The sequence below is a fragment of the Magallana gigas genome, chromosome 1, assembly GCF_963853765.1.
Source record: "Magallana gigas chromosome 1, xbMagGiga1.1, whole genome shotgun sequence".
Classification (NCBI taxonomy): domain Eukaryota; kingdom Metazoa; phylum Mollusca; class Bivalvia; order Ostreida; family Ostreidae; genus Magallana; species Magallana gigas.
The window spans coordinates 3667069-3788964 of NC_088853.1; the positions used below are offsets into that span (position 1 = coordinate 3667069).

General features: G+C 36.5%; 9 protein-coding genes and 1 pseudogene across 12 annotated transcripts in view; 4 read left to right on the forward strand and 6 right to left on the reverse strand.

Annotated features, from left to right (window-relative positions):
- LOC136274386 (uncharacterized) overlaps positions 1-6003 on the reverse strand; it is an 11228-nt gene extending 5225 nt beyond the window's left edge. The window contains exons 1-4 of one of the 2 annotated variants that reach the window (XM_066081024.1): positions 5906-6003; positions 3142-3200; positions 1369-1427; positions 1-555 (exon numbers count right to left, since the gene is read on the reverse strand). The exon at positions 1-555 is cut by the window's left edge and continues 1162 nt beyond it. In XM_066081024.1, the coding sequence (XP_065937096.1) occupies positions 1-552 (552 nt within the window). In that variant the 5' untranslated portion in view covers positions 553-555; positions 1369-1427; positions 3142-3200; positions 5906-6003. The remainder of the gene's footprint in view (positions 556-1368; positions 1428-3141; positions 3201-5905) is intronic. The other variant, XM_066081028.1, reaches the window with a different exon arrangement.
- Positions 6004-7410: 1407 nt separating this feature from the next.
- Positions 7411-12156, forward strand: LOC105320943 (piggyBac transposable element-derived protein 4). Its single transcript, XM_034443392.2, has 5 exons — positions 7411-8139; positions 9843-10041; positions 10190-10473; positions 10591-10772; positions 11529-12156. The coding sequence occupies exons 1-5, from the start codon at positions 7499-7501 to the stop codon at positions 11870-11872; spliced, it is 1650 nt and encodes a 549-aa protein (XP_034299283.2). The 5' UTR covers positions 7411-7498; the 3' UTR covers positions 11873-12156.
- Positions 12157-29761: 17605 nt separating this feature from the next.
- On the reverse strand, positions 29762-72528 carry LOC117687302 (talin-2-like; annotated as a pseudogene). The gene is made up of 38 exons (XR_010712718.1): positions 72437-72528; positions 72141-72272; positions 71686-71814; positions 71329-71442; positions 70745-70858; positions 70237-70500; positions 69799-69882; positions 69143-69458; positions 68589-68775; positions 68297-68447; positions 67966-68058; positions 64642-64731; positions 61799-61921; positions 61363-61506; positions 60088-60117; positions 57323-57484; positions 57034-57174; positions 56580-56761; positions 56079-56211; positions 55667-55768; positions 55316-55486; positions 54810-54959; positions 54338-54559; positions 53660-53973; positions 53130-53313; positions 52880-53005; positions 50180-50296; positions 49608-49794; positions 49373-49477; positions 48964-49069; positions 48094-48114; positions 47063-47098; positions 44286-44410; positions 42902-43027; positions 39721-39792; positions 37802-37984; positions 35161-35287; positions 29762-32150 (listed from the first exon to the last, which is right to left on the reverse strand). The product of XR_010712718.1 is annotated as a talin-2-like (transcript).
- Positions 72464-82140, reverse strand: LOC136274396 (talin-like). Its single transcript, XM_066081071.1, has 5 exons — positions 81849-82140; positions 76579-76724; positions 76240-76382; positions 72841-73056; positions 72464-72550 (listed from the first exon to the last, which is right to left on the reverse strand). Exons 2-4 carry the CDS (start codon positions 76607-76609, stop codon positions 72871-72873), a joined length of 360 nt encoding a protein of 119 aa, XP_065937143.1. The 5' UTR covers positions 76610-76724; positions 81849-82140; the 3' UTR covers positions 72464-72550; positions 72841-72870.
- LOC136273721 (uncharacterized) lies at positions 77501-81787 on the forward strand. The gene is made up of 2 exons (XM_066078977.1): positions 77501-78491; positions 78587-81787. The coding sequence occupies exons 1-2, from the start codon at positions 77501-77503 to the stop codon at positions 80284-80286; spliced, it is 2691 nt and encodes an 896-aa protein (XP_065935049.1). The 3' UTR covers positions 80287-81787.
- A 2009-nt stretch (positions 82141-84149) lies between the features above and the next one.
- On the reverse strand, positions 84150-104544 carry LOC136274390 (uncharacterized). The gene is made up of 6 exons (XM_066081033.1): positions 104457-104544; positions 95261-95319; positions 92807-92865; positions 88131-89841; positions 87569-87651; positions 84150-85841 (listed from the first exon to the last, which is right to left on the reverse strand). Exons 4-5 carry the CDS (start codon positions 89836-89838, stop codon positions 87593-87595), a joined length of 1767 nt encoding a protein of 588 aa, XP_065937105.1. The 5' UTR covers positions 89839-89841; positions 92807-92865; positions 95261-95319; positions 104457-104544; the 3' UTR covers positions 84150-85841; positions 87569-87592.
- Positions 104545-105981: 1437 nt separating this feature from the next.
- LOC105319607 (putative nuclease HARBI1) lies at positions 105982-109563 on the reverse strand. The gene is made up of 4 exons (XM_066081049.1): positions 109071-109563; positions 108524-108769; positions 107723-107980; positions 105982-106219 (listed from the first exon to the last, which is right to left on the reverse strand). Exons 1-4 carry the CDS (start codon positions 109379-109381, stop codon positions 105997-105999), a joined length of 1038 nt encoding a protein of 345 aa, XP_065937121.1. The 5' UTR covers positions 109382-109563; the 3' UTR covers positions 105982-105996.
- Positions 109564-109860: 297 nt separating this feature from the next.
- On the forward strand, positions 109861-111540 carry LOC105348257 (putative nuclease HARBI1). Its single transcript, XM_066081055.1, has 3 exons — positions 109861-110142; positions 110618-110948; positions 111062-111540. The coding sequence occupies exons 1-3, from the start codon at positions 109933-109935 to the stop codon at positions 111538-111540; spliced, it is 1020 nt and encodes a 339-aa protein (XP_065937127.1). The 5' UTR covers positions 109861-109932.
- Positions 111541-111638: 98 nt separating this feature from the next.
- LOC117681012 (myb/SANT-like DNA-binding domain-containing protein 4) lies at positions 111639-115722 on the reverse strand. 2 transcript variants are annotated; one of them, XM_066081062.1, is made up of 4 exons: positions 115154-115722; positions 112442-112601; positions 112032-112113; positions 111639-111855 (listed from the first exon to the last, which is right to left on the reverse strand). In XM_066081062.1, exons 1-4 carry the CDS (start codon positions 115557-115559, stop codon positions 111643-111645), a joined length of 861 nt encoding a protein of 286 aa, XP_065937134.1. In that variant the 5' UTR covers positions 115560-115722; the 3' UTR covers positions 111639-111642. The 2 variants fall into 2 exon arrangements, with proteins under 2 accessions (XP_065937134.1, XP_065937136.1); XM_066081064.1 differs by having other exon boundaries at positions 111639-111837; positions 115154-115721.
- Positions 115723-118750: 3028 nt separating this feature from the next.
- LOC117691576 (uncharacterized) lies at positions 118751-121027 on the forward strand. Its single transcript, XM_066078983.1, has 5 exons — positions 118751-119522; positions 119887-120065; positions 120193-120330; positions 120558-120915; positions 121021-121027. Exons 1-5 carry the CDS (start codon positions 119221-119223, stop codon positions 121025-121027), a joined length of 984 nt encoding a protein of 327 aa, XP_065935055.1. The 5' UTR covers positions 118751-119220.
- The last annotated feature ends 869 nt before the right edge of the window (positions 121028-121896 follow it).

Here is a 121896-nt window from a genome sequence, read left to right on the forward strand (position 1 = left end):
GTCAATGAGATCCTTCAGGTTCTTGGCCTTTGTTAACATCTCTGATTGAAGGGGGGAGAATTCTGTGTGACAGGTTTTGACATCAGCTTTGATTTCTGTCAGGAGAACAGGTCTGTAAAAGAGAGCCTCACTCCTGATGGTGTGAATGGTTCCTCTGTGTTGTTGTCGCTTTGTTTTATAAGCTTTTTGCAGATCCTGAATTTTGTGGGGGTTTTTTCCAAAGAGAAAACTTCTGACAGGGAGTTTGTGTGATTTATGTCCAAACCAAAAATCACACACAGGAACTTGACAGGGTTCACAGTACTTTGTATAAACATGGTTAGGATGTCTCACACAGATCTCTTGTGTTGGGATGTAGTTGATTTTATCACGGTGTGACACAACATCATGGTCTATTGTTTGGAGATCTTTTACATGGTTCTCTTTACTTTGGGGACACAGATCACATGGACACGATACACAATAGTACTCTGTGTCCCCCGGACACTTAGAACACAGATGTACACGGTATTGGGAGCTTGCTGTGTCCATGATGTGAGGGCTCTGGGTCATAACCTGTTGAATGAAAATAAAAAGTTTAAGAATTATTATTGTTTTAGAGATTCAATGTCAAATTTTAAAAGAAATATATTTTGGTTTTTTAAAGATTAATATATTTTCCCTACTTGGATAATTGACAATAAATCATTCTGGTTCTGATTATAGAGACATTAAACCAGTAGAAAATACAACATAAGATTGCTGATTGAGAAAGAGGTGCTCTCTCTCTCTCTCTCTCTCTCTCTCTCTCTCTCTCTGACTTACTTACTCCGTTAAACATATGTATCTTTTCTTAGACATGTAATCTCTCTCTCTCTCTCTCTCTTTCTCTCTCATTATTACTTTCTTTAATTGCTATCAAAATACAATTCACACCTAGTCCTCAAATTTGTGCAAAATGGGAACCCATCAGTGTATACATGTTAATTACTGGCTTATGTCCCATGCTTTGCTATTCCCAAAACCCTGGTTGATTTTTGACTGCCCTCCCCCCCTAGATAAATGAGCCCTGATATTACCACAAAGGTATGTTTCTCCTCGTCTAACACATCAATAATCAAATGGGAATGTGGGCAATAGTTATATTGTCAGTTCCTGGGTAAGAAGTTGATGTTGACCTCAGCCTATGCTCTCGGGCAACAGTTCTTACCCCAGGACTAACACAATGACTACTGCCCTCATTCCCATTTAAGAGATGTATACTAAAATGTCTATGAATGACACACGACGACAAACGTAAGATAGCAATGGGTCTCCTGAGTGACTCAGGTGACCTAAAAATACAGAGTATAGCTACATGAACATGGTGATATTACATGAATACTATACCACATATATTCTCCCTTTGATCTATCAGTACACAGCACAGTCAGACACAGCCTGGGAACCTGTAAAGAGACCATCAACTGTTACATACTACAGACTGGTATAACCTATCAGTCAACAGTCAGACACAGGGAACCTGTAAAGAGACCATTAACTGTTACATTCTAGTACTTGATGATATTCCTCGCAAGTGCGGGATTTAATATTACATACATTTATATGATACAATGCTTAACAAGATATCTGTGAGCCAATGCTCACTAGTGATACCCCCGCTCTGATGTGAATATTCAAAATAAGCAAAGTCGACATTTAACAGAAAGCTGGCATCCGATTGGTACAGAAATATATCCCACAATATGCCTAAACAAATAGTGTGTTAAAATTTCAAGCATCTGCGATTAATAGCTGCTGAGAATTCTTCGAGGAAAATTTGTTTAAAAATTTTGGCTAAAAATAAACAAAGTCATCATTTTACAGGAAGTTGACGTTCGATTGGTACAAAAATATATCCCACGATATGGCATGCCTTAACAAACACTGTGTAAAAGTTTCAAGCATCTGCGATAAATAGTTGCTGAGAAATCTTTGACGAAAATTGGTTTGAAAATTTTGGTTAAAAAATAAGCAAAGTCATCATTTAACAGGAAGTTGACGTTCGATTGGTACAAAAATATATCCCACGATATGGCATGCCTTAACAAAAACTGTGTGAAAATTTCAAGCATCTGCAATAAATAGTTGCTGAGATAAATCTGACAGAATTTTTTGTTACAGACGGACAGACAGACACACAAGGGTAAAACAGTATACCCCCTCTCCTTTGGAGCGGGGGTATAATTATACGTTGATCCATATTTTTTGGTTTATTTATGTAAACATAGTGTCTGATTTTTTTCTTAATTGCTTTATTTACCTTTTTTCTTAAACTCGTAAAAATCTACATTTACTATATTAATTACTGCTTACTCTCAAACATGTACCTTCAATCTATGTTAATTCTCTCTCTCTCTCTCTCTCTCTCTCTCTCTCTCTCTCTCTCTCTCTCTCTCTCTCTCTCCACACACATCACCATAACTTAGTTATAGAAATGAGGGCTGACACAGGATTTGCATTCTGTCTGATTCTATTGAAACACTGTTTTTCAAATGTGACACATATATTCAGTATGTTCTTATTTACAATTCACCTATGAAATACAGAATGTAACTTTTTATAATGTGGTTATAAAACATGGGTAAAATGCAGTTGTGTCTTTACCCCATGTAAAGAACAGACTATAATTGCTATCAAAATACAATTCACACCTAATCCTCAAATTTGTGCAAAATGGGAACCCACCAATGTATAGTACATTGTAATGTTAATTAATACCGGCTTATGTCCCATGCTTTGCTATTCCCTTAACCCTGGTTGATTTTTGACTGTCCCCCGGCAGATAATTGGGCAATATCCCAGCCCTGACATTACCACAAGGATATGTTTCTCCTCATCTAACACACCAATCATCAAATGGGAATGTGGACAATGGTTGTATTGTCAGTAAGCAAGAAATTGATGTTGACCTCGGCCTATGGTCTCGGGCTACAGTTCTTACCCCAGGACTAACACAATGACTACTGCCCTCATACCCATTTAAAAGATGTATACTAAAATGTCTATGAATGACACACGACGACAAATGTGAGATAGCAATGGGTCTCCTGAGAGACTCAGGTGACCTAAAAATACATAGTATAGCTACATGAGCATGGTGATATTACATTAATACTATACCACATATATTCTCTCTTTGACCTCTCAGTAAACAGCACAGTCAGACACAGCCTGGGAACCTGTAAAGAGACCATCAACTGTTACATACTACAGACTGGTATAACCTATCAGTCAACAGTCGGACACAGAGAACCTGTAAAGAGACCATCAACTGTTACATACTACAGACTGGTATAACCTATCAGTCAACAGTCAGACACAGAGAACCTGTAAAGAGACCATCAACTGTTACATACTACAGACTGGTATAACCTATCAGTCAACAGTCAGACACAGAGAACCTGTAAAGAGACCATCAACTGTTACATACTACAGACTGATATAACCTATCAGTCAACAGTCAGACACAGAGAACCTGTAAAGAGACCATCAACTGTTACATACTACGGACTGTTATAACCTATCAGTCAACAGTCAGACACAGGGAACCTGTAAAGAGACCATCAACTGTTACATACTACAGACTGGTATAACCTATCAGTCAACAGTCAGACACAGAGAACATGTAAAGAGACCATCGACTGTTACATTCTAGTACTTGATGATATCCCGCACAAGTGAGAGATTTAATTATATATACATTAACATGATACAATGCTTATATTTCAAAAATTAATTTTTTGTTCATTTTTGTATATTTTTTGTCTGATCTTTTCTTAATTGTTATCTTAACCTTTTCTTTAAAATTGAAATAAAAAACCAACTGCATGACTGGATTTTTACAGGAGCAGGGATAAAAAATCTAAACTAAAATGGATGATATATACAAATTATATACCTATCAATTTTTCTTCCTTGATGCTGTCAATTTTACAGAGTTTGATCTGAGTTTCCGGATTACCACACTGTGGTTTTCAGATTCCGTATCAATGCTCTCTTAAACTGATAACGCTGTATTTTAGCCCGTTTTTAAAAGAGTTCGTATAAAATACAGTCAAACTTCGTTATCTCGAACTAGATGGGACTGTTTAAAACCTTTGAGATATCAGAGTATTTGAAATATCAAGGTACAATACTTAAAGCGGAAGGAAAGTCAAAAACACATTTGATTTATATTAATAAAGTGTTTTAAATTATCACACGTGGTCATGCTGTTTTGAAAATAAACTACATATTAAATCAAGCTATAATGCACGTTTGAAGTTAGAGAAATTGTATTTACAGGAGGCTGACATGATGTAGAACTCTTTTGTATTGAAAACCAAGAAAATTTATTATTTTGACGTCACACCATCTATTCCGGTTTGGTTTACATACATGCATACAACGTATAAAGTGCTCTGAATAAAACACTGGTTTATGCCTTTCTGTTACTCAAGTAATCGACTGAACCAAAATAACGTTTAGGTTCACATGTCAATCTAAAGAATATTACATTTATGCATAAATATACTATTTTTTATTTAAGCACACAGTAGGCCAATTCATTTCATTTTGTAATCCTACAAATTTTCTCTTATCAAAATAGAATGATGTCAATTATTTGTATCAAGGACCCCGCCCCCTCCTTCTTATTATCATCCACTAATATGAAAAATGTCCAGATTATCTGTTTTGAAACGCCCCCTCTACCGCTTCAGGTTTCAATACACATCCCAAAATTGAAAGTCTACGGAAATTTTGCATTGCATCAGCCATTAGTAAGCCCGGATGATAACATTAAAAAATTGTGCGAGGTAATGTAAACATTTCCCATTATAAATCTCCATAAGAAAATTGTTTTGGTTCCTGTGAAATTTTATGAGTGAAAAGGGATAATTGCTCAATGAAGATATCTTTGATATATTTCCTTTCATCGATTTCAATTGTATTTCTTTCACAGGTATGTGTATTTTTATTAAAAAACATTAAAAAAAATGATGGAAGCAATAACTTGTGACAGACTATAGTATATATTTTGATACAAACTCCCAATGACCTGGATCCGCCAAAGCATGTCCACCACCTTACCCTCGTTTTTGCTTTTTGGGGCCTAATAAAATGTCGAAAATGAAAGTAGGTTTTTAATTAATTAATTTTACAATAATTACTTATCAGGTAAAATTCAATTATAGTTTATAGACATCATATCACACTTGTTAAAATACCAATTTGGCAAAGGTGTAAGCAGTTACTCAGGTGCAGGCATTTTTTAGTTTATTGACAAAATGTAGTATAGATATTCTTACATGTAACAAATGTATAAGTGGCAATAACTTTTTTCTATATTTTTTTCAAATTCTGGTAAGCGATTAAGACATTGATAAATGTATTCTCATAAAATTTTGGTATTTCAACAGAAAAACAAAACTTTACTTATTTTTTTAGACAAATGCCCCCCCCCCCCCCCCCCCCCGAAAAAAAAAGCTATTCTAATATTTAGTTTTTTATGTATTAATCGGTCTACTTAGTTTTCATTATTAATTAATTTCATCTTTATATTACTTATTAAACGTATATTATACTCTAAACAATTTTTTTAAAAGGGGGGGGGGTGTCTGTGTCTAAACAAACGACTTGTCTTGTCACTGGTACATACAGCTGTTGGATTGAAACAACTTACCCCCTCCTCCCTTACCTGAACTAAGTTACAACAGTTTTTTCTTCAACACTTTACATATACATGAAGGACACGATTTTGAAAGTTTGTTTCCGGGTCAGCCATTTTATTTCAATATGTACGTAGTTGATTTTTAAAAATATCGCGTTTTATCTCACCTAAATTGTCACTGGCATGATCTATTGAAGAAGTAGACTACATTGTAGAATATATGATATAACAAACCTTTTGTTTCACGGGGAACAATTACTTAAACGGATAGAAATAAACCTTCCTTTCCTCTTCCCAAATATGCAAATCTGTCTATCGTCTGTTCGACATACGTCACAGCATTGCTTAGACGTTTCGCCACCTAGCAATTTCGGCCCAAAGTAGTTTCGGTCCCAGATAATGAATATACCGGTTTTCAAAAATAGAAAAAAGCAGTTCGAATATTTAGATTTTAATGTACTGATCGGTCAACTTACTTTTCATTACTTTATATTACTTAAAGTATATATACTCGAAGAAAATATTTTTTTTAAACGGGGGGGGGGGGGGGGGGGGTGTAAATGGATTTGAGACCACGGATGACTTCTAAAGTAATCCTGTATTTCTGCATATTTCGCAGAAATGTTTGCCAGAACAACTCAAGTGAATTTATTGGTCAGTTTCACTGTATGTGATTTGTTTTATTAATTCATGTCAAAGAACTATGTGTGGTTTTATGTATTTTTGCCACCCAAATTAAAGTTTTTTAAGAGCTTTAAAAATAAGGTGAAAGATAGTTAGAATCATATAAAAAATAAGGGTGCAAATGATTATCAGAGAGAGAGAGAGAGAGAGAGAGAGAGAGAGAGAGAGAGAGAGAGAGAGAGAGAGAGAAAGGTGTGTGTGGCAGTACTTTTTTTATTTAAGAAAATATTAATTTTGAACTTTATATGGAAAATAAGTAAACAGTATCATTTTATAATCATAGCAAGGCTTCGCAAGAGGCACGTATAACATCTTCTGTGATCCAAAGCAGCTGTTTCCGTTTGCATGGTATAAGGTAAAATATCTAAATATTTCTAGAAAGTTCATGCGGTGGGGTTCCGATGGATGATTGTTTTAACAAGGAGGATTTTCAATGAATTAAATACATTTAGTTTTCCAAGGTGGGGTCCGGTCCCCCATTAGATTCGCACATGGCGCCTCTTTAATTAACTACTTTCAACGCCAAAGCGACAAAAATGTCGTCACTTGTCGTTATGCCAAAGCGACGTAAATGTCGGTTTTTATACTTATCTAGAATTTATCCGAAAAAGTTATAAACGTGTGGAAAAGTTCCAAATAAACATGGTAAATAAAAGGTTTGTGTTATATTTAAGAAATGAACTCAATGTCTACCCAAGTTATACGAGTATAACCTGGGTTGGGGCAATTTACGCTTTTTTTATAATCCGCTTCGCGGATTATAAAGCGTAAATTGCCCCAACCCAGGTTATACGAGTATAACTTGGGTAGACATTGAGTTCATTTCTTAAATAATTTAATTTTCTGTAATTTGCTGTATAAATTGAGTACGTTTACTTTTAAAAATGATATTAATCTGTTCAAAATTCAAACGTAACGTCAAGCGGATTAGTACGTTTTTGACGTTAGTGCATTGTGACGTGTGTTGTGACGTGCAAACCAGGTTATACAAATTTAACTTAATTTTTCTATCCAATCAAATGCCGCGTTACAACCAGAATTAAATTATTATAAATTGTATGTATGATATAGCTAAAATTGACGTCATTTTACCCTAAATTGACGTCAAAATATGACGTCATTTTATTGCGCTAACAATTTTCAATGGCGAACAATTCTGATTCTGGGTCTGACGTTGACGCATCCGACGAAGACGTTTCCGACTTAGAAAGTGAAGAAGAAGCTGCCTTTTTCAGAGGCCCATGGTTTAGTGTAGTTGACCCCCAGACATTCCAGCTGCCGGAGCCAGATTTTACAGAAAATGCTGGGCCCGTCAACTTTGGTCCTGGTATGGCAATTCTGGACTTTTTTGTGAAATTCTTGCATGCCGATGATGATAATGATATAATAGATATTCTACTAAGAGAAACAAATCGTTATGCGGACCAGAAAATCGCCCAAAAAAGCAGACCTCCAAGAATATTGGGGCCACATTCACGATTTCGCAACTGGGTTCCTGTGACATCTGACGAAATGCTTGCATTTATTGGAATAGTGTTGAGCATGGGGATTGTGAAAAAGCCGACATTTGAGTCGTACTGGGAATCGAACCCCCGTGCGTGGTCTTTTGAAACGCCAAACTTTGGGAAAGTTATGTCAAGAAATCGTTTCCAGGCCATCCTGCAGTTTCTGCATTGCAGTGACAATTTAGATGTTCCAGAGCCCGGCGAAGAGGGATATGATCCCCTACACAAGATATCACCTGTCATCAACATACTAAATGAGACATTTGGTAAAAACTACAGGTAAATTGTACACTTATAAATGAAACTCAGATCACACAATCAATAAATTGATAACTTATTATAATATTGAATGTACCGGTAATGCTAAATTCAGCGTAAAGCGATAATATTTATGAAAGTTTTCGGTAAGGGTAATTTTACGCGTATATATTACACGCACTTTTATAGTAAAAATATCAGTTTGTTACTACATGTATCATTTACTTTTATATGTTTATATGTAAATATATTTGCAATTGCACATATCTGTTTATATAAATCACAATAATTGCAGTCAGATATTCTTTATGAATTTCAAAGTAAATTTGAAACAAAGTTCATAGTTATTTTCAAATTCTTGAACAGCTTTTAAAACAAGATTTACCCCCCCCCCCCCCCTGCACTTTATGCGTATTTCAAACCTCCCGAGTAGTTCTTTACGTGTAAAACTGTGTAAGCTTATGAGAAAAGAATCAAGAAACTGTTTATCAAGTTAGCTTAAAATGAATTTGGTTCTTTTTTAAATATATCCCATTGATCTATTTGAATATACCCCATTGAGCTATATAAGTTTATCCTATTGAGCTAAACAAGGTTAAAACAATTATTCATTGTTATAAAAAATTCAATCAATTCGACCAAACCCTGAACAATTTTAGCAAATGCACAAAAGACATTGGAATTACAGAAAAAACTCAAATTTAAACTTATTAGGAAGTCAAAGTTAGAACAAATACAATGCAGCAAGATTGTCACAGGTTTATCTATTTTTGCGTCTAGAGAATCTCTTTATTTCGAAACAGGGTGGGAAACGATAGTAAAAAGAAAATTTCCAGGCTGAAAACCATGTATAAAATTGATAGAAACCTTTTATCCAATTGTGTAATGGACATTGTCCTAAATAAACGTGTTAATGCATCCAATTATACTACAGGAAATTCACAAAACTATAGTATACCAAAATGTCGGTTACAATTATATTAATTCAAAGTGCGAATTTTTTAAAAGAGCGTTGTAACATGGCATTGTTCTTGTCAGATGTAAATTTTTATCGTGCGCTTACAAAAGCAAGTACACGCAGCAAACTGACCAATGAGGATTTCGGCACATATTTTTTAATGCTCTCGCTAATAACTAAATTTTAAAAAAACACCTCATAAGCCGTTAAAAATTGATACATGTATATAAACTATTTAGTTAGATTCATAAAATTCCAATTATCCCCGAGTTTCTCATATGTATTTCGCGTATCATGCAGGCATGGGTTTTGTCAAATACAACACACATACTTTAAACTTCAATAAAGACAAGACCTTTGGAAATTAAAACTATGTGTAAACGAGAAAAAAGTATTCCCATTTCTATTTTATCAAATGCTTAAACCAAGCGATATGTTGTTTATTCCAACTCATTAAAAAACAACCCCCCCACCCCCCCCCCCCCAAGAAAACTCTCAGAGCGCTCGCTTAAAAATACTTCCCCGAGCAAAATGTTGCTGCTTTTATAATTATTTTATCATCATTTAAATTGATGAAAAAACTTCTTGAATACTACACTGCAAACACATGTACTTCGTACACGTGCAATGAATTACAAAATAATAAAAAAAACAATGTCTCATGCTTTGGATAATTGTCAGAAATTAATATGTATAGTTAATACTAGTTAAGCCTTGGTCACTTTTTTGTTAATATTTCCTGATTTAATTATTATGTTCTTTCAAGTCTAAATCAAGATGTCTGTGTAGACGAACGCATGGTTGGCTTTAAAGGCAGGCATCAGTTAAAGCAGTATATTTCCAACAAGAAGGCCCGCCGATGGGATATAAAGCTCTGGGTGTTGTCAGACTTCATCACCGGGTACACGCACCACATCAATGTTTACAAAGGAAGAAGGAATGAACGCCGTAGTCCGAATGGACAAGTATGTTGTCCTTTAATGCGCGCTTTTGTTAAACATTTTGGTTATATCTTAATTATTTCAATATAATGCACAAGTATTTGTAGCTAATTTTAATCCCAGAAATGATATAAAACGCACCCTGCTAATGGTAATAAGGAATTTTCCCTAGGGTTATCAGGCAGTGATGGATCTGATGGAACCTCACTTTTACAAGGATCAGCACGTCACTTATGACAGCTTTTTCACAAGCCCTGCTCTCGTCTACGACCTTCTGGATAAGGGGACTCACAGTACCGGCACGGTCATAAAAACTCGAAAGGGGATGCCTTCCAGTTTCAAAACCACACCAATTCAGAAGGGAGAGATTCGCGTGAAAACACGGGGTGGAGTCATGGCAATTCTTTGGGCAGACAGAAGAGTAGTTTCATTTCTGACTACAACCGGTTCCCCACGGTACGTACATGTTGTATTTAGATTTGATTCACCACGCCGTCGTTTGACGATTAAATACGCCCCCTCCCCTTTCTCTGCAATATCTATAATTCTAATGAAAAATATTATCTGCGACAGATTTGTACAGACAACAAATGACAAAGGACGAGACATCTCTATACCAGCAGTTGTTGAAAAATACAACCACACAATGGGAGGAGTCGATCTGGGGGACCAATTAATTCTACAGTTTGAACCCCAGTTCAAAAGTCTAAAAATGTGGAGAAAGCTCCTCTTTCACAGTCTTGTCACAGCAGCGGGTATTGTGTGATTTCATGTTTTCATTAAAAATTAAACTGTTTTAGTGTTGATGGTACACGAAGAATCGCAAACATATAGGTTAACTTATTTAAGATTCAAAAATGAAGGTAATTGTAAAAAACCCATCATGATTCGAACTCATGACTTCTACAGATTCATAGTTCGAGCTCTTGGGCCCGTTTCACAAAGATTTCCTAAGATTATCGTCAGTGCACTAGCTATAACAATACCCGCTAACCATCTGCGCGTGCGACCAGATAATCTTTAAAAAAATGTTAAAATCAAAAGTATACACAAAAGAAATTAATTGAAGAAATATATGTATATTTTGATAGTTCTAAAGTTTTCAGTTAAGAATTTAAGTGAACAAGTCCTAATAATTCGATTTTTCTTGTATTTTTGTTCAACTTTAATATGCATGTAATTCATTTCATTATATATAAACAGTCGCCATGTTCCTAAGACATCGGTTTACCTGTCTTAAAGTTAAGACATAACTTAGTAATTTCATAAGGTGAGACTGGAATAGTGAAACGGATAAGTAATGAACTTAGGAAAAAGTTCTTTCCTAATATATAACTTAGTCCTACGTATGCTTTGTGAAACGGGCCACTGACCCATTGCGCTACACTGTTAGCTAATGATTGTGAGGCAAAAAATAATTTTACTTGATTTTATTGTTTATTTCGATAGGAAGTATGTCACAATATAGAGGTGTCTCATACAACCATAAACATTTCATAATTGTTTTTCAGTTAACGCATTCATTTGCTACCGCGACACTTTCCTGGTTCAGCAAAAATTGAACCATCTAAAATTCCATCAGCAACTCTGCCAGGAATTGATAGGGGGATACAGGCAGGGTAGTAGAAACAGACAGATGAGATTGGTGCCTGTACAGCACAGAACCTTGGCGAGGCTCACCGAGAGGCATTTCCCGTCCGTCATTCCAGAAGGGAAAAGGAAGAAGTGCGTGGTGTGTGCTGGAAATGACCGTTTCAAGAAAACACGCATCCAGTGGTGGTGTCAAGACTGTGAAGTGGGGCTGTGTGTCGACCGCTGCTTTAGGCTTTACCACACCCGCATTCATTTTAAATAAATGACAAAAATAGCGAAAAAAAAATAAGGGGACTGTGTAAAAGGGGAAAATGAAAAGCAGAGAGAGAGAGAGAGAGAGAGAGAGAGAGAGAGAGAGAGAGAGAGAGAGAGAGAGAGAATTGTTGAAAGCAAGTACCTTTAGCTATTGCTCGCTAAATGTTGTAATAATTTGTAAAATATTGCATCCATAATACGGTTGATTTTTATTGCATTTTGAATACAAAAAAAAATCTGGAAGATTTAAACGAAATACAGACGTTATATACGTTATACTCACATGTCGACTTTAACTTATTTCTCTGCTTACGTTGAAACAATATAAGTTAACTACCGGATAAGATTTTTTAATTATATATGATAGACATAGAAATAGCTATGATGAAATATTGAATTTATTTAAAGAGTAATAAATACAGTATTGGTGTGCATAATATGTTTATGAAATAAGCAGGTGCGACTTTTTACGTTGCAACACGACGTCGCGTTTTACCGCATTACTTAACGTTGACGTCACTGTATGGCAAGATGACGTTACATACGTTACTGACTATCGGCGTTGAAAGGGTTAAAATTATTAAGAGTCCGATGTCTGACAAGAAATAGAAAAGATTGCGTATTTATTTTATTCTTTTTATTACAATGACACCACTTTGTATGCCTTACACACATAAAAACCATCGACTATTTTACAGGTCATCTTAACTTCAATTGTTGATTCAAGAATTTTAATGACTATGGTTACAGTAGAGGTTAAAGATAAATGGTTGGTCATATGTTTCATGTTGCGTCACGTATGACGACATAACACATAGACCATGAAGCACGTGATGGCTATGATGATAATCCCGAACATTCCTCCCATAGCTAACGCCTGTACGGAGCCGGACCTGGCGAGACAAGAACACAAAATAACGGAATGAAACGTTATGGCATTTAATTACATTTATTGAGTTGTATGATGATCGATATTGAACACTTTGGATTCAATATGTTTAAAAGTACATCATGTTCAAAATATATAGTCATCGTTTTAAAAATTTATTATTTTACTGATTTCTGAAGAGACGACCGTTATAATAGTCATCGAAGACTTACGTAATTTGACCTTCTGTGGCAACACTGTCATCCAGTTGATGTAAAGCTGAAAAACAAAAATGCACTGTCATCAAAGTACTGAGAGTACCGGATTCCTGTCAAACATTCCTGTCCGGCCTCAAGTTAGGTTTCTGCAAATTAACATATTTTACCACCGCCTGACTTTTTTATCATTACAATAAAAATACGCATTATAACAACTTTTGATTTTTATTGGTTAGGTTTTGTTTATAAATCAAACAAATACATATGCTCTGATTAAAATTATACATGTATTTCTACATTGTCGTGTTCACGTGTAAATGGAAAATGTTATGGCATTATTCTCCCCTATAATTTTAACATTCAGAAAAAAGATTGTTTGAAGACTTTTAACTGAATATTTTGAACAAAAGAATACCAAAAATTCATCATTTGATATATATAAATCATTATACAAAAGTCTTTAATCTTGAAAAAAACCCACAAAAAAACCAAATATTGTGAAGTTCTGATGAGACAATTGACTAGTATGCATGTATTTATATATTAACGATGTGGTTTTTGTTATTTAATCTACTGGAGAACAGACTAAAATTTTATTCTTTTGAGAATATGAAATATTGATAAGTTTTACAGTACCAACCTATGCAGGAAGACTGCCTTCTGTTAAGACTGTTAATGACGCCAAAGTCTGTAGACGTAATAAACGAATGACGCAACAGTCCGTCCCATTCACTGGTGATATGACACACCCTCTCCAGACATTGAGAAGTCCCCGGATAACAAGTTTAAGTGTCAACATTAACACCACCACACTTGTAGGAATACGATGATTCAAGAAAGGACGGCGGTACATTGTATTGTGATAAATTACAATATGGCTGAAAATTCACTTCAGTGGAGTATCCAACTCTTGCGCAGACAATCAAAAGAAATATCACAAAAACTGGAAGCACTGAATTCTGTTCGCACAGGACACAGTGAATATTATTCATAATCCTGGACTGAAATTTTCTGAATTTTTCACATTTTAAAATCTTCACATCATTTTTCTAAACAGTTAAAATGCCAACAGCAGGGAAAACTCCTTTTTATATTTTAAAATATTTCAGTTTCTTTACCAAACAGAATTACATGAACTACATAATGGAAAATAATTCTTGGATTGATTCTATCGTATAGGTTGTTTGTGTAATTGCATGGCCCTCTTTCAACAGGACAGATTACATGAACTACGGTATGGAAAATAATTCTTGAATTGCTTCTATCGTATAGGTTCTGATTTAGACATGTATCATGGAGTGAAATTTGAGTAACTGTTATTTATTCATAAATATACCTTTCCCTTTGTACAAGACAATAATTCACTTCAGTTATAATTGCTCAATTATTTTATTAACTCTTACACCTCACCTTTGATTTAATTGACTCACTCATATTGAAGTTTTACTCTATGACATATGTCACTCGTGCTTAAGTGCTTATTTCTATTGTTTTCAATTCTTATTTATATTGTGTTAAACACCATTGTCGGGAGAGAGGAATTAGGTTTCGGATTGTTCGGGTGTAGTTTTTGGATTCCCAGAAATCACCCATACCGACCTAAAGTTCAAATTAAGTGCTTTTTACCATCTAAAGCATTTTAGTTTTATTGTCGCCGGATATATAGAAACACCATAATTTCCCCGGTGATAGTTTTGTGGAGATATCATAAGGGTATTTTACCAGGGGCTGCTAAATATACTTTGTAGCAGTTAGATCCTGCGTACCAGCAACCGAGCGAGTTTTCCAAGAGCATCAACACACGTTGATATTGCAACCCAAGAGCAGATTCAACCGCTTGTTACGACCATATACCAACGTCGCTGCTTTTCGAGTTTTGGACATCCCAGGACTTGAACGGACATATTCTACGCCTGGATTCCATCCAGCATGCAACAAGAGCGGGATGATGTCACCCTTCGAACACATGTTCTCGTTCTGTGTGTTTCATGTGTGGATTTCTTTGCCATTATGCTAATATGTTCTTCTAAGCGACCGATCTATTGCATTCGAATCCTAGGAGAATTTTCCTGGTGTGGCGTCCGACGACAAAGGTTCGTTTTAAATATGGTTCAGCCCAGAATGCGGTGTTGCAGTTGTGGACCTCCGCAACGTAGAATACATTTTGCATATTCCGGCCAAGACCTAAGCAAACGACGCTGAGATACAGACCGCACATTCCCTACAAATCATTCCGGTGATCCTCTAGACGAAGACGTCTCATTTTTCGAAGCGCGAGGGAATTATCATGGAGTGAAATTTGAGTAACTGTTATTTATTCATAAATATACCTTTCCCTTTGTACAAGACAATAATTCACTTCAGTTATAATTGCTCAATTTTATTAACTCTTACACCTCACCTTTGATTTAATTGACTCACTCATATTGAAGTTTAACTCTATGACATATGTCACTCGTGCTTAAGTGCTTATTTCTATTGTTTTCAATTCTTATTTATATTGTGTTAAACACCATTGTCGGGAGAGAGGAATTAGGTTTCGGATTGTTCGGGTGTAGTTTTTGGATTCCCAGAAATCACCCATACCGACCTAAAGTTCAAATTAAGTGCTTTTTACCATCTAAAGCATTTTAGTTTTATTGTCGCCGGATATATAGAAACACCATAATTTCCCCGGTGATACATGCAGGCGGTGTATTGTTTGTGTATTTACAGGGCCCTCTTTCAACAAGACAGAGGGATATTGTTTGTGTGTTTTCTTTGTGTTTATGGTATAATTTACTGTTCAATAATTCATCGATACCTTAACCTTGTCTCTGTCTGAATTTATGTTTACACACACGTAAAACACTTCATGCTTTCATTATAATCACTGCCGATCAATGGGTTGTGACACCTGTGTCGTTAAAAGTTCTCAAAGTGAGGGTCTCCTGTAAACAGATAGCCATGCTATGACCTTGAATTGCTAGTATTACATAATGGTCACTGTGATATTTATGTGTACCTAGATGCTGCGCACTGAATGGTGTTAATGATAATTGACAGAATGAACTCTGGACTCTTGTAGCAATGCGTAGTATTCCTAAATGATGTTATGAAACCAGGCGCATAATACGGGCATAATAATATCCAAATTGAGAGTTTAACAACATGTGACATATTTGGCGATTCTGTGTCTGCAACGATAGCTCTAGTACTCTATATTGCGTCATGTATTGTGTATTCGATATATTAACCTTTGTAACCTTTTATGCCGCGTATGAATGAACGTATTGTGAGTAAGTGATGCCTCATACTAGGTGGGGGACTCCGAGACCCAGGACTCGGAGACTCACATCCTGCATCCAGACTCTTTGATTGGCAGTTTTGACGGTTCTGTTACTTTATTTAGGAATAAACTATTAATCTTAATTTTGAACACTAAATGTTCACTCATGATCGTCGTAAATGGGCCGAACTAGTCAGAACTGTCCATCATAAGTAAAATGTTATATATACCCATGTAAAATGACGTTGAAGAGATTAAGAGAGATTGAGATTTAGATAGATTCCGCTTATAGAGATTCTGAGACTCCTGATTTGGGCTGCTATTAGCTGATGTAATTGTAACTATACGATCACGCTTAATAAAACCGCTTGAGAAAGAAATACTGGACTTGTCATCACTAAGTTTGAGCTGACCCTCAATTGGATCCGTAAGGCGGAAGGCTTACATGAACTTTCTTGGTGCCCGTGACCAGGACTAAGCGAAGTCAAACAGAATAAGGTAAGAACCATTTCTATATGTCTCTTATAGCTATCTCGAAGTAAACAACTTTGTCTAAGCAACCAATATGGCAACAGGTGATTGGTTTTATAAAAAAGAACTTAGAAATCAAATGGAGCAATTAGAAAAACAATTCGCGGGGTTGGGTCAGAACAAAGAAAATAAAGGGCAAGAAACAGGTCAAAAGTCCTCAGAAAAAGAACAGATTAAACAAAATACTTTTGAAACATATCATGATGCTAGGCCGTATGAAACTCGTGAACCTCGACACCGAGTCCCAGATCAGGATGATGATAAAGATTTTTTCATTGGTCAAGTTAAAGCTATAACAGCCGCACTCTCAGTGCCCCTATCTTCTGTGATAACTCCTTTTGAGGGAGATGCTCAAAAATTTAAACAGTGGATAAAGGAAGTTGAAAAGTACAGTGTTATGTCTGGGAAACAAAGTCATGAGATCCCCATGCTTGCATACATAACGAGTAAGGGTTCAGTTGGGGATTATATTAAAAGGTATTTAGATGAAACAGATGCGTCTGAAGAAATCCCATCTTGGAACGATCTTAAGGAATCCCTTAAAAATAGATTTGCAGAAATTACAGATCCCCAACACGCGTTAGCAGTAATGCGTAAGACTCGACAAAATTCAAATGAAAGTGTTCAGTTGTTCGCCGAGAGACTATTTGCGGAAGACGCCTACAGTAATGACAGACTAAAAGATCCTTTGATACAACAACAGTTAGTAGATATCTTTTGTGACGGGTTGACATTCGACTATCTCAGAATGAAAATTTTGCGAGAAAACCTTAAAGATTTAGAATCCGCAATTCAAATAGCAATGCGAGAACAAAATCTGAGACAGAGGCTAGCGATAAGAGGGTCAAATATGACAGAAATTGTCCAAAGTAATGACAACAGACGAACTCTTTCAAATTTTGATACTACTCTTCCCTTATTAAAGGATGGAGCAGATAATCTTACCTCAATAGAAACAAGGCATGTAGAACCAATGGAAATTGACCATACGCGAAATAGTAGGTGTTTTAAATGTAAACAGACGGGTCATAGGGCTCGATTTTGTACTCAAAATAAATCCCAAGTCAGGCCCCGTCCTCAATTAGATAAACGACCCAGTCAAAACCAACCCGTCCATAATATAGAGCAGAAACCCCGTTCGCCTGTGGAATGTTGGAATTGTGGTAAAGTAGGTCATGTGCGTGCAGATTGTTGGGGCTTGCATATGTATCAAAGAGCGCAGCAAAATCGGGGCAGACCATCAAATCGTCAAGGCCGAACATATAAATCTAGCGACCAAGTAAATAGGGGATCGTCTCAAAATTTCAAATCGCGCTCTTATTTTGACAAACAAAAACAGGAAAACTAAGACGTTCTTCCTTCGTTGAAGCCCGAAGAAAGAACTTTAAACAAAGACCTACATATGAAATTAATTTTACTAACAACCCCAGTAGCTGTTTATTAAAAGTAGGTAAAAATAAATTTAGAGCTTTGGTAGATACAGGTGCAGCCGTATCTCTAATTAGTAAGAAAATGTATGATTATCTATTTCCCCGCCCCAAGTTGTTTAATAATGACATTCCCTCTTTACAAGCAGCAAATGGCAATTCTTTAATTGCGATAGGGTATGTAAATATTTCCTTTAAGATTTCAGGGTTAACTTTAGACCACAAACTTTATGTGACAAAGGGACTCAACCGAAACATGATTCTCGGTCGTGATTGGCTCAAGAAAAACAATGTTAGTTTATACTTTGATCTTGGACTCATGCGTATTGATGGCAAAGTATACGCGGAACTTAAAGAAGATTTACACATCTCAACTATTGTAAGAACTCCTAAGAAACTTATTATGAGACCAAACACGGTGACTGTATTCTATGGAAAAATAAATAACAATTTTCCTCTGGAAAAAAATGACTTGGTTGAAGTGAACAGCATAGACAATAACTGCATTATGGAAGACCCAGGACTATATTTAAAAGACGCCGTTTGTATAGTTCGGAAAGATAAGAAAGTTCCAATGATCTTCGTTAACCAAACTAACAAAAATTATAAAATTCCAAGAGGCTACATAGTAGGACGAATTACCGGAAATATCAGAAATACAAACTACTCAAGACACAAAAGAAGAAATTGATGTACCTAAGAGATTTGAACACTCAATCAAAAGACTTGTGAGCAAAAACAATGATTTATTTGCAAAGAAAGACAGTGATCTTGGAGTGACTGATACTGTTAAAATGAAGATAGAAACTGGAGATCACCACCCAATAAAGAACAGACCCTACCGTGTACCCTTAAATAAAAGACAGATAATTGACAAGGCCATACTGGAAATGATGGACGCAAAGATTATTGAGAGATCACAATCACCTTGGTCATTTCCCTTAGTAGTGGTGAAGAAAAAGGACGGATCAGACCGGATGTGCGTTGACTTTAGAAGCTTGAATAAGATAGTGAAACCCGTATCATTCCCGCTACCGTTCATTGATGACATCCTATGTTTACTAGGTAAGGCAAAATATTTCACTGCACTAGACTTAAAGAGTGGATATTGGCAAGTGAAATTAGAAGATTCAAGTAAAGAAAAAACGGCTTTTGCATGTCACAAAGGACTATTTCAATTCAACCGGATGCCATTTGGGTTGAGTAATGCACCAGCAGTTTTTCAGGAGCTGATGAACATAGTTCTTCAAGGACAAGAGGAGTTTGCTATCGCATACCTGGATGACATTCTTATATTCTCAGAGACACCGGAAGATCATCTTCGTCATATTCAAGACGTTTTCAACCGCCTAAGGAAGCATGGACTTAAAATGAAGCTAAAGAAATGTAGTTTCTTCAAGGAACAGACTGAATATCTTGGTTTCATCATTGATGAACATGGCGTTACACCTGATCCAAAGAAAGTCGAAGCTATAAGAAAGTTACCAGCGCCCACTACAGTCCGAGAAGTTCGTGGCTTTATAGGTATGTGTAGTTATTACAGGAGATTTATACCGAACTTCTCTAAGATTGCAGAACCATTGATTGACTTAACCAGAAAATATGCAATGTTCAAATGGACACCATGTTGCCAAAAAGCGTTTGACTTTATTAAAGAAAGTTTAACGGTAGTGCCTTTACTAGCATATCCAGATACTAATAAGCCGTACATCCTGTACACCGATGCCAGCGGCAATTGTATTGGAGCGTGCCTTACTCAAAAGACAGATGAGGGAGAAGATAAGCCAATATATTACAGACCCTGAAACGTGCTACTACACCTCTAAAACGAACCGTACCGTTCCGTGCAAGAAACGAACCGTACCGTTCACAAAACGAAACGTACCGTTCACAAAGCGTACCGTACCGTTCACAAAACGAAACGTACCGTTCACAAAACGAACCGTACCGTTCACAAAGCGAACCGTACCGTTCACAAAACGAACCGTACCGTGCAAAAAGCGTGCAAGATAATTTATGCAAGACCCGCCTCCAGACGGACAAAAAAGCGTACCGTACCGTGCAATAAGCGTGCAACTTCCATATACGGCTTATTGACCTGATGTCTTTCGATGAATACGGACGGAGATTATCGCTGACCAGTTAAGTTCAATATTTTGCTAGATTTTTTTTTACTGGATTAGAAAACACATAGTAAGATTTAAAACTGTTATTCTTATTAAAACAGTTACAAAAGATTTTAATTTAATTTCCTTTCTAAGACCGTAATCATTTCAAAACTTGCATCGCCGATTTCTTAAACACTGTAAACTATTAATGTTCACACAATTCGTGGTTATACTATTTTGATTATTTTTATGAAATGTTTGAAACATTGGGTACATACTGGACCTTACATAGCTTTTAGTGATTCTCAGGAGAGAGAAAGATGAATGAGAGAGAGATGAATGAGAGAGAGAGATCTTTAATTGAGACGTTTAAAAAATAGCGTATGTTTAGAAATAAATACATTATGGCTAAACAAGGGTTAAAATATTATAATATATGTCTATAATTTTATATCCTTTTCAAATTAAAAAAAAAAGAATGCCGACTTAAGTTACGCGGACCTTTTGATTTGTTAATTAATCTACAGCTAAACTTTAAAACAATTAAAAATGAGAAAAGAAAACATTTCAGATCATGTTTTTAAATATATGTGGATTTGCTGTAGTAAATGACAACCACATATTACCGGTGACTCGAGTGATTTGTACTTCAACTATTTATGTAGCAATAAATAAACAAAAAAATAGCTGGTAATGGCGACGTGATTTCATATGAACAAAAATCACTCGTGCGATATATGTGTACAGAAGCTGATCAGAAACACAACAGCGTCTTTCATCTTGGGTTCTATACACAACAGGTGCTCTTGTCTTATTTTGTTTTTTGGCAGTTATTGTACTTTCCAACTAACTCTGAATATTGGGACGCTTAAATAGGTGTACACAAGATGCCGGTATTCACACCTTTCCATGGACACCTGTTTGGTAACTCATTACAACCTGTCGTGTGTATAGTCTGAATATATCTTACTTCTACTTTGTTTGTTTCGTGGCTTTTCTTAATCTCTAAAAGAACAAAAGAACTGTCTGTAGATATGTACACAAACAACTACACGTAAGACTATCGGCGCGTGGATCCGTAGAACAATTCAGCGACTCTATACATGCGGGATTTTCACAAATATTAACTTGCAATAAAATATCATTTACCGGGTACATTAATGTACCAAAAAACTGATTAATTACATTGTAAATAATTGAATGGAATTTAACATTTTGCAAGAAGATGTAAGCACAAACACAGCTCTTTTTAAATTTATTTTCAATCTAATATGTGTGATGTGATATAGCGTCAAAATTTTAGCCGTCGCGATCAATCTGAATACATCGTCTACTGTACAAACTTTTAGTCATTGTGTTGAAATCGTTTTGAAAACCATAAGTCTAAAATAAATGAATTAAATTCATACAAATAAAAATCTAGTAATTCCAATTTGTTTGCACACAATTACATACACTCTCAGAGAGAGAGAGAGAGAGAGAGAGAGAGAGAGAGAGAGAGAGAGAGAGAGAGAGAGAGAGCTTGTGTGTTGATTATATTACTTAAATTAAAGTTTTATCACTGAACTATATTAATTTGCTTTAGGTTTCTATAGTTGGTCATTTGAGCGGGATTTTATCTCAGGAATCCACGTGCTTCGCCTGTCAATCAGTTTAAGTAAAACAGTACAGATCACGCCATGTGCCGCGTGCTACTTGGCTCCTCCTATATGGCTAGAAGAAAATTATCGAATAAAAACGTTTTTGTTTTATGTTTTCTCTCCCTATTAAAAAAAGTGTTTCTATTTGAAATTATTCAACAATAATTTCCTTCCGACCTTATGATTACATAACTCATGTACTGGCGATCAGAGTCTTTTTCCCTCGCTGTCGTATTATTTTTGTTACTAGATAAATTCATAATATGTTTATCACTTAAAACATTCATTTGTTGATTACCGCGTATTTTTTTCCGTGACCTGTTTACAAGAAGTATGTGTGTAAAAAGGTAAATAAAATATAAACAGGTTAGTCAGCATCTGTAAATCTTCAGCTAAATCGCATGCATACAGTGAAGAGCGGACACTTGTTCAACAGAATGATAAATATCGCCATTAAATGCTATTGACTCGTGTATATCCAGTTGCGTACATACCGTAAGAAATATGTACATGTATAGTTTAACGGAAAAACAAAAACTAATAGTCATATTTTGACTATACACGCGATCTTAGTTCAGATTAGAGAAGCGATGACGGGTTATATGTAGGTATGATCTGTGTATACGAACAAGTGCAGAAAATCATAGAATCAATATTTAAATGAATAAAAATTCGTGTCAAAAACTATTTAACAGTTGATTGCGAGATTTCTTATCTGAAATTCATTGTTTATCTTTTCATTAACTGCGTGTAATTTTACATCGTCTATTCACTAAGGGAATTTGATCGGCAATAGTGCTACAGTAGTACGCAATAAAGAATGATCATAAGAATTATGAATTAAAAAAAAAGAAAGATGCTTGTACATGTAAAAATAACAACTAGCCGAGAATCAAGACAACGATTAAGGAAAATTAAGATATATCGGAATAAAGTCGGGGCAATTTTTTATAGCAATTTTAAATGGATTAGAAATATTTAATGACTTCAATTCAAGTACATGTATAGAAATAAAAACTTAAGATGCTTTGTAAAATTATCGACAGCTCGCTGATTTAACAAAAATACATCGGATTAAAGTCAAACAGTTCTTTTAATCTATCTTAATGATTACACTTATCAAAAATTAAATACTAATAATAACAGACTAATTAAAATAAAAATTACACCCGCTTCCCGGTTGTCACTGAGTACACGTTTCACAAAACGTATCAGAAACAGGGGAACGCATGAAAGTTCTGATTTTAAATAGATTGAAATACATTTGTAAAATATCATATAAATAAACAATTTTTTTTTATTATTTTATGTCATAATTACCACCTTGCTGAAGTAGATCGGGCAAAAACTAAACGAAATTATATCGAGAAAAATCAAAGCGTTCAGGCCCCGCCTACCTCATTAACAAAGCGCGCAAACCGTTCACAAAGCGTGCAGCTATTTTTAGCAGAGCGTACCGTGCAAGAAGCGAACCGTTCCGTTCACAAAACGAACCGTACCGTTCACAAAGCGTACCGTGCCGTTCACAAAGCGAACCGTACCGTTCACAAAACGAACCGTACCGTTCACAAAGCGAACCGTACCGTTCAAAAAGCGTAACGAACCGAACCGTGCAACTGGTGTAGTAGCACGTTTCAGGGTCTGTACTTATCCCACAAGCTGAGTAAAACTCAAGAAAAGTGGTCAACCATAGAAAAGGAGGCATTTGCAATCCATTACGCCCTTCAGAAGTTAGACCATTATTTACACGGTGCTCAGTTTACTATAAGAACAGACCATAAGCGGCTCAAGTATATCTTAGAATCTCCAATGCAAAATAAGAAAATTCAACTATGGGCATTAAGTATTGCAGGATATAACTGTAAGGTAGAGTACATAGAAGGAAGATTTAACTGCTGTGCAGATCTCTTATCCAGATTACCAACAGTCAACCTGGAGTGTGAAGAGGAAGAACAATCAGAGCATGATGAACCAGATGTTAAGGACAATTTCTTTGAAGTGAACGTACTTAACTCCAATGCCTTTTCGCCTAAGAGATTGGCCAGATGTGAAGTTAATCAACACGACGAATTGGTCAAACCCTTTATTGATCTACCAGAAGAAATCAACATCAAAGAAAGTCAACAACACGATGAGCAGATCAAGAAACTGAAGAAGCGGTTAAATAAAGGAACAGCAACGGCAACCGAAGAAAAGAAGTTTTTGGAAATTGATGGTTTAATGTACTACCTTTCAGATGGAGACTCAGAAGGCCCAAAACTTCGCCTGTATGTACCACGTGAGTTAGAACTTTTAGTAGTGCAGCAATATCATGACGGACTTGGACATATGGGAGTGGACAAAACATATGACGTAATCAGACAAAAGTACTACATACCAAATTTGTACAAAAGGTTATACTCTTATATAGAAGGATGTGTAGTATGCCAAACGAGGAGCAATAAGAAAAATCAACCTCCACTTCAAGAGACAGATACACCACCTTTTCCAATGGCTAAAGTAGGACTTGATCTATCAGGACCATATCCAACATCCTTGTCGGGAAACAAGTACATAGTTTCTTTTATTGACATTTACTCTGGTTGGCCAGAAGCTTTCCCCGTCCCTGATAAGTCAGCTGACAACATAGTACATCTTATCTTAGAAGAAATATATCCAAGATATGGCTGTCCTCTTCAAATCCTCACTGACAACGGAACAGAAAATGTGAACAAGAAAGTGGAAGAAACTTTAAAAGAATTGAATATCAACCATATCAAAACATCTTATTACAGCCCTCAAGGTAATGGTAAAGTAGAACGATTTCATAGAACTCTACATGACGTGATGGCTAAGAAAACAACAGACAACGCTCAAACATGGGATATTCATCTTAATCAGACGTTGGCAGCCATTCGTTTCCATCCTAACGATTCGTCAAAGTTTTCTCCATATTACCTTATGTACAACAGAGATGTCGTATTACCTCTTGATACGTTGATGAAACCTCGAAGGAGATACGCGGGAGAAGATCAACACAAGATCGCCCTTCAAGAACAACATAAAGCTTTCCTGCTAGTACATCGTAATATGAAGGAAGCCAAGAAGAAACAGAAAGCTCAGGCCGATAAGAGAAGCAAAGATGAAAATTTTCAGGTAGGTGACCCTGTCTACCTTAAGAACAACAGAAGACAAAATAAGTTAGATAAAAAGTGGCTACCATATTATCGAATCATTGAGCAGAAAGGACCAGTTAGTTTCGTGGTGAGAGATCAATTGACTGGATTAACCACCAAATGCCACGCACGACAATTAAGACTGGCAGACATTTCGCACTGGCCCCTTTCACAAACTACTGAAGATGGTGTAAGAACTCTAAGAAAAACTAACTATGTGGTGCCACCAGAAGATGAATCGTCGTCAGAAAATGAAGACATGCAACCAGAACCATTGGAAAGAGCTATACAGTCCAAACAATGGGAAAGAGAAGGATCTTCAGACGAAGAGGATATTCCCCTAGCAGAACTTCAAAGACGTATAAGAGCTAAGACGATCATGGATGATCAGCAGTATAAACACGAGAATGATCAGACCGTAGATTCAGAATCGGATGAGACCCATGAGTCAAATCAATGTGGTGAAAATAGTGGTCAAGACTATGAAATACCCTTAGATAACCCATAAGTACCCTTAGAAGAAAATATGGAAATAGATGAAATAGCCCCTAAAGTAGGTCTAGGCTTCAAACCAATCCCTAAACCCCGTAAATCTAATAAACAAAAATTTAAAGAGGATTGTTTAGTTGTCTTAAAACAGTTAGTAATAGGGTAGATAAAGTATCCTTTATTTTCAGATGTCAGAATCTGAGTTATTGGAACTGAAATTGACGCCCCCTAGTGAACTTTATATCAAAATAAAGTTTGGAGGAGTCACATTGACAGCAACCTTGAACATATACAGCCATTATTTGAGTGATACAGAGCCATACTCTGATATGGTTATGCTAATCATTAGAGGAGAAATCACCTCCGCGAGCGTTAGGAGGGAGGGGGTCACTCGAAACCGAATGTAGATGTAAATAATCTTGAATAAGCTTAGCTTTGTATATATAGCACGCTTTTAAAAAGATATGACAGGATGACCCCCTGTGACATAAAAACAGATGACGAGATACGTTGACTAGCAAACGCAGACTCAGCACCTCGGTTATTTGTATGTATATGCGGAGTTAAAGAGATTTAACATATACTCGAAATACACGAAACAGCGACTAGGTAAAGAAACTGTATGACTAATTTTTTAAAGTAATTTAAGATATTGTTAAAAACAATCAAATTGGCGATCAACATCTTGAGTATGGGACAAGGTTGATCAGGTTTTCATGGTTTAATGTCTTAAGACTAAAAGATATTAAAATTTTCCCTATGAATGCACTAATGGCGGAATTGCCACTAATTGATTTGCAACCCATGAAATCCTCGTCTTGGGTGGGAAGCTCCTGGTTTTAAGTGTGTTTAACTTTGACAGTAACAATAACGATAGGACTTTGAATTAAGAAACGCAAAACTATTAAAAAGTGGGGTGGTATATGCTGTGGTGGTTGCTGGACAGGTTGTCGAAAAAGGGGTAGTGACGGAGATAAGAAAGGTTCTTCCAAAGACACTGTGTTTTGTTGTGTGAATCCAGAGAAATGGACCTCTAGTGACATTATTTGCTTGAACCAATCCCGAAAGACACTAGGATCCAAGAGAAACCCCGACGGAGCGGAAGACTCGAAGCCCGCAAATTTACCAGTAACACAGGGACAATTTCGACCAAACTAGCACAACAATTACTTGAAGAGGAGAAAAATGAAGGATCTCCATGGACCAAATACTATCGACCGGACCCAGAGCTGGCACGTAAATACCTGGAAGAGAAGGCTGCGATGTCTACGCAACAGAGGAACGCAGGAGACGCTCCGCGAGAAGTCGCCTCGCCATCCGCGCCGACCCTCTATCCACGGGTGCCGATGATGGATGAATAATTGAGCTACAGCCGCGAAGAAGTTGTGTATTCCTTATGAAAGGATTGTGAAATTTAGCGAAAATTAAAAAAAATGTGAAATGTGTTAAAGTAGAAATGTGCGTTATCTTGTGCTAATGTAAATCTTGTATTTGTTGATTCACTCTGGAGAAATTCAGGAAGAAACCGATGGACTCCGAACTTATGACGCTAACCTCGCCCCTAGGAAGGAAGAGATATTTTTGTGAACTTATAAGCATGCACTGACTTTGTATATATATGTGACATCAAGCTTAACCATACTTAGTATTACTTTGATGATGAATTACGATTATTTTCATCTTGATCATTATTGTCATACTTTATTCATTATTGTTTTCATGGTCGTAATGCGATATAATCAAGCTATATGATTTTATGAACATGTATACATCCTGGTTATAGATTTGTTTTTATAGATGAATGAGGTTCCAAGCCGGAGGTGGAAACATGTCACTTGTTACTATCTCTTAACATAGATGTTCTGACTGGTATGTCACTAGGAAGTTCGTCTGATCAAGGGTAGATCAAGGACGCTTTCCTATTCCGGGCGCCAGGCATGAGAAATCTCCCTTCGGGATATTTCTTTTGTTTGGGGGACGTATGTAAACAGATAGCCATGCTATGACCTTGAATTGCTAGTATTACATAATGGTCACTGTGATATTTATGTGTACCTAGATGCTGCGCACTGAATGATGTTAATGATAATTGACAGAATGAACTCTGGACTCTTGTAGCAATGCGTAGTATTCCTAAATGATGTTATGAAACCAGGTGCATAATACGGGCATAATAATATCCAAATTGAGAGTTTAACAACATGTGACATATTTGGCGATTCTGTGTCTGCAACGATAGCTCTAGTACTCTATATTGCGTCATGTATTGTGTATTCGATATATTAACCTTTGTAACCTTTTATGCCGTGTATGAATGAACGTATTGTGAGTAAGTGATGCCTCATACTAGGTGGGGGACTCCGAGACCCAGGACTCGGAGACTCACATCCTGCATCCAGACTCTTTGATTGGCAGTTTTGACGGTTCTGTTACTTTATTTAGGAATAAACTATTAATCTTAATTTTGAACACTAAATGTTCACTCATGATCGTCGTAAATGGGCCGAACTAGTCAGAACTGTCCATCATAAGTAAAATGTTATATATACCCATGTAAAATGATGTTGAAGAGATTAAGAGAGATTGAGATTTAGATAGATTCCGCTTATAGAGATTCTGAGACTCCTGATTTGGGCTGCTATTAGCTGATGTAATTGTAACTATACGATCACGCTTAATAAAACCGCTTGAGAAAGAAATACTGGACTTGTCATCACTAAGTTTGAGCTGACCCTCAATTGGATCCGTAAGGCGGAAGGCTTACACTCCGCAGTGACCGAAAAAGAAATGAAAGAATGTATGAAAGCCTCCCCCTTCCCCCCAAAGTAATGAGAGAATGTGTGAAAGTCTCCCCCCTCCCAAAAAAATGAAAAGAAATGAGAAAATGTATGAAAGCCTCCCCCCCCCCCCCAAAGAAATGAGAGAATGTATGAAAGCCTCCCCCTCTTCCCCCCCCCCCAAAGAAATGAGAGAATGTATGAAAGCCTCCCCCTCCTCTCCCCAAAAAGAAATGAGAGAATGTATGAAAGCCTCCCCCTCCTCCCCCCCCCCCCAAAGAAATGAGAGAATGTATGTAAGCCTCTCCCCCCTCTAAAAAAAAATTAAGAAAAAAAGAATTGGCTAATACCGTTTCACACCCAAATGTATAAGCATTCTGATACGCTTTGCAATCAAAACTCTTTATCAATTTTTTCCGAATTAATTAATTTTTTTATTTTATTTATTTATTAGCTGGTAAACAGTATCTTTTGGATTTAAATATATCTCGATAAGAGCTCTGCATCAAAATTGTCAGGATGTTTAAGGTCTGTTTGACGTTTTACAGACCAAAAATTGTTGAAACATATACAACATTCTCTCTCTCTCAAATTAACGCTTTCATTGTTTACAGATTCCTTCAAAATACACGATACATGTATTGGCCGGAAAGTAACCCCAAAAAAGAAGTACTTTTTATATGAAAATCCTTACCCCCCCCCCTCTCAAATGGATTAAGAATTAACGTTTGTCAAAAACAGTGGTGGCTTTTTTTTATCTTTGTGATGGGACATGTCAATGTGTTAAGGAGTATGTCGGCTCCTTTAAAATAAATAAAGGTCGTAATTCTGTTTGTTGTTAATATAAATATCGAGAAAAACGTGTCATTGTCAAGATAACCGGTGAACCGATGACCCTGGGTCATTCCGTGAACTTACAGACCAGTCATAAGACATTGACAAGTTGACCCGGTGAACCGATGACCGATGACCCTGGGTCATTCCGTGAACTTACAGACCAGTCATAAGACATTGACAAGTTGACCCGGTGAACTGATGACCCTGGGTCATTCCGTGAACCGATGACCCTGGGACATGTGACCATATGGAGTAACTATATGCTTTTCTTTAGTGACAACATTAGATACACCTCTAAGTTAACTGATTGGCAGAGTTTTATCTTATGAATGACAAATAGACGTCATCCATGAATCTAAACACTCTTGATATTGCTAACATTTGTCCCCAAAAATCAATCAGGGTCACATTTTGACCTGGAACAACCCCTCTCCTTGGTAATTCTAAAATTCTTATCTATGCCTTTGACCCCACTGTCAAAACAATTATCCCTTATCCCTTCCCCCTCCCCCTCCCCAGGGGAATATTCTGGATCCGCCCACTTTTCTTTGAAATAAATAAACAACAAAACAACAAAGTCTTGTACATAAATTTATTTGAACCTGTTATTAAAACTTCATATTTGTAAGCGTCATGATCAGTAACTCTTGATATGCAAATTTTATGTGACTATCACACACATCCAGTAATACATGGAAAAATACAGTACGTAATATACATGGTATAGTAAGCCGACACATGCACACTGCAGAGGTCACAGGTCAGAGTGAATATATTAATAATCATCATTGTTAGCTATGATCAGAGTGAATATATTAATAATCGTCACTGTTAGCTAAGGTCAGAGTGAATATATTAATAATCGTCACTGTGACGTAGGTCAGTGAATATATTATCATCCGCTGTAACCAAGGTCAGACTGAATATTCACATTATCGCTATCGTTAGCTAAGGTCAGAGTGAATATATTAATTGTCTACATCTCAGCATCATTTTTCGTCGTTATTTTATTTATGGCAAATTTGCAATTACAAAATGTACGATTTTGTTGATACAAAATTAAATAATTTCTAGTCTTTGACTAAATAAATCATGGGTTGTTTCAAAATAATCTGTTAATGACAAAATATTGATAACAAAATCCATAATGCTAGTCAATAACACAGATATTTTGATCATGAAATACGAGTTCATAGACTACATGATGTTCTTCTCGGATAATTCAAATTCTTTAAGATGATGTTTGAATTTGTTGAATAAAACAAGAGAGATAACTCGGGGTACAGAACATGCTGTAGTTGTATGGTTTAATGGAGTAAAACAGAATCTGTAGGGGAGGCCATGTTATATATGGTCTGTAGTGTACCCCTGGTGAGGGTGAGGCCATGTTATATATGGTCTGTAGTGTACCCCTGGTGAGGGGGAGGCCATGTTATATATGGTCTGTAGTGTACACCTGGTGAGGGGGAGGCCATGTTATATATGGTCTGTAGTGTACCCCTGGTGAGGGGGAGGCCATGTTATATATGGTCTGTAGTGTACCCCTGGTGAGGGGGAGGCCATGTTATATATGGTCTGTAGTGTACCCCTGGTGAGGGGGAGGCCATGTTATATATGGTCTGTAGTGTACACCTGGTGAGGGGGAGGCCACGTTATATATGGTCTGTATATATACAATATACCAATTCTATATAGGAAACAAAAGTTTACTACATATATTGTGTACGATAGAGAATGTAGAAAATTACACAGTCGTCATCATAATAATTATACAATAATCATTATATTAAACAGAATAAAATATATATCGCTTTTATCAAAAACTAAACACGACTAATACAAAATACACACATAAATCAGTTCAATACACAGCACTGGGTATATGTGTAGGACTAGCGTGGTACACACCAAATACTCGCGGATTTACTCGGTTAGTGGAAGCCTGGCATCAAACACAGAAATCAAATCAACGTTTTTCTCATGAAATTATCAATTAAAACTCTGACTAAAATCAAGCGTGAATTGAAATCTCTAAACAGCAACAAAACAGACAGGGAAAAAAACCTGGTTAATTTTCACTCAAACTGTGCTGATAAAGCATATTTCTAAGTCGACATACAAACACGACTTGAATACAACATCTGCAGTACATGGATAGTACAAATACATATATATATCAAAGAATAAGTAAGCTATATCAGTCTTTATATTGTATATAAGTATTGCATATCTATCATTTGTAACACCATATCATCTATCATTTGTAACACCATATCACAATTGGCTACCTTAAAACAGTGTAGATTTAATCTATCAGATTCGGAAAACTTCATGTTTATATTCTAAAAAAAAAACAAGTCTGCTTGCAGAGAAAAATCCAAAAATAATCAAGTGTCGAATAACAACTGCTTCTATTTAAAATAGATAAATTTTTGCACCGTTGGTAAACAATTCTGTAAAATCCTGTACCATATGTGACATAACTGGTTTAACACTTAATCAGCGGCTACATATACATATGATATGATTATTGAGAATCCTTTCTTTCTGAGTCTCTTTCTTCTCAATTCCAAATTTCTGTCCTCTGAATACATCATCCATCATTAATCATTCTAAGTATACAAACTTACACATCTATACTGAAAAATCACACCCACAGAAATGCAACCCTAACCCAGATCTCATACACTCTCACTCCCTTCAAATTCTCAATCACTTAGATGCTTGTCACCTTGACCTTCACAAGGACAGCTGACATGGAAGCCATTATGACATCACAAGACACGTGACAGGCACTATACGCATTATACAGTTAAAGCTGGAGCGTGCGGTGTTAGAAGGCGGATGATGAGTCGCTATCGTGGCCCGTGTCCTTGTACCGCTGTTTACGGAACTTGGCCAGCTTCTCTCTGGCTTCGATCCATTCTCTCTCCTTCCGTAACATCTCCTCTTGAATTTGTAGTTCCTGTAAATTTTTTAGAGAAAAGAAAAAAAAAGTTGTTTATATATGAGGAGATGAGAGACGAGATGGTAATGGTGAGGATGATACGCTAACATGCAAAGAGACCGGGGCAGTCAGTCCAAGAATAAACAGTGTGACAATCGAGGGGGGAGGGGGCTCAATACCTCTGTGTCAGAGGAATTTGGACACGGTTATAAATTCTGTCTTTAGATTAAAAATTTCCCCATGTCATTAGACTAGTATACATTACTTTATTCTTTACCAATTATTGCCAAACAGAAAAGAACTTTTTTCAAACAAAATTTTACAGCCTAGAGTTCTTAAAAGAAATTTTTTGTTATAGGGTAAAAGTGCAAGGGTTGATGAGCCCCCGTTTCGCCCCCGTCACACTGTGTTATTTAGACAGCCGCCAGGTCGCGTTTCTCCGCCAGTTTCTCCTTCAGGCGCCTCGCGTCCTCAAGCTGCTTCTCCAACAACAAAATCCTCTCTTGGGCCTCAATTTGCTAAAAATAGCAACAAGACATTGATGACTTTTTGACTTCAACACATCAACTGAGCTTTATCTTCTGACGTTATTTCTGTCTTTCTTTTTTTATTGCTGAATATAAACTTTGCAAAATGTATGTAAAATTTCATTATTTTAACATTAATTTTAGCCCACAGCTCTTTATATCAATTTTTTTATTTTAAATGAAATTAATCATTTATTGAATTTATTTACTTCAAGAGAAAAAGAAAGAAAAAGATTGAATTGGAGATGGATTACAAACAGTCAAAAAGTAATCATACCTCAACCTCCACAAACTTAGTTCTAAGTTCTATAATAAAATTGTTTGATGTTTTTTGTTGTTATTGTCAGACGTTATATATGTGTAGCATTGCTAATTATTCTATTATAACCTCAGTTTGTGGTGTTTGAACACTGTGCATTAGATTTGTATATATTACGTGAGACTCTTGTTGGAGTTTGTCATATATGTACACAGTGTGTCATGTGTGATTCTAATTTGAATACTGTAAACGTGTTACATTTAGCTGTGTATTCTATTTAGCGTTTTTGACAGAAGGCGGCTTCCGCTAAATCAAGTACATTGCTCAATGCCATGTATATACGTATAGAATAGCAACATTCAGGAATATGCTTAAATTGTTCAAAAACTTGTTTCCACTAAATATCATACACGCCGAATATAATGTGTTTACAGAAGCACATATCATCATGTTAACAAATTACATCTAATTAGAATCCTGAAAGAAACGAGAAATGACACCAGTAATGACCTCCGGTGACTCCTGGCTGTAAAGTGAGGTCAAATTGAAGAGGTCAAAGGTCATCAAACACCAACTCATTCTGACAATAAATTCAAATTCACAGGTGAAAATCCCCGAAAATTGAAACATCGTTAGTTGTTTTCTTAGTTACATTGCATGTAATTTATCAGTTGTTAGTGTGTTAATTATATCTTAAGTATAATCACTATATCTATAATCACTAAATTGTATGTTATGAATTATTAATGTGTTTATTATATCTTAAGCATAACCACTATATTTATAATCACTTTATTGTATGTAATGAATTATTAGTGTGTTAATTATATCTTAAGCATAATCACTATATTTATAATCACTATATTGTATGTAATGAATTATTAGTGTGTTAATTATATCATAAGCATAATCACTATATTTATAATCACTATATTGTATGTAATGAATTGTTAGTGTGTTAATTATATCTTAAGTATAATCACTATATTTATAATCACTATACTGTATGTAATGAATTATTAGTGTGTTTATTATATCTTGAGTATAATCACTACATTTATAATCACATTATTGTATTTAATGAATTGTTAGTGTGTTAATTATATCTTAAGCATAATCACTACATTTATAATCACATTATTGTATGTAATGAATTATAAGTGTGTTTATTATATCTTGAGTATAATCACTATATTGTATTTAATTAGCAGTTAGTGTGTTAATCATATCTTAAGTATATATAATTACTTTATATCATAAGTAATTAGCTGTTAGTGTGTTAATTACATCTTTTAAGTATTTTCAGCATATGTGCTATATCTGGACATATATAGTATATTATCAATGATACGACCATACAAGTTAGCGTGGAGTCTGTGATGTGGATGTGTAAATTCACACGTTTGAAAGTAGTTTGTGTCAATACTTGTTATAGATATTACCTATTCAGGAAAATATTATAAAAATCTTAAGTGTATTGAGGTGAAATATACAGTGTTAATTATGAAATATACAGTGTTAATTATGAAATATACAGTGTTAATCATGAAATGAATTGATAAATGTATAGATTAGGAATACTTCATGCAATACACTAGTAACGTTCATATTTATCCCATGTTCTCTTGCAATACTTGGATTTCATCAATACTTTGTAGTTTCATTAGTATTCGTGGACATAAATTTTTGTGGATTTAATGAAAATCACAGTTACATAGATATGTAAACTCCTGGCTAATAATCCAATCAAGTCAACTTGTTATTTGATTTTGCACTTCACTGAAAATTTAACTTCATGAATCACCTCAACTAAATGAAACGTAATCAAAATTGGTATTTAATGAATGCTGATGAAATGACACTGTACAAGTTTTTAATATAATAGTAGTAAAGATCAGGTACAAACATGGAATAAAAATAATCCTCTAAAGTCAAGGATGAATATGGTAAACCAACTCATATTTGCAATCAAGAAATGTTAAAGAGATTAGAAAATTCCCAATCATTGTCATTGGTCTTGTCACAAACAACAAGTCTTTTCTGGATTTCATTTTTTCAGAAGATTGCTTTTTCGTAAACTAGACAATGAATGATTAATCTAAAGGTAAGTTTCTATACTGCTATTCATCACTGTGATTGACAGATGCAAAGACAAGTTGGTTTTCAGTTTAACATTGTATACAAGAACATAAATACATATACATGAAGAAATATACAACACACAGTAAGTGGGCGTGTCTTACCGTTTGATCCCGCCCACTTTACGCGAGTCGACCGCCACATTTATATCTTCGTCCTCATCTCTCTGCTTGGCCTGCTGGGCCGCCTTCACCAGGACCTCCGTGGCACGCTTCACCGCATTACCCGCCGCCTACAGATATGAATAGTAACAAGGTCATATCAAGGTCATTTATTGATCTTATATTGTAGCTAGGTCAGATATTGATCATATTAAAATCAACAACAAGAGGCCAATTGGCCTTAACGGTCACCTGAGTAGCATACATCCCATAAACAAACTTGTCACGGAGCCTCATATATGCATCTAATTAATTAGGTTTCATACTGGAGTAGAAAAATTATAAATTTGTAATGACGACCACATTTCAAAAAGAACTGTGAAACCTATAATTTTGGTGAAAAACTAAGATCTGGTCTACAAAATCATGAATTCCGTTTTCCTTTCATGTGTGCGGGAGTAAAGAAAATAATTTTTTAACGTTATTTGCATTAACATCTATACATCCATTTTGGCCCTGTCCTAGAGTCAAAATCCATCCTTGAGGGGACATGAAAATTAAAATTTCAGTAGAGGACTTCCTGGTAAACATATTAATCAGTCAGTTTTTTTAATACAGATGTGTGAGAATAGAGAAGAAAAATATATGCATTAACACTATATTGCCATATTGCCCCCCCCCCCCTTTCATGTCCTGAACCCCTGACCAAGGGGCCATGAATTTCACAATTTAGGTAAAGGAGATTGTGGATATCATAACAATGTATTTAGTTTTTTGCCCACATGTGTGGGAGTAGAGAAGAAGAGTTTTTAAGATTTAAAACAGTTTTACTATATGGCCATATTGGCCCCACCCTAGAGCCTGAACACCTAACAAAGGGGTCATGAATTTCACAATTTTAGTAGAGGCCCTCATGGACATCATAACCATGTATTCAGTTTTGTGCTCACATGTGTGGGAGTAGAGAAGAAGAGTTTTTAAGATTTAAAACAGTTTTACTATTTGGCCATATTGGCCCCACCCTGGAGCCTGAAACCTAACAAAGGGGTCATGAATTTCACAATTTTAGTAGAGGCCCTCATGGACATCATAACCATGTATTCAGTTTTGTGCTCACATGTGTGGGAGCAGAGAAGAAGATTTTTTAAGATTTAAAACATTTTACTATATGGCCATATTGCCCCCCCCCCCCTAGAGCCTGAACACCTATCAAAGGGGTCATGAATTTTACAATTTCGGTAGAGGGCCTCATTGACATCATAACCATGCATTTAGTTTTTAACAAATATATATGGAAGTAGAGAAGAAGATTTTCTAACATTTAATACATTTTTACTACCAGTATTTGGCCACATTGGCCCTACCCAAGAGCCTGAACCCCTGACCCAGGGGTCATGAATTTCACAATTTTGATAGAGGGCCTCATGGACATCATAATCATGCATTTAGTTTTTAACAAATATATATGGGAGTAGAGAAGAAGATTTTCTAAGATTTAATACATTTTTACTACTGTGGTTTCATCAATATTCGTTGAATACCAAATTTCGTGGATTTTGTTGTTAAGTTGATCCACGAAATTTAATGTTCATTGAAGTGATATTTCTATTAACATTTTGTATTGATAGGGTAATTGGCCACGAATTTACGTATCCTTGAAACTGTGATGTTCACTTTATCCACGAAAATTGATACCCTTGAATATTAATGAAACCACAGTATTTGGCCACATTGGCCCCATCCTAGAGCCTGAACCCCTGACCCAGGGGTCATGAATTTCACAATTTTGATAGAGGGTCTCATGGACATCATAATCATGCATTTAGTTTTTAACAAATATATACGGGAGTAGAGAAGAAGATTTTCTAAGATTTAATACATGTTTACTATTTGGCCATATTGGCCCCACCTTAGATCCTGAACCCCTGACCCAGGGGTCTTAAATTTCACAATTTAGGTAGAGGGCTTCGTGGACATCATAATCATGCATTTAGTTTTTTTAAAATATATATGGTAGTAAAGAAGAAGATTTTCTAAGATTTAATACATTTTTACTATATGGCCATATTGGCCCAACTTAAAGTCAGAACCCCTGACCCTGGGGCCATAAATTTCACAATTTTGGTAGAGGGCTTCATGGACATCATAACCATGCAACTGTTTTTTTCCTCACATGCGTGGGAGTAGAGAAGATTTTTGAAAATTTGGCTTTTTTTGCATATTTGGCCCCGCCCGTAGCACCCCAAGGGTGGTAGAGCCATGAATTTCACAATTTAGATTCTTCTTACCATAGAGATGCTTCACACAAAAAATGGTAACGATTGGCCTGGTAGTTTTCAAGAAGAAGTTAAAAATGTAAAATTGTTAACGCGCGACGCACAGACGCACGACGCACGGACGAAGACCAATTGCAATAGGTCACCTGAGTGACTCAGGTGACCTGACTCAGGTGACCTAAAAAACTCAATCAATACAAGGTCAAATCATGTTATCTGTTCATCTCGTGTTGTTTCAACATATTAAAGTCATAATGAAACTTAAATGCTACATTTAATAAAAAAAAAAGACCATATACATTTCCTGGCGATTACCACAATAACGAAAGTGACACAAGGCATTAAATTACAAGAAAACATTGCTTTTACCTGGAGGCGTTTCATGGCGACTGAGTCTGGGTCAGCCTTGACCCTGCAGGCGACCAGGAGATGGGCCGTCGACCCCGCGACCTCTTTGGCCGAGGCGATGAGTCGCTCCTCTGTAGCATGACCTTGAACCATGGCATTGGCCGACTCGCACAAACTATGAGTGGCAGCAGCTACCATCTTAGCCTGTGGAGTATAAAAACAAAGCTTAAATCAGTGGAGTATCAAAAACAAAGCTTAAATCAGTGTTTAAACGCAATGTTTTGTACTAAAATAGCTCAAATCAATGCTTGTATTGGAAAGAAGAAGAATCAATAAAAATGTGCAATGATTTATCTTTCTGTGTCAACAAACATACAAAATCATTCACGATATTTAACCATTGAAAAACTATTTGCTTCTGAAATTTTTCAGAAGTATTTTGTATTTAGAATTATTTAAAAATATTATCGATTTGTAAATTACTGCATTTAATCAACATGCCTCTATTGAATTGCTCGTTGTTTGTTTCCCACCCTGTTGGGTCAGAGACTTACCGCTGATATAAACCCCTCGGACCATTGACTTACCGCCGATATAAGCCCCTCCGACCATTGACTTACCGCTGATATAAACCCCTCGGACCATTGACTTACCGCCGATATAAGCCCCTCCGACCATTGACTTACCGCTGATATAAACCCCTCGGACCATTGACTTACCGCTGATATAAGCCCTTCGGATCATTTACTTACCGCTGCTATAAGCCCCTCGGACCATTGACTTACCGCTAATATAAGCCCTTCGGACCATTTACTTACCGCTGCTATAAGCCCCTCGGGCCATTTACTTACCGCTGCTATAAGCCCCTCGGACCATTGACTTACCGCTGATATAAGCCCCTCGGACCATTGACTTACCGCCGATATAAGCCCCTCGGACCATTTACCTACCGCTGATATAAGCCCCTCCGACCATTTACTTACCGCTGATATAAACCCCTCGGACCATTGACTTACCGCTAATATAAGCCCTTCGGACCATTTACTTACCGCTGATATAAACCCCTCGGACCATTGACTTACCGCTGATATAAGCCCCTCGGACCATTTACTTACCGCTGATATAGGCCCCTCGGACCATTTACTTACCGCCGCTATAAGCCCCTCGGACCATTTACTTACCGCCGATATCAGCCCCTCGGACCATTTACTTACCGCCGATATAAGCCCCTCGGACCATTTACTTACCGCCGATATAAGCCCCTCGGACCATTTACTTACTGCTGATATAAGCCCCTCTGACCATTTACTTACCGCTGATATAAGTCCCTCGAACCATTTACTTACCGCTGATATAGGCCCCTCGGACCATTTACTTACCGCCGATATAAGCCCCTCGGACCATTTACTTACCTCTGATATAAGCCTCTCGGACCATTTACTTACCGCCGATATAAGCCCCTCGGACCATTTACTTACCGCCGATATAAGCCCCTCGGACCATTTACTTACCGCTAATATAAGCCCCTCTGACCATTTACTTACTGCTGATATAAGCCCCTCTGACCATTTACTTACCGCTGATATAGGCCCCTCGGACCATTTACTTACCGCTGATATAAGCCCCTCGGACCATTTACTTACTGCTGATATAAGCCCCTCTGACCATTTACTTACCGCTGATATAGGCCCCTCGGACCATTTACTTACCGCCGATATAAGCCCCTCGGACCATTTAATTACCGCCAATATAAGCCCCTCGGACCATTTACTTACCGCTGATATAGGCCCCTCGGACCATTTACTTACCGCTGATATAAGCCCCTCGGACCATTTACTTACTGCTGATATAAGCCCCTCTGACCATTTACTTACCGCTGCTATAAGCCCCTCGGACCATTTACTTACTGATGATATAAGCCCCTCTGACCATTTACTTACCGCTGATATAAGCCCCTCGGACCATTGACCGTCATCGTCCAGTATCTGAGATTTGTGGTATGTTGCTCCAATCTGTTATAACAACACAGCAACATATTATTACAGGTATATGTTATTACAACACAATCAGTTTATTATTAAATATGTACTTCAATAGTCAGTGGAATCATTTGACTTCATTTCCCAAAGTAACACTGAGAATGCTACAACTCTCTCTATATACAGCAAATCTGGACAACTCTTTCAAAATTCAGTAAATCTGGTTTCTATCTGGCAAATCTATCAGTAAGTTGTTTGTTTTAAATATAGCTTCACTTTAACTGATTAAGATAAATACAGCAGAGTTGTACAAGTTTCTGTTAAAAACGATGCCCCTGTCTTTAACCTCTGTAAACCTGACCAAAACAACAATTTTGTTATAGGGCTTGATAGGCCATGATTAAATGTTAATATTTAAGCTTCAACAGCAAAACAAAATTTCAACATCAAAAATGTTATTCATCTAAGAAAGATGTTATTTCAAATTTCTTTTTTAAAGCTGAAGAAAATTATTCATATAACTCATGATAAATATCAGAATTCCCAGTCTACAATAGGTCCCTCTACAATCGATAATTATCAATTATAAATCGATATAATGATTTTATGTAAGTACTTGTGTGAATTTATCCACAGTTTTATAATACCTTGAAAGATAGATATATCAATTCAAATATTTGAGTTCCCATGAATAAATCATAAACCACATATATATATATACCAGCACCAAGATATAGAGGAGTTCCACAGATGTTGATATTCTTACCAATAATGAGAGAAAACAAAAGTCTGTTTACCCAGTACAGATAAATACAATTTGTTTACAACCCAAGAAGTTGTTGATACCATACTTCCTCTATTATAATAATTTATATATGATATATTTCCTATCCTTAGATAAAACTATAATGTAAGGTCACCCAGAAGAAAGAAATATTACAGGTTTTAAGTACATCTTAACTGGTTTTCAGTATTTAAGTAAGAGAGTTATAAGTTACATGAAGTTTACACGCCTATAACTTGTAATTACATGTTACACTAATGTAATAAATCATTACAGTATATTTCCTGTAATCTGTAATACATCTACCTTTTCCAGCTCTTTTATAACCTGTCAATTGTTTACAGTGTTACACAGACACAATACAACAACCATCAAATTTGTAATTCTTTAAATTTGGTCAACTTTAAACTGTTTTGTGTATCCTTCCCCTTAAATCATTATCAGAGGTGTGTAAATTAAACTGAGAGATTTTACTGCTCAAAGATAGGATGTGTTTTTTGTTTGTTTTTCAATTCATCATACAATGTAAATATAATACAATAATCATTACAATTCCTATTACAGTTCTCAATAATTATTTATAAGTAATATTTTAAGATATTCTTTAACTTTAAAACTAGATAAATGTGATTTATGAAGATGACATTAATACTCTCTATCAATGAAGCATAATTCTGATATGAAATCATTCTTTGGCCTTTACAGTAATGAAAATATTGGTTATTCCTTCTAATGGAAGGTTAAGGTCACCCCCTCCCTCTGGGTTGAGACAAAAGTTAACACACAGATTTCTGTGGTATGTTGCTAAAACTTAAAATATAACCACATCACAACAGAATCACACCAGTGTCAAAATGGAATTCAAAATGGTGGTCAAAAGCAGGTACAAAGTATAACCAATGGAAATTGGTAAATCAAATGTCATGTGAACAAGTTGGGTAAAAATGGATAGATTAGCGTTCACTGCAAACCTTTCTTTTAAGCGTTGCTATTTTTTTTAGCTTCAAACCCCCTATCCCTGTCATGATGAATAATGTTTGTGTACACAACCAAATCCAAAAAATCTAAGTTCTACATTAATTATAAAGAAAAGTCCTCACTATTCTTAAACTAAATTTTGGAACTAAGTGAGGAATATTGCAAAAAAATTGTCTCCTTTAAAACTAAACATCTTGAGACAGATTTATTTGAAATTTCCTTTTTCAGGCTATAATTTGGAGTAACATCAGATTTCCAATGTTTTTAACTAAAGCACAAACTTCTGAATTTTTTACAAATGAAATAAATGGTAACCTGAAAAATAAACCATAACTTGTCTGAGATACAGATAGTTTCCAACAGACATTAATATGGTGAGAGTTATTTCCCTTTGGCTGCCATTTTGGATATTAAAATTATTGACCAAATAGAATAACAAGTCATAGAGGTAATCCAGAAGATAAAAATCTTAACAATCTATAAACACTTTCTGTTGAAGTCCCCAAAAAAGATGAAAATATTTTATACTTGGTATTACAGCTCAAATTGTCTAAATTTTGTCAAGTGACAAAATTTGCCTGTTTTAATATGACAGCAATGGGAACTAACTCAAAATATATTAAAATCATATGAAGTCTATCTAAACTCAAATTATAAGTCCCCACAAGTGCAAAACAAGAATATAAAGTGTGTGTAGAAATAATGAGATAATACACCCAGTTGTCACAATACAATTGTGGAAGCAAAAAAGCGCAAGGTTGCCATGGTTACATCAATATTGTTTACCTCTTTGCGCGTGCGAACCTGAAACAGGAGAGAAGAACATGCAAGAACGAAATGAAACACAGAGGAATTAATGCATCGTCCAATGAAAATTAGTCACACAAAAGGTGGTCAGGTGAATATATACAGATCAGATCTAAGCTGACAGAATCCGACCCATTGTCAGATTGACCAATCACAATTTGTGTTACAGCACAGTCTAGGACACATTAACATGCCATGACGTAGAACAAACAATATTATAATGTCAAATTACTCGTCATACTATTTTTGAAGTTCACTAGATTTCTTAGTAAAAACATTTACCATGCATCTCAGAGAGATTGCTAAGAATAGATATTTCAAGCCGGCAGGTAAGTTTATTTATGGCATTAAAATTTGAAAATGTTATCAAAAGCATTTGAAATATGTTCATGCCTTGTTCCAGATTTCTTATTTATGAATCTACCATGCCTTGCAGACTTTACTTGACTTCTAAATCATTAATTCTGACATATTGGTTCAAACATTTCTCTACAGACAGTTACAAAAGTTAACCCAGGCATTTGTCATTATCACCTACAGTACAGTCCTAAACTCAATCCACTGCTGGCTTACCTTTCCTTGCGCCACAAGTTCTCTTTGTGCGGCCGACGCTGACTTCACCAAGGCTGCCGTTGCTGAGGCGATAGATTTGGCTGCCTCCAGAATTTGCTCTTCAAAGTTTAGACTCATGTCTGCTTCCTGAAATACATAAATGGGAAAAATGTGAAATAAGCCCAAAACACTAAAAAAAATGTCTTCTTCAAAGTATGCAATACTTTTAGCATAAAATGGGGACAATCTTTAATTCAGATGTGAAGGGTTATACTTATCAATGAATTCATGGTTCAGGATAGTGATATTAGAGGTGTTTGGAATGAAATACATGATATTGTAAATCCTGGTGTAAAAACATATTCATCACTCCTAATATTTATTATGCTATGTTCCATGACCCTCAACTGAATTCCACATTCACTGATTAATTCTTCACAACTTACTCTCCAATGTACAAACAAATGCAATACACAATCTCTCCTCTGCTGACCGGTGCAGGCCGTAGTGTTGACATGTCTGATATTTGGTGGGACTTGATTTCACTCACCAAATATATCAAACATATCTCACCACAGCTCACTCAGATATATCTCATTCGACAAAATATCTCATTCCAAAGACATCTCTCAAAAATCATCTTACCACAGCTCACTCAAACTATCTCACTCGACAAAATATCTCATTCATAAGACATCTCTCATAAGTCATCTTACCACAGCTCACTCAAACTATCTCACTCGACAAAATATCTCATTCCACAGACAATTCTCATAGAATATCTCGTTAGGGACCTCCTTACTCAAAACTTTTGTTCATTGAATTTATCACTGAGACTATCCCTCCACAAACATCTCTAACAATCTAACCATACAATGTCTCAAACCATAGCTCACTAAAGCCCACTTATCTATTGAAATATTTCATTCAATTATAGACATAACTTTATTGAAAATCTCAACGAACATTATTGAAATCTGAATGAAATTTTAAAATTGTTCAATGAAGCAATCTCAACATATCTCATATTTACAGGAATGATAACCATCTCATTTCAACTGATTTCACCTAAACCCGAGCATCTCACCAGATTTTATTCAACAAAGAAATCACAAACATCTCAACACAAGCTCACTGAAAATGCCAAGCGGAACCATGTTCACATAATTAAAAGTTGACATTGTAATGTTTGGCTCACATTCCTAAATCAAACATCTCATTGTTACTCAAAGAGCCCTGTGTGAAAGCTGTAGCAGTTAAAGTCAATACAACCAACTCTGCCTTTCTTTACAACAAATACTTTGGCTTTTTTGTGGTACAACTTATGTTAGTTTTATGGTGACGGATTGACTTTCTTCTATTAGGCAAGTCCTTCTGTTTGTTTGTTCTGATGTAGTACACATACCTTTGCCTTTTTGCGTGGTTTGAGTTGCGACAGTTTCTGTGCGGCAGCTTCGATGGATTTGGCCGCCGTCAGGAGTTCGCTCTCGGCGATCACTGTGGGGTCCTCGGGATCCACCCAGTCTGTACCTGATAAAGTCAGAGAACACAGAATCAAAGGACTGAAAGCACTCACAGGTACGCAAAATCAAGGGCTTGAAAGTACTTAATGGCAAAATGATCCTAGAAACTTCTAATTAAATATCAATGAATGATTTTCAACAATGGTTTTGATGCGGAAATGATAAAACAATTGCTGCTATTTTTTCCAACTTTCAATCAGCAAGGTTTTTCTCAAAATTTCTTCAAATTTTTTTCTCCTCAAAATTTGTTAAAACTTTTATTTCTGCATCAAAAGCCCTCTGCATGAATACAAAGTATGAAATGATTATATTACCCTGTCTTTGTAAAAGTAATTGACTAAAATCTAAGAAATGTGGGAATTTCACAATTCCTACATTTCGCGCTGAAGAAAACAATACATGCAGGTAATTACATCCTTGTGCATGGATATATAGACAAAATAAAACAAGTCATACATGCTTGATATCATACTCAGGTTCATGCTGGTAACTCGGTAACAAATGTAACACTGCATCTAACAAACAAGAAATAAACTGGGGACAAAGTCTAATCTAATCACTGACTGCAAACATACAATTTAAAGAAATGAAACTCAGGTTTGCTTTTAGGGATATACATATTGTTTGATCTAATACAGTTGAGGTATGGGGATTTCCTGTATGTGGAACAATTGATGCATTATACATAAGAATTTACATAGATGACTCAGTACTAACATTATAATTCAGGAGGAATATAAAATGGATAATGATTGTAAGCTGGAATCTAAAACTACTGTAAATTCCTTATTTTTTGTAATGGTTTCAAAACTGTCTGAAAAATAAGAGTGATTTTAAAATCTTTGAGGACTGCATCTCATGATTGTACGTGGAAATTAATTCCTTGAGTTTAATTAGGAACTTACAGTATTTCTCAATGGAATATTCTGAGAAACAGGTGTCCTTGGTTACAAACTATATATATAACTTAAACCTGTCTGTCAATCTTGCAGTACACATACATAGATTTTATATATTCCACAACAACTTGATACGATGTCTTGGCTGAAACAACATTTATAACACTGTAGGCTTAATCAACAGCATACTGTATAAAGGGAAATATTCGCCTTCGTTTTATTTTTGCCCTTTTGCCCTCGCTGTCAACGTGCGAATTAAAGACTGGGCAAATATCAATGTTCCAATAATCTCTTTACTATGCAATCATGTTTGGGCAAATTTAAGATGGGGCGAAACCGTTTGCAAGTGCAGAAGGGCGAAAATAACACAGGGCGAAAATAACTCTGCATACAGTATTGTATCTTAGGGCTTACACTGAACACAATGCATGTTAACCATTACATGGGGAATTCCAGTGAATTATCCAATAGTATTTTGATGATAACACAGCTGGAATCCTAGCATGTATGGACTACATTAGGCATGCCCACATAGAAGTCAGAACTGCATTTTACAATAGATCTTGAGACTTATAATCAAACATATTTATTTATTTGATGATTAAACATAAAACTTTGTATACGTAATATAGAAATTAAAAAATAGTTTGGAACAAAGGAACAAATGGCTTTATCAGTACTTCTAATTGATAACATAATCCAACTTTTATTCGCAACAACTTTATTTGCAATTTATTCCCAATAAACTGGTTGGCAACGACTAATGTTCGCGACCAAGCCTTATTAAGACTGGTGTTGTTATAACAATCGTACGACAAGGATTGGGTTTGCGCCAGGAAATATTCATGACAATGAGGCTCTTGCAAACCTCGCCAAATTTCTCGCATGCAAATAAAAGTTGGTTTACAGCGATCATTCCACAAGAGTGAGATGTTTTAAGACCAAGTCAAAGAGTTCCTTTGTAAAATGCAGCCCAGTACTTTCTTACACTAAAGTCCAACTTTTTTCTTAATTTTTTAAGACAAAGAAAGTCAGAGTGGCTGTCTGAGGTCATTCATGATGCAGGAGGTCACATGTGTCAAGTTTGCTTTAAATCAAATAGGGTCAAAAGGTCATACATAATCACAGGTCAAAAATAAAGTCAAAGATACAATGATGTAAGGTCAGAGAGAGGCAAGATGCATAGAATCAAATCTGTTGAGTATGGGGTAAATCACCTAAGGTAATAAAGTCATTCTCTGGTCAAGGTCACGCAGATGTAAGGTCAGAGAGAGGAGACAGGAGTTAATGGAATCTACCCAGACTGTTAGTCACGTGATTGTCTGGAGCCTATTTTGGGGGAATTGGACTGTAAACACAAACTGCTGCATTAACAGGAAAACTTCTAAATCAAAATTAAAAGGCAGTTTTGAACAACAAATCAAAATAAAAGCCCTTTATAGGACAATTTCTAACAGCCAATCAAAATAATTTGACAACTACCAGTAGCCAAAATAAAAAAGATTTTTTTCATTGTATAAAACTTAAACAATTTTTAATGGAGGCTAAATTTTATCTAACTTTTTGTGTTTGCTCCGAGAGAAAAGAAACCAGCACAACATGTTTGATAAAGAACTTTATCCACACATCACATATCATGGTAGGTCATAAACTCTCTAACCTAATATCTCAGGTGTTAATTTCACTGTTAATGCAGCATTTTTATTCCTATCCTACAATGAAAGCATTCCTCTTTTGTTTTCAGCGATTGCCATGGTTACCTTTCACGATATGGGACCATCTTATCTCTTTGGACGCTAGTTTGAAAAAAACAAAGTGTCATCAAATTATGGAGGGACAAGTTTGACAAGGAGGTAGGAGTGACCTTCCCCCCAAACACAAGACTGAGGGGTAAACAATGCAGCACGTTTCTCATGCACACGAGACAATACAGGTAAAATACAGGTAAATACAGGTAAAATACAGGTAAATACAGGTAACAAAGAGTAACAGTTGTTGAATCCAATACATGTCTATCCAATTATCAGATCTCTGTGCCCAAATGCAACACTGCTATTCTTCTGAATATATGTTTCTCTCTTTCCCAATACTCCATATAAGTGTATAGATATTGTAATGGTGTGTAATGGTTATTTTCATTCCCATGTTATTTTTGCCCAATTAACCAACCCCTTGAGTTAGTAAATTTAAGATGGACCACATCCATTAAATACACTAAATTTCTCTGTGTTAATTTTTCATGTTTCAAAAGAGGAAAAAATGTTTTCTCAAGCCATTCGGCAAAAATAACTTTGGTGTTGAAATTCACCAGAGGCGTGTTCAGCAGAGAGAGCGCCCACGAGCGCTCGCCAAAATTTGTGTTGCGGGTATAGGGAATTTTGGCGAGCGCTCGCGAGCACCCGCTCTGTTGAACAGGCCTCTGGTGTACAGTCAGATCACAAAAGAAAGTGAGTGTTAACAGACTTCATCTGTGTCCGTATCATTTCACCTTTATATCTCTAACCAAACTACAACAGTGTCTATTTACAGAATATATCTCTAGAGTATAAGCCTTGTCTCAAATATGCAGGCAGTGACATTTCTCCTTAACATGAAATACATTCACAGTAATTCAGTCATCCGGGTCAGTTACAGACCCTAACAGCCATTCTGATTGGTTGCTTCCAAATAGTGCTGTCTTTGTATAAAAATTAAAGTTTCTTTGTTCTGATACAAAAGACATCTGGACAAAATACACCAAAATAAAAGGGAAGCCAAAAAAAATCAAAACATGACACTGTAAGCTCAATACCTCCTTCTGCGGGTTGGCCCACTAAAAAAAAACGAAGTCAGATATATATCTACACAGCACCATGCCCATAATCACAAGCCCAGTATGGGCATTATAAGAAATCACAAGCCCACTTTGGGCGTTATCATTAATCACAAGCCCAGTATGGGCATTATCAGTAATCACAAGCCCACTTTGGGGATCGTCCATGAATACTATTACTGACCCACACATTTTCTAACCCAGACATTAAATGACTCCATCTTTGGCTCCTATTCTTTGCTTTGTTCCCAAAATGATTACTTCCTATAAATTTAACTTCTTAAATATAACTTCCCAATAAATTGTTGCTCTTGAATTTTACTTTGCATTGAAATTAAACTCCAACAAATTTCACATCTTGTTACTTCCATAAACATTAACTACTGTAATTTTACTTCCTATGAATTTAATGCAATTTTTTTTCTGCTTTGCATTTATATCTACATTATGCAATATCTTGAGTTTTAAAAATGCTGCAAATTGTCATATCTGTAATCTTTCAAAAAAAATTGTTATCTGTTTTAAAATTGTGAAAAAATAATTATACATTCTTAAAACCTTTTCCTCTCATGCATATCATAATTCATATTTACATGTATCAAAACAATCACTAATAGTTTTTACTTTAAAAAAAGTTCAATAAAAAATATATATCTACAAAAATTGACAAATAATAAAATTTGAATGCTATGCATATATGAGATAAATACGGTACAACAGAGCAGAATATCATGAAGTTGATGCGTCGGCTGTTGTTATGGTAACAGTGACACAGGGCTATAATTATTACATGTATAATGGCTACACATCACACCCCTAATCTTGTGACAGGAATTATCAGTCACATACCTTTAATGAGTTCAGAGCAGTGTACGATTTCCTGTACGGACACCGCGACTTGGTGCGCACGTGCTGCCAGTGTCTGCTTGGCCTCCTGGGAAGGTTTCTGGACCACCTGAAAAATGGCCGCGAAACAAGGTGGTAAGATAACAGAATCACAGGCCCCATATTTCTACAACAATCCCTCCCCACATATTAACAGCTTCAATAACAACAATCCTTCCCCACATATTAACAGCTTCAATAACAACAATCCTTCCCCACATATCAACAGCTTCAATAAACTTGGTGTTTTGAATATTCTATTACTGACTCTATGCACACTGTGTGCTAACTGTGCACATTGTGCTGATTTTTTACACTGTGCTAACTGTCCACATTGTGCTGAGTCTGTGCACACTGTGCTCTGTACACTTACCGTGCTGACCTGCTCCAGTAGATCTTTGTAGACAACAGCACAGTTCTTGCCGGCTGCTATCGTCTTCTGTCGGACTTCTGTTGTCTCTGCAGTGCAGGCTGTGCCCTGTCAACACACAGAAACATCAATATTCTTAACATTTCTTGGAAATACAGTTTCAAGGAAATGTAAATTTGTGGACAATGATCTTATATGTTTTACATTGTACTCGAATCTCTAGCAGAATATAACATACCCTGCATGTTGCCAGTAAATCAAAGATGGCCTTGCGTCCCATGTTGGCACAGATGATGACGTCCTCTTGGCGACCCGAGTTCCCAGCAGCCACTGCTTTGGCGGTCGCCGTGGTGATAGGTTTGGTCAGTCGGATCAGATCTTCTGCCGTTGCTTTCTTCTCTGGCAAGGTTCCAAGCCTCGTACGACTATGAAAGAAAACATCAAACAGTATAGTGTCTGTTGATGAAGGAGAAAAAACATAAATTGGGAAATAAACCATTGGACTTTAGTCGGATTACCCCTGGATAATCTTAACCTCCTGTCCTATGGTCTCTATGGTAGACTCCAGGGCCTGAGTTACCTGTATTTGTACCTGAAGTTACCTGTGTATCAGTGTATTACCTTAACCTCCTGTCCTATAGTCTCTATGGTAGACTCCAGGGCCCGAGCTACCTGTATTTGTACCTGTAGTTACCTGTGTGTATCAGTGTATTACCTTAACCTTTTGTCCTATGGCCTCTATGGTAGACTCCAGGGCCTGAGTTACCTGTATTTGTACCTGTAGTTACCTGTGTATATTCAGTGTATTACCTTAACCTCCTGTCCTATGGCCTCTATGGTAGACTCCAGGGCCCGAGTTCCCCGCGCGGCTTCATCCTCCACGGTCTTCACCGTCTTCAGTAACGATGTCACGTTGGTCACCATCACCTGGAGGGGAGATTGATATTTACAGTTTACTTCATCTGTTGTTTTACACATACTCTCATTTTCAATGATAAGTGACTGTTTTCATTAACAACTGTCTTATCATACATCCTGATTTTTGCTAATTTTCTTTTTTTTCATCTTTTTAAACTACAAAAACAAATTTCTGATAAGGCAGGTCAGACAAAACTTTTTAAAACAATTATATTTACTTACCTAATAATGATTTTTTCAAGTGTTTGATACATATGACTTGGTAATACTGTTTTTATTTGATGACTATTAACACAAACTTCTACAATATTGTTTATCTCTGAATGTCATAACCATCCTTCACCTCGATCAAAATCAAACACGTTTCTCTGAACAATTATTTTTAATTAACACAGACATGTTATACAGAGTCAAGCAAGATATGTAAATAATAACAAGATATACAAGGCTTCCCTATCTAACATAGATCATAATACATTAATGGTCACAACATGGAGATATCCTTACTCAGCCCTACCTATGACATCAATTACACTATCAAATTAAATAAAATATTCATTGAGACTTGAGTTTTTCTTTCTTCAGACTTATTAAAAGGAAAAGCATTTGAATTGTTCATGCAAGAGTTGTCTTTCTTATCAAATGGGTCAATGTACCTTAAAGCTTAGCCTAACACAATGAAACAAGATTTTCTTGTCTGAACAATGCATTGTCTTTCTAATTAGGTTAATGTACCTTAAAGCTTAGCCTAACACAACGAAACAAGGTTTGTTTGTCTGAACAATGCTTGGTTTGAGATGAAATCACAAGCCTGAATGAACAGGGAGACACAATGCAGGTGTCTGGAGATCTCTGCATGTCCCAGCCTCATGCTGTCAACAGAAGCTTGCAGGGAGGTTTAATACTACAGGCCTCAAACTCCAACATCCTGCCTCTCAGCTAAACTTAAGGTGGCCAAATGGTCAGATGTACTGTCAAGTTATTTTATAGCCAAATTTTTAGATATTCTCCAAATCCTTTTTTTTTAATGTTAAATAAAGAGGTTTTCTCTTCCTGAGGTTTAAAATGGTACAAAAATTACAAAATAACCACCATTTTATAACATTACCAAAAGGTTTTTCTTTTCGAGTGAATCAAGCCGATGGTCAAGTTCCCCGAGTCTGAGAGGCAAAATGATTTGGTAGTCCCCGCAGCTCATATAATTATTTGTACTGAATTCAAATTCTTGAGTTAAAATACTAAGCAGCTTACTGTTTCCACTGACAAATCATGATATGTATAGGAGCCCTGTGCTGGCTATAACCACCACAGGGAGTGCTATGAGCTGGAACAACATTGTTACTGCAACACAAACATGTTACACCGAACTGTGCTCATTTCTTCCTATCAAGAAAGCATTGCAAAACTAATACTCGACAATAGCTTTACTGCTTTTTCCATTCCAAAAAAATCTTATACTTTAAACTACCAGGTAAATTTACAATGTCCAGTCGGTTAAAAGGTAGTGTGTCAACAATAATTTGTAGTCATTTGCTGATTGAGTGTACAGTGCAAGTAGGTAAAAGAAAAATTGGAGGAAAGGGGTGAACATGTTTTAGCAATAATTAATGCCCATGCAGAAATTTTCTGTAACTTGCAGGAAGAAATGAACACAGTTGTCACTAGTAGCCTGGTCAATGGTTCAGTGTGAAACAGGGGGATGGTTTCTATGGAAACACCAATTCAAATGCAATCTGTTGTTTCTTAAATCTCAAACCTCTACAGGATTTCAAAAATTCAATTTATAATGATAGAAGCTCTCACAAAAAGTCATTAATCACAACATTCAATATTTTTCTTTTTTTTTTTAATTGTTTCATTAACAGCTCTTGTTTTTGTAAATTGTCAACAACACTAGAACAGAGAAATATCATCCAATCAGATGGCTCGAAATTTTAACTGCACTCAGTACATGCTGGAAACATAGATAGTATACCCGTCCGGCAAACCCTCGATCAGGGAGTCTGTCTTCTGTAAAATCACACGACTCCACAAATCAGACAACAGTTAACTTAACAATTCTATCTATCAACGCCTAGGCGGCCTTTGTCAAATTATATTGTATATATTTCTTCCAATTAAGACAAAAAAAAAGTATCTATGCTCAGAAAACTTTTCAATTTTTAAACCTTTTTAAAATTGACTTAAAAAAAACTTTATCTACACATTGAATACTGAAAAGTCACTGCTAAAAAAAGTTAAGCTGTGCCTGGAATTGTTTGAAATAATGATTAGCAGAAAAGGTTTATAATCATAGACCTGGGCTACTCCAATAATTGATTGCCAGAAGAGGTTTTTCCATAGAAGAAGAGAGTGCATTACATCACTACACCACAACACTACCATCTCATCAAGGTTAAAGTTCTAACACAAGGTCAACGCTCAGTCCTTATGTTACAGTAATTCACTAATCAAAATTTTGAGCATTTATATAAAAATTATAAGCACGTTTTCAAAAATCTCAAATTTTGAGTTTAAATAAAAAATAATAAACATAAAAAACTTCGGTCAAGGTTAAATGAAAACAAGAAATAATGTTGAATTTTGACTGACCTTGGCAGACTCTTTGAGGGTCATCATTGCCGGATCGGAGACGTTTTTGCCGGAGGCGTTCTTGGTGGCGCTGATCAGATCGGAGAGTGCGGAAGCCACATCCTTCACCGCGTTAATTATCATCACCTGAAAACAAGCTTACTCAGTTATTTCCCTCTTGAAATGTTGCAATTAACAAAATTTGATCACTCTGGCAAATTAATTGATTAAACAACTTCATCGTTACAATGTCAAGTTATAAGCCACGTACCTGAGCCTCAGGTTGGTTAGATCCGAGTGAGGCTGCACCAAGTTTGACGACATCTGCGAGTTTGGTGATGGTTTTGACGGCCTGTTGAGCGGCCCCGGCGAGCGTTTCCTGATCGGATGCGGCGCCCTGTACCAACTTCTTGGTCTCCTCTACCAAAGCCTTCGCCGTTTTCAGGATGTCCTCTCTATAAGTGGTTACAAAAATAAATATCGTGGAATCATTAAACTTTGTGGGGACAATTTCCATGCATTACTTTCATGAGTTATTTCATACCTACAAAAGGAAGTATGACTCTATCACCCTTATTCATTAGTGGATGAGAGGTACCCACAAACTCCACGAAAATTGATCCACCTCAAAATCTAATGATTCTACAGTATGAGACTACTGTTGGAGTGGATCAGTGGGTGGGGGTATTGAGGACTATTTGTCAGTGGGTGGGGGTATTGAGGACTATTTGTCAGTGGGTGGGGGTATTGAGGACTATTTGTCAGTGGGTGGGGGTATTGAGGACTATTTGTCCCATTTACCTGTGGCTGGCGAAACTGTCATCTCCCTCAGTACACAGAGTTCCGGCGGTGGCAAACATAATGGTGGTGTCCAGATCAGCAATGATTCCGCTCACCGCGCTTGCCGCATTGATACAGGCCTGGGTACCGCGAGACCCGGACTGTAATGCTGCTAGAACAAAGGCCACCTTCTCACTGACGCTGCGGGCATGGTCCTGGAGGTCGCGTCTCGCGTATGTGTCGTGTGGGTCGCCCTGGACTTTGCCGGCGTCCTGTACCAGCTCCACACAGCTCTTACCCAGGTCTTGGACCGTCGTACGGATGCGATTCGCAATCTACAGATAGACCAACAAAATATATAACAATGAAATCAATGGAAATCTACAGACCCAACATAATGGATTTCTCAGAGATCTGTTAAATATTATGGTAGCAATCACATTGATTATAAAGCCAGCATCTTTGGTTTCAAGGGAATTTCCCATTAAAAATTCAATATTCAGTTAGACAGGAAAAATGTTTGAAACAAAATAAAACCAAATAAACACTTTTTCATGCAGATAACCATATTCTTGACTTAACAGTACACAGAGCACACAATATCCATCCAATTTTGTTTACAAAACATTTTTAGAATAACAGATAAACCAATAAACTAGGAATCACTAGACATTGTAACAGGCTCGTGACTCCACTTACATCCTGACTGTTGGAGGTTGCGGCGGCATTTGCTGAGTTACTGGCCAGCACATCGTAGTCTCGTGTCAGCTGATTGGCCAGTCGCCCGAGGTCGCCCGGGTTCACCCCCGCCTTGCCCACCATCTCCTGCGTCGTCATGGCGATCTTCTTGGCCAGACTGACCATGTTGGACTGGTACTCCACGAAGGACATCCCCTCCCTCACCATTACCTGCTCGTCCGTCTGTAACCATAGAAACAAAGGGGGGTCAATATTGTAAACACAGACTCCTTTATTTGATAGACCTTATTATGTTACACCGATATGTATCCAAAATGTTCATAATGGCATAAGTTTGTTAAAATTTCATGATTTTAAAAAATTAAAGTCGATCAAATTCTTCCTCCAGTGCCACTATCGACACAATATTGGGGACTTTAAACAGAGCAAATTTTGGAGGAAAGAAGGTCCTTTATGTAAAGATTGTACCTACCTTAGTGATTGATTTGGTGAGTTTCTCTATCATACTGTTGACTACGCCGGCCTGTGAGGCGGCCTCCTCCAGAGACTGTAACAGGTCTTGTACGACGTCCATTGTGTTGTCTGCTGCTGTGTCAATGTTATCATGGGTGTGCTTAGGGGCCTACAACATAAAACAAGATATTGTAGTCTACAGAAGATCCGTGCACACACTTGTCTATTGTAAGGATTTGCTATGAAGTCCAGACTTAAACATGCCTCCTCTTTTTATCTTACGATACTCTAACCTCCCTATCTTATCTTTGGGTTGCCTCCCCCTCCTATCTTAAGGTACACTCTCCTTCTATAAGGTACACACTCCCCCTTTTTTCTTTAAGCTCATTCCTCTTCTCTCTTACTGTACACCTACCTAGGGTTGCCTCCACCTGCTATCTTTGGTTCACTACCCCTTCTTCCTTAAGGTACACTCCCCCTTCTACCTTAAGGTACACTTCCCCTTCTATCTTTAGGTACACCTACCTTAGGGTTGCCTCCCCCTTCCTTACAGGAGTACATGAACTGAAGTGCCGACTCGGCCACGGTCTTAGTCAGGTCCAGGATGTGGGTCTGTTGTTTGGAGTTCTGGATCAGCGAGGCGGCGCCTACAGCACCGTCCGAGAGTGGGCCGAAGTAGCTGGCCATCATTGTCACCTGTAGATACAGGAGGTGTCAAAAGTTATTACCTACCTATGTGTACATTGTGCTAACAAAAGGCATGTAAAAAATGACCATTATTATTTTGGATTATCATTCAAATTTCACAGAGAAGAAAATGACCCAGATCTCACATAATAAGTATTAAATATCACAACCGATGCTCTGTATACTGACCCTGTGACCCAGATTCTCCGGCTCTGCTTTAGCTGAGTCCTTGACCTTGGAACAAAGGTCATGGATTTCTCTTGCACTCCCAATCATCTGTTCTTGGAATCCCTATAATACCATTCAACAGTAATAATTAATGATTATTTACGAATATTGAAAATTGAGCATATTTTGATTACTTTAAAATCTTAATAAAGGGGGGGGGGGGGGGGGGAAGGGGTGAACTATCAAATAAATCTGTTAAACTGTTGAAACAAGGGAGGGGGTGATACCTTAAAAATCTAGACATGAAAGGGAAAATTTGAAAACTTAAATATCTAGATATTGGGAATGAGGGGTTGATAATTTACAAATCTGGACACATGGAGACATATTGGTGGATGGGGAAAAGGTGGTTTTGGGTGGAATAAGTACTGACCCTGAGGGATTTCTCGGTCCGTTGCTGTAGACTCTGACTGATGGCGGCCAGTGAGGCCTGGTCCAGGTCGCGGATGGAGCGGTTCAGTTTGTCGATCGACTCGTCACACTCACGCTGACCCGGCGCACAGTCCCTGAAATATATAGATGTATATAGTCAAACAGGTCCTGATGTTTTACAGGATATATGTTCAGTTCAAGATTTTTACATTCCTTGAAGTATACAGTCAAATACTATAATATGTGTCAAGAAATAACAGATGTAAAGTGGAATGGACCTCAAACAAATTAAAATCAAGCTTCAGAGAAATACAGTAAAATACTATAATATACATGTCCGAAAATTTAAAATCACTCTTAGGAATGAACCAGGCTATTGAAGAGCTAACACTTTTGTAAATCTAGAAATGCTGACCAACGTTAGGAGCTGGCATTATAATAAAGACTTGCACTATACACTTACTTGATGAAGGAAAGACTTACTACTGGTGGACAAACTTACTTGATGGAGGACACGAGTCGTTTGATGGCCTCGGACACACTCTTGGAGTGGTTGGAGTACAGTTGGTAAGTGGGCGGGTCCTTCGGGTTGACAGCCAGCTGTTTGGCGGCCGTCACCATGTGACACGCTCCATCGATCATCGCCTTACCTGCTGACACAATGGGCTCTTGGGCCTTCCTTGCCTACATATATATACAGATAAGTCATCTGTGTGTCTTGTCCCAGAAAATTAGGAATAACTGCATAAAACTTCCTTGAATTATGAAACCCCACCATGAACATATTCAAGTACATTTCTAATATGGGGTTTTACTGGACAACATAATCCTGTTAGTTGGGTGCTTTAACTTGCTAACTGTCTGCTTTATGTAGCTAGCTTAGTAGCTATCTGCTATATATCGCTAGCTGTCTTACTACCTGTATTTATCGATAGCTTTTCATTTACTGTAATTACCTCTGGGCTGATCTTGGCTGGCATGCTGGCAAACTCGGGAGAGGAGGCAAATGTGGTGAGTTCATCCACTGCATCTGTCAGTGGTTTGGCGGCCTCCGCACATCGCTGGCGGTTCTCCTCGGTGAAATCCTGGTCCAGCGCCTGAATAATGATGTATGTAATATCATTTAAATCTTTGGGAGACTTAAGGTACAAAACCCATAAGAAATTTCATACAATCTAACCAAACACAAATTATCACAAATAGAAATGTACACTTAAGATCTTGACATTTGACCTTGACACTCACCTTGATGGCCTTGACCAGGTTGGCTGTGCTGTTGGCAACGTCCTTGGCACTCTGTACAAAGTGTCGCTTAGCGACAGGATTGGAGGTCTTGCTGGAGGCCAGGCGACAGGCGTTACACAGGGCTGACGTGTGCTTAGCAACCACTGTTGCTGCTGACAACACCTACAAGGGGAGAAAACTCTAAATCATCTCTAAACAAAACACATCCTGGTGACAAGGTTAGAAATAATTACAAGTTAATCAAAGCAAAGTCATTACAAGTTCACTCTGTGTATGATGTAAAATTGTTAGTTAAATATTAATTCTTAATACAAAACTGATTTTAGATCTTGGCAAAGGTATGAAATTAAAGTAGATAATCTCCTCCATTCATCAAAGTATTTTTTCACGTAGCACACAAAATGATGCTTGTATATATATGATACATAGCCTGATACCTCACAAACTTTTAACATAGAGATATACACACATATATCTGTTTTTCCTGGTATACTGTAGAACAAGTTAACTCTGATATTTCTTGATACATGATACAATTCTGTTAACTCTGATACGCTTTCTCCAGCAATACATGTTAGTAAAGTAAATAGCAACCCCCACTTAGCGCTGTTCGCGATTCTATGATATATATGATATATGATACACAGTAACATGTAAGATACAGGTGATACGGAGTGAATTTCAATCTTCTCAACGATACACAGTGTGAACTATTGAACAATCTTGTCTAAACTTCTATCATGATACGTGAGGACGTTTTAATTATATCGTCTGTGATGTATCTAGATTCTGTGTGACGTCATACCACTATATTGAGCCCTGTATCTATTAATATCATATATACATTACAAACTCTTAACAGCCTACAACTGGAGAGTCTATAATTGTAATTACAATCCCATGACACTCAATGAATGCTTTAACATGGTGGTCAGAGACCATGAACAGAGACTTTTGAATTGTTGCTCTACACTATATAACAGAGACCATGAACAGAGACTATAGAATTGTTGCTCTACACTATATAACAGAGACCATGAACAGAGGCTACTGAATTGTTGCTCTACACTATATAACAGAGACCATGAACAGAGACTATTGAATTGTTGCTCTACACTACATAACAGAGACCATGAACAGAGACTATTGAATTGTTGCTCTACACTATATAACAGAGACCATGAACAGAGACCATTGAATTGTTGCTCTACACTATATAACAGTGACCACGAACAGAGACTATTGAATTGTTGCTCTACACTATATAACAGTGACAATGAACGTAATAAACTTTGCTGCTCTATGGGTTCCATGGAAACAATAAGACAGATGTGGCGCCAGACTATCTACGTCCTTTAGAACACTACTGAGGTGTAGACTGAGGACTATATACACTAACATTTATCACTAGAAAAGAAATCCCTACTAACTAGTTAATATGGTCAATATCCCCGAGTCCTGGCAAGTCTAACCTTTTGAGGTTGAGACAACTGCCAGCTACAAAGAAAATCTAATTCAGTCTGTATAAAAGTAAAATAGAAATTGCCTGCAGTTGAGGCACGTTTAACCTACTGATGTACCCTAATTGCAGAGGTTGAGATAATCAAGTTCTAGCGAGTTCAATCTCGCCGAGTCTATACAATCACTACAGATATACAAAGTTCATATGATAGATACACAGTTCCTACGGTGATACACACAGTACCATGGTAACTGTTACTAAGCAACAGTATAACATTTTAATCGATCCCCTTGTCAAGATGTCTGATGAAAAATGTAACAGAAAATGATTTAATTTTCACAATGAAGCTCCTCTTTAACAACAAGAAATGTGTTACCATGGCTACCAGTCATACAGACGAACTCTCTACAGAGAAGCTTACACAACAGTATAATGATTCTACGTGTTATATGGACAGGAAGTTTACAGAATTCTGGGAAGTATACAATTACGTCGTGATATCTTACATCATGCAGAGACCGCCTCTGAAAAGCGTGTGATACAAAAGAGAAAAAATACATAAATATGCATGTACCTAATATAATGAATATTTAAATCTCTGTGTATGAAAGAAAAATACAACTCATGAATATGAATGAACCAAAGTATCTCTAAAGCTCAAACATAAAAGTGAGTAAGATTTTTCTAAGATCATAGAAAATTGTGTTCTTGTATGTTGAATATTTTTAATACAATGGTAATTTGAAATATAAATATGTTTAATTAAAGAGAATGAAGTTGATCATAAAAAATCTGACAACATGAATAATTATGGAGATATTTAAAGTTGTATACGAGTTGGAATGACCCAGACATTGTTACACACTGTACCTTCTTTCTATCAAACAATAGAAGCTGTTTAAACAAAAAATGTTGCAAATACAATATTAGCCATGTAATAAATTAATGCTACAACAAATCTTTCTTAACTTTCTTAAAAATATGCTCAATCAATAAAGCATGAAATAGAAGACTTAAAAGATTGACAAAATGTAACTAATCGTTTAAAGCACAAAAAAAACAACGACCTTGAGCCAAAATTTTTCATGACCTTAACCCAGATTTTGTTTTGTCTTTAAACATGGAAGGCTGACAACACAACAATATGGCGGTAAATAGCTCTGTGTACGCAATTTAACCAAAAAAAATATTTTGAAAAAGATAATAAACATTCCACACACAGATCTACACGGTAACTAAGGGACACAATGCACAGGGTTACGTGACCCCAGGGTCATGACCCCAGGGGTGAAAGGTCACCTACCATTGACCTACAGCTTTCCGCCATGTAATACTAAACAAAGGACAAAAAGGAAATCAATTTACTTTGATTATTGAAATAAATCAAAATAACCAACAAATGAGGACAGAACAATGTGCTATGATTTGATTTCACCAAATCTAAAAGGGGGCTTTCCAATTGTATATTAATAAATCAATGCACATACAAATCATATAGTTTCTTTGTTGTTATAAAGCAAATGATTTATTTACAGCAATAAATTCTGGAGAGGAGGAGAAGGGGTAAATTATGCTGTATGGATTCTGAGTGAGTTGGTCTTGATAAAAGTACACTGCTTTAAATCCTGTTATATATCATGGAGCATCATTGATCTGCTAGAAGCCAGGCTACGTTAGCCACAGAATACAGAGTTATGGCTCTAAGGCAGTTAGTCTGTAATCAAACAGCTCCTATAGCAGGATATATAAGGAGATACTTCCTTGAGATATATGTAACTCAGGTTCTGCTACAAGCAGTCAGTTTGTCTAAAGACTTAATTCTTTTTGCAACAAATTATGTCTTATAACCTGATTTGTTAAGAATGAAATGAAATTATTTTTGAAAATTACCTCCCATTTCACTGAAAATTTAAATCTTAAACATTCACGTAAAAAAAGTTTGCTTATATTATGTCCTGAACTTCATGGTTATTAGGAATTATGAAATAAATTCTAATACAACATAAGCTCATTCAAAGAGGGGCAATAATGATGTTATCACCAGTCGGCTCAATAAGCTCATCCAAAGAGGGGCAATAATGATGTTATCACCAGTCGGCTCAATAAGCTCATTTAAAGAGGGGCAATAATGATGTTATCACCAGTCGGCTCAATAAGCTCATTCAAAGAGGGGCAATAATGATGTTATCATCAGTCAGCTCAATAAGCTCATTCAAAGAGGGACAATAATGATGTTATCATCAGTCAGCTCAATAAGCTCATCCAAAGAGGGGCAATAATGATGTTATCACCAGTCGGCTCAATAAGCTCATCCAAAGAGGGGCAATAATGATGTTATCACCAGTCGGCTCAATAAGCTCATTTAAAGAGGGGCAATAATGATGTTATCACCAGTTGGCTCAATAAGCTCATTCAGGGGGCAATATAGAGGTTTGAGAATTGATGCCATGTATTGCATTCTGACTGGTCCAACATTGGATCTGTATAAACTCCTACAGGGCTTTATTGACCAGGCTCTATACAGGTCCATTAGTAAGTCATTAGTCCTCCACTAATTAACCACTGATTAACGACGTACCTGTTGCTGGGAGCTGGCCGGGTTAACCAGGTTCTGACACGCCATCTGTATGGCCTGGTTAGCCCGGGCAAACTGGGACTGGTCCACCAGCCCGGGCCTTCCGGGCTCTGACGCTCCATCAGCGATGCCCACAAGGTAGGCTGCCTGTAATTTAAAGTAAAAACAAATGTCATTATTATTCATTCATCATACATATTAGGACATTCTGGTGCTCCATCTCCTACACTCCATCAGCTATGTCACTCTTGACAGAATGTTGATGTAGAGTTTTGAGTCAGTAACTCTCTCTAGAATGTTTTGAGACAGTTCCTCTCTAACTCTTTTTCCTACTTAAAATTCTATGGTCTCAAAATAAGTTGTTTGTGCCATATTGGAAAAAATAGCAACTCATAGGAGTCAATCCCTGAATACAAAAACTTTTGAGATTGTCCCTTACCTGTGAGGCGGCATCAGTGAGTCCACAAACAGATGTTGAGAAGTTCCCCACGGAGTCACAGAAGTTCTCCAGGTCACCCTTCTTGGCGTGGTTCGTGATCCCAGTCATAGAGTCTCCCAACAGCTGCAGGACAGAAAGAGGGGCCAGTTAGTTAATCCAGTAATTAACTAATTAACTGATCCAGATATTAACTAAGCATTCAAAATATTATTAAATCTGAAGTGGTATGACAGGTATAATGTCAGTATAATTCATAATGAGTGATATACAGTTGGCTTAATGGTTCATCAAACACACTATAAATATATATATTCACTGGTCAACATTAAGGAGATAAATATCATCAATATAAAGCAAAATATTACATGCATGCAAAAATGTAATTCACATTTAAAGCCTCAAATTGACTGAATTTTTTCATATTGAAAACAAAACCATTGTAACCAAGAAGAAGGGAGTTGTAAACAGAATACATTTACCGGTACATGGAGTGGGCACAGACATGCGGAGGGACCAAGCTCAGGGCCAGAGAATCTAGACTCGTTCACTTCTGATCTCAGTCTCACATTTACAAAAGTGGAGAAGTGAGATTTAGTTACAAAAGAAATATGAGAAAAAAGAGATTGAGACAAAAAGTGAGCTCGTCAAAGTTTTATGGCCACAGAGCCATCATCTGACAAATCATCGACTACCTCTATCTATTTGGAGGTCCGTGTTGCTCTGCTTTGAATTTGTATTTCGTTTTATGGATTTTGAGATGGTTGACGGTTTGTTACTGTCATTTTTCAAACATTGACATTAAGGCCAATTCTCTGATTGACAGTTAGGCTTATTAGGGGACCATCATATAGTATTTGAGAAGACACTGTTGTAATGAGTTTTCAGGCTTGACCATGCAACAAACAACAAAACAACACACAACATAATGTTGACAGACAACAGACAGGGGGAGGGGGGGTTAATGTTTACACACATACATGCTTTCTCTATATCGTGTTCTGGGACTGTACATTGGGGAAGAAATCTGTTCTGTTCATTTTTACATGCTTAGCAAATTGAAGTAAAATTATATTGTGATAATATTAGTATTCTGGTTATCACAAATGACAAGTAATACTATAAAATCAAATTTGTCATGAATTCACAAAGCCTTTGAACCTCAGATCCTTCGTGAATCAAGATTCTAAAGATATTTTGTTCTCTGTCTAAAATTAAACCAACAACATATTTCATTTAATTTTTCCAGAAAAGGAACAAACAATCTAGAACTTGTAAGATGGTAGCTGCACTGTTAATTCTCTCTGTATATCACATGTATGCTGTCCAACTTAGCTAGTACTTATTACAGATAGAAGAGAGAAATATGCAATAAGTGTAATATACAGTTTTTCCAGGTACATTTGACAGTAACTAGCTTGGCTATTTTCTACCTATCTAATTAATGAATAAATACAAGATTATTTTTACCATTTTGACATTTGTACATGTATGCATATAGCACTAGCCATTTTATTTTTATCAAAACATAGCATAGAAGTCATTATCTCCTCAATTTTTTTTTGGAGGGGGGGGGGGTATTAATCAATTAATTGGTGGGGGTGGGGGGGAGGGGGTCATAAATTTTCTCAACAACAAAGGCTGACATAAAAAAAAATGACAACAAACATGCAACTGATGATGGAAATTGACAGAGACAAAGTGGAAAATAAACCCCAGAAATAGTTCATAGAAAAACAAGTCTAAATCAAGATAACACTGAAAAAGCACCAGTTTCCCTCCCCCTTCACATGCCTGAACCCTGACCCTGAAAATAGATTGTGGGAACACAGAACAAGCTCAACATTGTCAATATAACGACCTTAAACTAATTACTGGCCCATAAACTGTGACATGTACATTGTCAATATAACGACCTTACACTAATTACTGGCCCATAAACTGTGACATGTACATTGTCAATATAACGACCTTACACTAATTACTGGCCCATAAACTGTGACATGTACATTTAAAATGACTGTTTTTTCATTTACTCGAAGTTTCATTAAGTTCATTTGAGAAGGTTGGGTGTTTCATTTGAAATACAGGTGAAGTTCAGAGGTTAGGATAGTGTGTGAATATGTGTTCTGTGAGCAAATATAAAACGATGTGATCAACCCAAGATTTTTTGTGAGGGTGGGGGGTGGGGGTGAGGGTGGAGGTGGAGGTGGGGTGTTGAGCATGTCTGTTATAAGCTTTCTGGGTACAACAAAAATAGAAGAGATACAAGAAGGTGAGATTTACCCAGACTTGGCCCTGTGATAAAATCCTCACAAAATCAGCCAATCAGTCGATAGCATTCAAAACAGTATTATACAAACAGCCAATCAGTTTACAGCATTCAAAACAGTTAATTTACAATCAGCCAATCAGTCAATAGCATTCAAAAAAGTTTAGAAATGATTAGCCAATCAGATATTGGCATTCATAAATAATTCATAATATAGATGGCTGTAAATGTTAAAAGATTTAAATTAAAAAAACCAAATTAAATATTAATCTAGTAGGATTTGGGAAAATTCTAGTTAAACATTATTCAGCCATTAACAAAGATATGAATTTTTTCATTGCAAAGGTTTGTAAGTAACATGAAGACGAATGAAAACAAACCTTAACTTCATTCTAAATACAAGACAAAGAGATTTTCACAGATTCATTCTCTACACAAAAAAGTCAAAAACTGATAAAGCATCACTTTCTACTCCGACAGTCAGCCATCATGCGACTTAGTTCTTGGATACATTCTGAGAGTTCACTCTCCGCGCCACAGACATTGTGATACAGGCGAGGAATGAGTTACCTACCTTAGATTTCTCCATGACGGAGTCCAGACATTCGAAATACGACAGGTCAGTCACTGGTTCATTGGCACTCTCCAGCATAGATTTCATCATCTACAACAACACAGCATCACAGCATTAAAAAAATACAGCATACTGAGCATAGAGAAGCATTGCATACCTGTTAACCTTTCTAAGCTGCTATGTGGGAGAATCTCCCCCTTACCAACTTGGCTAAGGGGGAGATTTTGCGTAAACAACGTTTTTTCACGTGAAATGCAAATATATATTAAAAATACTGTTAGATACCTTATTTTACCATTGTAATTAATGTATTTGCAATCATTTTAAATTTTATTATTTCTATGACTACCAGCGTGCAATTACAGCTTGTGTTGCTGTACAAGTTCAGAAAACTATTATTTTGTTTGAATGGTACAATACAAGAAGTCAATAGTGCCACTTTTTATATTAAGTCTTTCTATTGTTCAGTATTGAACCATCACTGCATGCTGACATCTAGGGTAAACACAGAAAATTTATTTTGCCTATTTTGAATTTGCAGTGAAACCCAGTTAAGAAAATACCAGAAAATAATATTCATTAAAATTATTTTTTGCCTTATATATAGGATAGATTTTTAATTCACAAAACAATTTTAACATGTATTTCTCCAGTATCATTTAAAAATGATCTCTGTTGTAATGTCTAAAGCATCCCTGTAAATCATAGTACCGGTACTATAAACTTTAAAAACTCTTGTGAAATGCTTTTACACTTTTTTACACTTTATTGGTAGCTTGTATAAACACTCAGTGTTCCAAACTCACTTTGATTTTTACCGACCGTGCTGGCCAGACAGAATTAGTCACGACTCACTGCACGTGGCTTGGGTGCTTTACCTGTGCACCTGTTAAGTGACACCACTGGCTGTTATTGTTTTCTTTGGTGTTACAGAGTAAAATCAAGATGTTTTAAGCTTTCACTTATTTTTTATAAGGCATATGCATAACTAAATACGTAACTGATTTAAGTCAAAACCGGAAGTAATCGTAAAAAGTAATCTGGGCTATAACATGTCATACTATGATCACGGTAGATAGCACTTGGATGGAATTTGATATATTCAAGCTACACTGCAGCTTTTTTAGTTCAAAATCAGAGAAAACCCCGCAGTGGATGTTGAAATTTGCATGTAAAGATTAAGAATTGGGGGGGGGGGGGGGGGGAGACAAATACGATTGCGGGAGAAACTTGTCTTCCGCGCGGGAGATAGGTTGGATGCGCGAGATCTTAGATTTTTAGGCCGTTTTGCGGGAGTCTTCCGCACAATGCGGGAGGGTTAACAGGTATGCATTGTACAGCATAGATTCTTACACGGCTCAAATCTTTATAATAAAATACATATCTTTAACATTTTCATTTTCAGTTTGGAGGGAAAGGGCTTAAGAGGAAAGGAGTATAAATCTAAGGAATCCACTACAAATAATTATTTTGCTATGAGGATGAAGGAGTAATTCTTCTAATGTTAAATCAGAAGGATGAAAAGGTGGTTTTTAAGGATAAGTTATGTGATTTCTGAATCATACTTACAACAGTGTCATAAAGCCATACTCTACAACTTCTTTCTCACTCTTATCGTAATAATAGTCTGAGGGCGTTATCACACTCCTTCTGCCCTTGGTTATATAAACTACATACACATTGGAGGGTGTTACTGACCTGTATTTGTCTGAGGGCGTTATCACACTCCTTCTGCCCTTGGTTATATATACTACATAGACATTGGAGGGTGTTACTGACCTGTATCTGTCTGAGGGCGTTATCATACTCCTTCTGCCCTTGGTTATATATAAACTACATAGACATTGGAGGGTGTTACTGACCTGTATCTGTCTGAGGGCGTTATCACACTCCTTCTGCTCTTGGTTATATAAACTACATACACATTGGAGGGTGTTACTGACCTGTATCTGTCTGAGGGCGTTATCACACTCCTTCTGGCCTTGGTTATATATAAACTACATACACATTGGAGGGTGTTACTGACCTGTATCTGTCTGAGGGCGTTATCACACTCCTTCTGCCCTTGGTTATATAAACTACATACACATTGGAGGGTGTTACTGACCTGTATCTGTCTGAGGGCGTTATCACACTCCTTCTGTCCTTGGTTATATATACTACATACATAATGGAGGGTGTTACTGACCTGTATCTGTCTGAGGGCGTTATCACACTCCTTCTGCCCTTGGTTATATATACTACATACATATTGGAGGGTGTTACTGACCTGTATCTGTCTGCGGGCGTTATCACACTCCTTCTGCCCTTGGTTATATATACTACATACATATTGGAGGGTGTTACTGACCTGTATCTGTCTGAGGGCGTTATCACACTCCTTCTGCCCTTGGTTATATATACTACATACATATTGGAGGGTGTTACTGACCTGTATCTGTCTGAGGGCGTTATCACACTCCTTCTGCCCTTGGTTATATATACTACATAGACATTGGAGGGTGTTACTGACCTGTATCAGTCTGAGGGCGTTATCACACTCCTTCTGCCCTTGGTTATATATACTACATAGACATTGGAGGGTGTTACTGACCTGTATCTGTCTGAGGGCGTTATCACACTCCTTCTGCCCTTGGTTATATAAACTACATACACATTGGAGGGTGTTACTGACCTGTATCTGTCTGAGGGCATTATCACACTCCTTCTGTCCTTGGTTATATATACTGCATACATATTGGAGGGTGTTACTGACCTGTATCTGTCTGAGGGCGTTATCACACTCCTTCTGCCCTTGGTTATATATACTACATACATATTGGAGGGTGTTACTGACCTGTATCTGTCTGAGGGCGTTATCACACTCCTTCTGCCCTTGGTTATATATAAACTACATACACATTGGAGGGTGTTACTGACCTGTATTTGTCTGAGGGCGTTATCACACTCCTTCTGTCCTTGGTTATATATACTACATACATATTGGAGGGTGTTACTGACCTGTATCTGTCTGCGGGCGTTATCACACTCCTTCTGCCCTTGGTTATATATACTACATACATATTGGAGGGTGTTACTGACCTGTATCTGTCTGAGGGCGTTATCACACTCCTTCTGTCCTTGGTTATATATACTACATACATATTGGAGGGTGTTACTGACCTGTATCTGTCTGCGGGCGTTATCACACTCCTTCTGCCCTTGGTTATATAAACTACATACACATTGGAGGGTGTTACTGACCTGTATCTGTCTGAGGGCGTTATCACACTCCTTCTGCCCTTGGTTATATATACTACATACACATTGGAGGGTGTTACTGACCTGTATCTGTCTGAGGGCGTTATCACACTCCTTCTGCCCTGGAGCCGACACAGTACAGACGTTGATCAGCTGATAATGCTCTCCGTCACCGCTCTATCAGACAAAATGTAGTAAAAGTTTAAAACATAAAACATTGAAATTGAAACAAAACCCCTAAAATCCTTACTCAATTTAATTATTTCATGCTTTACAAAACTACACATAATTATTGACTCCGGGGCTATAAACTTAACAAAAGTTAAAGATAAAACTCAAACACATTAAGGATTAGACTATGTAGAGTAACTCAATGTAATACTGGATTATATAAAGGTAATATTTGAGTGCCTACCTGGCGGCCTGCGAGAGCAGATTCTTGGTGTTGGGAGCGTTTGGATTGGCCGACACAGATTTGGCAGCCAGCAGCAGTTTACTGGAAACCATGGAGACGTTCTTCAGTCCGCCCACAATCTGGTTCTGTGTGTCTCCATCCTTGGACAGACCTGGAAACCAACCAATCAAAATCAATCACAGGTACCTACCAGTACATTCTACAGTAATGTCACACCTTCAGCCTCGCGTCTGTTTTGATCAAACCTTAAACTTTTAGTATCTGATTTTGTTGGAATCTCGCTCTCACTGACCTGCCATGGTGAGTCCAGATTTGATGAACTCTGAGTAAGACGAGCTGTACTCGCGAGATGACTCGGCGAGTTGTTTAGGTGTGCCACGAGATGCGGTGACGATGTCACTGGCGGCCTGGTTGAGATTGACAGCGGCGTTGTTGATCTCGATCTGGATCTCCTGGAACGTGCGGTCTGTGCTCGGGTACTACAATGTACAGGAATGAAAAATTAAATCAATTCCTAATAATGATGCATAGATAAAGTAAATTTGTTTAAAAGATTATTTTTTATGAGATAGGGATTTCTATGCATATGTGAAGTAATTTAATTCTGAAAGAATGAGAACTATTTCTGTGAAAAAGGTGATTTTTTATGAGCCAAGTTATAATTTGAGATGAAGTTTGTTTACTGTTGACATAAGGTTGCCTATTCGTCTATTTCTAAGATAGATGTAACTATCTCGGTGGATGCCATTTGACTATCCACTTATTCTGAGATCAAATCTGCTTCCGACTTAAATTTTGTCTATTTCTGAGATAGACTTTGTTTGCGGAACAGACAGATCTGCGTACCTTGGTGGACGCCAGCTCCTGGCTCGAGTCTGTGATCTGTCTGATGGCGTTATCCACGTCTCTCTGTCCGGGAAGGGCGTTCACACAGTTGTTGAGGTCGAGCCTGGTTCTCAGGGTTTTCTGGGTCGTTCATGGCTCGCTTCGTCTCCTCCAGTAGATGCGTCGACTTGTCGATGACGTCACGGGCGCTGTCGATCACTTGCCGTCTGACCTCGATGTCTTCTGAGGTTGAGGCGACACCGCGCGTGGCTTCTGTCAGCACGCGGAGAGCGTTCGCGGTGTCCATGGCTGCTACACCCACGTAATTCTCATTGCCCTGAAAAATCACCATATAGTGGAAATATATTAACATATAGATAAATATATAGATAAATAAAATCCAATTCCCTGAGAAATGACCATAGGGAAGAATGTGTGAAGAAAAGTCACAACAGAATGAAATCATGTCATATATATATATTATACTGTTCACTCCGTTTTTTCTTATATCACAAAAATTACAAAAATGGGGGTAAATACGTTACTTTTTCATTTGCATCAGTCATCTTGTTTCAATTTTTGCGTATCATATTTTTTGTGATGCCTTATTTTTTTACAGCGATCATCTATTACCAGAATATATGAAATGTCTCCATTATACATTTATCTGTGTTTACCTGTGAGGCAGCCGTCAGTAGCTGAGCCATCGCCGATCCCACGTTCTTAGAGGTGGAGCCAAGTTTCATGGCCGACGCCTCCACCTGAAATACGTAACAGTATCATGTATCAACTCCATTCCACCATATTACAATAGAAAGCCATAATACAATATCACATCTCCCATTTATATAATAATCAAAAAATATCTGACAGTTTACACCCTTTACTTACTTTTTTTTAGTAATGATCTTATTCACTAAACACATGCTACTATCATTAAATATTCATGGCCTTTAACCCTGGCCTGAACATAATACGAATGATCCACTTCACTTTACATATAATCCAATTAACAAATGCACTATGTATACACATGCTACTATCATTGAGTATTCATGACCTTTAACCCTTGACCTGACTATATAATCACCATGACATTTTCCTCTTGGCCTTACCGTTTCACCGGGTAGTGGCACAAGGTTACCGCTGTCGGCGGCTCTGCGGTACTCCTCCAGCTCGCAGTCGAGTTCGGTCAGCTGATCAAGCGCGGCATCAACCTCCAGTGAGATACACATCTCCTCTGCCTTCCCAGAGGCGGTTCTCAGCTCAGCGAGCGCGGTGGTCATCGTCGTCACTGCCTGGTTCATGTTCATGCTTGCGGCTTGATCTCCAACCGTTGGGGCTGCGGCGTTTGCGGCGGATACCAGCTGACTGGCAGGCTGTCAGAAGAAATGTGGCCAGTGAACCGAGATGTGAAACTAGTGTCTATTATAATAGCTATGCACATCATATTATTTTGATAAAATAAAAAATAAAATAAGTTAAATATAGCACAGAAACCTTAGTATTAAGATATTTTCCTTTCTCCCCCAAACACTGCAGCGAGATTTTACAGATATTGTACTATCAATTATTGATTTTTTTTCTTGCCAAATGGTCTCCCTTACAATTTGTACTTTATACCTGTATAAATTCCTTGCTGGCATTGATCAGTTGTAGCTGGGCTGTAGCGCTGTCCTGGTTTGTCTCAGATCCCCGGAATCCTTGGATCAACAGAGGCAGCTGTTCATTCATGATCTGTAGAAGGAGAACAACATGTGATAGTCTCAGCCAATAAAATACAACAATACAAGGAGGACACACTATTATTTTCTTAGCCAATCAAATATGGTTTTACAAAAACTACAGTCCCAATCAGCCAATCATCGGCAGTATTTGGAAGACACAATACAATATTCTTAGACAATACTTAAATCCTCTGGAGAAACAGAAGGAATGCAGATACAATGCTTAGTCATGGAACACAACAGGAAGATCTGACCCCTCGACCTTTTGCCAATCAATTATAACCCAGCATTTGTCAGTGTTTCAACATTCAGTGTGTCTTGTTTGTCATTTAACAACTTCAAGATTTAAACCAAGAACCTTTAGCTTACTGGCCAATCTACTATACCTCCCATAGCTAAGTGTTTCCACCATTATATAAATTGAATTGGGACTTCTTTTATTGATAAGAGTTATGGAATGATGTCCTCATCACTGCTTACCTGACATTGTTGAGTCAGTTGATGTTCCGAGGTTTTGTTAGTGTTGGATTTGTTAGCGTTCTTTGAGGCGTTAATCAGCTGTGTGGTGGCTGAGGCGGTACGACGCGCGGCGTTCTACAAAACATAGATATAGTCTCTTAAAGCCCAATTACATATTAAAGTACGATTGTAAAATACTCGTTTTACAATCCAATTACATTTCAAAGCATGGTTGTAACCATAATACACCTAAATGACTCATGTAAAGTCTCATCACAAAACATGATTGTAATATCAAGCCATCATGTCGTATATCATTTACTGCAATTAAATTACAGGTTCTAGAGATAACTAAACGACACTTAATGAGTCTCTGACCTCTAGCCTCCTGATGAGTTTCTTTTTGAGGGCGTTGCTGGCGGCGATATTTGTGGCAGCCCGGAGATCCTTTGAAGCGCCTCTTAGTCTCTTCTGCTGCTCTGAGTCGTTCGGACTCGACGCACAGCCCTGTAATATTAGAATATAACACTTTACTGAAATTGATTGAACATGATATAGCTGTCACTGTAATACACAACTCTGTAACAAATATAACATTTGACTTTACAAATGTTAAACATGATATAGCTGTCCCCTGTAATATACAACTCTGTAACAAATATAACATTTGACTTTACAAATGTTAAACATGATATTGCATTCTACAGTGTCAGCTGCTTTACCTTTATCATCATATGCTCTGCGGCCTTCAATGTCTACATAACCAGAAACACAGTATACTAGTACTATTACACTTCCCATCTCATTGTTCAATGCACACAACTTTTCCTTACCTTGGCAGCTTCCACCATGTTCGCGGTGGCATCAGCGAGTTGTCTGGCAGCGGCCAGGAGCCGCTTCTGCATGTCCGAGTCAGAGTGGCCCTCGGCTTCTCCCCTGATGGCCCCAACCAATGAAGAGGTCGCCTGAAAACAACAGATATCAAGGTCAAAAATTATATCATAAACAAGTAAATATATTGAAAGTCAACAGTGTTAAATTTCTGAGCCATGTAGGTGCTAACCCAATTTACCATTGACTTTTATAGAATTGAACTTATGAGAGAGGTGCGAGATATTTGTGAGATAACCTGAGCTAGCTGCCTCGCCTGTCTCACCATCTCGTGGGCATCACACACACTACTGAACAGTCTGTCCGTCACAGTCAGGATCGTGTCCACGGCGTCCTCGTGGGACTCCCCAGCCTGTATATCAAAAACATACATTTATTACCTCACAGCACAGAAGAGTTCACGATCCCAGTATCATTACACGCTCAATGATTTGTATCAAAATGTCCTTAAAATGTGTTTGTCATTATAACCAAAAATTCAGTGTAATAATTTCTTCATTTTTCTTAATATTGTGTAACAGGCCTATGAGAGAGAGAGAGAGAGAGAGAGAGAGAGAGAGAGAGAGAGAGAGAGAGAGAGAGAGAGAGAGAGAGAGAGAGTAAAAAGCTTCAGAAAAAGAAAACAGTGACTATCCCACTTACCGCTGTCGACCATGCCCCCTTCTTGATGTGCTATAGTAGGTCGTTAAGAGCCTGAGTAACCGCAGTGGCTGCGGCGCCTAGGTCGGCCAGAAGCTTGTCGTCGCGGCAGGACTGCTGGGCTGCCTCCACGATTCCCTCCACAGAGTGAGCCACACCTTTTGCGGCGTCTATCAGCTGTTCCTGACAGGCCGGGCTACTGATGGTTGGAGCAACTACCTACAACATACATAGTGACACAATAGAAAACGGTGTTAGTACCAACAAGCAGATATCGATGTTATCCTATGAGGTTATCATTCTAACCAATAGTACTTATTGTAACAAATGGATTAATTCAACCAATAGGACTTATTGTAACAAATCGATTTATTCAACCAATAGGACTTATTGTAATAAATGGATTAATTCAACCAATAGGACTTATTGTAACAAATGGATTAATTCAGCCAATAGGACTTATTGTAACAAATGGATTAATTCAGCCAATAGTAGCCACCACCTACACCACAATGGAAGACAGTATTGGCACTTAATTAACACACAGGATCAATAAAAATCCAAGGTCCCAACAAATAGAATGATTTCCATCCTACTGGATCAATCCTACCCAATAGGATCAATCCTGCCCAATACGATCAATCTCAGCCTATAGGACCAATCTCAGCCTATAGAATCTATCCCATCCAATTTGATCAATCCCAACTCTTACTCAAGGGATCGGCCGCATTCTTTTGGGTAATTCTTACGTATTAGATCATTTTCAGAAGAATTTGTCAAGCAAAGGGATTAGTCTCAACCTAATGAATCAATCCCTAAAAATCAGATCCAAAAAATGGGTTAGTCCAACCAATACGTATCAATCATAAAGAATTCAAATGAAAAAATTTATATTATCTACTTTATATTACAATATTTATAGTTTGATTGCAGCACAAATTTCAACTCTGATATTCAATCTTTAAAACAAATTTCAGAGAAATTAAATGCAAACTAACAGCAAACTAAGGTTATTCAAATAAAATTGTGTTACCAGTCAGCATAGCACTCTATCGATCGAGCTAAAGGGTTAACCCGCTAGCCAGAGCTAGTAGGAATGCCATATACCTGACTCTACCACACTGTCCCCCTCCAAGGAAAGAGGCGTCCCGACTCTCCTGGAGTGCCAATGCCTGTGGGGCAAAGTTCTGGAAACAATCTCTCTCACCGCCAGAGATTTATACCCAGGTCCCAACGTGGGCGCCAAATGCATTGGGATGGGAGAAATAATGACGGACCAGACCGGTTTCAAAACCCAGGCCCCCTGAATCTCTAGTCAGGTGCTCTACCAACTGAGCTATCTGGCGCCGGTATTCGAACCGGTCTGACCGTCACATTCCTCCCACCTTTAATGATCTTCGTCCCCGAAGAACACCCCTGGCTCTTCCCCTGGCAGGAGCTCACCTGTCAGTTCCAGGGGTTGGTCACGGCACCAAATGTAACGGGATGGGAGAAATGATGAAGGACCAGACCGGGATTCGAACCCGGGCCCCCTGAATCTATAGCCAGGTGCTCTACCAACTGAGCTATCTGGCGCCGGTATTCAAACCAGTCTGACCGTCACATAATGCCCCAACGTTGGCGCCAAATGTAACAGAGACACTTATTGCCTCTGCTGGGGTTTGAACCTAGGTCCTCTGGCACACCAGTCCAGCACTCTTCCGATCGAGCTAAAGGGTTAACCTGCTAGCCAGAGCTAGTAGGAATGCCATATACCTGACTCTACCACAAGTCGTACATAAAATTGGTAAAAAATTGTGTTATTTTAACGATATATTAAAAAGTAATCAACTAATTGACTTGAAAATCCACAGGGTTTGTCCTTTTACATGCCAAATAAGTGTACGAAGTTTGATAAATATCCGTGCAAGAGCTTTCTTTTCAACTTGTTTCCAACCTGAACACACGCACAGCAGCGATGCTATATCCCCTTCGCAAAAAGTTACGCGAGGGGATAATAACAAACATTCAAACACACATTAAGCTATTAACTCTATTAACTCACCGTAACGTTTTTCTGTCACGCTACTTTTGCTCTGGGTGATTGATAACTCTTACTCAAAAATTTCTATTGATAACTCGTATACAAAGTTGATTATGACATTGATTTAATGAAATAATAATTTGTAATAGTATTAATGGTTTGGAAAGACACATGCATTTTTTATTTGTTATTTTACAAAAGTGTGCAATCTATGATCAATATTCTTAGTTTTGAACGAATTTTGTCATTATGTATGCCCCCTCCTTTACAATGGTTACCTGTATGCATAGCAGATTCTATGTATAATTCTAAGTTACCTGTACGTATAGCAGGTTGTATGTATAATTCTATGTTACCTGTACATATAGCAGCTTGTATGTATAGTTCTATGTTACCTGTACGTATAGCAGATTGTATGTATAATTCTATGTTACCTGTACATATAGCAGATTGTATGTATAATTCTATGTTACCTGTACGTATAGCAGATTGTATGTATAATTCTATGTTACCTGTACGTATAGCAGGTTGTATGTATAATTCTATGTTACCTGTACATATAGCAGCTTGTATGTATAGTTCTATGTTACCTGTACGTATAGCAGATTGTATGTATAGCAGATTGTATGTATAATTCTATGTTACCTGTACGTATAGCAGATTGTATGTATAATTCTAAGTTACCTGTACGTATAGCAGATTGTATGTATAGCATATTGTATGTATAATTCTAGGTTACCTGTACGTATAGCAGATTGTATGTATAATTCTATGTTACCTGTACATATAGCAGGTTGTATGTATAATTCTAAGTTACCTGTACGTATAGCAGATTGTATGTATAGCAGATTGTATGTATAATTCTATGTTACCTGTACGTATAGCAGATTGTATGTATAATTCTATGTTACCTGTACGTATAGCAGATTGTATGTATAATTCTATGTTACCTATATGTATAGCAGGTTGTATGTATAATTATATGTTACCTGTACGTATAGCAGATTGTATGTATTATTCTACGTTACCTGTATGTATAGCAGGTTGTATGTATAATTTTATGTTACCTGTACATATAGCAGGTTGTATGTATAATTCTATGTTACCTGTACATATAGCAGATTGTATGTATAATTCTATGTTACCTGTACGTATAGCAGATTGTATGTATAATTCTATGTTACCTGTACATATAGCAGATTGTATGTATAATTCTATGTTACCTGTACGTATAGCAGATTGTATGTATAATTCTAAGTTACCTGTACATATAGCAGATTGTATGTATAATTCTATGTTACCTGTACGTATAGCAGGTTGTATGTATAATTCTATGTTACCTGTACATATAGCAGATTGTATGTATAATTCTATGTTACCTGTACGTATAGCAGGTTGAGTTGTACAGGGTCACGCTGGTCAACGTTTTGGTCGGGGAAAAAGAACTTCCTCCTCAGCAGTAGTGTGTCCACGTCCAACACCCCCTGTTCCCTCAGGGTCAGTGAATGGTCCAACCACTCCACTGAAAAATCGTCCAATCAAAACTCATTTACAAAACATCCAATCAGCACTCATATAAAACAAAATGCAAAATGTCAGAACTTTTAAATATGTATATCTATTTTAATCTTAATTTCATCAACTACTTCAATAAAAAATCATTTGATCAAAACTTTATGAAAATGTCCAATCAAAACGCATCAATGAGAGGAGCCTACGTTCGTCGTCAGTGTGGAGTTTCTTTCTCATCTCGTCGAGTTTCTTCTGGGCCTTGGCGATAGACCTCGGCGGAGAGTCAGCGTCTTCTCTTTCTTGTCGTTGGTCATCTCGCGGACCAGGGAGTATTCCTCATGGTTAGAGATACCTGGAGAATAATACATGTACAACAATACAGAAAATATGTTGATAGGTGTTGCTGTATGTTGCTAACACTTACCCATCTTGGTACAAATTGTGTTGCCCAACTGTGTGGCTGTCATTCACCTTACTTAAGTGTTTGTGTTGCTACATGTTGCGTGTGTTGCTATTTGGTGCTGTTTGTGCTAACATCTAATTGACCCCCACCAAATTAAATGATTCCACAGTACCTATATTGATATAGATGGTGACCATCAGTTGCCCCACTGTGTAGCTGTCATCCAACTGTAACTTCTGTGTTTCTGTGTGTTGAGAGTTACAGTGTGTTGCTATATGCCGTGTGTTGCTGTATGTTGCTTTAAGTTGCTATATGTTGCTTAGACTTACCCGTCTTGGTACAGATGGTGACCATCAGCTGCCCCACTATAACTTCTTTTTTTGTGTGTTGCTATGAGTTGCTGTATGTTGTTGTGTGTTACTTTATGTTGCTGTATGTTGCTTAGACTTACAGATGATGACCATGTGACAATGTTTTTTACTGTAAATGTCTTTCCTGTTCCAGTTTGGTCTGTTATCAAGATATTGTGATCATTTTCCGCAATGTTTACACATTTTTCCTTGTCGTGGTTTTTATTATGATAAAATAAATTTTGACATGGTCCCTGTATGCACAGGTTTGCGGGAGTTATCGCTCTTTGCGCAATCCCATGCGCAATTTTTGCAGTTAGGTTTTGGCGCCATATATATGCAAGCTGTTCGGCGAGCAGCTCTTTTTTTCTCTCCATGCAGGAGGGTCACCCATACGATCTTCGTTCCAGAGACCGGGCGGTTCTTGACTTTATAAGATCGTGTGACGACTCGTCAGACGAAATGAGCGACAGCCATGCAGAATTAGAGGCCTCCGGCGGCTTGGCAACAACGGTATCAACAGAGGAAGTTCGGGCCACCACGCCGCGGATACATGCAGTCCCAAGAGCCCCAAATATATCAAGTGAAATACTCGTTTTAGAGAAGGAGCTCCAGACCTTAGAACTACATAAACGAAAGATGCAACTTCTTCAGAATATTGATGCTTGCAAACAGACTATAGCGGCAATGCAAGAGAAAGACAGCCCTGGCCAAAGCCCAAGTACAACTCGCGCACCTAAGAATCATGCGACTGCTTCTGGAGTTGAGCCTACACCGAATGTACAACCCCTGCAAGGTACGGTTGACCTCAGTAATCTTATGAACTTGTTCCCCTCTCATGTTTCTACTGCATTTACACAATGCCCATCCAGTAATAAAGGGAAAGTAAGACTCGTTCATAACTACGTTTGGCTTGACCCCATTATGCAACAAGAGAAGGATGATCTTCTCACTCTTACCAACACTGGAGTGAAGATTAACAAAAAGCTTGATCGTGACTATTATAAACTGTCCATTGAACAGTGGGGCTATGGTAATGCTGCCATTATGCAGGAAATGATCATTAATCAGGAACTGGATGACCAGGGAGTGCGCGACTACCTGGAGTATACCAAGTACATTAATCGCTTATTCAACAAGTATGTCAAAGGCAGTGTCCTACTCTTTGACCGTGAGTACAGAGAATTGCAATTCAAGGAAAAGTTTCGATGGGGTGTATCTCGTCCTCACCTTCAGGATTTTCAACTGATCTCTAAACCCAACAGCCTTACCATGCAGACCCTGCAAGGATCATTGGGAACAAACGCTAAGAAGGAGGGTACCTCCAAGCAGAAAGGAAGTCGACGTGGTCCATTCACACCTGACGGCAAAGAGATTTGCAGGAAATTTAATATGGAAACATGTGACTTTACCAACTGTAAATTGCAACATTGTTGTTTTGTTTGTTATTCACAAACTCATAATGCTCTGTCTCACCCAAAAAACTAGGGAATGGGACAGGTTACTGCTCTGACTCCTCCTCAGGGTTAAAGTATTCTGTTTGGGAATTTTATTTACAAGATGATTTTGATCGCAACTTCTTATGTGAGGGGATAAAAGAGGGTTTTAGAATTATTGATGAGGGAGCTGAGCAGCGACTTGTCCCATGTGAAGTTGATAATTATCAGTCATGTTTTCAAAATGCAGAACAAGTTGAGAAACAGATACTGTATGAATTGTCAAATGGAAATTATGTGGCTACTTGTGTCAAACCTACTATTGTTAGTGCCTTAGGAGCTATCCCTAAATCACATTCTAAGGTTTGGCTTATCCATGATGCTAGTCGCCCGTTGCATATGTCTATTAATGATTATGTACAGTCGGATACTTCATGTTCATACATGGATTTACGTGTTGTTAGTAAGCTCATTAGTGAAGGTTGTTATCTTGCAAAGATAGATCTACAGTCTGCTTATAGATCAGTCCCCATTCACCCTTCTAACTATTGGGCTACTGGGTTAAAATGGCAGTTTGTAAATGCTACGTCGCCAACATATTTGTATGACACTAAGCTTCCCTTTGGCGCTGCTAAAAGCCCTCAAATTTTTCAACGGCTTAGTAGTGCAGTCTGTAGAATTTTAAAGAAAGTGTATGGTTATACTGCAATTGCTTATCTTGATGATTTTTTGATTTTTGGGAAAAACTATTATGAATGTTCAAGAGCAATGTATACCCTTCTTAGCCTACTTAGAGAGCTAGGTTTTGCTATTAACTGGTCCAAGGTTGAAGGTCCTTCCCAGCAGCTGGTATTCCTGGGGGTGGTAGTAGATTCAGTGACAATGACTCTATCCTTGCCATCATCAAAGCTACAAGATTTCAACAATTTACTGGGAACTTTTTCTCGGAGAAAGCGAGCTAGTGTTAGACAGTTAGAAACACTTATTGGAAAGCTCAATTGGGCCTCTCAAGTGATCTGTGGTGGTCGTACCTTTCTCCGTCGAGTTTTGGATTTGAAGAATGCTGTGACTGAGAGACATCATAAAGTGTTGCTCACTGAGGATTTCTTTGCAGACCTTCAGTGGTGGATATCATTTATGTCGATATTCAATGGCACGTGTCGTATACAGGATCCACGCCCCATCACCTCGCTCCAGACGGATGCTTCTTCTGAGGGAGGTGGAGGATACTACAATGGAGACTACTTCTACATTAATTGGCCATTAGATCTACCAGCTTGTGCCATGGCCCATATTAATGTTAAAGAATTTATCGCTATTTTCTTGTCTGTGTGTAGGTGGGGTAAATACTTTGTGAATAGTAAAGTGATCATACATAGTGATAATTCTTCTGCCGTGTCGTGGATTAACAAAGGAACTTCCAGGATTCCCATTGTACAGTTCATGTGCCGCATTCTGTTCTGGATATCTGCCCTGTATAATTGTGTTATCAGTGCTAAATACTTACCAGGCAAACAAAACAACATTGGGGATGCATGTTCCCGTCTTCATGAGCCGGGTCAACTTACAAAACTGTATTCCTTAGTGCCTTCCCTGCAACACGATAACTTTTCTATTGCAACATTGTTGTCTCATATGTCATTACCTTTTATCTTTGCCAGGTGGATTCACTGTTCAGTCCCTACAAGACCAAGCATCTGCTTTGAAAAGAAAGGCATGGGCTAACTCAACAACTTCCACTTATCGCACTCATATGAAGACTTACCTGGATTTTTGTGACCATATCAGTGTGCCCCCACTACCAGCAACTTCAAAAACATTACAGTTATATGCGACTTACTTGGCCAAAGTGAAGTGTTTCAAATTTTGTTCAATTCAGCAATACTTGAATATTATACCACACATGCACAAACTTTGTGATCTATCAGACCCTATTCCAGAGGATTACCAGTTGAAATATTTGCTCATGGGTATTAAGCGAGAATTGGGTAGCGCCCAATTTCCTGTCGATTCGATAACACCATCACATCTTCTCCGGATGAGATCTTTCCTTGACTTTTCATCAGTTGAAGACTCGGGCTTTTGGTGTGCTTGTTTAATAGCCTTTTATGGTCTGCTTCGTCCAGGCACAATTGCAATTACAGGACCTTTTGAGGCATCAAAACATGTCAGAAGAGTTGATTTGATGCCCTGTTCATGGGGCTACCTACTTTGCTTACGACATACAAAGACAATTCAGTTTCGAGAAAGAGAGCTTAATGTTATCCTTCCTCAAGTTACTGGGGAAATGTGTCCGGCATCAGCCCTGCAGGCTTACCTTCATCTTACAAGAGGAGCAGATCTTTTTGGGCCTCTTCTTCTCTCAGGAAAAGGTTCCGTTTTTACCTACAGCATTTTCCGCCAAAAGCTACATTCCATACTTGTACAAGCAGGAATTGATGACAGTAACATCAAGGGTCATTCTTTTCGACGTGGTGGAGCCACCTGGTTAAGTCGGATTGGTGTGCCGGTGGATCAGATCAAAGCGATTGGATACTGGTCGAGTGATGCAGTGCTAAGATACATTGACCCTCACTTTTCAAGTTTACTAGATACCATGGTCCTCTTTGGTAAATCACTTCCCAATGCTAAATAGACTAGTAATTTTGTTACTTATAACCTTCCAATTCAAGATATGTTACAAATCAGTTTTCTTATCTTCCCCACAAATTTTGGGATTGGGGGTTTTTGTAACTATTATTTTTCTCATATTCTTTAATCATGTTTTACGTGTATATGCGTTTGATGTATTTTTTGTCAATAAATTTCACGCCACTTTGATTACTTGTTCTATTGGTAAGAGGACTTGAGTCAAAGTGGTTTTTATTATGATAAAATAAATTTTGACATGGTCCCTGTATGCACAGGTTTGCGGGAGTTATCGCTCTTTGCGCAATCCCATGCGCAATTTTTGCAGTTAAGTTTTGGCGCCATATATATGCAAGCTGTTCGGCGAGCAGCTCTTTTTTTCTCCCACCCACCCAACCCATTTTTGCTTCCATTTAAAGTAGCATTACTTTGTGGCTGCACTGCCTTTTTGTATGTTTGGTAATTTTTGTAATAGTGTGTATGGGGTTTTTGTAACTATTATTTTTCTCATATTCTTTAATCATGTTTTACGTGTATATGCGTTTGATGTATTTTTTGTCAATAAATTTCACGCCACTTTGATTACTTGTTCTATTGGTAAGAGGACTTGAGTCAAAGCTGTCTATTTTTGCGGGTTCTTACGATTTCTCTGGACTTACCGTATGCATTCGAAACATCTCTGACTTTATTTGGAGAGCCGCCGCTAGGCGTCGCGTTGCTCGATGCAAACTTCCGTTGCTTCGATGAGGAATGGTATCGAGGACGTTTCGGGTCACTGGGTGGTTAAAACGGCATGTATACTTATATAAAGTATAGGGAGAAGTCATCGGATCATTTTGTGACCTAGTTCTCGCCACAAACCGGTAGACAAAGGGTATAAATTGTTGAAAATAAACTGTGAATTGAGCCCCCCCCCCTGAAATCTAAGATGGAGTGTCGTTCCTTTACTTTTTTTTATATACTAGTATATACGTCCCTGATATTATACACATTTTTTAAAACGACGATAAAGGGCGATTTTAACAGCGGATTTTATTTTATTTCGATACCATAGAACATATATTGAATGACCATTTATGTATATTTTTTTATTCGGGAATAAATTGTTATAAATTTCAGTGTCTGACAACCTAGCCCCTGTGCAATTTACTTATTACAAGCTTATGAAAACAAGAGGCCTATGGGTCACATCGCTCACCTGAACAACAGTTCCTTGTAACATTTTATTTCGTGGCATATGCTATTTCTATTTTAAACTTTCAATCCTTTTTGGGCCACAGTATTGTTCTGTGGATTTTGGTTAGCTTTAACAAATTAAAATCTACACTATCTTAGGATGCTTGCTTAGTAATCTCACTAACTGTAGATTATTTATTTCTCATGAAGAAAATTTTAAACATTTTTCCTAAAATATATTTCTATGTTAAACTTTGAACCTCTTTTGGGGCCCCAGTATTAGTAATTAGTATCAGTATTAGTCCGTTGGTCTTGCCTTTATTGATTACATTATTTAAGGAAGCCTGCAAAGTAATCTCACAAATTGAAGCATTATAGTTCTTCAGAAGAAGATTTTTAAAGATATACGTTAAACATTGAACCCCGCCTCAGACCCCAATTTTTTCACTGTATAAACAAGCTTCTGAGTAAATATTGGCATTTCTGGAGCAGTGGTTCTTGAGAAGAAGATTTAAACGATTTTTACAATTTAGAATCTTCACTGTAAAAACAGGCTTTGGTGTTAATATTGGCGTTTCTGGTGCAGTGGTTTTTGAGAAGACAATTTTTAACATTTTCCTATGTATTTCTATGCCAAACTTTGAACCCCGCCTTGGGCCTCAGCTTTGGTCTGAGGGTCACAATTTTAAGAATTTTGAATCTTCACTATATTAACAACTTTTGAGTAAATATGGGTATTTCTGGTGCAGTGGTTCTTGAGAAGAAAATTCTTAAACATTTTTCCTATGTATTTCTAAATCAAAATTTGAACCCCGTCTGAGGCCCCAGTTTTGGTCCGAATGTCATGATTTTTACATTTTAGAATCTTTTCTATAGAAACTATTTTTGGTGTAAATTTTGGCATTTCTGTTGTTGTGGTTCTCAATAGATTTTTAAACATTATCTTTTCTACGAATTTCTATGTTAAACTTTGAACCACGACTGAAGCCCCAGTTTAGGTCTGAGGGTCATGATTTTTATAATTTAGAATCTTCACTGTATAAGCAAGCTTTTGTGTGAATTTTGGCATTTCTGGTTCAGTTCTTGAGAAGAAGATTTTAAAGACACACACCCTATACTCACTGTTTCTCAATTATCTCCCTTTGGAAAAGGGCTGCTCCCTTTATTTTCATAATTTAAAATCCCCTTCCCATAAGAAGTTTGGTTAAATTTGGCCCAGTGGTGTTAGAGAAAAATGTAAAAAGTTTACAGACGGACGGACGCCGGACCACAGGTGATCAGTAAAGCTCCCTCGAACCTTTTGTTCAGGTGAGCTAAAAAACTACAGTATAATAACAGTGTTTATACTACTGCTTAAAGATGAACCAAGCTGCCATAATAAAATATTTGCATATCCATTGTTCTTTCCCACTGTAAGCCTATACAGAGGAACTGCAATTATTTTTCTATAATCGCAATTGCTCTGTCTGTATACTATGACGTCATAAAGGATACATTAAAGTCGGAATGTTTATTTTTGATGCAATATCTAAATGTCTAGGTCTAGGCTAATACAAGGTATTTGCGAGTGGTAAAATGCAAATATAAGTAATAAACAACGATTATTTAGTGAACACGGCATTAGGATTAGCAATTGCTCTGCTGGCATATTTTCCATGATGCGCTAGTATTGTCTGAATACGTTGAAATGTTAACAATGGTGAAGTCTGTCTGATTAATCCATGTCCTCATTTTGTACCATGTATTACAGTACTGCCTGACTATGAAAAAAGACAAACAATATAGACATGTCACTTTAAGTTTATTGACTTTTATCTACAGCTCGCTACATTTCCCCAAACATCATTTGTATACAAGTATTATGTTTTTCATGGTAAGAGTAAACACAATAAAAATAAACATAATACTATATATATACGTTATAAATGTATTTCATCAGGTTTATTGTGTGGGTAAACACAAAAAAAATCATCTCGCTTAAACTTGCGTACAATATTTCTCCAAATAAATGACATTAACTTGAGTTGTCCTATCTATCTGGTCAACAGAGATACAGAGTGTGAGAAATGTGCTTAAACATCATTAACAAACACATAGGATTAACAACATGCTAATTACAAATTGAGGTCATCATGACCTACTTTCAAATTGATATATACACGAGTATATGACTTCTGGTATAATTAATGATACATCATTTCTAAAACACAAGTTAGTTTATTTTTTCAAATAAATAGATATGTTCTAAAATAGTTTCACTATAAACTACCACGATTCTAATTGGGTCATTGTGACCTACCTTCTGAGCATAACAAGCAATATATGATGCACCAATTGTTACACAGGCACAGCTCAAACTTAATGAATTAAAAACTAACATCAACTATTAATATATTTAAATTTACTACATAACATTGTATAAAAAAAAACCATCGAAAACTTATCAAATTCTTATCAAAAGCTTATCAGATCACTTCTTTCCAAATGATCAATCCTACCAATAAAACTGTCACGGATAAACACCATCAAATTCATTTCTCATTTTTAAGTAAAACTTCATCTTATGAAAATTATCTAAGGGGAATAACTGTTTTTTCATCCTGACTGAAAAATACACATTTTGAGTTATTCCCCTTTGAATATAATGTTTATTAAAACATACAAGATTTCTTGTGTAAAAATCAAAATTACAAAAAAAACAATATGTGACACATTGGCTACAATTGTAATGGACATCTCCACCCTAGCACCGAATGATACCAGAAATTTCAGGAGCTTAGATATGTAAAACATATTAATATATACTGACAAAATTTACACTTAGATAAAATTGACAAAAAACGTATGATAACAAATTACAGTAGAGTTCACGTACACAAAACACAGAGTCCATTGATGATGCCTTATTCATAAAGAGTTTAGGTACACAGAGCACAGAGTCTATTGAGGATGCGTTATATATGTAGAGTTCACCTATACAGAAACAGAGTCCATCGATGACGCGTTATATATGTAGAGTTCACGCACACGGATACAGAGTCCATCGATGACGCGTTATATATGTAGAGTTCACGCACACGGATACAGAGTCCATTGATGGCGCGTTATATATGTAGAGTTCACGCACACGGATACAGAGTCCATCGATGGCGCGTTATATATGTAGAGTTCACGCACACAGATACATTATTTTTGTGCAGATTTCATGTACACAGAACGCAGAGACCATTGATGACGCGTTATTTTTGTGCAGAGTTCACATACACAGCAACAGTGTCCATTGATGACGCGTTATTTTTGTTCACCTACACAGATACAGAGTCCATTCATGAAACGTTTATGTAGAGTTCACGCACAGAACACAAAGTCCGTTGATGACCGGTAATTATTTGGCTTCTGTAACTCCATTGGAATTATGGATAATCCGGGAAGGTTTTCTACTGTCTCCCCCTGAAGGCGTTTAAAAAGCAGCTTGTCTGCAAGAAATAAAAAATAATAATTTATAATAGTATTAAATGATTAATACCAAATACTTGGACAAGAAGGAAAGAAAAAGTGAGCAAACTCAAACACCCCATGTTCTCCCATTACTTGACAACGATACACATCATGAATGGCCGAGTATGCATTAAGGTGGCATTCTACACCACTTTCTGATGACGCAGTACACAAAAAAGTAAATCTGGAAGCATGTAATTCTGGTACCGGCTGATTGCAACTGAGGGGAATTGTATGGGGACCGCTCTTTTGAAAAATTTGTTAAATGAACAGAATAAATCAAAATTTTGATTAAAATTCATTATTTACATGTCAGGTGGTATGGGACACCTTCATGTTGTGTCATATTATTTATCGAAATAAACAATAAATCAAGTGTAATTTTATAAATAGTTTCTTTTCCATCATTGTTACCTTACAGCGTAGTGCAGTGGGTTAGAGGGCTCACTACGGACCTGTAAGTCACGAGTTCGAGTCGGGTTTGAAAAATTTATTACTTTTCCAAAATTTTCTAAAACATATTTTATGGTAAAATATTGTGAAAGAAAATTCTAAACCAATGAAAGTATTTCAATAGTAATGTACTTTAATTCACATCATTATTGACAGATGTTCCATACCACCTTAATTCAAGGGATGGGAGGGTGGCTTTGAATTTCTCTCAGGTTGGGATACATAAATCCTAATTATCTCCCCTTGAAAAGGGGCACGTTCCTTAATTTTCACAACTTTGAATCTTCTTTGCCCAAGGGTGCTTTGTGCCAAGTTTGGTTGAAATTGACCCAGTAGTTCTGGGGGAGATGTTGAAAATGTGAAAAGTTGACGGACAGAGGACAGACAAACAAACAGACGGACAGACAACAGACAAAATGTGATCAGAAAGGCTCACTTGAGCTTTCAGCTTAGTTAGCTAAAAATGATAAAGGGCATTACTAGCAAAACATCATCAGATCAATACTTTCTGCAATTATGCACATATTTAATCATTTGTCTTAAACAGCAACATACTAAATTCTAATGGTTCAAAATTTGAGGACAAAACATTGTAATTAAAATTTCCTAGAAATGTGCAAATCAACACATTGTGTTCTAACTACCTACAAAAAAAAATCATTGCTAAATTCAACATTTGGACAAAATTCTAAGTTCAATGGGGCTAAATTCCCAGAAAAATAAATGAATCAGAACTTCCTAGTAATTAGCACATCTACATGTTGTGTCCTAAATACCTTAAAAGTTTCATAAATTTCATATTAAACATGATAAAATTCTGTGCAGCTGTTGAATATAAGTTTTGCTTAAAATCCAGGACTGACTGAGATAGGTCGAAGTCATTATTCTCTAACAATTCCATTACATGGGGTATAATAATGGCACAATTAGCAAAACAAAGATACATTTTGGAATTGATATAGATCCAACATTTACAATGTTTAATTGTTCAGTTTAACATTATAGACTTCATGTGGATATTTGTTTTATAATATTCCACATTCAGAAAATAAAACTTGTATAACATGATGTTTCTCACTCAGCAACAGACAGCCATGTTTGGATGATCACAAAGTGTGAAATAAACAGGAGTCAGTATTACAGTCCATGTGAATTATACACAGCTCAATGTCAGCTGCAGATGTTGAACAAAGTGACAAACAACATGTGTGGTTTTGAGAGCAGACTAGATTTGTACAGAAACATTTACAACCTGTCAATATCCCAGCTATCTCCATTATACGGCTGGTGTTGAGCTGGACATGGCGTCCTCATCAGGACGGGGTCTGTGTTCATCTACAACAAGTCATTAATTAGCTGTTAATTAATACATACAGTATATGTAATGATAGAGCTACATCTACAAATTAAAACTTTAACCAGATTACCATGATACTTGGTCTATTATTTGTCTAATTAATTAAATTAAGTCAATTAACATGTAACAAAATAACCGATTACAAATACATGCGTCACTCTATATATTTCATAATTAAATACAACAACCTGCTAATTCTATTCACTAAATACAATGTCATGTAACTGTACATTTAATTAATAAAATAATGTATCTAATTTCTGTTTATTTTAGATAAACACTGAATCCCAATGACTGGTAGATACAGCTAACCCTGTAACAATGAGTTGTTTATATTGACAAACAATCACACAGATAAACATGTCTTACATGTATCTTATTGACTGATAATTAACACGGACTGTGTGTCTTAGTTATCTATATCTAATTAATGTGAATGATAATGACTCAGACTTACCTGTCAGAGCGTCCTGTCTGGTGATATACCTGTAGACACACACCTTGTTGTTGTACCATAATCCTGATCCGACCCAGAGACGGTGAGTGTTGACATCATAACTCAGGCTGTATGGTCTACCCATCTCTTGTGATTTTGTCAGTAGATGTGACAGGAACTGACCGTCCTTATTTATCATCTGTACTGTGCTGGTTATAAGATCACACACCAGGATGTGTGACAGCGCGTCAGTACAGATTCCATATGGCAATAGTCCTGATCCTGATGGATGTCCTGTGTAGGAGAAACGATGTCTTCCTCCACGCTCTGTCACCACTACAGCACCAGACTCAGACACCACGACATCCCCATTGTTGTTCTCTGTTATATAGTTAGGATATCTATACAGTCCCCGTCCTGTGTTGTGGTACTGTATGGTTTGTGTGAGTTGTCCACTCTGGTTGTACCGGGTTACCTTGCCTGTCTGTGTATCATAGTTATACATCCCGACCAGTAGATCCCCAGTGGACAGGGACCAGTACACACACCGTGGGTCCCATGTAGAGTCTGTTCTCTCTATAAATGTGGTGGTTGTTTTCATATCCTTTGACAGTTTGTTGATGTTATAATTCCTATCTATATAAATCAGTTCACTCTCACTGTTCACTGTGTGTGATCCATAACCACTACATGAATCCTTCACATGATGTAGAGGGACATCTGTTGTGTCTGTCAACATGAGATTGTTTAGATCACTGACCCAGACCCGGTCTGATGTCACACAGGAAATGTGATAACAACCATCAACACCTGTCAGTGTGAAAGATTGATGGAGCTCAGCACCAGACGTCAGTTTCAGCAGACACTGGTTTCCTACGCGTCGGTTTCCTCTCTCTGTGATTTGGATTGCACTCAGTGACTCCATCACATCCTCCTTGTTGAGTGACTCAGTCATGGAGAGCTGGCTGGTGTGGAGTGTAAGATGTATCTGGGGGAGGGCTGTCTTTGTGAAGGAGAGGAATTGTAGCGCACTGAATGTGAATGCTGGCTGTACATATCTGTGTTCATATCTCCTTAGTCTGACAATATGTCTGATCATTTCTATCTTTTGTTTTTTACATCTGTGTTTGAAATCAAAGTAACAAAACACATTGTTCAATAGATCATATACCACATAGTCAATGAGACCCTTCAGTCTCTGGGCCTTTGTTAACATCTCTGATTGAAGGGGGGAGATTTCTGTGTGACAGGTTTTGACATCAGCTTTGCTTCCTGTCAGGAGAACAGGTCTGTAAAAGAGAGCCTCACTTCTGATGGTGTGAATGGTTCCTCTGTGTTGTTGTCGCTTTGTTTTATAGGATGTTCCAACATCAAGTTGTCTGTGAGTTCTATGTTTTCTGCAGTGGAAACAGACAGGGAGTTCACAAGGTTCACAGTACTTTGTATGAACATGGCTAGGATGTCTCACACAGATCTCTTGTGTTGGGATGTAGTTGATTTTATCACGGTGTGACACAACATCATGGTCTATTGTTTGGAGATCTTTTACATGGTTCTCTTTACACTGGGGACACAGATCACATGGACACGATACACAATAGTACGCTGCGTCCCCCGGACACTTAGAACACTGATGTACTTGGTATGGGGAGCTTGCTGTGATGTATTGGGAGCTTGCTGTGATGTATTGAGAGCTTGCTGTGTCCATGATGTGGGCGGTCTGGGTCATAACCTGTTGAATGAAAATAAAGAGTTTTAGGATTATTATTGTTTTATAGATTCAATGTCAAATTTTAAAAGAAATATATTTGGGTTTTTTAAGGAATAATATATTTTCCATGCTTAGATAATTGATGGTCTATTATTCTGGTTCTGATTATAGAGACACTCAACCAGTAGAAAAATATAACAATAGATTGCTGAGAGAGAAAGAGGTGCTCTCTCTCTCTCTCTCTCTTTATCCCTACATTTCTTTCTCTGTTTCTCTCTCTTGGATGTGTACATAATACAGAAAGTGTACTATATGATTATCTAGCAGAGAAAGTCAGAGAGAGAAAAAAAAAAAAATAAGATGTAGACTACACGTCTCAATTTAGTTCAAATCAATTACTGGGTATTTACTGTCTCAATTTACCTAACATGTACTCCTGCTCTTTCCATTTCTTTCTCTCAATCTGTTTCTCACAATTTCAATACTAAACATGCACTCTTGCTCTCTCTCTCTCTCTCTCTCTCTCTCTCTCTCTCTCTCTCTCTCTCTCTCTCTCTCTCTCTCGATCTTATTCCTCCTCTCTCTCTGATTTTTTTTCTAACACATGCTTTGTCTCTGTCTCCTTAGATTTCTCTTCTAAACATGTATTTTTGCTCTCTCTTTCTAACAAACTCCATTAAACATGTACATGTACTGAATATATCTTACTCTCAAAGATGTAATCTCTCTCTCTCTCTCTCTCTCTCTCTCTGACCTATTCTTAAAAACATGTGCATCTTACTATTGTAATTTCTCCCTCTCTCTCTTTTTCTCTCTGTGTTACTCTGTGTTAAACATATGCATCCTTCTATTTCTCTTAGACATGTAATATCTCTCTCTCTCTCTCTCTCTCTCTCTCTCTCTCTCTCTCTCTCTCTCTCTCTCACATTACTACTCCTTCATTTACTATCTCAAAATTTTGCAGCTAAACAAGTACTTCTTATCTCTCATTCTTTCTCTCAGCCTCTGTCCCTCATAATTTCATAAATAAACATGTAAACACTTTTTATCTTTTATGTAAACATGTGCATCTTACTTATTCTCTCAAACATGTAGTCTCTCTCTCTCTCTCTCTCTCTCACAGATACTTACTCTTATACATGTAAACATGTGCATCTTATTTATTCTCTCAGACATGTAGTCTCTCTCTCTCTCTCTCTCTCTCAGATACTTACTCTTATACATGTAAACATGTGCATCTTACTTATTCTCTCAGACATGTAGTCTCTCTCTCTCTCTCTCTCTCTCTCTCTCTCTCTCTCTCAGATACTTACTCTTATACATGTAAACATGTGCATCTTATTCTCTCAGACATGTACTTTCTCTCTCTCTCTCTCTCTCTCTCTCTCTCTCTCTCTCCTCCGACTTACTCTGTTAAACATATGCATCATTCTATTTCTCTCAGACATGTAATCAATTTCTTTCTTTATTATTACTTTCTTTCACTATCTCCTTATTTTTGGCTAAGCAAGTACTTCTCATCTCTCATTTTTTCTCCAAGCCTCTGTCCCTCATTATTTAAGAAATAAAGTACGAGTTATCGTGAATGTTGCAGAATAACCTCCGAGGTTGAGAAATGTTGTTTTTAAATATAAAAGCCGAGGCGTTAGCCGAGGCATTTATATTTTAAACAACATTTCGAGACCGAGGAGGTTATCCTGCAACATTCACGAAAACAAGAACTTTATTTCTATTCTACTAACAGCCCAGTATTTCTACAGATCGTTTTCCTAAAGAGAGACGATCTAGGTGATTTTGACGGCTGTTCCGTGTAACCCCAATGGTTTTGTTAGTAATGTTTACATGTGTATCGATCAAAGGAATAACATGCAGACGACAGAATTTTTTCTTGGGATTTTTGATACTCTTCACTTATTCATAAAATATCTTTGAGTTATATTCCTAATATTTTAAGGGCACTTTAATACGATTATTACTACTACACGTTATATATATTTTAAATGTAAAAACACGCAGTGAAGATGTGCTAGGGAGGTCCTAGGAACAGCCGCATTGATCTCTTAAAAAAACATTTGAGGCAATACACATCGTTTTGACTGGAACTAACACGTGAAATTGACATGGTTTTAAAACTTTTTACGGTTTGAAGTTGTACTTTCATGATCAGTGCGAGACAAATAAGTATTTCTGATCTGATAATTTACTGATGACGTTCGTGGTATATTGGAGAATAATGTCCGCGGCATCTCTTTGATCTTGGCAATAACTGTAGTAGAATTCCTAATAAATCTGTTCTCCTACTTTCTATCTGTTCTCACTTTCACTACCAAACCTCTCCCTCTCTGTTTCTCTATCTCTCTCTTCCAGATGAACTCAACTAAACTTTGTCTCTTACTCCCTTACTCTTGTTGTTCCATATCTATCATTTAATATTTATTGCTCTGTATAACATGTCTGTTTGCTCTCTCTCTCTCTCTCTCTCTCTCTCTCTCTCTCTCTCTCTCTCTCTCTCTCTCTCTCTCTCTCTCTCTCTCTCTCTCTCTGAAACTTGCTCTTATACATGTAAACATGTGCATCTTACCTATTCTCTCAGACATGTAATATCTCTCTCACTCTCTCTTTTCTCTGACTTACTTACTCTGTTAAACATACATGTTAATTACTGGCTTATGACCCATGCTTTGCTATTCCCTTATTGATATTGATTTTTGACTGCCCCCCCCCCCCCCCTAGATAAATTAGCCCTGATATTACCACAAAGGTGGGCAATAGTTATATTGTCAGTTCCTGGGTAACAAGTTGATGTTGACCTCGGCCTATGCTCTCGAGTAACAGTTCTTACCCCAGTACTAACACAATGACAACTGCCCTCACACGACACACGACGACAAACGTGAGACAGCAATGGGTCTCCTGAGTGACTCAGGTGACCTAAAAATACATAGTATAGCTACATGAACATGATGATATTACATGAATACTATACCACATATATTCTCCCTTTGATCTTTACGTCAACAGCACAGCCAGAAACAACCTGGGAACCTGTAAAGAGACCAACAACTGTTACATTCTACAGACTGGTATAACCTATCAGTCAACAGTCAGATACAGAGAACCTGTAAAGAGACCATCAACTGTTACATACTACAGACTGGTATAACCTATCAGTCAACAGTCAGACACAGAGAACCTGTAAAGAGACCATCAACTGTTACATTCTAGTACTTGATGATATCCCGCGCAATTGCGGGATTTAATATTACATACATTTATATGATACAATGCTTCACAAGATATCTGTGAGCCAATGCTCACTAGTGATACCCCCGCTCTGATGTAAATATGCAAAATAAGCAAAGTCGACATTTAACAGAAAGCTGGCATCCGATTGGTACAGAAATATATCCCATAATATGGCATGCCTAAACAAATAGTGTGTTAAAATTTCAAGCATCTGCGATTAATAGCTGCTGAGAAATCTTTGAGGAAAATTTGTTTGAAAATTTTGGCTAAAAATAAACAAAGTCGTCGTTTAACAATAAGTTGACGTCTGATTAGTACAAAAATATATCACATAATATGGCATGCCTAATCAAACATTGCGTAAAAATTTCAAGCATCTGCGATAAATAGTTGCTGAGAAATCTTTGACGAAAATTTCGTTTGAAAATTTTGGTTAAAAAATAAGCAAAGTCATCATTTAACAGGAAGTTGACGTTCGATTGGTACAAAAATATATCCCACGATATGGCATGCCTTAACAAACACTGTGTAAAAATTTCAAGCATCTGCGATAAATTGTTGCTGAGATAAATGTGACAGAAATTTTTGTTATGGACGGACGGACGCACGGACGGTAAGACAGACAGATGGACAGACACAAAAGGGTAAAACAGTATACCCCCTCTCCTTTGGAGCGGGGGTATAATTATATGTTGATCCATATTTTTTGGTTTATTTATGTAAACATAGTGTCTGATTTTTTTCTAAGTTGCTTTATTAACCTTTTCTCAAACTCGTAAAAATCTACATTTACTATATTAATTACTGCTTACTCTCAAACATGTACCTTCAATCTATGTTTATTCTCTCTCTCTCTCTCTCTCTCTCTCTCTCTCTCTCTCTCTCTCTCTCTCTCTCTCCACACACACACATCACCATAACTTAGTTATAGAAATGAGGGCCGACACAGGATTTGCCTTCTGTCTGATTCTATTGAAACACTGTTTTTCAAATGTGACACATACCTTCAGTATGTTCTTATTTACAATTCACCTTTGAAATACAAAATGTAACTTTTTATAATGTGGTTATAAAACATGGGTAAAATGCAGTTGTGTCTTTAAAAAATTTTAAAACCATATTTTGGCTTTGAGAAGTATCTTGATATTTTACCTGTAAAACTAAGAAAAAAATTCATTAAATTTCGTACATCAAACCATCGTTTTCCTGTAGAGACAGGCAGATGGTATAACATTCCTTTGAATGAGAGGTTATGTCTTTTGTGTAATAAAGGTCTTATTGGAGATGAATTTCATTATATTTTAGAATGTTCGGCACTAGAAGAAATAAGGAAAAAATACATAAACACAAAATATTGGAAAAGACCAAATTTTTTTAAGTTTTCTGAACTCATGACTAATTGCAATTGTAAATCGCTAAGAAAATTATGTGTATTTATTTCAAAAAATTTTTGATGCTGTCTGCTCCTCTTAGTTGTTTTCCTATTATGATCCTTTATACTAAAATCTAACATAAGTAGTGGTTCTATAGTCTGTTCTTTTTTATTTATATTTTTTCCCTGTATGAAAATGTACCTGTTTGTCTGTACCTCTGACGATTTGTATTTGTATGTATTTTATATATGTTCCTCTTGTACCAAATTATTTGGTCTGAGTGAATAAACTGAACTTGAACTTGAACTTTACCCCATGTAAAGAACAGACTATAATTGCTATCAAAATACAATTCACACCTAATCCTCAAATGTGTGCAAAATGGGAACCCACCAATGTATACATGTTAATTACCATCTTATGTCCCATGCTTTGCTATTCCCTTAACCCTGGTTGATTTTTGACTGTCCCACAGGCAGATAATTGGACAATACCCCAGCCCTGAAATTACCACAAGGATATGTTTCTCCTCATCTAACACATCAATCATCAAATGGGGATGTGGACAATAGTTATATTGTCAGTTCCTGGGTAAGAAATTGATGTTGACCTTGGCCTATGCTCTCGGGCAACAGTTCTTACCCCAGGACTAACACAATGACTACTGCCCTCATACCCATTTAAAAGATGTATACTAAAATGTCTATGAATGACACACGACGACAAACGTGAGATAGCAATGGGTCTCCTGAGTGACTCAGGTGACCTAAAAATACAGAGTATAGCTACCTGAACATGGTGATATTACATGAATACTATACCACATATATTCTCCCTTTGACCTCTCAGTACACAGCACAGTCAAACACAGCCTGGGAACCTGTAAAGAGACAATCAACTGTTACATACTACAGACTGGTTTAACCTATCAGTCAACAGTCAGACACAGAGAACCTGTAAAGAGACCATCAACTGTTACATTCTACAGACTGGTATAACCTATCAGTCAACAGTCAGATACAGAGAACCTGTAAAGAGACCATCAACTGTTACATTCTACAGACTGGTATAACCTATCAGTCAACAGTCAGATACAGAGAACCTGTAAAGAGACCATCAACTGTTACATACTACAGACTGGTATAACCTATCAGTCAACAGTCAGACACAGAGAGCCTGTAAAGAGACCATGGACTGTTACATACTACGGACTGGTATAACCTATCAGTCAACAGTCGTACACAGAGAACCTGTAAAGAGACCATCAACTGTTACATACTACAGACTGGTATAACCTATCAGTCAACAGTTGGACACAGAGAACCTGTAAAGAGACCATCAACTGTTACATACTACAGACTGGTATAACCTATCAGACACAGTCAGACACAGAGAACCTGTAAAGAGACAATCAACTGTTACATACTACAGACTGGTATAACCTATCAGTCAACAGTCAGACACAAGGAACCTGCAAAGAGACCTTGGACTATTAACTGTTACATTCTAGTATTCGATGATATCCCACACAAGCGCTAGATTTAACAATATATAATCATTTATATGATACAATGCTTAATATTTAAAAAAAATATTTTTTGGTTCATTTTTGTATTTCTTGTGTCTGATTTTTTCTTAATTGTTTTCTTAAACTTTTCTTTAAAATTGAAATAAAAACCCAACTGCATGGTTGGATATTTACAGGAGCAGGGATGAAAAATCTAAACTAAAATGGATGATATATACATATTATATACCCATCAATTATACTGTCAATTTTACAGAGTTTGATCTGAGTTTCCGGATCACCACACTGTGGTTTTCCGATTCCAGATCACTGCTCTTTGAAACTGATAACGTCTGTATTTTAGCCCGTTTTTAAAAGAATTCGTATAAAATACAGTCAAACTTCGTTATCTCGAACTAGATGGGACTGTTTAAAAACTTTGAGATATCCGAGTATTTGAAATATCAAGGTACAATACTTAAAGCGGAAGGAAAGTCAAAAACTCATTTTATTTATATTAATAAAGTGTTTTAAATTATCACACGTGGTCATGCTGTTTTGAAAATAAACTACTGTTACATAATCAAGCTATAATGCACGTTTGAAGTTAGAGAAATGTTTAGGTTCACAAGTCAATCTAAAGAATATTATATGTATGCATAAATATATGATTTTTTATTAAAGCACATAGTAGGTCAATTCATTTAATTTTGTAATCCCACAAATTTTCTCTTATCAAAATAGAATGATGTCGATTATTTGTTTCAAGGACCCCGCCCCCTCCTTCTCAGTATTATATATTCAAATACATTAATGTATTAAATTAATTAATTTAGTTTATTAAAACATCCTACCATATTAACCATTCTATTAATGATCACTATTGATGTGTATTATTTGTACATGTAGCATAGGAAAACGGTCTAGGAAAAATAAAACATTTTTTAATGAACATTCATCGCCTTTATCATTGCGATGTCATGAAAAAGTTCACACATTATTGAACATTCTCGCTATTCAAAGGTTCATATAAGGAAACATATTTGAAAATGTAAATATCAAGTATTACCTTCCATGTATACTCTAAGTAAATTCCCAGTAAATATATTCACCCTTTACATAATCATTCAATATCATTTCATTGCTAGTATATATTTTGATACAAACTCCCACTGACTTGGATCCCCCAAAGCATGTCCACCACCATACTCTCATTTTTGCTTTTTTAGGCTGGTTTTAAAATATTGAAAATGAAAGTAGGTTTTAATTAATTCTACAATAATTACTTATCAGGTAAAATTCAATTATAGTTTATGGACATCATATTACACTTGTTAAAATACCAAAAGTGCAGTCTTCGAAATAACCCGAGAGTCCGATGCCCGGGGCCTAGTAAATTTGCAGGTGGGCATGTAAAAATTGCCAAATTATATGCCCGAAGGGCATGTGTAAATTTTCTGTCAATGTACTATGTGTTTACTTGCCATTTCTTCCATCGTACCCAAGGTATTCGCGTAACTTGCTTTGTGCAGTCTACATTCTCGGTACAACTTGTCAAATAAACGTCAATCGTAATCATTGAAGTGTTTAGTTAAACCTATTGTATATATACGTTTGCTAAATTACAGAAAGTGAATAAAGCGATATGGAGCAAGTTCGATTACAAACCACGGTCGCCGTAGTTCGACTAAAATGATATCGAACTCACTTTAGTCGGACCAAAATGAAACGGTGGTCCAACCAACGGTGAGTCTCTAGTCTGTCTTTAGTCAGGTACATGTAGTTTAAAAATGACGACAGAAAGCGAAACCTCCAAAAATTGCTTTTTTTAATTAGCACAGCATGCAATGTGTTAAATTTTAGCGCGCACACATGAGGCCAAAAAAAAAATCAAAGGCCTGAAGGGCCACAATGGCGTCGAGTTAAAGTTAATTTGAAGAGTAAAAACTTAAATAATTTTTTAAACAAGTGAAAAGCTGTCAATGAGACAGCTAACTGGGTTTTCTTTTTATATTTGAACTGTATCCATAATCCATGTCAACCCATATCCAGTGAAATAAAGTACCTCATATGCAATATTTTGCTAAAAAAAAGACTAAGTTCAAAAGCTGGTATTTTTTTCATAAATAATCAGAAATAAAAATCCTAAAAATATTCACACCTCTGATACATGTACAATTAATCTGCAAAAGAACAACTTTTTATCTATAAAACTGTAGGAATAGTTATCCGTACAATGAGGTAACCGTATATGCAATATTTTGCTAAAAATTGACTAACTTCAAAAGCTGGTATTTTTTTCATAAATTATCAGTAACCAAAATACAAGCAATTTTTTTTCATAAATTATCAGTAACCAAACTCCTAGCAATAAGCACACCTCTGATATATGTATAACTGATCTGCAAAAGAAAAATTTCCTATCTTGAGAACTGTAGGAGGAGTTATCCGTACAATGAGGGTACCCTATATGCAATATTTTGCCAAAAATGACTAAGTTCAAAAGCTGGTATTTTTTTCATAAATTATCGAAAATCAAAATCCTAACAATATGCATACCTCTGATATATGTGTAATTGATCTGCAAAAGAACAACTTCCTGTTTTGAAAACTGTAGGAGGACTTATCCGTACAATGAGGGTACCCTATATGCAATATTTTGCCAAAAAATGACAAAGTTCAAAAGCTGGTATTTTTTTCATAAATTATCGAAAATCAAAATCCTAGCAATATGCATACCTCTGATATATGTATAACTGATCTGCAAAAGAACAACTTCCTATTTTGAAAACTGTAGGAGGACTTATCCGTACAATGAGGGTACCCTATATGCAATATTTTGCCAAAAAATGACCAAGTTCAAAAGCTGGTATTATTTTCATAAATTATCGAAAATCAAAATCCTAGCAATATGCATACCTCTGATATATGTTTAATTGATCTGCAAAAGAACAACTTCCTATTTTGAAAACTGTAGGAGGACTTATCCATACAATGATGGTACCCTATATGCAATATTTTGCCAAAAAATGACCAAGTTCAAAAGCTGGTATTTTGTTTTCCATAAATTATCAAAAAAAAATTTTTTCAAAAAAAATAGAAAATGTTATTTATCACATAATTAATAAAATTACAATTCATTACAAATTTGCTCACCTAATTCTTAAAAAGTTTTGAATTTCAATTGAAAATTTAAGTTTATAGTAATATCTTAGGAGTTAAAATTTTTTTAGATTTTGTTTCTCTATTTATATGGAAATAAATATTTAAATTATTATTGTGTTTAATTCTATATATTGTATACTGCTGATAACCACTCTGTCTCTTATTATCAATTTCATCTAAAATTCACAAGGATCCAAATGACACGGGCCGAAAAGATCGGGGGTAGATAAAAGAAAGCACCCATTCACGTTGTTTACAAAGTGAAAGTAGTTCACTAGTTGGTTTATGTAGATGTACTTATCGCTCGATTAGGAAGTTTTGTTTCTACAAGATCAAACATTTGTGCATTGTCAATTTTCGATATGGATACAAAATCATCTATTTTGCAGGCTAGTACATTTCATAACCAAATTGAGTATGTAAGCCCAGCTATCGCATGTGTCTCGGTGCTAGTGTATTCATCCGCTGAAACCGAGACATATTGTTTTCAATAAAATGTGAACATTTTTAAAGACGGCAACCATTTCGAATCTGCAAACTTGTTTTGTTGACGTACAGTTCTGCTTGAAATTGAAGTATGCCATCTATTTTTCTTGAAACACATACGAAAACTTTGCACTCATTTGAGTTGTTTGGCTCCTAAAAATGTAACTTCCGGACGTACGATCCCTAGATGGCTTTCGAGCTTCGCTCGACGCCATAAAAATAGGTGTGTTTCCGGTAACCCGACCGACCCTAATTTTACGCCCCGACCCTAGCACTTTTTATTGCAAATCCGGATTATGTACCGTAATTTGTTCTAAAACTACAGTCTTCAAAACATGCACAGTTAAAAAGACGCTTGTAACAAATGAATAAAAAATGTCTTTTCAAGCGTTTGAAAGATTTCACGTGCAGATACTCGACAACATGGCGGTATCGCAACCCCAATCCATCACATGTTGTCATGGGGTTTAAGTTAAAAAAATGTCTGCATTCACTCGATATTAATGCAATAAATAGCTTTTCTGGGCACTGGACTGTGGGGAATTTACACAGAGAAATTCATAATTTTGAAGCAAGCAAAGCCAAAGGATCGACGTTCGAGGCATTAAATGAGTTCTATTAACAGATTGAGATGACGAGTCATTTCCCATTTCCCATTTATTATAAAATGGTTTGTTACACACAGGGCACACATGTCGGGGCTCACTATCATTTTTCTTCATATGTCTCTTGAGGGAGGAGAGGAGCTTATAAGAGTTTCAGACCTCTCGATATAGACCAATCCACACTTTACAAAAGTTATGTCCCTTGGCCGCCATCTTTGGGGAAAAACCCATATATTTCTCACAGTAGCCTTTGTAGTTCAGAGGGTTGTAACTTCGTCATTTGACATCAAAATCCTTTTCCGCTGTGAATGTTAATTGCCCCAAGTTGGGGCAACCCACACATCGAAGGAATAAATCAAATTCCAAGAGATTTCTTCAGAGGACGCCCAAATATTTGGTTGTTTAAAGAAGGGAAAAGTTGCTTTTTCCCTTTTGACCTTTGGGTTGACCCCGCAAAGGGGAACAACTTTTGCAAAGTGTGGATTGGACTATTCGGCCCAATTCCCAACGTGAAAAAGGCATCTTTTCCCCCAAAATTGGGTATGTTTTTCCCAATTGTAGATTGACAATAATAAATAATGTAACTAAAAGAAAACCATATTTATTCTAAATATATATCATGTATATTCAGCAGTCATAAAAACACTGTGAAGACGTGCAAGTGCAACACTACCGCATTGTCAACTGTTTCTTGTGATCGGTAACTTGGCCAGAACTTCCTCAGAGACAGTTTAATTGAAAAACGATGTTTATTACTTTTAATCCTGATGTAACAGTTGGTTGATAAGCGGTTAATAGTTTATAATTCTGCAATAAATGTTAAAATTATTATAAAAATGTTTGTCTAAACTGGTCCTCTACAAAACAGTAGTAAGTGGGTCAGAGGGTTGGACTAATACCCCAAATACACAGAAGTACAGAGACTGATTTTATAAATATTGTCATTCAGCTTACACAATCAAAAAACATTTATTTGTAAAAGGTATAAATACAAAAATAAATTAAAATTTTATATTAAAACAAATAAGATCACTTTTTTAAAGATCTGATAAACTGTTTCTTTGCCATTTGACATATATAGTAATTACACAAAAACCTTTTGGGAAATTTTACATCTTCATTAAGAAATTTGTTTCACACTCTATGAATAAACTTTTTTCCTTCTTATTGTTATACGCACATGTTCCCAGTTTTAAAAATAATTTTTAAAAAATTATTAATTTTTAAAAAATCCTATCAGTATACCGGTACCCTAGTTTTCTGTTCAGGGGACTGTACGTATAAAGTAAGAAAAAATATTCCCAATTTTTATCAAAACATCGCATTTTTCCCAATTCATTGGCCCTGGCCCCAGTACCAAAAATGGGTGTGAGAGGCCTGACTGTTTCCACATACAGTTTACCTAAAAAAGTTAAAATAAAAAGTCAAGTAAAAAAAAAAAAGTAATTGCCTACCTACCTACCCTAATTTTGGGGGACATGTTACCGGAAACACACATATTTTTTTTTTGGCCTGATTTAATGTGTTTACAAGGTATTGTCCGTCCTTTTTCATGAACAGTAAAATTATAAGTAGCAATTAACATCTACTCATTTTTTTAACCAGACATAGACCAATGTGCATTCGAACACAGTTAATTTTCCTTACTACCGTGTTTAACCCGGATAACCCGGAAACGCATTGCTGTATGGGTTGGGCTCCAGCTCCTTGTCAAAGCTACAGAGAATTCAAAATACAGCTGCCAGAATAATAACAAGAACCAAGAAGCATGATCATATCACACCGGTTTCGAATTTCGAATTCAATACAAACTAGTTTTGACTGTTTTCAAGGCTTTGCAAGAGAAGTCACCGGCATACATTCAGAACCTTATTGATGTATATTTTCCATCAAGATCACTTCGATCAGAGAACTCGAGATTTCTGGTTAAGCCCAAGGCACGTACCAAATTTTATGGAAATCGTTGTTTCGATGTCAGTGCAGCTGAACTCTGGAACAGTCTTCCCGCAGTTTTAAGACTCGAAGAAAATCTGACCAGTTTTAAAAAGTCACTCAAGACACATCTTTTTAAATTAGCGTTTTATAATTGACCCTTTTATCAGTTTAAATAGATCATCAGTCTTTAATCTGTGCTAAAAATGTTTTATGAATATTTTAAAAACTGTTTAGCCTATTTTCTATATGTAAACCTCTTTTTATAGATTTATATGCCTATAATAACTCAATTTTATTTGTGTATGCTCATTGTGTAGTTTTAACTTATTATGTAAAGCGCTTTAGAGTAATTTTATTATATTTAGCGCTATATAAATGTTATAATAATAATAATAATAACTCGCCCATGGAGATGACAGAGCTTGAAATTGAGAGGGGGCTGGAAAGAATTTGAATCATTGTCCCTAATACAAATAAATTGATATAAAACCTTTATTTATTTATTTTGGTTGCACCATACATGTACTGGTAAATATAAGAATTTTGAGTTGGGCATGTTAAAATGATGGGTCTACATGCCCGAAGGGCATGTGCTGAAAAAAATTTGTTGTGAAGACTGAAAGTGTAAGCAGTTACTCTGGTGCAGGCATTTTTTAGTTAATTGACAAAATGTAGTATAGATATTCTTACATGTAACAAATGTTTAAGTGGCAATAACTTTTTTCTATATTTTTTTTCAAATTCTGGTAAGCGACTAAGACATTGATAAATGTATTCTCATAAACTTTTGGCCTTTCAACAGAAAAACTAAATGTTACTTACTTTTTTAGACAAATGCCACCCCCCCCCCCCCCCCTCCCCATAAAACCTAATATTTAGTTTTGGTAGACGGACATCTCGGCCCAACGACACCTCGGCCCAGGGCGGTTGACACCTCGGCCCAGACGGGTCGGCCCAAAACTATTGACACCTCGGCCCATGTACAAGACACCTCGGCCCACAGAAATTTTTATTTAGAAATATGTACAAGACACCTCGGCCCAAAGAAACAATGATTCTTAAAATATTTGATAGACAGACGAACGTATGTTCTTGTACTCATAAAGACACAATTAATTCAATACAATTTTTTGATGATAAAAGTTTCATCCAGTATCTTACAATACGTATTTTTCTAATACACTAACATACTTGCTTTGTTCCTTAATTGACAATGTATTATATTATTATTACGTGTCCCAAAATTTAATTAAAAGTTCATTAAAAATAATGAATTTAATAGACTCTTAAAAGTGGATATATACTAGAAGCATTTCTAATGTTTCTGGTGTAAATTATTGCAATATTTTTTTAAATTATGACTATAGTCAATTATTTTTTTTTTGAAAATGAAAAGCAGAATTTATAAACAGTAAACACAATCCTTTTTTCTTAACCTTGGATCATTTTTGTTATTAATAAGTTTATCACATTCTTAAACAAAGTAAAAAAACTGAATAATTCATGATTTAAGTTTAATAAACAGGGTGAGAATATTGCTGCTTGTCTAGACATGGTTTTATTCATTTGCGTATAAGACCGTGGAACATTAACTGGCAAGATTGGAAATATACAGCTTACTAACACATAATATACAAGATCTATTCAACAGGTGTGTCGTGTGCCCATGTGCGCGGGGGAAAGATTGGAAATATACAGCTAACTAACACACAATATACAAGATATACTCAACAGGTGTGTCGTGTGCCCATGTGCGCGGGGGGAAGATTGGAAATATACAGCTAACACAAATATTTTTTTAATTACAAATTATATATATCATATAATTTATATTCAATAAAATATAAATAAAACAATAAAACATGAAAATCATTGATATTTTATTTTAATTCTGCTTGAGCCGAGATGTCTTTTGCTTGGGCCGGGGTGTCTCAAAATTTGGGCCGACCCGTCTTGGCCGAGGAGTCCTGGGGCCGAGGTGTCCTGGGGCCGAGGTGTCGTTGGGCCGAGGTGTCTGACATTCTTTAGTTTTTAATGTATTAATCGGTCAACTTAGTTTTCATTATCAATTAATTTCATCTGTATATTACTTATTAAACGTATATATACTCTTATCTGAACTAAGTTACAACAGTTTTTTTTTTCAACACTTTACATATAGGCCTACATGAATGACACGATTTCGAAGGTTTGTTTCCGGGTCAGCCATTTTATTTCAAGTTGATTTTTAAAAATATCACGTTTTATCTCACATATATTATCACTGGCATGATATATGGAAGAAGTAGACTACATTGTAGAATATATGATATGACAAACCTTTTGTTTCACGGGGAGCAATTATCTTAACGGATAGAAATAAACCTTCCTTTCCTCTTCCCAAATATATATGCAAATCTGTCTCTCGTCTGTTCGACATACGTCACAGCGATGCTTATACGTTTCGCCACCCAGCAATTTCGGCCCCAAGTCGTTTCCAGATAATGAATATACCGGTTTTCAAATATAGAAAAAAGCAGTTCGAACATTTAGGTTTTAGTGTACTGATCGGTCAACTTACTTTTCATTAATATGTTTTACGGTGCGACCGTTGGGGCGAGCACAGCATGTGATCAAACAATGAATTATAATAAATTAATAAAATAAAATTAACAACGTGAAATTTGAATGCCAAAAAATAAAACATACCTATTTTTCAGTAAATTTTCATTATTCATAGTTTATAAGATTTGTTATAATTTATTTATTTATATGTAGAACAATAGTTTAATCTCAGATACAATGTTGTTAAATAATAAAGATTTTACTATATAAATATTCATTGCACTGCATCTCCTCTTTTAAAGTGATTGTGATTGATTGATTGATTTCCCCCTTTTTTTTTGCAGTAGACATTTTTTTTTTAAACTTACATATAAAACTTGACTCATCATAGAGCTCCCCCATGCTAAAATTTTTTTCATTTTTGTCAATTTATACATAGAAAATCGACTTACCATGGATTTGCCCCTCCACTTAAAAAAAAATAATTAATGTTTAATTTTATTTTTAGTTTACGCTTAAAAATATTTGCTTATCATGTTAAAAGAACATGGTGTTGTCCCCCCCCCCCCCCGCATGTAATAATAAATGGAAGTGAAAATAAAGAAACCATTGAACTGCTAAAGAGCTGAAGGATTAGAATTTTCATGATTTATTTTTCTTTTTGCTTGCAAAGATTTTTTGGATGAGGCTGCCATCCACCCACCCACCCCCTTTTAAAAAAGGCGCTGCTACGTATAACGTTACGTTTCAGTACTACTACTACTGCAAACAAGTAAAAAATTATACGTTAGAAGAAATTCAAATTGAAAAAAAAGTTTTAAATATTTTTTTACAGGAAAAAATGTGCTGTGAAGCGGAAGAGGACAGCGGAGGATGTTTATGACCTGCAATGCCAAGTTTTAGAACAGGAGATGGAGAAGAACAAACTGGAGATGGAGAAAACTCAGCTCCAGATTGATCTACTGAGAACACTGAATGCGGGGGTTGCACCTGGCGGACGGAGTGCCCTAGCGGAACTATTCACTTCTCTGAGTCGTTGAGAGAGAGAGAGAGAGAGAGAGAGAGAGAGAGAGAGAGAGAGAGAGAGAGAGAGAGAGAGAGAGAGAGAGAGAGAGAGAGAGAGAGAATCGGCGTACGTATTTCTTAATTTGATTTTTTGTTCAATTTTAAGTATATTTTTCATTGATGCATTTGTTTTATGTCTTTTTTATTTGTATAGATGGAAAATGCCTGAAAGCATAAATCAAATAACTAATGAAAAAATAAAATGTTACAAGTACATGAATTTATATTATTAAGTTAATTAATGGTTTACCTAAGAGAACCGTTGCCTAATAAGTTGGTCTCTGGTTGATTTACCGTCATTGACCGGGCCCTGGTACACAACATCATTTTCGTCTTCGGGCAGTTCTTCTGGATTATCACTAACTGGAAGATGCTTGTCGATACAGATATTGTGTAGCTGGCAACAGACAAAGATAATCTTGCAACACTTTGTAGGTTGATGATCCAAAACCCCTCCTGTTTTATGCAGACATCTGAAAAGGATGTTATATATGTGTCTTAGTGTTTAGAACCTATGATTCTTTATAACTTTTATCGCTGTTGACATTTTGTCGTTGTTTACGCCTCAAAAAGGTTCATTTACGAATTGATTATTTTTTTAATTATATCATGAGGAAGACGAAACAACTTTAAAGAGGTGTAGCGCACTAAGTATACGATTTCGTCTACGAAATAGCGCTTTTGCAAACGGCAGACATTTTCAATATTATACGATATTTATGTAGTTTAAATATATTCAAAGAAACGCAAGCTACTCAACAAGTTAACAGAGTCTTAACTGTCTTACACAACATTGTTGACCACTTTATATGCAAGACACACACATGAGTGAATAAATAGAGTTACTCTTGACATAATAGATAATTAATTAAAAAGATTACTAAGGATTAATAATTGATTTCATAACAGGTGGCATCTTAATGTCCGGTGGTCAAGGTCTAATTAGAACTAATTAGCATTGAATTAAAGAAACAATATGTCCCTCTAAATAAGTATTTTTCACACGGTGACAATAAATTGGAAAACAGAATAAAACAAAAAAGTGTATATTGGGTATTTGAACTACATTAAGGTGGTATGGGATATCTGTCGATATTAAGTACCTAATAATTGGAATTGCTTTTAAAATATTTGGACAGGTAAAAATTGTAAAAGCCCGGATTCGAACTCATGACTTACAGATTCGTAGTACACCCTCTAACCCAGTGCACTACGCTGTTAGGTGACAATATTGGGAAAGAAACTACTTATATAATAACACTTCATTTTATTGTCTATTTCGATATATAATACGTCACAACAGGGATGTGTCCCATACCACCTTAAACCAAAGAAATCCGATTAAAATGATATTTTTTCATGAACATGTATTATAATATATGTTTACATTGAATTAATTTAGGTTTGTACTGTAAATTGTACATGTTTCAATTAGTGACTTTTCTTAAACATTCATGAATAGAGCCACATATATTGAAAGGACATTCTACAATTGTGTTGTAAGCGTGGCCAAATGGTAACGCATTGTTCTTTTTTTAAAATTTTATCGTCGCTGAATCGATTCCCCCAAGTTATATATTTTTTCTTTTCATTAAAATAAAGCATGATAAAAATAGAAAGTATAAATTATATGTGTCTGATATGCAGGATGTTTCTTTTCAATTCATCTTTTATAATACGCCGAGTCTGAACTCATCCATGATGATCATTATGATATCTCTTTTTATATTCATTTCATTTTGTTGGAAGTAATGTTAACTAACTTTTTACACAAAGTTCCATATATTCATTTTTGATGCAGATTTCTAGAATTTATGACAAGTAGTTACAAACCTTTATAAAATCAGTTCTTAGGTTTATAAAATCGTATATAGCGAGAGGTACCTGAATCTATTTTTAGTAAAAGGTACTTTCCGTTCAAACACGGATGTAGGTGAATTTAGCGAGAATTGGGCGGACCAAGTTAAGTGGGATACCTGAAGCGGGATTTTAAAACGCCAAAGGCTTGCTCCACGACAACCCTTGATCTTCTGTGTGACCGGTTATATCGATCTTCTCCCCGGCAACTTGGACGATTGACTGGTGTTAAAAGCCACGGTCGAAGAGGATAACCGGAATCGCCCAGAAGCCACCCATCAACCTGACCACTCTCGAAACGTCTGGCTATGGAGGAATTGGCCCAGACAAAAGCATCATGTGTTGAGCCTGGCCATTTACTGACAATGCTCAGAAATCTGAATAAAGATTAATGTTATAAATTACAACTGATGTCTCACGATTACAAACCCCTTTACATGTATAAAGCCGTTGAACATTTTCAAAATCAGATAAGTCGAAGATTACCCTTCCATTTTCTTTATATAATTCTTTTATGGAAGTTATTGCTATATAAATACTAATATTTAAACATTTTTAGTATTATTCTGCCCCTCGTATCAATTAGTTCTAAATCATTGTAATTTATAAGGAAATTATTAATTTTTTCTTATGCTAAAAAAACTTCATAGTAATATAAATATGATTTATATGTATTCAATACACCTTCTCCATACTTTTTCATAATTAAATAATTACATGCAGCTACATTTTTCAGTTTATACTTTGACCTTGGATTCGTAGCTTATCAAATATGTAATGAATAGGAAATATTTTTATTTAACACTGCGACATTTAAGTCCGGACTTCAAGTTTCATACCCTTTCTGTAATATATAAACTAAGTTTTGAAATACTTAATGAAAATAATCACATTTATATACTAAAGTAATTAACATTTACTTCATGTCAGCATCAACTATTGCCTGGACATTGATTGAATGATAGCCCTTCCGACATATGTAAAGGTGCTCGTCTGTAGAAGGTGCAGTTATTGCGATGTGGGTCCCGTCGATGGCTCCTAACACATTGGGAAATCCAGCGATGGAGTGGAAATCCACCTTCGTCCTGGTTACGTCAATGTCATTGGTTGGAAATTTGATGTTTTGCAGTGATGCACTCAAGGCATTTGTTACATCTTCGACGGATCTAAACAAAATTTTACATCGCACTGAAGAACTATTACAGAATTATATAGTGAATATATGTGCACCCTTCTGCAATTAAAATGTCGATTTTTGCGAATATAGAATATATCAAACTATGTGCTATTTTTAAAATCACAAAATTACTTTCTCATATCTTATGCTACATGTATATCGATTATTTTTATCAAAATTATGTAATAATTAAATAAGTGTAGTTGTTAAATTAGACACACCCGTGAACTTTCACTCGCAGCATAAGAACACTGTGTTCATAGTAAATTTCTGAATGAAAATTTCATAACCTGCAAACGGAGGACTTAGAAATTCCTAGCGTGTCCCCAATCAGTCTCTGCTGGGTGCCAGAACCAAGGAAGCGCAAAGTTGCAAAGACTTGCAGAGATACAGGAAGGCTGACCGATCGCTGGGTGGGCCTCTCTAAGCGGTCTTTAACCAAATCGATGATGGAAATGATGGATTGCCTGTCTAATCGATAACGCTGAATGATTTCAAGGTCGTCGTAGGCGTCAAGGGGATTCTGTCTGTCCCTAAAAATGCGCTGCCGCCTCAAATCCCGTCGCACTTGCTCATCAATAACCCTCATGAACGCCGCCATTTTGATAAACTAACGCTGAGAAGTAATTTTACGTCACCTCCGAGATGACGTAGAGTTACGACGTAACTTACGATGCAACGTGAATTAAGACGCTTTCGTGAAACGCCGAAATTTTGCTACGAACTACTTACGTCGCAGTTACGTACTACGTAAGATTTACGATGCTTTTGTGAAACGGTTCCCAGGAAATTACCGTAATTATAGTGAATAAAATAGTTGTGAGCATTCATCCAAATAAGTGCAATTTACAACTGTTTCCTGTATCTGAAGAAATGTCCTTATTCGTCAGCTGTTCTTTATCTTAGCCTTTGGCAATTGCAAGATTTTGAGAGGATTTTGGTCATTTCAGCAGGATCCGGTTGCACGAACGTTAGTTAAATTTAACTAGCCGTTAACTTGACGTTAACGTGACGTTAAAATTAACGGCGAGTTAAACGGGTTGCTCAAAAGTTAACAAGCTGTTAAAGCTTAGTTTATTATCTAATTTAACTTAAAGATTTAACTCAGGTTACCTAGGTACATTAAATATTTAATTGAACATTAAAATCAAAATGGCGGATCTGTTGTTATTTGGAAACGTGTTTGTGGAGAAGAAAAAAAGAAACTACAGAGAGAGAATAGAAATGACAGACTTGAGCGACACGCAAATCCGATCCCGATTTCGATTTCGACGAGATTCGATTACGTATATTTCGGACATTGTGCGTTATGATCTGCAGAGAGCAACAAAACGAAGTCAGTCCATATCGGTGGAAATGCAGGTACTTGTTATCAGAATACACATTCATAAAATTATAACAATATCATCACAAAATAATCATTATACTACCATATATATATAAACACATACTGGACCAATTATTAAAATGCTAAGTTACATGCAAAGTGGGGTTTTATGCTTTGTATATTGCATACCTATAAATTTGACGCATCGGGCCGAGAGATACATATCTCTTTTTATCCTTGGTAAACTGTTTATTAAATTGTTTATGAAATGAAAATTGTCGATCTTAAATTATACATATTATCAATGCAAACATCTAGAAAGAAAAATGAAAACGTTAGCAAATATGAACGCTGTAAAATGACGTCATTTTTGATACTTTGATTATGACGTCAGTTCTTTATAAATACAAGGATTGCTAACATCGATGATAGTACCATGTGCCCCCTCTGATCCTATTCAAAAACACGTGAAAAAATACATGTTACATAAAACTATATCAAACCTTGCAGGTTATGCTGGCTCTACGTTTTTATGCCTCTGGAAGCTTTTTGGAAGTTATCGGAGATACCATGGGGTTTGATAAAAGTACAGTCAGCAGGGCTATCGACGATGTTACTAATGCACTCATTGCAAAGAAAGATAGATTTATAAAATGGCCTAATCATGAGGAAATTTTGAAATCCAAGCAAAATTTCTTTTCACGGGGTGGATTTCCAGGAGTAATTGGCTGTATAGATGGAACCCATGTCCGAATACAAGCACCTTTTGAAGATGAGGCCGTGTATGTGAACAGGAAGGGGTTTCATTCCATCAATGTACAGGCCATTTGTGACCATGAAGGTACTTACTTTATTATAGTCTACATATATTATCTCATTACAAATTGGTTAAATAGAGAGTATATTAAACTCAGATAGAAAACCTATCATAATTTTTCATAACACCTTCAACAGGGAAATTCATTAACATTGATGCTCAGTGGCCTGGCAGTACCCACGATAGTCACGTATTTCGGACATCCGAGGTGTGTACCTTCTTGGAAGAAAACCACCGTGGTGTCGAAGATGGCTACCTCATTGGTGACAGTGGCTATGCGTGTTCTAGGTTTTTAATTACGCCTTATCTACATCCTGCAAACCTGTCAGAGGAAGCATTTAATACGGCTCATTGCCGTACACGCAACGCTGTAGAGAGAGTCTTTGGTTGGTGGAAAAGAAGGTTCCACGTCTTGCATAGCGAAATCAAGATGAAGCCTGCAAAAGTCTGTAAAATAATTGGTGCCTGTGCCATTCTGCACAACATCGCCATATCTCTTAAGGAAGAGATGGATGATGAGGATGAAGAAGACGTCAACGCCGCTGTTCATTTGGCTTATCGGGGACCTGAGGACGGAAGAGCAATCAGGAACTTTATAACCAGGACCTACTTCTAAAATGAATGCATAACAAAAATAAATTTTGAGAACCCTTCATATTATTTATGTAATGATTTAAAACTGCAACTGTTTTATAAGTAGTACATGCATGCTTTTTTTTTATTCGTCAGTTATGGCTTGTAGTGCTAGCAAAGCATTTTCATTCTGAGTTACAGTCTGCTTCAGGCATTCGATCTGCAGCGCCAGCTTCGAATTCTGTAATTCCATATTCTGCTTCTCGAGGTCCGCCCGTTCGAGGTCCTTCTGTAGCTTCATGTTCTGCAGTTCGATGTTTTTTTTCTGACAGCATAGAACCTTGAGAATGATCATTTTCTATATAAAATACGACAATGTAATATGTGTCGTTTACTGCTGATCTCTTTTTTAAAAGTGTTAATAAATATATCATTTCTTATCCAGCAAATTAAAATCAGTAAACTACATGTGAGAAGTACAATTTCCAACGACAGTATGAAACCAGGATAAATGCACAATGCTTATTATTTTACCTCATACTGCATCTTCTGAAGCTGTTCAAATGAGATCTTTCTTCTTTTTATCTGCACATGAGAAGTAGTTTTATCTCCTTCGCTATAATTTAAAAAAGCAAAGAAAAAAGTAAGTGAATTAGCTATTAATATATATATATGTGTGTAAAAATCTGTATCATCAACCGATTGCATGGTTACTCAATTCACTTACTGATTAACCTATTAGGAATTTACATGACAAGACAACAGATTCTAATTAAAGTTGGAATTGTAAAACCGCTCCTCTATATATACAATATGCTATATATAAGCGTACGAGCGGTTTTCTAAGTCTAATCTTAATTAGACTGAATTTAACGTAGTCTTATAAAATTATGTACACACACATGTAAATGAACTATATACGCAGCATTCAAGTTGCACAATACCTTGCAATGTTTGGTTCACTCGTGCATGCAGACTCAACTGCCTGTTCCGCTACTTCCTCCGTGCTAGGTGCCGTTGCCTTTAGACTGAAATCGAGGGTAGAACAAGTGGACTCGAAGGTAGAACTGCTGGTCGAAGCGGATTTGGGAGAGGAGGGCATCTCTGCTATAGCAAACACATTAGATTAAAATCAACACATACATAATTATATCTTATTCGATTGTGTGTTTACCTCACTTTTTTTTTGTTCATGATAAACTTTGCCTATCTAGACCGATTCAGAAAACAGTCCAATTAGAAGGGGGGAAATCTATGCATAAAACGTACAATTTTAAATTGTTTAAAACATTATTTGGATAGGTAGGGGAGACGATCAAACCCATCGGAGGTAGACTTCATTTCACTTCATTTGAGAGAGAGAGAGAGAGAGAGAGAGAGAGAGAGAGAGAGAGAGAGAGAGAGAGAGAGTACTCATTACTCAAAATCAAAAACAAAAAGCGGGAGCCTATAATTTGGTTCACTACCGAAGGCCGAGTATAATTGGAATGCGTGCAACTTTGCAGACCTTTTCTTTCCATGCTGCCGTTTGTGCAAAGTAAAATTTCATTAGTACTGTGTTTTTAATCAAAATAAACATCATCGGTACCATATATGCTTTATATTCTTTTTAAAGACATAAATCATAAATCGGGTGAAATCAAAAGAAGTACTCACTTTATATATTTTGTTTTATCAGGAGTTAATAAGAAATAAGAGATGAAGAGGGATGGGGCGCTGAAAAATTACATTTATATGGAATGTTAATTCTAGACAAAATTTTAAACATTTTTTTTCTAAAATTCCATGCATCTGGTGACTTTTTACAGTAGTTTTTATGCATGTTAAAGAACAAACAGAACCTTTGGACAGAAATGCAAAAAATAGTAATTTATTTGGAGATGATAGTAATGCTTATTCGACTGAGTTCGAGTTCATGGAGTTGAGAAATTGTATTGAAGACTTTAGTGTACCCCCCCCCCCCCCCTACCCCAAAAGAAAACTCCTGATACTCCTTTCTTCACATTTTCTGTCTTCTTCCTCAGAGCATTTCCAACTTCCAACAGACATTCTGTATTGAAACTGATTTTTAACCGCGTTTGTTAAATTGGTTTGTTAAATTGGACACCGCTCATCGACGGTCATCGTCAACACTTTCACATGGATGTTTATTACCGCACGGACTTTATTTCTTAGCCATTTTTGGTCACAAATGAATGCATTCAAACAACATATATTGTTTGTACAGGCACAAATACAGCGATAAATGAAATAAAGAGTTCAAGGAGTGCAATATACATTATAAAATACCTTTTATTCCTTGAGTTGTGTGTATAATTTTATTAATAAATAGTATTTAATAATATCAATGTTTCAATCACCCAATTTTATCATAATTATAGTTTAGACAGCTCAGTTTAGCAATACCCCCACCCGCTTTTTACTCTTTATAATATCGAAAAGGTTAGGTATACGCACAAGTATAGAAAAAAATCTTGACATATGAACGCATGTAAATAGATGAAAATAAAGAAAATTGGTAAATTCAAATGCGTGTCTTAATAAATGTCTCAAATTTTCTTACACTTGGGTTAATTTTGCGAAAGGAATTTGATATATCTTTTGATTGTCATTATAGTCAGATTTTATGACAATCGATAAATTTCATTGTTCTATATAAATTTGATAGTTTTGTGAAATCCAGCTCTGATTGATTAAGAATTTGACTTCAGAAATACTATGCTTATGTCCTTTCCGATATATTTCATTTTATCAAATAAAATATACAACATGACTACTTTGTCATGTTGTATATCTTATTTGATGAAATTAAATATATCGGAAAGGACAGATAATTATGTTAATTAACAGTGTTTAATTAAATGTATACAAGTTAAATTGTTTAGTGTAGAATATTAGTAGAGGAATTTTTAGTCATAGTTTGTTTGATAAAGTAGAGTAGATGTTTTGTTTTATTGATCTCAATATTTTGTTCAAGTTTACAGTTTACAGCAATAGACCCTATACACATATATTGCCTTTTGCATGGGAAACACCCTTTTTATGCCCCACTTGTGACGTCATATTTGTATTTAAATTAGCATTTTGATGTATCAAGGCTATGCGATCCTGAATTTGAATGGGTATCCAAAATGGTTCCAAATCAACTGTTGGTATATGAAAGGATAAGGATACTTATTCGTAATGCGGATCCAGTGACATTTAAGACACATTTGAATATTTCAATCGGTAGTATACCACATTCGGAACCTGTGATCATGTATGCAGCGACAATGTAAGACTTTCATTTTTATTTGTCTATTAGGCTATACATATTGTACATAGGCCTATAATTCATAGTGTACATGTGATTTGATTTGTAAGTAATGAATCATTGCATTGATAAAACAGTATATAAAGACGGAGAAAATCACATCATTAGATCTGAAACAATTCAGCCTGAATCTCTCTAGAGTGTTTATAATATGACGTCATCAATCAGTTCGCATTGTCAGCCGACAATGTAAACAATCAAACAAGCGTTGATAAATGGGGAAATTTTTAATTACTACACTATAAGAATTTGAGTACACATAGAATTTTATTAGTTCAAGTTGATTCTAAACTAAGAACAAGTTTCCTGTCCATTTATTATTTCAAAATTAAATATACTGTACCTGATGTGGTTGGCATTGATGACTCGAACCCCCCAGCAATTCCGCTGAAATTAGGTCTATCCTTCATAAGGTCGATAATCTTCTCCTCAGCGGCAGTTGGGGGTTTTAGTGGAGGACCTCCGCCCGTTTTTCTCGCATGTTTGCGGGCCTCGGTGAAGGTCTTTTTCGCCCCCTGCTGCAGGTTCCCCCACTTGAACTTAACCTGCTCTACTGATCTGCGTTGAACGCCCACCGCATTAACTAAATCGGTAACCTCTGCCCATTTGCTGTTCTTTTTTACATTGGTAATTAAATTACTCTGCTTCGCCTTGAGGACTTCCTCATTTTTTTCGACGAAATCGGTTAGAATTGTGATTTCGGCCAAGGACCAGTTACTGCTTCGTTCTCGTTTGACTGCGACAGCCATTTTCACTACCGTGGGTAAGGTAACACGCGCGTGCAGACGATTTTAACACAGAGTTAACTAATAAACATCAATTAAATCTGAGTTAGCTAATTTATTTTTAATTTATTTTCGAACAACAAAAATTTAACTGACAGTTAGCTAACTAGCCGTTAAGTATTTAACGGCAAGTTACGGCATTAACTAGCCGTTAATTTAACTAACGTTCGTGCAACCGGATCCTGATTTACAATAACTTCAATTAGAGTAATTTCCCCTTATCAGTGCTTATTGTGACGTCAAAGCTGACGTTGGTTAATTGTCGTCTTACTCTTTTTTTTTAAAATTCCCTTGAGAAATAAAAGTATGCGAAGTATACTGTTTTATTTACTTAAAAAGCATGATGTTCTTAAAATTACACATCTTATAAGCTTTTCAAAGGTTTTACTTTGATTCTCGGGAGAACGTGATGTTGGAACGTGAGGTTGGAAACCATTGGTACTATGAATTGTGGGTCAAAATTTACTGACTCCGAAAAAATATATCGGATCAATGTGTAAACGTTTGTGACGTCACACGATTATTTTTGATTGAAAGTGTACTGAGGTGAACTTTAGAGGTAATATGTTTTACGGTGTAACCGTTTGGAGGGCGAAGCCAGTATATATAAGTATATATAAATGGGACCCTTTTACAATACTCAACACAAGGACACTCGTCTTCAATGTAGATAACAGGGTAAGGTACTGTAACATCTGGAAATTTTGAATCCTTGTCTGGAATTGGAGTAAATATTGTTCTTAGAGTACTGTAAGAGTAAAGTCCAAGAAATGGTTTTTTAAGTTGATATATTTGATTTATAATTGAAAATCTTACCTTGCTTCGTCAAGTTTTCTCCACTGCCCCATTTAATTATTCCGCCATACATGTATATTTACTTGATATTGATATTAAGAAAGTTACAAATGATAGGATACAAATGCAAATTTAACTTTGATGCTAGACTCTATTGTGTTCAGAAATATTACATAATATGTTTTACGGTGCTACCGTTCTGGCGAGCGCAGCAAGAATTACACATACCCTGCATCATTGTCAACTTATAGCCTAGTTTTATTTTAGGTATCAACGAACGTCAAAGAATTTTTTATAGAGTATTGCTCTACAATAAGTATGCCAAAGGAATATAAATTATTTCGGTTGAACTCGGTGAATTGGAATAAAATATTATTTTCTTTTGTGGAAACGCCAATAAGAGATAGGGGTGGGGCTTAAGGTTTTGTAGGTAAGTCGGGTTTGATATGTATTCATTCTGGCGTTCAAACTTAATTTGCACGGGAAAGTTTAAAGTGTATGGTTGTGGTAATAAATCAGTACGTACTTGATAAGGTTCTTATTGAGTATACCAATATTATGGTAATGTGCTCTTGAGCATATATGACAAGCTGCTTGTCAAATGAAAACTTCAGAAGTTTTCAGATGTGGTTGATGTTGAATATTGCAGAATATTGATGTTGAATATTGTAGATTGTGTGGGTGTGACTTTCTGCAAGAACGCAAATGCAAAAAATAAATGATGTATTTTGTTTTTGGTGTTTATTGCTCTTGTAAAGTGCAAGTACAAAAGAAACCAATTTTAATGGTTATGATACATACAGCGCAACCCCCTTCCCAGAGAGAGAGAGAGAGAGAGAGAGAGAGAGAGAGAGAGAGAGAGAGAGAGAGAGAGAGAGAGAGACCGGTACCTGTCTGTAGGTGTGTAATTTCCCACTTTTAAATTTAATGGTCTGACTATTTGTAATATCTACATAATTTTTTTAAACTGTTTATTTTTTCATTTTATTCCTTTTTATTTATTTCAAAATGTCCTATAGGCCTAATTGTTTATTTCCTCCCTACTCATGCATGCACAACTAGCTTAAAAATGGATCGATATGACAGTAAGTATGGCTCTTGCTAATATATATACATAAAATCTCTATATGAAAAAAGATTAAAATCAAATCATACGTCAATAGTTCTATTGCATATGGTGTTCCGATGGGGCCACTTCGACCTTCGCACTTTCGCCTTTAGGTCGAGGTACGAGAGTGCGAAGTTGCGACGGCGAAAGTGCGAGAGTGCGACGGCGAAGGAGCGAAAGTGCGAAGATGCGACGGCGAAGCGCGAAGTTGCGACGGCGAGAGTGCGAAGTTGCGACGGCGAGGAAGCGATACTAATATCGCACTCTCGCCTTCGCAACTTCGCATTCTCGCCTTCGCATCTTCGCACTTTCGCCTTCGCCTTTTTATAATTATGGAGCTCTCTATCGTTTAAAGACAATTTTAGCTGTATAAAAGGACATCTGAGGCAGACGATGGACTTTTTAGAATTTATTTTCAACAGCCTGCGCAGATCCATAACTTTTTCTAGGGGGTGGGGTGAATAAATAATTATATTTGTCGGGGGTGGGGGAGGGTTCCGAGACATATTTTGGAGATTTTATTATATATAATTAATAAAATTAAATTTTCCGGGGGGATGAGATCCGGACCTTCTCTCTCCCTTTACTGCATGTGTGAAGTTATTAGTATTGAATTTTCCGGGGGGGGGGGGGGGGGTGGGGGTGGGGGGGACCCCTCTCCACCTCTAGATCCATACACCAGCAAGGAGTGTCGCATAATAAAATTAGAATGTTACTGTACATGTGTTTGATCTACGGTAAACAGACAGCTGGTAAGTGACAGGAGTCTGGAAGTGCATATGTATACATTATGGCGGGCCTTACATTTTATATGGAGTATATAACGATTAGGCATAGCCAGCACTGGTAAACATAAATGTCACATATACACATTAAAATATTTATAAACAATCATAGTAAGCACAATGGCTTAGCGCATGCGTACCAATGATATCATGGATTAATCGGAAAATGTAATAGACCGAGACTTTCTGAATGCTATCAAAAAAGGCGAAGGCGAAAGTGCGAAAGTGCGAAGGCGAGAGTGCGAAGTTGCGAAGGCGAGGGAGCGATAGTAGTATCGCTCCTTCGCCTTCGCACCTTCGCGCTCTCGCCTTTGCATCTTCGCGCTTCGCCGTCGCATCTTCGCACTTTCGCTCCTTCGCCGTCGCACTCTCGCACTTTCGCCTTCGCAACTTCGCACTCTCGCATCTTCGACCTAAAGGCGAAAGTGCGAAGGTCGAAGTGGCCCCATCGGAACACCATAATTGCACGTTCGGGATCGCCATCTTGTGGCAGCTAATTATATATGCATGTCAAAGGTCAATCGGGGATAAACTTGTCTACGTAACAAACAAAATGGACGCTTGTTCTATTCAAGAAGTTAAACACCCGGTTCTTTTCGATTGACATTTTGTGATTTGGATATTTTGTACATATATTTCTATACACAATGGATCCTGGTGATCAAAGGTGTTCTTTGGAAGACTTTTCTCATTGGAAAATCGAGGCGTTGCGTTCTTTTTTGAGCCAAAGAGGTTTGTCAATTGGCGGTAATAAACAAGAACTTGTTGCACTCGCGTTTGCAGCAAATACACTTAACATGCCAATACTACCTACAGCTGTAGAAATTGAAAAGTTTAAGTTATAATAGAATGCTACAAGAATTTACTTAAAGTTGGTGATGTTATTTTGCCGGACCCATTCTTAATATTCGACAAATAGGAGGACGAAACACAAGGGATGTCCCATTGGCCACCAGTGTTTATTACCGATGTGACCACTTTTCTAATGAAATACGAAAGCGGGGAGAAGGCTCAGCTGCATTTGAACCAATATAAGATCGGTAAAGCATATGAGTACTATACATCAGAGTGGCTGAAGGAGGTGTTTTATCATCCAATATCTACTTCATCTTCCTACTGTTTTCTGCGTGCCAGATGTACTCCATCACAGAGTTTAAATGCAGCAACTCACAGTGCCTGGGTCTGTTTACAGAAAGCCACAGGACATGTTTTAAGTGCCTACTGCTCCTGCACCTCAGGGTTAGTAATAATCATATAATTTAAACCTTTTTTAGTCAAATTCTTTAAAGAGATCTTTATACTATAGTGATTATTTCAACTTGAAATTACTTGTATTTACACCTGAATTATAATTTACTCTCTTCTTATGTGGCATGGGTTCCATTATATCTGAGATATATTATATATCGATATTATGAGACACCAGAACATATGAAAAAAACTGATATGTCTCAAAATATAGCTGTAGCATTCCTTTGAAACTTTTTGTAAAAAAAAAAATATTTCAAACTTTATTAACTGAAAGAGTTTATAGCTGATTATATGTAATAATTTAAAGACTTAATATACTGAATGTTACTCTGATATTTTCAACATATTTCAGGTTGAGACAAACTTGCAACCATGTGGCAGGTCTACTTTTCCGCATTGAATCTGCAAACAAATTAGGCCTTACATCTTGCACCTCAGGCACATGCAAATGGGTAAAACCATCTGAAAAGAAACTCCAGCCTGCCCAAATAAAGAACATGAATTTCAAAAAGTCAAGACATGGTAAATCTGGTAGGTATATATATATTATATATATTTATATATATATACATGTATATGCTATTATGCTACATATGGTGCATGAATTTTTCAAGTAAAGTTATTGTATGACTATCATGTTTAACATATTTATATTTAGTGACCAGACCACTTGTTGGAAAGAGTAAGGCTGACTATGATGTAATGCCTGAAGCAAACAATGACACTGCGGCCTGCATTCAGAAAACTCTTTTAGCCTCTCTGAAGGATGCTATTCCAAATGCTTGTGTATTCAAAGGTATATTGAATTAGGAATTTTATTACATGTATAATTATTTTATATTTCTTGATTCTTAATCTAACAAATAGAGGGCAACTGGAACTTAGAATGATTTTAAATTAGATAAAAAGGTCTAAAGAAATAAAAAAAGATACATGTACTAGAGAAAACTTCTGTTATTTATCACTAATGAAATATATTGTTCTTGGGTCTTCTGTTGGTTAAAGTTCTTCTTTTTATGATAGGAATGCACACTACTGATGACCAGGATACCACACAGTTACATGTACCAGTGAATCAGAAAGAAACAGCTGATGTTATGGCTTTTGATGTTTCAAACTATTATATTGACAATATGGTTAAAAACAATGTAGAACATGTCACAGAGACTGAGGTTCAAGCCATTAACAACCTCACCATGGGTCAATCATCCAACCCCAATTGGACAGAGATGAGGAAAGGACGGATTACGGCATCGAATTTCTATGCTGTCCATACAAAAGTGGAAAGTTATAAGAGAAACGCTGCACACTGTGACATAAAGCCTTTGCTCTCACGTATAATGGGATATAAACATGTTAATCAGAATGTGATGTCTTTAAAGTATGGACGAGAAATGGATCAAACCCATTGCTTAAATTGAGTTTATGAAAATGTACAGAAAAAAACACAAAGATGTATCATTTGATGAATGTGGTATATTTTTAGATGTTGATCACCCCTATTTAGCAGCTTCCCCCGATTTATTGGTATCATGTTCTTGCTGGGGTGAGGGTTTAGTAGAATTTAAATGTCCTCTCATTCCAAAATGTTCTACATGTTTTTCTTTTTGCAAATGTAATTTGCCAAGTTGTTTAATTAAACACTGAATCACTTACATTGAAACACGGGGCATATTATGGTCAAATTCAGGGCCAGATTGAACTTACAAAGCGAAAATGGTGTATACTGTACATATATACATGCAATGGACCATTTTATGAAAATATTGTATATGACCAGCATTTTTATTCAGAAATGTCATCCCACCTTGAATTTTTCTATCATTCATTTGTTTTACCAGAGATTCATTCTGGGTCTTTGCAACATCTTTTGACCAAAGAAAGTTTAAATGTTCATACACCGGAGCCAATGGAAATTGACAACAAGGTACATGTAGATGGGGAGACATATTTTTGTCCTGAATGTAATATGGTTGTTATGAATGAAGTGACCAAGCTTAAAGAGCGTACGTAGCATATATTTTGATGTGTGCAAACTTTGGTATCATTTTCATTGTGTTGGAATAACTGACAAGTATGTCAAAAGTTTGACATCATGGCATTGTAAAAAATGCATTCAATCTTCTTCTTAAGCTTCTCTCAATAAATGATCTGAAGCAAATAAAAATTGTTGTAAAATGGTATACCCCGTACTTATATATGTACATGTACATTTTCTGTATATCATATATATTTTATTTGTTACTATTGATGTTCATAGTATGTTCATTGCATGACTTGGAAAATAATAAATTGTTTACATTTTCTTTTCATTTTATTTCATATAATTTAATTTACATTCTCTTCGAATATTAAATGCATT

Bases quoted from the DNA above. Each gene is read 5' to 3' on its own strand.
- LOC105320943 (XM_034443392.2), top strand. From the start codon at position 7,499: ATGGCGAACAATTCTGATTCTGGGTCTGACGTTGACGCATCCGACGAA. The intron at 8,140-9,842 runs GTAAATTGTACA...TGTTCTTTCAAG, and splicing joins ACATTTGGTAAAAACTACAG to TCTAAATCAAGATGTCTGTG. The intron at 10,042-10,189 runs GTATGTTGTCCT...AATTTTCCCTAG, and splicing joins GCCGTAGTCCGAATGGACAA to GGTTATCAGGCAGTGATGGA.
- LOC136274396 (XM_066081071.1), bottom strand. From the start codon at position 76,609: ATGAGAAAGAAACTCCACACTGACGACGAAC. The intron at 76,383-76,578 runs GTAGGCTCCTCT...ACGATTTTTCAG, and splicing joins ACTCCACACTGACGACGAAC to TGGAGTGGTTGGACCATTCA. The intron at 73,057-76,239 runs GTAACATAGAAT...TGTATGTTGTAG, and splicing joins TCAACCTGCTATACGTACAG to GTAGTTGCTCCAACCATCAG.
- LOC136273721 (XM_066078977.1), top strand. From the start codon at position 77,501: ATGCAGGAGGGTCACCCATACGATCTTCGTTCCAGAGACCGGGCGGTT. The intron at 78,492-78,586 runs GCAAAGAGATTT...TCACAAACTCAT, and splicing joins TGGTCCATTCACACCTGACG to AATGCTCTGTCTCACCCAAA.
- LOC136274390 (XM_066081033.1), bottom strand. From the start codon at position 89,838: ATGACCCAGACCGCCCACATCATGGACACAGCAAGCTCTCAATACATC. The intron at 87,652-88,130 runs GTAAGTCTGAGT...GACTTGTTGTAG, and splicing joins CAGACAGGACGCTCTGACAG to ATGAACACAGACCCCGTCCT.
- LOC105319607 (XM_066081049.1), bottom strand. From the start codon at position 109,381: ATGGCGGCGTTCATGAGGGTTATTGATGAGCAAGTGCGACGGGATTTG. The intron at 108,770-109,070 runs GTTATGAAATTT...AATTTTGTTTAG, and splicing joins TCTAAGTCCTCCGTTTGCAG to ATCCGTCGAAGATGTAACAA. The intron at 106,220-107,722 runs GTATCCCACTTA...CATCCTTTTCAG, and splicing joins GTTTTAAAATCCCGCTTCAG to ATGTCTGCATAAAACAGGAG.
- LOC105348257 (XM_066081055.1), top strand. From the start codon at position 109,933: ATGGCGGATCTGTTGTTATTTGGAAACGTGTTTGTGGAGAAGAAAAAA. The intron at 110,143-110,617 runs GTACTTGTTATC...CAAACCTTGCAG, and splicing joins CCATATCGGTGGAAATGCAG to GTTATGCTGGCTCTACGTTT. The intron at 110,949-111,061 runs GTACTTACTTTA...CACCTTCAACAG, and splicing joins GGCCATTTGTGACCATGAAG to GGAAATTCATTAACATTGAT.
- LOC117681012 (XM_066081062.1), bottom strand. From the start codon at position 115,559: ATGGCTGTCGCAGTCAAACGAGAACGAAGCAGTAACTGGTCCTTGGCC. The intron at 112,602-115,153 runs GTACAGTATATT...TTGCTATAGCAG, and splicing joins ATCAATGCCAACCACATCAG to AGATGCCCTCCTCTCCCAAA. The intron at 112,114-112,441 runs GTATTGTGCAAC...TTTAAATTATAG, and splicing joins AGTGAACCAAACATTGCAAG to CGAAGGAGATAAAACTACTT.
- LOC117691576 (XM_066078983.1), top strand. From the start codon at position 119,221: ATGTCCCATTGGCCACCAGTGTTTATTACCGATGTGACCACTTTTCTA. The intron at 119,523-119,886 runs GTTAGTAATAAT...AACATATTTCAG, and splicing joins TACTGCTCCTGCACCTCAGG to GTTGAGACAAACTTGCAACC. The intron at 120,331-120,557 runs GTATATTGAATT...TTTTTATGATAG, and splicing joins AAATGCTTGTGTATTCAAAG to GAATGCACACTACTGATGAC.